Source organism: Phoenix dactylifera, chromosome 1, assembly GCF_009389715.1.
Source record: "Phoenix dactylifera cultivar Barhee BC4 chromosome 1, palm_55x_up_171113_PBpolish2nd_filt_p, whole genome shotgun sequence".
In the NCBI taxonomy this organism is placed as follows: Eukaryota; Viridiplantae; Streptophyta; class Magnoliopsida; order Arecales; family Arecaceae; genus Phoenix; species Phoenix dactylifera.
In genome coordinates this window covers 31,018,657-31,162,098 of record NC_052392.1, presented here as the reverse complement: position 1 = coordinate 31,162,098, position 143,442 = coordinate 31,018,657, and the positions used below count along the sequence as shown (strand labels likewise).

General features: G+C 37.9%; 10 protein-coding genes across 31 annotated transcripts; 5 read left to right on the top strand and 5 right to left on the bottom strand.

Moving 5' to 3' along the window:
* The first annotated feature begins 20,951 nt into the window (after positions 1-20,951).
* Positions 20,952-24,613, top strand: LOC103704424 (WAT1-related protein At5g64700). The gene is made up of 7 exons (XM_017842096.3): positions 20,952-21,401; positions 21,477-21,539; positions 22,184-22,300; positions 23,159-23,411; positions 23,531-23,689; positions 24,134-24,285; positions 24,383-24,613. The coding sequence occupies exons 1-7, from the start codon at positions 21,229-21,231 to the stop codon at positions 24,525-24,527; spliced, it is 1,062 nt and encodes a 353-aa protein (XP_017697585.2). The 5' UTR covers positions 20,952-21,228; the 3' UTR covers positions 24,528-24,613.
* An 8,460-nt stretch (positions 24,614-33,073) lies between these two features.
* On the top strand, positions 33,074-47,359 carry LOC103704423 (WAT1-related protein At5g64700-like). Of its 2 annotated transcripts, XM_039131815.1 has the most exons (7): positions 33,074-33,322; positions 33,398-33,460; positions 39,794-39,910; positions 45,620-45,872; positions 45,994-46,152; positions 46,847-46,998; positions 47,096-47,359. In XM_039131815.1, exons 1-7 carry the CDS (start codon positions 33,150-33,152, stop codon positions 47,238-47,240), a joined length of 1,062 nt encoding a protein of 353 aa, XP_038987743.1. In that variant the 5' UTR covers positions 33,074-33,149; the 3' UTR covers positions 47,241-47,359. The 2 variants fall into 2 exon arrangements, with proteins under 2 accessions (XP_038987743.1, XP_026659330.2); XM_026803529.2 differs by lacking the exon at positions 39,794-39,910.
* A 6,855-nt stretch (positions 47,360-54,214) lies between these two features.
* LOC103704421 (WAT1-related protein At1g25270-like) lies at positions 54,215-59,297 on the bottom strand. The gene is made up of 7 exons (XM_008787689.4): positions 58,916-59,297; positions 58,042-58,104; positions 56,128-56,244; positions 55,766-56,012; positions 55,519-55,677; positions 55,221-55,372; positions 54,215-54,615 (listed from the first exon to the last, which is right to left on the bottom strand). The coding sequence occupies exons 1-7, from the start codon at positions 59,110-59,112 to the stop codon at positions 54,429-54,431; spliced, it is 1,122 nt and encodes a 373-aa protein (XP_008785911.2). The 5' UTR covers positions 59,113-59,297; the 3' UTR covers positions 54,215-54,428.
* Positions 59,298-67,617: 8,320 nt separating this feature from the next.
* LOC120111952 (WAT1-related protein At2g39510-like) lies at positions 67,618-77,196 on the bottom strand. The gene is made up of 5 exons (XM_039130446.1): positions 77,131-77,196; positions 70,822-70,932; positions 69,784-69,838; positions 69,333-69,483; positions 67,618-68,016 (listed from the first exon to the last, which is right to left on the bottom strand). The coding sequence occupies exons 1-5, from the start codon at positions 77,194-77,196 to the stop codon at positions 67,920-67,922; spliced, it is 480 nt and encodes a 159-aa protein (XP_038986374.1). The 3' UTR covers positions 67,618-67,919.
* A 1,379-nt stretch (positions 77,197-78,575) lies between these two features.
* On the bottom strand, positions 78,576-80,103 carry LOC103704357. The gene is made up of 2 exons (XM_008787607.3): positions 79,826-80,103; positions 78,576-78,962 (listed from the first exon to the last, which is right to left on the bottom strand). Exons 1-2 carry the CDS (start codon positions 79,985-79,987, stop codon positions 78,735-78,737), a joined length of 390 nt encoding a protein of 129 aa, XP_008785829.1. The 5' UTR covers positions 79,988-80,103; the 3' UTR covers positions 78,576-78,734.
* Positions 80,104-84,433: 4,330 nt separating this feature from the next.
* Positions 84,434-87,747, bottom strand: LOC108511188. Its single transcript, XM_017842082.3, has 2 exons — positions 85,773-87,747; positions 84,434-84,810 (listed from the first exon to the last, which is right to left on the bottom strand). The coding sequence occupies exons 1-2, from the start codon at positions 85,941-85,943 to the stop codon at positions 84,619-84,621; spliced, it is 363 nt and encodes a 120-aa protein (XP_017697571.2). The 5' UTR covers positions 85,944-87,747; the 3' UTR covers positions 84,434-84,618.
* An 88-nt stretch (positions 87,748-87,835) lies between these two features.
* LOC103699931 lies at positions 87,836-98,560 on the top strand. 3 transcript variants are annotated; one of them, XM_039131793.1, is made up of 8 exons: positions 88,097-88,196; positions 90,232-90,261; positions 92,221-92,305; positions 93,492-93,590; positions 93,789-93,951; positions 97,227-97,530; positions 97,653-97,707; positions 98,299-98,560. In XM_039131793.1, exons 3-8 carry the CDS (start codon positions 92,291-92,293, stop codon positions 98,371-98,373), a joined length of 711 nt encoding a protein of 236 aa, XP_038987721.1. In that variant the 5' UTR covers positions 88,097-88,196; positions 90,232-90,261; positions 92,221-92,290; the 3' UTR covers positions 98,374-98,560. The 3 variants fall into 3 exon arrangements, with proteins under 3 accessions (XP_038987714.1, XP_038987719.1, XP_038987721.1); XM_039131786.1 differs by lacking the exon at positions 92,221-92,305 and having other exon boundaries at positions 87,836-88,196; XM_039131791.1 differs by lacking the exons at positions 92,221-92,305; positions 93,492-93,590 and having other exon boundaries at positions 87,836-88,196.
* Positions 98,561-100,141: 1,581 nt separating this feature from the next.
* On the bottom strand, positions 100,142-123,950 carry LOC103704355. 19 transcript variants are annotated; one of them, XR_005514040.1, is made up of 6 exons: positions 123,805-123,950; positions 121,972-123,541; positions 113,476-113,594; positions 113,093-113,192; positions 102,431-102,587; positions 100,142-100,515 (listed from the first exon to the last, which is right to left on the bottom strand). XR_005514040.1 is itself a non-coding variant. In XM_008787606.3 (3 exons), the coding sequence occupies exon 2, from the start codon at positions 123,299-123,301 to the stop codon at positions 121,985-121,987; it is 1,317 nt and encodes a 438-aa protein (XP_008785828.1). In that variant the 5' UTR covers positions 123,302-123,541; positions 123,805-123,950; the 3' UTR covers positions 101,636-113,594; positions 121,972-121,984. The 19 variants fall into 19 exon arrangements, 1 of the variants encoding a protein (XP_008785828.1); XR_003385100.2 differs by lacking the exon at positions 100,142-100,515 and having other exon boundaries at positions 101,631-102,587; XR_005514034.1 differs by lacking the exons at positions 100,142-100,515; positions 113,093-113,192 and adding an exon at positions 112,687-112,730 and having other exon boundaries at positions 101,631-102,587.
* Positions 123,951-130,735: 6,785 nt separating this feature from the next.
* On the top strand, positions 130,736-136,574 carry LOC103704418 (sm-like protein LSM3B). Its single transcript, XM_039131754.1, has 3 exons — positions 130,736-131,009; positions 133,815-133,910; positions 136,107-136,574. Exons 1-3 carry the CDS (start codon positions 130,893-130,895, stop codon positions 136,185-136,187), a joined length of 294 nt encoding a protein of 97 aa, XP_038987682.1. The 5' UTR covers positions 130,736-130,892; the 3' UTR covers positions 136,188-136,574.
* Positions 136,575-138,843: 2,269 nt separating this feature from the next.
* On the top strand, positions 138,844-139,667 carry LOC103704354 (protein BOLA2). Its single transcript, XM_008787605.3, has 3 exons — positions 138,844-139,048; positions 139,164-139,186; positions 139,303-139,667. Exons 1-3 carry the CDS (start codon positions 138,986-138,988, stop codon positions 139,469-139,471), a joined length of 255 nt encoding a protein of 84 aa, XP_008785827.1. The 5' UTR covers positions 138,844-138,985; the 3' UTR covers positions 139,472-139,667.
* Positions 139,668-143,442: the final 3,775 nt, after the last annotated feature.

Genomic DNA, 143,442 nt, shown 5'->3' with positions numbered 1-143,442 from the left:
ACAAATCTTTCCCTGCTTAATAGTTTGTCTTATTGGGAGTATCGGTTGGGGTGGGGGGGATTTGGAGGTACGATGGAACGGAGGCTTTCTTTTTGTGCGTTGGAGTTCGGGAAAAAGTCGCTGGCTTTTCGCCGATTTTATTCGCTGACTCTTTTCCTTTGCGTTTCCCTTTCATTCTTTCTTCCTTTTCTTTTCTTTTCTTTTGTATGGGATTTTTCTTTTCTCCCCCTTTCTTTACACGTACAACATATAAAATTTCTATATTTCCCATGCAAGTGAAGGCTCCGATGTAGCATTTGGGTGCCTGCAGATCATTTCCAAGGAACCTTCTTTTCCCTTTCATCCACACTCATTAAAATTATTTATGCACTAAAGTTGCAAGACTTATAAAAGATATTGTTATTATGATAATGTTGTAAATAGATTTGTAGAAATATACTTTGGCAAACAAGCAAAGATATAGGTGATTCGTTTGTGCTTTAATATATCAAGTAAATTACAAATATATTATATTTATATATAATAATTTGTAAAAACTACATTTTTATCAGATTACATTAATGGAGTTAGTAAAACTATTTATCTTATATAAAATTTCAAAATTACCTTTGGATGGAAAGAAGGATGCATACGTTCTCTTGCATCTTTTTTATCACTTTAAGTTATTTTAGTTATTTTCATCTTTTTTTATATAGTATTTGCATCCTATTTAAGATTAATAGTTTGACTAAAGTTCTGTTAAGATATGAGCTAAAGTATTGAAAAAAATAATCTTCAATAAAGTAAATTTAGATTTTTTAAACTGTTGGATGTAAATATAATTTATTTCTAATCTTAAACATTTTTTATAATATATATATATATATATATTACGTACTAATATTATTTCTTTTTTAATGCCTACAAGCAAATAGTGTACCCGATCAATCCTTACCAACCAAGTAATGCTCACATTATCGTTGAAATCAATATAGGAAGCATTGTGCACTTCATAACCCAGTGCGAAAACATGTTCCTAATTTCCAATTCAGACAAATTACTTGAAAGGAGAGAGAGAAATAGAAAAAGAAAGGACACTTTCTTAAATTATATATTTTTTTCATTAAAAGTGTAAAATAGATACAATAATCTAATGAGATAGAGGAAAGTAACACTATAGCAAATCAAACCTCTCCTAAGAGGTTGTAATCAGAAAATGATGACAACTTAGTAGATCTAATCTTCACCTTCACTCAATACAATCTGCACTTCGGTTTACTTGGCAACTGCTTAAATAGATTGCCACTTAGTAACTTTAGATAATAATTTTGTTTGATCTTAGGTTAATGAGCTTGACATCTCCATCTACATGGCCATATGATCATTTGTGTCTTACTAAGCCAGCTTACATTAAATAAGTGCAGATTTATCTTCATATTTGGGTCACCATAACATATCTTTTCATTTGTTTATGTTGGCACATTACTGTGGATTGGCAGCTTCAGATTACCCTTCAATAAATGTAGAGAACATAGGATTATTCATTTCGTGTCTTAGGATTCCTTGATACTAACAAGAATTTTGCCAGCTGAGGAAAATATGACTATATTTATCGAGTCCAATAAAAGCACATTTACGAAGTTCCATGGTTAATGAATAAAAATTATCCCAACTTTCTTTTATATGTACTGCATATTCTCGAGCACCAAAGTTGAACATAAAACTTTTACTTCATTTTCTAGCCATCTCATAGGGATTGAAAGAATAAGAGTCAAGAACACATCGTCAAAAGAAAAGATGCTAAAAGGAAAGACACCAAGCATCCATGTGAATTTAGTGGGTAATCTCCATCATTATAAGTCAATATTATAATATGGAATTTATGACCAATATTGAGTGGATTACTGGTGTCTCAATTTGGATGATTTTTTTAAAATAATTAAGTATAATCTTTTAATTTGTCTGTGCACTTTTTAGAAGAATTTGTGCTAATTGCAGTGGTCATCTCTATCATTATGGCACTTAATTTTCTTGACAGCTACTTAAGTAGATTGCCACTTGGTAACTTAGACAATCTCTGTGTTTGATCTCAGGACCGTGTCACAAGCTGAAGGATGAGTTTGACATCCCCCCGCATGCACTTTTTAACCTATATTAAATGAGCAATGCTCGCATTAAATGAGTGCAGGTTTAACTCCATATTAAATGAGTGCAGGTTTATCTCCACATTTGGGTCATCATAACATATCTTTTTATTTGTTTACATTGTTGTCACGTTGTAACTTCAAGTTACCCTTCACCAAGTGCAGAGAAGATAGGATTGTTCATTTTGTGTCTTAGTATCACTTGATAAGTAGTGGTGCAATTTGCCAACTTATTAAAATATGATTATATTTATCAAGTTCAATATTAGCTAAATCTTGATGATTCATTTTTCTCTACTACATATTATGCCAACCAAAAATGAAAGTATGTGTAAAGAGTCACACTGTTAATCAATAAAAATGATCCATACTTTTTTTTATTATTAGTTTGTTATGTACTCTATATTCTTGAGCACCAAGTTGAGCATAAAACTTTTAGTTATATATATATATATATATATATATATATATATATATATATATATATATATATATATATAGGGCTGTAGCAAATCTTAGAGTCTAAAAAAATCTCCTCCATAAAAAAATATTTCACGCATATTCTCTGATAAATAATATATTGAAATGATAAAATTTGCTACGAATATATTGTCAAAAGATAAGATGCTAACATAAATGTTCTTAGAAGAGTGGACTGCCAAGAGAAGGCATCTTTTACAATTAAGAGGAAATGCACCAAACATCAATGCAAGTTGGTTTGTGCATAATCTCTATTATTATAAGTCAACATTATAACACAAAATTTATGACCAATCAAAATTAGGGTGCGGATTATCAGTGTCTCATTTTGTATATTTCTTTGTAAATAATTAAGTATACTCTAATTGTTTCTCCGTCGAATGGGAGAGAAATAAGATATGTATGGTATTTGAAAAAAATATTTATACTAAAATAATTACAAATCATATAGCAAAAAATGATTTTTCATACTTTCTTTTACATTAATGATTAATGACAAAGTGGCAATAGATGAAAGATCTTGTATGAGTAAAATAGGTTCAGGAGTACTTGTGTTCAAGGATGGTGAACTTTTAGAGAAATGCAGACAATAATATCTCCTTTAAAACTTTTCTCTTCGGTGTCCCCAACGAGCTATTTTAGAACGAGATGGTGGTACAGCGATCAAGTGGTACTCGCGGCGGATGGGGACGTCCGAGGTTTATATAAAGATCCTGTCTCCTTCATGCTCTTTGGGGGTCGGTTAGGCCTGATCTACTTGCCGGATCAGGGCCCGCCACGTGTACCACAATAATCTAAGACGGACACACGGGAAACGCAGCCATATATAGACTACTGTTCCGTATGAAATTACGTACATCATAGGGTGGTGTAATTAATCATGATGGGTCCAAACTTTGAGTTATGCTTGTTGCTTATCTAAAGTTTATTTATGGTATGGGCTACTTTTGTTTGGGTCTAGTTCGTTAAGTTGGATTTATATGACTTCAATTTTGGCCGAACTATATGTTTATATCCTATGTGGATATGAATTTGAAGATCGATTGTTTTATATTTTGTTCGATCGTTAGATCGGCTTTTATTAAGTAGAAATAAAGTATTAGTGATGCATCTTGCATGTTTTCCATGGTATATCTAAAGTCAAACTAATGGACATAATATGTAGAAGATGGCCTGGGATTAGTGATCTTGAGCTCCATTTCATTTACCCTAATGAAATGACTGATGGATGTTAAATATTTTTCTTAGAAGATATGCAGAGGATGGTTATATTGTTTTCTTAACTTGGACATAGGTATTTTGGAGGTTTTCCCCCTACAAACAATGTTACATGATGAGAGATGGACGACAAGGCTTTATATGTTACATTGCTTCTGTTTCGTATGAAATTGTAGGCTAGGGTTGCACTTTTTCTTTAGAAAAATCATTGAAATTGGAAATGAGTTCGCAAAATGATGTCGCATGAGGGTAGTCATTTGATTAAAAAAATCACTAGGTGCATGAAGCTGAAAAGAGTAGACTTGCCCCACAAAAGTTAGAGATGGTTGGGTTTAGTTTATGTAGACAACTTGCAACATAAAATATGCAAATATTTAGTAATAATCGAAAAAATATTAGACACTTATTCGACCTACTAACTCAAAGTATCATAAGCTTTACTTATTTATTTTTTCATGAGAAAAAGGTTTGAGAGTAAAATACTATCAAATTAGAAAGTCTATTTCATGAAACTTGTTGCATTATGGGACATCATTTTTTTAGATAGATTTCTTTGAAGGATAGAGACAAAAAATATGTGCATAAAGACCAAAGCATCATTAGTATTTAATGTTGCAGTTAAACATGTATTGTTGTCACTAGTTTTAAACATGTAGTATTGTCATTAGTTTAATAAATTGGTTTTCTATTTTTTAGTGTTTCTTAAACAACATGCTCATCTATTATATTAAAAAATAAGATATACATACATGCAGTGCAAGATCTGTTTTGCACGATGAGAGTGAAAAACTAGTTCAAGTAACCAAAGGCTATAAGAATGGACTAGATTAGAGTACTGATAAATCTAATTGCACTTCAAATTGAATTGACGCATTAATAAGTTATACATAGATGACAATCATAGCCATATACCAACTAGCTTGAAACTTCACATTTTTTTTAAAAAAGGAGAGGATGCAATGTTGGATGTGCATACATTGAGAGATGATTAGGATGCACCATCGCATGTGCATATGGATATGGATGTTGATGCCTAAGAAAATATAAAATATATAAACAATCTACCTCATCCTAGCAGCTTAAGCTTTTGGGATAAGTGGTGATTTCAACATAATATCAAAGCAGAGGTTCCGAGTTTGAACTCTATCTTCGCACTCTTTAATTCCATTATCAAAAATTTTACATGTTGGGCTCACCTATTAAAGAAAAGTCTGGCCCACATGTGAGGAGGAGTGTAAGAAAATATAAAATATATAAATAAATCTATTCTCATCCTAACAGCTTAAGCTTTAGGATAAGTAGTACTTTCAACAATGCCTAGGTGTATGATACTTAGAAAAGTGATTTTTGCATGTTTGATTGGCCATGAAAAATTGGCACATTCTAGAGTAACTTATGTTGAGTTGAGCATCTTTTTCCAAAAAAAGTTATATAAAATACCTATTATATCTTTAATAAAGAAAAAGACCTTATCTCATTCTATCTAAAAGCTTATTGGACAAAAAGTTATCCCAAGTCCTAGCCGATGGCAATTGGACTTTCTCATGTTCTACATAGTTGTTTTTCCCAGGAAATATAGAAATATTATTTCTATGGGAAATCTATCTTCCAATCTCTCTTTTTTGAAAACTCTAACGAAATATGAAGTATTTTTTTATTTCTTATTGACCATATTTTCCCTCCTCCTCTTCCTATAAACCAAACAAGTTCCAAATATTTTATGTATCTCAATGTGCAATATAGGTCAGGTTAGTACCTTATGTTTGAGGTGATAAAGTTTCAGAATTTGGAGGCTTTGTATCATTTTTTTTTCACCTTTCTGTATTTTCTACTCAGCAAAGTATTATCATGGACTTGCCATTGCTAACTCAATTATATTGGTGCCGTCTCACACGTGCTAAGTTCCAAACAACCCATTTGATGGGCTCTCTCCCAAATGGTTTACATTCTACAAGTCATTATATCCCTATTGCCTTTCCCTCAATTTAGTTCCCCAAAAACAAGTTCCTGTAGAGCATTTATTTTTAATAATATAAAGGAGAAAAGATGACAACTATATAAACTTAGGACTCGTTTGGTTCACGAAAAGAATTTTTATATTAATATATATATATATATATATTTGGAGAAGTTGATACATTCTTTAAAAACTCTAACCCAGCATGAGATATATCTCTATTTTTTTATTAACTATGTTTTTCTCTTTGTCTTCTTCCTGCACATGAAACGAGTCTTTGGGGTGGACCAATCCTTGAATTGATGCCTTCTTGTTCTTACTGCTAAAACTCCATGGAAATTCTCTTGGTATCATTAAGTTATGCACCCTTACTTTAGTGATAAGATTTCAATCAAGGGAACAAGTGATAGATGACAGTACCTTTGCTTGTGCCGTACCGCAGTTATCAAACAAGTGGTATGGTGGTCTATGGAGAGCTCCTTCTATTTGTCAGATAAGTAAGATTACTTTTGTGTGTGTGTGTGTGCGTGTGTGTGTGTGTGATTTTTTTTTTCAAAAAGTAACAGAGAGAGAGAGAGAGAGAGCAAACAGCTTCCCCAAATTTAAAAAATAGATAAAAAGATATAAAAATTTATGAGGATTTACAATGATGATAATTGAGAGAAAAAGAAAGAAGAAAAAAAGTACAACATCTGAAATTTTAAATGGATGGAATACACCAAAGAGAGGATAAAAATGAGTATACTTTTTTTATGGCCGTAAATATTCTTCGAAGAATATAGGTTGCCTTATAGATTAAAAATCTGCAGTCTTACATAATACCATTTTGACTAAAAATACTTTCTTTAGGAAAATTCTTGAGTTTCTCTCATGCGAAATTTGCTAGTAAATAGCAAAAGGAGAAATCTCCTCTTCCTCTTTCAATGGCTCCAGTTTTGTAATCACAAGTCGAGGCGCAGCAGACGAGCTCTTCTGCCTTTCAATTCTATTTCACTTTTTATAAATATTTCATACTCCTTGCACAAGGCTCTTTCTTCACTTTTAATAAATTTTGGATGATTCATGATCTCCCTTTCATCAAAAAATAAAAAAAAACATACACATGGTGCCTCTTCGCACAATGATCAATATAGTTCTCGAAACTCTTTGATTTGACTCATAAAGAACTCACTATCCATGTGTTGCAATGATATTAGAGGCTATGATCCCTCCACTAGGAGGAGAATTTTAGTTGTTCATTCGGAGACAACCATGATAGCTAGCCCATCATTTTTATATCAAGACAAGGGAGAGGTAGAGGGAAAAAAAGCCTTTATAGCAGAAGAGGAATGAGAGAAAGTAGGCTATGCATGGTTCTTTGCATGGTTCTTCTATGATTTATGAATGTGATTAATTCCACATTAATACATTGTTTACATACAGTGGCCTTATGCATTCAGTATAGACAAGGAAAGCCAAGGAAGACATGCTTCTTAACCCATAAGGATCAAACACCTACGCATTACAGCTTTGTTGTGTCATTTAAAATTGGAGGTCTCTTTCTATTCCATCCTTTGTGCATATGCATTGCTCCCATACAATTCTAATGGAAGATGCTTTGGGTCCAAAACCACGAGGTTGTAGGATATGATTCTTTTCATTTAATCAAGGCTTTGGGTCCTATTCATTACGGTTTGTCCCACCAATGTTCACTAGTAGATTACATTGTATCATATAGTAAATGCAACTTTTGAGTTATATGTAGTGTTACTGTATTTTTATCTCTATTGTTGCGCAAAATCCTATAAAGATTTGGAGTACGGATCCTTTATATGTAAATTACTCCTATCTACCGTAAAGGATTTGGGCTGTATCTTTTACGTGAAAGAATGATCGATATTGTTTTGCAATGTCAACTATTGGTTGGATTGTGCATCGTAGAGCTCTTTTTAAGCATCCCAACCTTTTTCTTCCATCCGCCTGCATAAATATCGAAGTAGCCATTGCACAATCCAATAGTCGATGTTGCGAAAGAGGGTGAGTTACCCTTTCGCGCAAAAGATACAAACTGAACCCTATTATAAATGGTCCTTGGTGATTCAGTTTTCTCTTTTTAATAAGAAAACAAGATTAGTGCAACAATAAATGAAAGAGGGAATGCGTCTCTCCACTAGTATAAATAATAGTGAAAACCTTTAGGTGGAGATCACACCCATGACTCATGACTCATATATGTTTCCACAGGTGATAAGCATCCTATGGTGGATGCGACTCCAAAGTCAATGTAGTATATTAGGTAATCCAGGAACCAATAAGCTGGCTACAAGCTCCTAGATTAATTTAATTAAACCAAATTAAAGTGCATGATGATAAATCCAGGCAGGTTTTCTAACCAACCTAACTACATGATTAGCTTGGAAGAAACAAAGAAAGCAAAACCAACCCGTCGATGATGAAAGCAAATGTCCATCAAAGATTATATAAGCAAGAATCACCCAACCACTGGAATTAATCAATTATATTTTGTTGTGTATACAATATTTAATAAAAATATTCTTTTACAAGTTGGGATCTAATGAATTAAAAGGCATGATCTTTGCAACCACTTCATCCATATAAAATTGAGCATAGCAAGAAACTTGTCACTTGTGTATTTGCTTAAGCTTCATCACATGAACTTGTCACTAATCTTTTTGAAACCAGGGCTAGCTAAGCCCATCTATACCAATTTGGTTAATCAAAGGACATGAACAGAAACAAGTAAGTCCAATCACACAGGGCACGCTATCATCTTAGTATAGACCGAGAAGGGTACCAGCTTTTGCTAAGCATCCATGGCAAATTTTAACTACTAAACACTTTAACATCCATGAGATCATGACAATATTAAACAAAGTGATGTAAAGCCACAAGGCATTTTGTAACTCGACATTATTAGCTGTAAACTAGAACGTATCATGAAGACAAGGTGACAATATGTACAACTAGAGAGAAGACAAAGGCCATGACTTAGGAGGCCATGAATGTGGCAGTTTTGGTGATGTACAAGGACAGAAAAACTGCTCCCATTTTGGTTTCATGCCATCACCTTCCATGTTTAATAAAAGAACAATTGCTTTCAAAGGCTTATCTTCGATTAGAATGACCAATATTAATGATGTGTTTTGGCTTGAGTCACCTGAACCACGTACAAATAGTATTTAGTCTCATCCATAGTATTTCGGTGATCACCATGGGGCGCTTACGTGATACTCGTTACCAGATAGAAAGCTGAAAAAAATAGGACTTGGTGATGTGGATTTGGATCTTATCTTTAACCATACCTCTCAAACGTTATCCTCGCGATTGAAGGCATGCATGATAGCCATGCATGCAAGTTTGTACATATAACCTAGACAAGAGAATTGGGCCATGTTTTAGGCTCCAGTTCATCAAGTCGTTTTAGTGAGAGTGCTGCCAGTGGGATTCAAATATGGGTGTAATTTTCGCTGCTAAGTTGGCGGACCGGTCCAACCAGAAAGCAACGCGCACAAATGCGCATGTATTGCGATTTTTTTCTTTTTATTCGTCGTTTTGTGTGTTGTTTCTCGGTTGGACTGGTCCACCAGTTGTGCGGTGGTCATGGTCCAACCAATACCCACTCCAAATATGGGAAAGAATATATGATAAGTGGCATTTAGTTTCTTGTCATCATGATTCATCATGAAGTTAACAAAATTAAGATATTTTACCAAAAAAGAAAAATAAGTTCCCATCAAATTTGTGGGCTCTGGGAATTTCGTGGTGAGAAATCAAGAATCTTTCAAAATCTATTTCCAAACTTCCCTGAAACATCTATGTCTTCAAGGAATTGGAGGACTTGTGTCACCGTAAATCCGTGTGCTTTTGCTGACTGCTTACCATGAAATGGATTTGAGGCCCATTTGTCTGTGTTTGCGTGTGTGTGTGTGTGTGTGTGAGAGAGAGAGAGAGAGATGGTCAAAACTTAAAAGTCAGGTAGGAGGGCAAAGATTCCTAGGATTAAGTGATGAGTGCCTATCAGTTCCTATTCAAGGGGCTCGGCCACATACAAGTTTCAGCCTACAATTGGTCATAGGACTTAAAGGAGCTAATTAAAAAAAATAATTCTTGGAGGAATATTAAAATTGCTCTATTATGACTTGTAGGTCACGAGTTCGAAACACAAGTACAATCTCTATATAGAAGTAACACCAGATACAACCGAACCTCTACGTACCGGACCTCCCCTCTTTTCTATTTACTTGGGGGAGCTAATTTGGAGCAACATTCATATGCTTTGTGGCTGCATGTGAGAGACAACAATATAGCTTCTACAATTTGGCCAATGTCTGATGTCAATGGATTTTCTTTTATTCCATGCATATAAATGATTAGTTGTTATAGTTTGTAAAAACAAATGGCCCGATTTGGGCTGCCTGGCTTCTGCCCTAGCTTGGGAAATTTGGATGAAGTAGGATGCATATTTTCCAATATGATAACATTGGTTGTAGTTTTTAAAAAATTGTTCTACTCCCTTTCTCTTATGTCGAAACAAAAATTTCATGTTTAGATCATTTCATACGCGGCTTTCAAAATACATAGAATGAGGAGCAATAAGTTAGAGAAGGAATACCTTTTTTTTTTTTTTTTTTGTCAAAACTAAAATTTTGACTACTGAAAGAGCTAAATGGGGCACCTAGTTTCCGGCCAGCCCTCATAGCATAATTGCGCTTCTTTTGCTCATTAATTTGTCATTGAAACTCACATTTTAATCCCTCCTACTTGGGGAAGCCATGACTTATCAGGGTCCTCTAGTCGACCCTTACAAAGTGAGGGACCTCTTGGCAATTAGTGAAACCTTTCTTCGGCAGAGTTTATTACTAATCGAAAGATTAATGGAGAACCATCCCAATTTTTTTGTTATTGCCTCTAAGCTTAGGCTCATTCCAGTACTATTTAGTAAAACTAAAGATGTAAGCAGGATTGGATTTCCGTAGGTGGCTATACTTTTCAAATCAATAGTCTTTATCAAATAAATGGTTTATATATATAGCATTGCATGGTTAACCATAAAATAGATACGGCCCATTACTATAGTTGATCTAGATATTATGTCAGGTAGAGTTGCATGGGCTTGAGCATGGATCCTCCGCAACACGTGGTTCACTTAGTAGATTGCTATGTAGCATTTGATGGCTGCCATCAGGAGATGAACGACTATTAAATAAAGTGGCATAACATGCCATACACAGTGTGTCATCATTGATAGCTGCCTATCTCCTTATGGCAGCCATACAACATCACACAATATTCTAAAGTGTAAACCGTGCGATCCCGAGTCCATAGGCTTTTGGATTCATGCACTATGAAGAATGATGAGGACAGGAAGGAATCCTTTGTACGTTTATTTATAATTATACAAATAACGCATACGACTCTAATAGGTCGAGCGACCATTTCTCATAAAAAAGCTACCTTCTTTGTTAGCATTAACATTAATTTGAAACCTTTTGTTGTTCCATTTAGTTTTTATTGAATAACTATTTAGGGATATCAACAGTGTGGATACGGTGTAGTTAGCGAAAAAAATGGAACCAAACCCAAATCCACCACAACTCTCTAAAATTGAAGCAGAAATTGAATGGTTTCTAGAATAAAAAACTCATAACCGCCACCGAAACAATTGCAAAAGATCAAAACCAAAACCAAAAAATCAAAAACCGTTTAATTTTTTTATTTATTTTAAAATTTTAATAATATAATTCATACCAACTCATTTAATAAATACATCCAAATAATAACGCAACTATTTAACAAACTCAATAATTCAAAAATAAGAATATAACCATCTAACAAACATAATAATCCAAGTTCAGAAAAATCCAACTATATCAAAGAAAATAAAATGATAAAATTTTCAGTACAAAATGATTTATGTACGGGCACCAACATCAGCTTCCAACTCAGTATTTGATACGGGCTTGGCATTATGTTCAACAAACACAGTCGCCGGGAGGCTAATACATAACACACCAACGGTCCATGTAAGATGAAAAGAAACAGGCCAAAAATTACTACAAAGTTGATGCATGCATGGCGACACCGTGGACGTTCACGGAAACACTGGAAGCTTTGTTGAAGCAAAGTCATGAAACATGACCATACCCGTGGAGGAAGGTGGTGGAAGCTACCCTAGGACATCAGCAATTCCTTTGAATGGGCACAATACAGACAGCCTTAATTTGAAGCAAGACGGCATCACTAACATCTGGCCGGAAAAGGTGGTGGTGTCTCGGCCAGCATGCCCTCCGCCATGATGACCGTCGAGGACTGCTTCATCAACATAACTGACTTTTGGTCGGGTAAGAACCAATTGCAATGCCACCCGGGCATGGTTTGCTAGTGGAAGATAGCTTTACAATAGAAGTTGCTAGTGCTTGTGTTGAGAGTATTGCCAATCGAAAGATGATCTCGGTAAATTATGCAATCTTTTTTTCTAGTTGTGTGAGGCATCTCTTCATCTAATCACCCGTCGTAGTAGAACTAGCTACCATATTTGTTTTTGTTCTTTGATGTATTTGAAGCATGGACAATCCTTCTTTTATTTGCTTGTATTGCTCGTGCGTCTAAATTATAAACTAAAAGCTCCACAGATATAAAGGACTAAAGCTCTAATGCCAACTTGGTCCGATCGGAGAGAAGGAAGAATTTTTTCGACCTATTTAACTCGATTCTCTCTCAAAAAAAAAAGAAAAAGAAAAAGGTGAAAAAATTATGAAAGTAGTGTTTATGTCTCATTTTCTTTCCTTGATGATTCACACCTCCTAAACTAAGATGCACAACGCGTATTTATAATAATAGCGAGGTCCTTCCTTTCACAATTTGGATCAGATTCCTTTCCTAATACGAATAGGACTAAGTTTCCACAAATAAACATGATAAGTAGAAATAATCAATCAAAAAAAAAAAAAACTAAAGCCCTACGGGGGGTAGATCTCGACTTTTACATCAATTTTATTTTCTATTGTTTTATTTAATTCCTCATGAATTGGAAGATACACTCAATTAAAATCTTTTTCTAAAAGAAAACTTTCGGTTTGACCGGCTTATTTCGAGGCTAAAACAATATAATTTCAGCTTGATTTAACCCTTTAATTAAGGGGTTAACATTAAGTCGTAGATTTCGAAAAAATACTCAATTTCAAAAGAAAGTTTTTCTCAATCTAAAATCGATCGTATGACCAATTTATGGCTATTAGAAGTTTAGCTTTCTGATGTGGTACGTAGATTTTGCTCCTGAACCCTATCCAACCCTACTTGTAGTGACCAAAGTGGTCCACGTCAAGTCTGCTAATCCTCCTAGATCATTGGTGATGAGGGAGGTGACAGAGGGGACATGGCAACGGAGTGATCGACAACCTAGAAGTGAGGAGGGAGGGGGAAATTATGATGGGCGAGGGAAGAGGGGGAAGTTATGATGGGCGAGGAGGGGAAGGTATGTGTATATAAATATATGTTTTTTGTTAAAAAATTAGATTTATGTATGTATTATGGTATACATGTATATGTATATGTATGCATATATGTATGTATGTATGTATGTATGTGTGAGTTAAATTACAAACTTTACATTAAATATCTAGTAAAATATTTAATGGTTTCATAATCAATGATGGGGTATTTAAACCAAAGATCCACCTTATTGATTATGATCCATGCTTGTAAAAATATCTAGAAGTTATAAAAAGATTGCATCTCTTAGAGATCCCAAGTATGTGTTTCATATGTATCAAACTAAAAGATACCTATTGCACTTATATATGATAGGGCATTTAAATTGATAATGTCTTATTGATCATATCTATAAATGGTAAAAATGTATAGTTAAAAATAAAGATTTTGATACTTTGATATCATAACAAAACATGATCTCATACCATTGAAGGGACACACTTTTGCACTCACATGATATATTTATTAGAGACCAAAAAAACCATTAAACTTTGATTTTTAAGCTTATGTATAGATCATGATTAATTAATCGTGTGGATCTGCAATTTGGAGGGTCCATGGTTCATTTTAGACTGTTATATATTTTATCAATTATATGCATATCATTGTCTTGCTCAAGCATGGCCATAAAAAGGGCCTTGCATAAGAATAAAAAAAAGCGTTGCTCACGACACATTTAGCTAGGCAATGATTTCCTAAACATGCAATGTACCTTCAACAATTAGTATGTACTTAATAAATAAATCCCTCGAGCAGCAACTATTGGCAGGATCCTTTACAAATTTGGTCATATACAAGATCTGGCATGTAAGTAGCAAGATTAGAAGCATCTCCCAGGTTAAAACTAGATTCTCTTAGAAATGCTATCATTTCTTCTGCATCACTTCTTTCCCCTCTCAAAAGCTATTCTCGTTGTGATTGAAAACGGTCCTTTCCATGCAAGTGAAGTGACTTCATAGGCATCTCACAAAATAAAAAAGGGACCAGGGTAAGAGATGGCCATGATGGTGTTGCCTATAAAAAAGGGAACTGAAGGAAAGCTAACAAGTTCTTTGCATAAAGAAAGTAGACATTTTGGCCAAGGCCACTTACTTTGCCGATGGTATATGCCCATGGTTTTCTAGCTTAAATGCGTGGCCTGACACTGGATTACTTGACTTGTCCCCATTGACAAAGGGGCCTACATGTGGTATTACTAGCATTAGCTGCTTGCCAAATAAATGATAAAAATGATGACAGAAGGAATCAATTTTGCATAATAAATGCATTAAATATATATGGATGTGCTTCTTTCTTTTCTTAATCCTTCTTCTTTTTTTCTTTTTTTTCTTCTAAATTTCTTGATGTATGCTTGTCTTCTGTTGCAGCAAAGCTAATTAAATGGACAACTAGGAAAATAGAATTAGGCTATGGATGAAGAAGAACATGGGAATGGAATCAGGGCTATGGATTGGAACTATGTCAAAGTTTGATAGTGCTTCAAGTATTCTATCCCTGTCAAACACAGTATGTGACCTCCTGTTTGGATGGTATCACTTTCGACCTTCTCTTTCATTAGCACAGCCAAGAAAAATAAAAAAATAGAGGTGTTGGAGGAGCTCCATGATTCTCCAATTCCTACTTTTGATTCATAGGTATCTCCCACCTATGAGCTGACTTACCTTGTCCCTATAAACTCCACCAAAAAAGAAAATTGGAGGCATCCCCACTTCATTCATGCAGCCACTCTTGGTGCAATGAATATTTTCTCTACATCAAGGGTTATTGTCATGCGCTCATCCCAGTACAACAAAGAAGCATCAAATGATTGATAGACAGGTAACATGCATGAAATAGTATCCCACTATGTGATGTCTCATGAGCATGCTTCTAGGGTAACCATCACCTTTCCACACTCAAAATCTGCTGCTTTTAATTGGTGCCACAGAACATTAATTCAGAATATATAAGAACACCATTCTCTGGATAGGTGAAAATGATTATGAGAAAAAGAATGAAGTGATAAAGAAGACCACAGTGAGACCACAAATTTATCTCACCTACAATCCTCTTGTCTAACTCTAGACTTTTCCCAATTCCTCTATATATTTGTGTAAGCCCACAAGAATGGATAGCCATGCCAATTTGCCTGACATGGCAGGGAAGAAGCCTCATATTGTAGTTGTTCTTATTCAATTCTTATTTACTGGCATGGCTATTCTCTGTAAGGTACCATTTGATGGAGGCATGAATGCATTTGCCTTTGTTTTCAATCGACAAGCAATAGCATCTGTTTTTTAAACTCCAATAGCTATCTTCTTCAAAAGCTACATAGATGTCCATATTTAAATTTTTCATTCCAAATGATTTATCCTTGGATTTTTAAATTCTGATCTCTTTTGCTTAGGAGAACTGCTCCATCCCTTCCCTTCAAATTGTTGATCAAGATCTTCATGCTCTCATTGTTTGGGTATTAGTTTCATAAGCTATATAACTTCTTGTTGATATGTTATTCCTTTATCAGTATGTTTTCTTTCATAGAGATTTTGAAATTATTTTGGTTTTAGGTTGACAATCAACTTAAACATGTCTAGCATCGGTATATCAAGAACACCTCGGCGATAGTAGCATCTGCAATTGCAAATAGAATACCTGTAATCACATCTTTTTTAGCGGTTTTGCTCTGGTATGAATGGTGGAATTATGAAGTTACATCTTGCAACAATATAGCACAATATTTTTTCAAATCTAGCAGCATTGTCATCATCTGAATCAGAATTGAACCTCTCTCAAGCACAAGCATTCCAACAAGCGATCTCGTTTTCTTCATGGCTAGGAGATTTTCTTCCTTATTTTTTCCAAATAAGTGATCTCATTTCTTCACAGCTAGGAGATTTTCTTTTTATTTTTTTGAAGTAATGGAATTTCACCTCGCTTACCACAGACTTTTAGCAAGACGACCAAACTGGTTCACCTCGCTTTTTGAGGGCAGTAAAAAAGGAAAATCATGTGTTACTAGAAGGCCAAAACTACCTAACCACACCTTAAAAAAAAAAAAGGAAACCCACCCATACCTTTTATATATATATATATATATATAGTATCCAATGTATTATAGAAATATTAAATAAATACATTTATGAGAATCAGCATACAAAATATGCGAAAATTGGAATGGTGTTGTAGAAGAATAGATCCAAAAAATAGTTTCAGAATAATTGGCTACTAAAGCTACAACCCAATCAATTGTGTTGTTTGTTTTTCTATAAATATGTGTCGCATAAATTGAATATAGGTGCAGGAGATGGCTATGGCTGTGTGCCCCTTGGAATACATGCATGAAATTCCATATATACAAACAATTAGGCCCTTTTCTCCAACTTTTTCGTGGCCTTGCAAATTATAAACTTAACCAAATTTTTCTTAGGAGGAAGTTCAAAATTTCATTTTATTAGTGAATGGATTAATATGTTACATATATAAGACCTACTGCTCTTTTTATATGTATACTTTGATTGTTGAAAATAATACTGCCCAGTGCGGTCAAAAATTACTTCCATTAGGTTGTGATATATAGAGGACTGGAAGCTGCCTAGCTGCCTTAATTCACCTCATCTATGAAATGAATCCGGTGGCTTTTCTGCCTTATCGTTTATCCGTTCGTTTATTATATCTGTTGTACTTTGCCTAATAAGACGGTAACTTCCTCCGGAAAGTATATAAAACCGAGCCCAACCTGACTCAAGTGCATTTTGGACCAGGCTGGGCTCAAAACGGGCCACTATGTATCTTCTATAAGAGTCCTTGTCCAAGCCCGGCCCGGAAATTCTTTGGACCTCGGTTTCCAACCCTAAGCCCGATCTGTGGCTCTAAAACATGAGCATGAAAAGTACCATAGAAGGGATCCTTAAAAAAACATCAATAACCATGGGGAGCGTGCATGACTGCAGTCGTGAAGCTTTTGGATCACATTAGACATGTGTAATATAACAAACAGCTAAAACTAATGACCGTGTTAAAATGTCACTATCTTTGCACTCCCTCTACGTCAGTTTGTCAGCTAAAATATCTTGGCCTTGAAATATCGTGGCTGTGGCCTACTTAACTAAAGTCTAGCATATCATCAACCTGATCGAGAAAGAAAAAGATTTATCTTAATCTGTTCAACTCGAATCTTTCAAAAAAAATTTAGAAAAAATAAAAAAAATGATGAAAGTAGAATTTTAATTTTATTTTATTGATTATAAACTGAAATATATGGTCATATTTATAGTGGATCTCACTTCTGGATCCTATCCAATCCTACTTATAATGGCAAAAGTAGTCCATATAAAATTTGGTGATCCTTTGGATCAATTACGATTTTTTTTTTTAAAAAAAAATATTGGAACTAGTGGATCTTTAAAGTAATAGGAAGTTGTTGTTAGATAAAAAAAATATGAGGAAGAACACTCAAGAAGAAAGTTTGGAAGAAAAATAATTTTTATTTAACTCACATCCAAACACAATTAGAGTACATGGATATTTATAGGGACTTTAGATGGTCTTTTAACCTCCCTAATTGAATTAGTCATTACACCATTCATAACCCCAAATAAATCTCAAATAACTCTCTCTAAATAAATTTTTTATAACTCCATGTAACTCCCACATGACCAAAAAACCAAAAGACATGTAACTTCTCACCATACTAATATGCAATTATTGAAATAAAACCATAAGTTACTAAATATTAAAAACTAAGTTTAGTAACCAACAGTTGTCAACCAGGTCCTGTGTTGCTTGCAGCTCCGAGTACAGGTCACTGGTTAAAAAAAAGGAGAGGAATGAGAAACTTATTTGGCAACCATTCGATCAAAAAAAAGGAGCACAAGCCATTACACTCCAACAAGAATGGAGCCTAGTAAGAAACACCACATAGAAAACCATTCTATAAAGATAAAACATCTAAAGACTCCATATGAAATTTTATTCACTCATAGGGAAAGGACTAACGGAAGTAGTTCCAGATGGAAGTAAACATCCGCCTCAACCTTCCACAGAGAGGAGTGAGTATCCATATCACAGAAACAGGCTCTCCAGTGCAATCACTGTGGAGGGCTTCCACTTTAATTAGATCCATATTAGTTCATCAATAAGCAACGCTCTAGTACTGCTTACTTGATATAGATTACATTTGGGTTGGAGGGTTGGATGAATAGATTAACTCAAAATTTTATAAGAAGACTTTGAATCTAGACTTGTTAAGTTTCAAGTCTTTATGCTGCATCTGATTGTTATCTAAAATAATCTTTTGAGCACTATCTGTCCTTGCATAATATATCTACGCTATCTACTGCTCTTTTGTGTGTCTGGGGAATTAAATAAGGACTGGTTACTGTCCTCTTGAATCCTCGAGAAGGAGAATGCAGCTGCTGCTTTGGTAGATGCATGCATGTTGGATGCCAGCTCCTCTTTGATGGAAGTTCTTAGCAACTTTGCATCAGCATATATGTTGTTTCCAGCGTCCGTGTTTCTTTTTTGTTGTTGTAGTTGTGCATTACAGAAGATTTCTTGATTCCCTCAGGAGGTATATATTTATAGATCTTTCTTCTTCTTTATGGGCATTGTTAGAATATTGGAAAGTAGAGCTCGCATATTATATCTAGCAAATTATTACGTCCACTGGAAAACTTTGCAGAGCATCGCATATTTGAGTGGCAGTTTATTACAAGGAATTAATCGAAGTATCTTTATAAATGGGCTCAAAAATTGTTGGCCGGCAACAAAGGTGGCCAGAATTTGGTTGGTGGGAGGTATATATGTGCTGTGAATCGCACCAGCGTTGAGTGCGGGGCTCGAGTGGGCACTGTCGTCTTGCATGGCGATGGACTGGTGCAGTGTGAACTACGTCATGAACAGCATCTAGCTTTTCTTGGGCTGTTGCGAGTTCTTTGGTGGTGGCTTTTAATGTCCGTCCTTTTTGGTGGTTGAATGGATTTTGACTGGTTTAATTAGTGATGCTGCCATTAAAGCAAGATTCTAAGTCCCGACAAGAGCGCGCGCGGGGGGTCGGGGGGATCAAAAGCCAAAAAAAGAGAGAAAGCAGTAAGGGAATAAAAAAGAGACAAAAAAATAGAAAAGAATAAAAAATAAAAGGAATGAAGAGAAAGGGAGAGATGGAGGTTAATGGACTTCCAACCGGGAGAACGAGGTGAGACAGTAAAAGGAATGTAGAGAAAGAGAACACGCCAGATATTATATACATTAGTTTTATATATTTTATCTTCCATTTTTATTTAGATTTTTGATCAACAATTATTTTTTTGATTTGGACTATCCATCGTGAGACCATGATAGGCAAACCATAATTCCATGCTTCGGCCCGTGGTGGCAAACCACTGTATCCGCGTTTTGGCTCACAGTGGCAAATCAAGATATTTGCACTTTGCCCCACAGTAGCAAATCAATATATTCGCGCTTCAGCCTACGGTGACAAACTAAATATTCGCACTTTGGCCTGCGGTGCCAAACTAGAATATACATGCTTCAGCCCGTAGTAACAAACCAACGTCCCATGTCCCATGATTCGGCCCATGACATACAATCCATAGGACAAAATCTTTTTATTCATCAATCAAATCATTCAATTTAATCTATACCAAAAAAATATATAATTTTATATTATATTTCATATTCAAATTTTAAAATAATCAGCATCACATTCCAAACAACTAAAACCATAATCTAAGCAACCATAATCACCAATATTTGGTATGTCTATATAGTAAAGAAATATATACATATATAACCAAGTCACAAATCAATCAACAATCACATGTCAAATGATGCAAATCTCAAAATCATTGATACATGTTATAAAATACATGTTATCTATATAAGTGATTGTGTACAAAATTAACTTCTTACCTTAACCGATCTCCAAATCAAGTACACTAATATCGATCAAGTACTCTTTTTATCTATGGACTCGGGACATCAAATATATCTGCCCAAGACCTTTTTGCCGAGACGATTGCTCACCTGCAGAGCTAGATCTCATCATTAAATAATCATAATCGTCCATAGATTATAGCAGCTGATCATAGCAAGGTCATCCGGAACCCTCTCCTAAAGCCGAATAACACTGACCAAGAACCCTCCTAGAGCCGCATAAAATAGATTCGGGAGACTCGGGACCCCTCCTAGGTCGAGGGTTATCCAAGCCCATCAAAATGTCTAGACCTCCAAAAGTCCATAGGATTTCTAGAGAGAGGAAGAGTGGTGAAGAGGGAGAAAGAGAGAAGGGAAGGGAAAGGAGAGAAAACGAAATAGAACGCCTTATAATCTAAGGCTCTGGCAAGCGCTCAACTGAAATCTCCGGTGAGCACTATGAGCCAAAACTGTTGGATGCTAATAGGAGAAGAAGAAGGGAACCAGTAGTGGTTTAGCAGTGGCGATCAATAAAACCTATCAGTGGTTAGGCGAAAGAGGGTGTCAGGGTCTTTAAATAGCCATTGGAGGCTAGATTTTCTAGCTCTTGTAGAAAACCGGGATGGAGGAGTCTATCTTATACTTTAAGTCGAATCGAGTTCTATTTTTTTTTTTTTTTTTCCTGTGTCCTACTCCAAGTCTTTCTAGAATTAGGCCAAGTTTCCTATTAGCTAGGCTGGGTGTTACAAAAGCATGCTCATAATTGGGTACGTGGCATGGTTTGATAGGCCAAACAGGCATTCAAACTAGCCTCTCTTTTCTCTTGAAACGAGCTTCCCAGTGAGCAGAATATGCACTTTGCACAGCCAATAGATGAATTGAGAAAACATCTCAGTGGCACCAAGTGCTGCTGCTGACTTGGAATCCGATCCATTTCAGGGGACTTCTGCAAACCTTCTGCCTTCCTGATTAGCCATCAAATAAGCGAAGTTTCCTCTCTTTTTCTTGCACCCAAGTACACAAGAGGGCCTTCTATCTCTATCCGAGCCTCTAGGCCAAAATCTAGTCATGAACAATCCTAAGGTCTACTTGGTCGTCTTTTTCATTAGAGCGATGTATGCGGGCTTACATATTACCTCCAAGGCTGCTCTCAATGGAGGCATGAGCGCCTACGTGTTTGTGCTCTATAGACTAGTGCTTGCCACTCTATTCATGGCACCCTTTGCATTTGCACTTGAAAGGTACTTCTTCCTTCATTTTCTTGGACCTCTCCACTTTCTTATGTGATTGTTGAAGCTCTGTAAATATTTTTCTAGGAAAGCTGCTCCACCTCTGCCATTTAAACTCTGCTTCAAAATATTCCTACTTTCTTTATTTGGGTAAGTTTTGTCCCTTTTTTTGATGAAAATTTTGAATTGAATTTTATTAGCTATCACATAATTAATTGCTATAAACAACATGCTTATCCATTTGTTTGCAACTTTTATTGGTTCTTCTATAAGCTTGGATTTGTTCTCCAACACATTATAAGCTTTAAGCAGTTGTCTGACCTACATGCGAATAAGCTATTCACATCCTTCAAACAAAAAGCTTGCGCGCATAAAATCCACATCTATACTTCCATCCCTGTTAAATTTATATGAGTCAAAACCATTACTTGATGGCAAGCAGGCACATTTGATCTCTATAATAATGTTTGCCCTTGTTTTCAGTGTTTTTGATAGTAGGATCACTGGAGTGATTCCGCTTGATGCGTCATTTTAGTGCAAGATTTCCAATTAGATTTAATTCTACGTATCTACTTTGTATCCTTTCACAAGTCGTAAAAAGAACAAGAAAAGTTTCCCTAGCATCCAGCTTTATGTGAAACACACACACACACACACACACACACACACACACACGAGTTTGTGTATGCTTTTGCACTGTTTTATGATAAGTCTGCTGATTAGGTAAGCTGTAAATGTATTATATTTTAAACATCATTTTAAACTTGCCTAACCACTCGACCTTTTTGTTTTAGGGTCACTGCCACCATGATCATATATGCTGTAGCTCTTGATTACACTTCGGCAACCTTGTCATCTGCAATCATGAATTCCATTCCAGTGGTAACCTTTATTGTGGCTGTAACATTTGGGTATGACTTGATTGGTTTGCTTATAGGTCCTGAAGTTTTTAACTGTTTTCTGCTTCCCTACAACCACAGTATGCCCAAAAATCAGGACCATTAGATGAGAACGATTATAGCCCGTATTCTAATGAGCATGACCTTTGGTTTGTAGTCTGGCCAGCATGAAAACTTTCAGAATTGCCTCTTCTTTTAGACTAATATAATCACTTGATTGTGGTTTGCCAGGTATCATGTTTTTATAGTCTCGAGAGCACTTAGATCGCCACTACTGATGGCCAACACTCAGTTGTATGGGGATCATGTTTTGTGTATATGATCCAATGCCCAGCCCCTGTATATTATGTTCATTCTTTGTTTTCATATGGTGAAGGTGCAATACATGGAGGTATTGGTTCATATCAATTCTTCATTAGTCTCCATCCAACCAAGAAACACTATACCATATCAAATTAGGCGGCACAAAGAATGCTGTAGCATACCGGTTTGGTACCAGTATGTAGTATACGAGACATACCAACATTCGATGTGCCGAACCAGCTCCTATACTAGACATACCGACATAGTAACATGATGGCACCGGTTTAGGGCCCAATACCAATTAAGATGGTGTAGCTTGCATCCAACCATATCTTTCTCTGCCCTACTTCCATTTGGCACCAACAGGGCACAACTTAAATGCCGAAAATACTGTCTAATTTTTCTATGCAAGCACATTGTACGACAAAGGTCTAAATGAAGGAGAATTAGCATATCCAAAGAACTAAATTCTTGCATTCAAGTACAGTATAGATATACTAGCTTGTTATTGCACCATGGAAGAGATGTGGCTATGTATCTCAACCACTCAATATCCATTCACAACAGCCAGGAGACTATCAAGTTAAAGAGGCTCTCCGGGATGATGAAAGTTTCTGGGGTGCTGCTTTGCCTGGCTGGTATTTTGGAGATGGCCTTCTACAAAGGACCTCACTTCAAACCTTTGAATCATCATCACCTCCTTGGCCATGGAAACCGAGAAACCAATCATCCTCCCACCAATTCGACTAAAACTTGGGTATTGGGAACCTTTCTCATGACCATTTCCAACACAACATGGTCTCTGTGGATGGTGCTACAGGTATGCCTCTAAGAATTTCCATCAGGATTTGAGTCCATTGGAGAATGCTACTTTGCAGTTTCCCCTTGGGTTACATAAGTACACACTTCTTATATTTGCGCAATATTTCTTAATGATAGGAACCTTTGTTGAAGGAGTACCCCTCCAAGCTTACATTCACCACTCTCCAGTGTCTGTTTAGCGCCTTTCAGTCATTCTTCATTGCTCTAGCATTGGAAAGAGATTTTTCTCGGTGGAAGTTGGGTTTGGACGCCGGCCTCGTCTCTGTCATCTATTGTGTAAGTAGAATTTGCGCATCTTTCTGCAAATAAAACCAATGCACTTCAGGACTTGGTAGCTTCGGCAACAATGATTGGTATAATCCAAGCCAATAGTTGGGTACCCTTCTCTCTAAAATGAGAGGTCTTGGGGTCCAAACATGAGTGATGGAGAATAACCACCATCTTCCAAAAAAATAAGACTTTATACAATCTACTTCAAGACTAGGATATATATGTGCTTGGAGAAGATTCTGCTTTTGAACTCAAAGTGGTGGCATTCCGGCTGTTTTTCTCAAAATGACAGTCTTTATGCTCTTTATGTACTCTGGGAAGATGCATGATTTTTTTTTCCCTTCTTTTATTGAGAATATTGGGAAGTGCTGAGATAATTCTTGTGATCTCATTTTTTTTTTTTTTTAACTACTGCAACAGCTGAATCTAAATTTTAAACGATATATGCAGGGAATCATTGTCACAGGAGTTGCATTTTACTTGCAGTCTTGGGTCATTGAGAAGAGAGGCCCCGTTTTCTTGGCCATGTCCACTCCACTAACTCTAATTATCACAATCATGGGCTCATATTTTCTCCAGGGAGAATTGGTTAATTTGGGAAGGTGTCATTTGATATTCTAATTGTGATCTCCTTACTCAACTTCTAATATGCATACAATGGAATTTTGCTTACTTTTACAATGTTGCTGCTGCATGCAGTGTTTTGGGTGGACTTCTTATGGTTGGAGGCCTTTATAGTGTTCTTTGGGGACAGAGAAGAGAACAAATAGATCACAATACACCAACTGAAGTTGAAAGAAAAGCTTCCTTGGACGTGAAAGAAAATGGCATAACACAAGTCTGAATAAATTCAGCAATTCTTAGTTCAAATTAAATGAGGTCTCTCAAGAGTTGTAAGTTGTAAGCTGGATTTGAATAATTATTGTTTAGCAATAGCAGCGCTTGCATAAAGTTTGGGATCATCATTATTGATGGTCTACATCATTGTTATTGTTTGATGCTACTTACATAAAGTTCAAAAGACCTAAGAGCTCATTTAAACCACAAGGCATTAACAAATGTTCCACAAGTGGGTGAAGAGTTACACCATCAAAGAGTAGTTAGTACTGCCCACGAAAAGAAAAATCCATCAAAGAGTAGTAATGTTAAACTACAATGCAATACAACCACCCCGAAACATCACTCACCTAAAAAATTCGTGCTTGGGGGGACATTCCTGGCTGTTTCTCCAACGCTTTTGGGAAAGGGAAGAACTGTTGCTCCAGCGTTTCTGGGAAAGGGGAAGGAAATCCACTTGGGAAAATAACTAAAAAATAAGATCTCTAGATGGAGCAGGGGAGTGGGGCACCATTCAGCCCGGGCAAGAATTGAGCAATAGTGAAAGCAAGAATTAAACCAGAAAACTCGGTACAGCTACAAGGTAAGGTAACGAAATTGAATAAAGAAAAAAGTCGTTGGTACAGAGCTTTTAAATCTAGAATCTTACTCATTTGAACAAGCTTGCTAATACAAACTCCAAAGCCTGGATCACTTCCCACTTCTAGCAACCTTACTCATTTGAAAGGATAAAAAGAAAAGTGAAAGCAAACCTCACACCACCTTAGATTTTACAAAGCTCAATGAATCATTTAGAGATAATAACTTTTATTAACAAATAGATTATTTCATAGTAATAGTATAATAAGACAAGTTAGAAAACCGATTATACCTTCGCACATGTATATATGAACCATGCAAATTTCATAAATATGGTTTTAAGTGTAATAAATAAAAATAACTAGAATCATATAATATTTACTATTCAGCCATACAAAATAATACTCACAGATATTTAATATTATAATCGCTTTATCTCGCTGTTAATGTAATCGGCAAAGTATCCCAATTCATGATCATTACCAACATTAACCTATTGGCAGGGCTGTTTTCATTGGAAATAGCCCCAAGGTGTTGATTTATCCCACTTCTAGGGGCTATCATAGCCGGCTAAGAGCCTTTATAATATTCATAATTTTTTAAACATATATATAAGTTGGTTGAAAACAGTAAACAACATCATTGTTTATATTTCATAAACAAGTTATTTTAAATAAAGCATTCAAGGAAACATTCTCTTATGATAAAATACAATTTTCTTAATATCATAAGCTCGGTTCTTTATTTAAGAAAAATATGAAATCATCAATGTCAAATATCATATTTATCTTTTATACAGTTTCAAGCATTGTAAACAACCGATAATTTGAAAACTAACAAGGAGTGAAAGGATTACGTATCTCTTTGCGCTTTGAAACCTTAAAATTTAACTAAGCAAGCCAACCAAATTTATTTAAAACCATTCAAAGCCCAATTAATCCATATTCAACTTTGAAACCTAAATATACCGTTGAAGGCCCAAGAGAATCAATTTTGTGCAAAACAACATAATATAAGATGCTACAAGGGGGCTATCTGGGGTAGAGGAAGGATAGGGTTAGCTTGACAGTAGCATCCGATGGTTTGATTTAGCTAATTCAATTAATCAAATCATAAAACAACGGTCGGGGTAGGGTACAAATAGCTCAATAGAAATTTATAAGGATGGAGTCCAAAGATACACAGCCTACTCGGCTACCAGGACCGTTCAAGACTCTTTTACTGGGTCGACTTAGATCATAGTGTAGGGACCCTCTACTGGGCTCGAATCACGAGAGAGAGAGAGAACTCAGAGAAGGTGCAAAACAAGGAAGGGTCGTGTGGCCTTCTCTTAGGATAGAGAAAGGCGAGGAGGGAGGTGGTTGAGGTTCGCGGCGGCGGCGGGGGCGGTGGCGGTGCATAGCCAGAAAGCCAGCGGTGGATTGTGGCATTTGATAGCGATGACAGCGATCGAGAAATCATGATCAAGGCAGCAAGCAACGACCTATTTAGTGATCGAGAAATCCAAAATTATCTAAATTTCAAATGGCTCGGGTCGGGTCGGATCTGAATTTAGTGAACTCAGACCTATCCAGAAAATGGAACGGGTCCATTTTTAGGACCCGACCTGGCCCTATGGGTCCTCCAAAATGGGTCGGGTCGGGTCACGAGTCAACTCAACCTATTTGCAGCCTTATCGATAATGCTATATGAAGCCTCCCAAAATTTCCATACAGTTATCATAAAGCCAGGTTCGGTGCACTATAATCCTACCATAAAGCCACAACTTTTTCTTTAAAAAAGAAATCTTTTAAGCACATTTAGCTTGAAGTAAGGCTTTATTCCGATCAGGTCAAGGTCTAGAAATAACTATTTCATGTGACTGTCATTTCTGATGTTTTATTTACAAAACTTCTCCATGTTTAATTGCATTATCAAAAAGGATTCTGAACCTGTATTAAAATTAGGGGGCAAGAGTACAAATTTAAGCTAAAATGAAAATATTTTCTCTCTAAGACTCTGAGAAATTTTCCTCTCACAAAGAGAAAATATAGGAAATACGGACACTATAGGAACTATAATTTGCCGACGCTAGAAAGAAGCATCGGTAATTTGGTTACCATACTAAAATTTGCCAACGTAGCTTATTAGCGTCGGAAGATTGCGACGCTTAAAAGCATCAGGGATGAAGGACGTGATTTTTCCGACACTTTTTGGTAAGCGTCATCGGAAGCCAATAATATGACAATACTTATAAGCGTCAAGGATAAAGGACGTGGTTTTTCCGACGCTTTTTGGTAAGCATCGTCGGAAGCCAATAATATGAAGACACTTATAAGCATTGGGGATGAAGGACGTGGTTTTTCCGATGCTTTTTGGTAAGTATCGTCGGAAGCCAATAATAAGACGATGCTTATAAGCATCATCGGAAGCCAATAACAAAACGACGGGGTGAGCTCTTCCTCCTCTACCTCGCCACCAGCCTCCTCCAGCTTTGCCTCTCCATTGGCTTTCTTCTCCTCCTTTGCCAACTTCTCTTCCTTCTATTTCTTCTCTTCCGTCTCCTCCTCCTCCTCTCCGCCCGTATCCACCGCCAATCCATGGTATTCTTTGGAACTCCGACCGACCACCCTCCTCCATCGACGATGCTATTGTCGCCCCATGGATCTCAGTCAACCCACTTTTCACTTTGGTGATTTTCTATTTCTTCTCTCTGGTGATATTTTTGCTTGGTGCCCTAATAATCCTCTTTTACGTTTTTATTTGATTTGAAGCGTTCCACTTCACCATTGGAATGCTTTATTCAAATTTGCTATATCTAAACATATATAACATTGTTGAGTCAACTAAAAACCAAGACAACTTCCATTATTTTTTAGGCCCTGTTGAATGCTCAATATCATTTCTTTTAATACCATTCTTTTAGAATATTGCTTAGATTCATAATGGATGCTATAAGGTACATCCATTAGACGGACAAACAAGAGAATGCCCTTCTAAATAATTAGAGAAGAGTTAAACAAATAGAAAGCAGCAAATTTTCTATTTTTTCTTGCAGGTTTCTGATATTTCATCTACTCGTAGAGATGATGATGATGATGCCATTGACCTCCGATACCTTGTAGACTATTTATTTAGGAGCTCGATATGTTTGCTTTTTATGTTTTCAAAGCACATTGTAAATGTAAATTGACAATACAAATATAATTATATTTGATAATATAAATATTTTGAATAATCTGGTTGATTATGACATGTGACTTTTGTTATGTATGTAATTTTTGATATATATTTATTTGGTAAATAACGTATAAAATTTTAAAAAAATTTAAATAATTTTTTTTAAAAATAACTCCAATGATGCTTTAAAGGTCGTTAGAATAAGTATTGCCAATGCTTAAAGGTATCGACAATACCAAAATTTGAAATATTCATATGTCAAAATTTAGAATAAGTCTAACTCTAATGATGCTTAAAACGGAAATGGTCGACGCTCAAAAGCGTCGGCAATGGCCCGACGCTTATAAGCATCGGAAATGGCCCTTATTGCCAATGTTTTCTTAAAAGCGTCGGCAAATAAAATTTCCGCGCTAATATTGCTGACGTTTTTGCGACGCTTTAAAAAGCGGCACCAATAAAATTACAGACACTTATAAGCATCGGTATATATATTAAAATGCATCGGATTTTTTCTTTTTTGTGCAGTGTACCGTTCTATCATTCTATTATTATTTTGATTGTGAGTCATTTGTAATCGTTTCATTTGAGTAATGGAAGAATGCATGGCAGGGTGTTTTCGTCACTGCAATCGCAATATACTTGCAAAGTTGGTGCATCGACAAGAAGGGCCCTGGTTTTGTAGCAATGTCCATTCCATTGGCTCTTGTTATCACCATTGCATGCACCACAATTTTTTTAGGTGAAGAGATAAAACTCGGAAGGTGATTTCAGAATGCTCAGTTGAGTTCAAGGTTTTGAATTTTGTTTACTTTTATGAAGGTATATCTCACATTCCCTTCTAACAATTGCACTGTTATAGGCGGTGCTTTGATGGTTGGAGGCCTTTACAGTGTACTGTGGGGTCAGAGTAGGGAACAGAAGGACCGCAAAGCAAATGCTGAGGTTGGACAAGTAATTTTATTTTATTTAGTCATATGTATTGATTAAAAAATAGTCAACAAAATGACCAATCCTGAGTTGCTTGTAGTGGAACCAGTGTTTTAAGGAAGTTTAATTAGATGCCTAACAAATACCAAACCAAGCTTTGTAAATCTCATGTGTGACAGTTTGACCCCATCGCCAAATCCATCTCCCACTGGGACTCCTGAACAAGAGACCAACATCACGGGAACAGCCTCTCCAGTGCAATCACTGTGGAGGGCTTCCACTTTAATTAGATTCATATCAGTTCATCAATATGCAACGCTCTAGTACTGCTTTTTTGACATAGATTACATTTGGGTTGGAGGGTTAGATGAATAGATTAACTCAAAACTTTATAATTAAGAAGACTTTGAATCAAGACTCGTTAAGTTTCAAGTCTTTATGCTGCATCTGATTATTATCTAAAATAATCTTTTGAGAACTATATATCTGTCCTTGCATAATATATCTAGTTATCTACTGTTCTTTTGTGTGTATGGGGAATTAAAAAAGGACTGGTTACTGTCCTCTTGAATCCTCGAGAAGGAGCAAGCCGCTAGCTGCTGCTTTGGTAGATGCATGTTGGATGCCAGCTCCTCCTTGATGGAAGTTCTTAGCAACTGTTGCGTCAGCATATATGTTGTTTCCAGCGTCCGAGTTTCTATTTTGTTGTTGTAGTTGTGCAATTACAAAAGATTTCTTGATTCCCTCTGGATGTATATATTTATAGATCTTTCTTCTTCTTTATGGGCATTGTTAGATATAGAATATTGGAAAGTAGAGCTCACTGTCTCTCTCCTGCATCGAATAGCAGTCCATTAAGAAAAAGAATATAGCAGAAAACAGTTAGGTACGAGGCAATAACAACTAAAGTTAAGTTCTCTTACATGCCCCCACAAGCGTGTAATCGAGCATATTATTACGTCCACTGGAAAACTTTGCAGAGCATCGCATATTTGAGTGGCAGTTTATTACAAAGAATTAATCGAAGTATCTTTATAAATGGGCTCACAGCAACAAAGGTGGCCAGATTTTGGTAGGTAGGAGGTTATGTGCTGTGAATCGCACCAGCGTTGAGTGCGGGTATCGAGTGGCCATGGTGATTGACTAGTGCAGTGCGGACTACTTCATGAACTGCATCTAGCTTTTCTTGTGCTGTTGCGAGTTCTTTGGTGGTGGTTTTTAAGGTCCGTCCTTTTTGCTGGTTGAATGGTTTTCGACTTGTTTAATTAGTGATGCTGCCATTGAAGCAAGATTCCAAGTCCCGACAAGAGCGCCGCGGGGGGTGGGGGAGGAAGAGGAACACAAGCCGAAAAAAAAGAAGAAAAAAAAAGAGAAAAAGAAGAAATGAAGATAAGATAAAAAAAATAAAAAGAAATGAAAGAAAAGAAATGAAATGAAGAGGAAAAGAGAGATGGAGGTTAATGGACTTTCGATCACGAAGACGAGGTGAGACAGCAGGTCATCCTGCTGGAGGAACCAAGATATCCCAATCTCATGATTAAAGTTGTCATGCCCAAAACCCATCATCTGGGTTGACCACGTGACATAGCCGCATAAACTTTAGGACGGTGCCATAAAGATCATGTAACGCCTAAGTTGAGCAATTTCTAATATTTTTAGATATCTAAATCAATAATGACTAGCCGAATAATCTAACTAAATAAATCACTATGATCAAATAACTATTTTATTCAATTAGAAGATTTTCAAATATTTATCGGTATCAGAAAATAAACTAATTAACTAACTCATAATTCTGATACTCAAACTCTACGACCAACCTATTCGAAATTATATATCTTGGGACTCTGAAAGAAAAAAGAAAGAGATGGTGTGAGCTTTATAGCCCAGCAGTAATCCCACACACGCACACCAATATAGATAAAATAAATTTAAAATAAAGATTAACTATAAATTGTATAAGAATGTAGGCAAAATTCACAAACCCCACACCAATTATTCAACATAGCTCAAATAAACCCATATAAATAAGCATCCATAAATGTACGTAATCAAACATACAACTCATTCAAAAAAAAACACGGCAGATATTATCATAGATTGGTTTCATATATTTTATCTTTCATTTTTATCCATATTTCCGATCAATAATTATTTTTCTAATTTGGATTATCCATGGTCATTCTTTGGCCCGTGATTGGCAAACCATAAATCTACGCTTCGGCTCGTGGTGGCAAACCACTGTATTCACACTTCGACTTATAGTGGCTAACCAAAATATTTGCACTTCATCCCATGGTAGCAAATCAAAATATCTGCCCTTCGGCCTGCATGTGATGGCAAACCAAATATACACGCTTCAGCCCATGGTGGCAAACCAATGTGCCATGAGTCGGCCCGCGATTTGCAATGCATAACATATCTAGTCAAAATCTTTTTATTCATCAATTAAATCATTCAATTTCATCCATACCAGAGAAAATATAATTTTATATTATATTTCATGCCTAAATCTTAACATAATTAGTATTATATTCCAAACAACCCAAACCACAATCCATACAACTATAATCACTAATATTTGATATGTCTATATAGTAAAGAAATATATACTTATATAACCATGTCACAAATCAATCAACAAGCACATGGCAAATGATGCGATCTCAAAATCATCGATACATATTACAAAATACATATTATCCATATACAAACTCGAGTACAGGAACAACGATCAACTCTTCTTACCTTGATCAGTCTTAGACTCAAGTACAGGAACACCGATCAACTCTTCAATCTATAAATTCGAGGCATCAAATAAATTTGCCCAAGACCTTCTTGCCTAGACGATTGCTCACCTATAGAGCCTGATCTTATCATTAGAATAATCATAATCGTCTATGGATTATAGCAGATGATCATAGCAAAGTCATCACGAACCCTCTCCTAGTGTGGCATAATGCTAATTAGAAACCCTCCTAGGGCCGCATAACGTAGATCTGGGAGACCTACGACTCCTTCTAGGGTCAGGGGTCATCCAAGCCCATCAAGATGGACCTCCACTAGTCCATAGGATTTCTAAAGAGAGAAAGAGTGGTGAAGAGAGAGAAAGAGAGAAGAGGAGAGAGAAAAGGGAAGGGCGAGGAAAGAAGAAGAAAAAGAACTTCCTCCTAGAATCTAAAACTCCGGCAAGCACTCAACCATAATTCTTGGTGAGCACCGTGAGCCAAGGCCGTTAGATGCCAAGAGAAGAAGGAGAAAGGAACCGATGGTCGCTTAGCGGTAATAATCGGCAAAATCTAGGATAGTGAGGCGAAAAAGAATGTGGGAGTCTTTAAATAGCCGTTGGAGTCCTAGCACTTGTAGGAAATTGAGATGGAGGAGTTCATCTCTTACTTCAAGTCGAACAAGACTCTATTCTTTTTTTTCATCTCCTACTCCAAGTTGAACAAAGTTTTATCTTCTTTTTTTTTCGGTCTCTACTCCAACCCTTACATATGGGCTGATCAAGTGAACTAGCCCATACAAAAGCATGCTCATGCTCGCTAATTTGCACAAGCAAAGGAAAGAAACCATGGTGGTGGTTATGGGAACCGAGTCTCTTGGGTACGTGGCATAGTTTGATAGGCCAAATAGGCATTCAAACTAGACTCTCTTTTCTCTTGAAACGAGCTTCCCAGTGAGCAGAATATGCACTTTGCACAGCCAATAGATAAATTGAGATAACATCTTAGTGGTACCAAGTGCTGCTGCTGACTTGGAAGCCAATAGATGAATTGAGTTAATATCTTAGTGGCACCAAGTGCTGCTGCTGACTTGGAATCCGATCCATTTCAGGGGACTTCTGCAAACCTTCTGCCTTCATGATTAGCCATCAAATAAGCGAAGTTTCCTCTCTTTTTCTTGCACCCGGGTACACGAGGGCCTTCTATCTCTATCCGACCCTCTAGGCCAAACTCTAGTCATGAACAATCCTAAGGTCTACTTGACCGTCTTTCTCGTTAGAGCGTTGTATGCGGGCTTCCATATTACCGCCAAGGCTGCTCTCAATGGAGGCATGAGCGCCTACGTGTTTGTGCTCTACAGACTAGTGCTTGGCACTCTATTCTTGGCACCCTTTGCATTTGCACTCGAAAGGTACTTCGTCCTTCATTTTCTTGAATCTCTCCACTTTCTTATGCGATTGTTGAAGCTCCATAATTTTTTTTCTAGGAAAGCTGCTCCACCTCTGCCATTTAAGCTCTGCTTCAAAATATTCCTACTTTCTTTATTTGGGTAAGTTTTGTCCCTTTTTTGATGGAAATTTTGAATTAGATTTTATTAGCTATCACATTAATTGCCATAAATGATGCAGAACCAGAATGAAGTCAATTTGAAGCCATGTAGGAGACTTTGTTTTAGATTTGGTTGAGTCTTGTTTAGAGTCCTTGTTTAGTTTAAATTGGGTCCTAAATTATGTTTGTTTCAGTTTTAAATTTGGACTTAATTAGGAGTTCATTTGATTAGAGTTTGATTAGGGATTAGGGTGAGTCATGGCCATAGTTTGGGTGCCGTATATAGGAGTTGTAGAGGGGGCGCCGTCCTCATTCTTTGATCAATTGTTTTCCCGTGAAAGAAAGAAAACCCTTGCAAAGCTCTGTTAAGAGCCCAAATCCCCTGTTCTTTCTTTGTTTGGGTGATTCAAGCCAGCAGTGGAACAGAGGGTCATTATCTTCTCCACGCTTCCCTGCATCATTTGGTATCAGAGCGAGGATTTCCCTGGCTCGATGGCAGATGACGGTGTGGCGGGTGCCCCTCCCGGTGATGATGATCAAGGGATGCCGGCGTTGTGGGCGGCCGTTCGCGGCTTGAAAGGAGCCGTCCGTGACATCCAACAAGCCCTTCAAGGCATGCGCGTCGACATCAACCGGGAGAGATTGCAAGATCGTGAGGATCTCCCTCACGGTCCACCGGTGCCGGCACGGGATCCACCCCACCGGCGTCGGCGACAAGTTCTTCCAGAATCGTCCGACGAGGAAGAAAAGGAAGCGGTCTACGGGGCGTTTGGTGGACCGCGACTGCACCCCGGTGATTACAACCTCGATAGGGGCGAACGGGCCGGAGGAGCCTTCGGGCGGCGCTTTCCCGACGGAGGAGCGGCTGACGACGGCAGCGGGGGGCAACGTCCACGGAGGAATCGGCCTGGGGTGTTCGACCGCGGGTTGCACGTTGGAGGCACGGCCTTTGGTCGGCGAGTCCCTGCGGGAGACGGGGTGTACGTGGAAGCCGATGAAGTCGGTGGGCAGCGGCCATGGAGAAACCAAGATCCCGCGGGCCGAAGGCACAATGAACTCGACCGAAGACGTCGTGTTGGGGGCTTGGGTTTTGACGGCTGGCTCCCTGATGAAGACGTAGTTGTCGACCAAGCCACTGAGCCACGACCACGGGTGAACAGGGTCCCTGCAGGAGAAAGGAATGCAGAACCCATGGGGAACAGGCTCCCTTGGGGTGTTCGGGACAGAGGCTCCCCTGATTTCAGATTGAAGGTGGATCTTCCTGCCTTCAGTGGTAATCTTCACATTGAAGGATTTTTGGATTGGTTGGCCGAGGTAGAAAAATTTTTCGACTATATGGAGATCCCAGATCAGAAGAAGGTGAAGCTGGTCGCGTATAAATTGAAGGGAGGAGCATCTGCATGGTGGGATCAACTGCAACATAACCGTCTACGGCAAGGGAAGATGCAGATCACCACCTGGCGCAAGATGAAGCAACATCTGCATGGCCGTTTTCTCCCGCCTGACTACGAGCAGGCGCTCTACCATCAGTACCAGAACTGCCGACAGGGCCCCCGGACGGTGACCGAATACACTGATGAATTCAACCGCCTCAATGCCCGCAACAACTTGTCAGAAACAGAAAATCAGCAAGTAGCAAGATACATTGGTGGGTTGAAGCCAGCCATCCGAGATCAGGTGAATTTATATCCGGTGTGGAGTCTGACGGAAGCTACAAGTTTGGCCTTAAAACTTGAGGCCCAGGCGACACGGAAGGCACACCAATTTCAGCCCATGAATCGTGCATCGTCCTCGCGCCCCACCATAGCAAAGCAGAAGACTGTTGAAGGGGTGGCCACCACAAGTCAACCACCACCGACGTCCGCGTCAAGAGGAGCCGGAAATTTCAGCAAGCAACAGGCGGCTCCAAAAGGTAGCGGCAACCCCTACGAGAGACCCATGCCTATAAAATGTTACAGATGTCAGGAGGTTGGGCATCGGTCTAACGAGTGTCCGAGGCGACGGCCAGTCCATGTAGTCGAAGCTGAGGATGAAGAAGAAATGCCGCATGAGGAGGAGGATCATGAAGAGGGGCAGACCGACGATGAAGACGTCGAGGTGACGGCGCCGGATCAGGGAATTCCGGCCTCCTTTGTAGTTCAGCGAATTTTATTTGTCCCGAAGAATGAAGAAGAATCGCAACGCCACAGCATCTTCAAAACTTGCTGCACTATCAACAAAACTGTGTGCAACGTAATTATTGACAGCGGCAGCAGCGAAAACATTGTTTCCTCCGCGTTGGTTCGTGCGATGGGATTGAAGACAGAAAAGCACCCGTCTCCTTATAAGATTGGATGGATTAAAAAAGGAGCTGAAACGAGAGTAGAGGATGTATGCCGAGTGCCATTGTCCATCGGAAGGTACTACAAGGATGAAGTGGTGTGCGATGTGGTGGATATGGATGCATGTCATGTTCTACTCGGGCGTCCATGGCAGCATGACACAGATGTCACATTCAGGGGCCGAGACAACACATACTTGTTCCGATGGCAGGGTAGGAAAATTTTGTTGGTGCCTATGAAAGAGAAGCTTACCCCCAAAACTTCTCAAGTGGAGGGGAAGTCTTTCCTTGCAGTTTCTGGTGTGCAGTTCATGACGGAACTCAAGGGGGCTGAAGAGGTTATGGTGTTGATTGTTAAGGGGACGGAGATGCCTATCCTGCAGCAGGTGCCCGAGGAGTTCAAAGAATTGTTGACAGAGTTCAAAGACATCACTCCTGCAGAATTACCAAATGGACTGCCTCCCATGCGAGATATTCAGCATCATATTGATTTGGTGCCTGGTGCAAGTCTCCCCAATCTGCCTCATTACCGCATGAGTCCCAAGGAGAGCAAAATTCTGCAGCAACAAGTTGAAGATTTGATCAAGAAGGGGCTGATCCGGGAGAGCATGAGTCCGTGCGCGGTGCCTGCACTTTTGACGCCGAAGAAGGATGGGAGTTGGCGTATGTGTGTGGACAGCCGTGCGATCAACAGGATAACAGTAAAATACCGGTTTCCCATACCCCGTTTGAATGATATGCTCGACATGTTAGAAGGAGCCAAAGTCTTCTCCAAAATTGACTTACGAAGCGGCTACCATCAAATCCGGATTCGCCCTGGTGATGAGTGGAAGACGGCATTCAAGACGAAGGATGGGTTATATGAGTGGATGGTCATGCCTTTTGGTCTATCCAATGCACCGAGCACCTTCATGAGAATAATGAATCAGGTACTAAAATCATTTATTGGAAAGTTCGTCGTCGTCTACTTTGATGATATTTTGATCTATAGTCGCAATGAAACTGAGCATAAGAAGCACTTGAGAGCAGTTTTGCTTGCTTTGCGGGAGAATCAGTTGTTTGTTAATCTTAAGAAGTGTCATTTCGTTACAAAACGCTTGGTGTTCCTGGGATTTGTTGTTGGGGCTGATGGCATACAGGTTGATGAAGAGAAGGTAAAGGCAATACGGGAGTGGCCGATTCCTACAAATGTTAGCCAAGTCCGCAGCTTTCATGGGTTAGCGACATTCTATCGGCGTTTCATTCGGAACTTCAGTACCATCGTCGCTCCCATCACCGAATGCATGAAGAAGGGCCAATTTCAATGGAAGGAGCAGCAACAAGCAAGTTTTGAACTGATAAAAGAAAAGCTAACTTCTGCACCAGTACTAGCATTACCGAGTTTTGAGAAGCTATTTGAAGTGGAGTGTGATGCTTCTGTGGTCGGCATAGGGGCTGTTTTGACCCAAGAAAGACGGCCCGTGGAGTACTTCAATGAAAAACTTAGTGAAGCACGGCAAAAATGGACAACCTACGAGCTAGAGTTCTATGCCATCATCCGGGCGTTGAAGCATTGGGAGCATTACCTTATTCAAAAAGAATTTGTTCTGTACAGCGACCATCAAGCCTTGAAGTACATCAATAATCAGAACAATTTGAACCGAATGCATATTCGGTGGGTAAGCTTCTTGCAGAAATTTTCCTTTGTGTTGAAGCATCGGTCCGGGCAATAGAATCGGGTGGCAGATGCCCTGAGTCGACGCAGTGCTTTAATGACTACCATGCAGGCAGAGGTTGTGGGGTTTGAATACTTGAAAGAGTTGTATGCAGAGGATGAGGATTTCAAGGATGTATGGGCAAAGTGTACAAGTCATCAAGCAACTGGAGACTTCAACATTCAAGATGGCTATCTATTTCGGGGCAATCCCTTATGTATATCCAGATCCTCATTGCGAGAGAAGCTGATTAGAGACCTTCATAGTGGCGGTCTTTGTGGACATATGGGTCGAGACAAGACCATTGCCAGTCTCATGGAAAGGTATCATTGGCCGCAGCTGAGAAGAGATGTTGGAAAATTTATTCAAAGGTGCTATACTTGCCAAACAGCGAAGGGGCAGTCACAAAACACTGGATTATATATGCCTCTACCTGTGCCAAATGCTATTTGGGAGGATCTATCGATGGATTTTGTGTTGGGACTTCCCCGAACACAAAGAGGAGCCGACTCAGTCTTCGTGGTGGTAGATAGGTTCTCCAAGATGGCACATTTCATTCCTTGCAAGAAGACATCAGATGCATCCCACATTGCAAGGCTGTTCTTTCGGAAGATTGTTCGTTTGCATGGGGTACCACAATCTATAACGTCAGATCGGGATTCCAAATTTTTGAGTCACTTCTGGCTTACTCTATGGAGGATGTTTGACACTTCATTAAATTTCAGCAGCACTGCGCATCCTCAGACTGATGGACAGACGGAAGTGGTTAACAGGACACTGGGTAATTTGATCCGTTGTATTTGTGGGAGCACCCCGAAACATTGGGATTATGCCTTAGCTCAAGCAGAGTTTGCTTACAACAATGCTGTCCATAGCGGAACTGGAAGATCACCTTTCTCCGTTGTTTATTCAAAGGCACGTAAGCATGCAGTGGATCTGGCGCGCCTGCCAAAAACCTTTGGGAAGAGCGTGGCAGCGGAACATTTGGCAGAGGAGGTTCAAACTATACAGTTGGAGGTGAAGAAGCGCCAAGAGGACACAAATGCTAAGTACAAGTCAACAGCAGATAGACATCGAAGGCACAAAGAATTTCAAGAAGGTGAATGGTGATGGTTTTCCTACGCAAAGAACGGTTTCCCGTGGGAACTTACAGCAAATGGAAGCCAAGAAAGTATGGCCCATACAGAATCTTGAAAAAGATCAATAACAATGCTTACGTTGTGGACCTGCCAGATGATATGGAAATTTCAAAGACTTTTAATGTCGCTGATATCTATGAATACCATAACCCGGAAGAGCGGTTATATCCAGATGCGAACTCGAGGACGAGTTGTGTTCAAGTGGAGGGGACTGATGCAGAACCAGAATGAAGTCAATTTGAAGCCATGTAGGAGACTTTGTTTTAGATTTGGTTGAGTCTTGTTTAGAGTCCTTGTTTAGTTTAAATTGGGTCCTAAATTATGTTTGTTTCAGTTTTAAATTTGGACTTAATTAGGAGTTCATTTGATTAGAGTTTGATTAGGGATTAGGGTGAGTCATGGCCATAGTTTGGGTGCCGTATATAGGAGTTGTAGAGGGGGCGCCGTCCTCATTCTTTGATCAATTGTTTTTCCGTGAAAGAAAGAAAACCCTTGCAAAGCTCTGTTAAGAGCCCAAATCCCCTGTTCTTTCTTTGTTTGGGTGATTCAAGCCAGCAGTGGAACAGAGGGTCATCATCTTCTCCACGCTTCCCCGCATCAATAAAGAACACGGCAGTCCATTTGTTTGCAACTTTTATTGGTTCTTTTATGTCTGAACCTTCTCCACCCTAGTTGCATGTGTCCAAACACTTGGATTAGTTCTCCAACACACTATAAGCTTTAGGCAGTTGTCTGACCTACATGCGAATAAGCTATTCGCATCCCTCAAACAAAAAGCTTGCATCCCTGTTAAATTTACATGAGTCAAAACCATTAATTGATGGCAAGCAGGCACATTTGATCTCTATAATAATGTTTGCGTTTGTTTTCAGTGTTTTTGATAAATAGGTTAGGATAGTAGGATCACTGGACTGATTCCGCTTGATGCGTCATTTTAGTGCAAGATTTCCAATTAGACTTAATTCTACACATCTACTTTGTATCCTTTCACAAGTCGTAAAAAGAACAAGAAAAGTTTCCCTAGCATCCAGCTTTTTGTGAAACACACACACACAGAGACACGAGTTTGTGTATACTTTTGCATTGTTTTATAATAAGTCTGCTAATTAGGTAAGCTGTAAAGGTATTATATTTTAAACATTATTTTACCCTTGTCTAACCACTCGACCTTTTTGTTTTAGGGTCACTGCCACCTTGATCATATATGCTGTAGCTCTTGATTCAATTTCAGCAACCTTGACATCTGCGCTTATGAATTCCATTCCAGTGGTAACCTTTATTGTGGCTGTAACATTTGGGTATGACTTGATCGGTTTGCTTATAGGTCCTGAAGTTTTCAACTGTTTTCTGCTTCCCTACAACCACAGTATGCCCAAAAATCAGGACCATTAGATGAGAACGATTATAGCCCGTATTCTAAGGAGCATGACCTTTGGTTTGTGGTCTGGCCAGCATGAAAACTTTCAGAATTGCCTCTTCTTTTAGACTAATATAATCACTTGATTGTGGTTTGCCAGGTATCATGTTTTTATAGTCTCGAGAGCACTTAGATCGCCACTACTGATGGCCAACACTCAGTTGTATGTATTAAGGCACACATCTCTGGGTGCATCACACCGGCTTATCAAGTCTCCATTACAGCCTATCCACCAGAACAGCACCCAAAACGTTTCAAGTCTGAAACGCCCACATGTCTCTAAACAAATCATAACGGGGTTCTGGTAACATAACAACTCTCAAACGGATTCTGTTACAGGCTGTTAGTAAAACAGCTCTGTTCTAATACTCCTATAAGAGACCTATATAAAGGAGAGGAGATGATCAGACTTATGGGTGTGTGAAATAATATTACAATTAGTTCTCTTCCTTCTTCTATCTTCTCCAGAACTTCTTCATGGTATCAGAGCGGAAGATCCGCCTCTATCTCTCAAACCTCTTCTCCTGATGGGAGTCCCATAATCTTCAATGTCAGCCCAGTCAATTAATCTGGAAGTCAGATTACCCATGATTTCACCAGGATCTGTTAATGCTGAAGGCATTGCCGAAGGCACTCATACCCGGGACGATCAAGTAATTCCACCCAAGTTGAAGTTTCTTCTCAATCAAATTCGATCCCTGGTACCAACTTCTCTTACATCGGATAACTTTCTCACATGGAGATCTCAAGTCACAAGAATCTTCAAAGCAGCTGGTTTCTTTGGTTTTCTTGATGGCTCCTCCACACAAACTCCCAATTCTTCAACATATGATACATGGATTCTCACGGATCAATTTCTTGCCACTGCACTGAACTCCATTATTTCCCCTTCTATTCTTCCATATGTCATTAATCTGGATAATTGTTATCAAATCTGGGCTGTGCTTGACTGCAGATTAAATTCTGCCACACGTTCCCATATTATCCAACTCAAAAATGAGCTCCACAACGTCAGGAAATTAGATCTATCAATGTCTCAATACTTAAATGACATCTGAACCAAAGTTGATGCACTGACTGCTGCTGGTTCAAAGATAGATCCAGAAGACGTTATTCTTCATGTCCTCAACGGGCTCCCGCCATCTTATGATTCGTTTGCAACTGCAATCCGGACACGTCCCTCTCAAATCACTCTAGATGAACTCTATGCCCTCCTCTGCAGTGAAGAAATCATTCTAAGCAACAAGGAGAAACATGAGACAATATCTGCACCCACCCTTGCCCTCTCTGCAATTCATGGAAGAGGCCGTGGTGCTCGATTTCCCACTATGCCCAGAGGAAGAGGTCGCGCCAGACTACCTCAAAGATCTGGGTCATGGATGTACCAAGGACGCATCAGAGAAGGCAACTCCTCCATTGAATGCCAAATATGTGGTAAGCGGGGTCACTCCGCGCTTCACTGCTGGTGTCGAATGGATATCAATTACTCCAGTAAGTATCAACAGCCAACTGGACAACAGGCCTTCTTCACAACACCCTCTTCTACTTTATCCTCAGGAGAATGGATTATGGACAGTGGTGCAACAGCTCATTTAACACCAGATCTATCCAACCTACATCAACCGGCACAATTTTCTGGTATTGAGCAGGTCACTGTGGGCAATGGCGCCTCAACTCCCATTCGCCATTCTGGTACTGGTATTCTCCCTACTCCAACTCACACATTTCATCTCTCTCAAATCCTTCATGTGCCCCACATTTCTCACAATTTGCTATCTGTTCACAAGCTTGCATTTGATAACAATTGTGTTCTTATCTTTGACTCCACTGGCTGTACCATCAAGGACAAGAACACCAACCGGATTCTCTTTCAGGGACGCTGCACTGAAGGCTTATATAAAATTCCATTCACCTTCGAACAATATCATCCACCACCAACATCTTCGTCCACAGCATTTCTCTCAACACTTCCCTCCTCTATCTCATGGCACCATCGTCTCGGTCATCCGGCGGTATCAGTTATTTCTCAAATTGCCAAACGAACTCCACTCCGAGGATTTATCAAGTCAACTGCTGCTTGTTCATCTTGCTGCATGGCGAAAAGTCACAAACTACCATTTCAATACGCTGGCATCTCCTCAACTCGACCTCTAGATTTAATACACTCGGATGTCTGGGGTCCTTCCACTCCATCCTCTGGCATTGGTTTTCGCTACTATGTCCTGTTTGTAGATGACTACTCCCGCTTCAGCTGGGTTTATCCTTTGGTGTCTAAATCAGATGTATTTCATTGCTTTGTAAACTTTAAATCTTTAGTCGAAAATCAATTCACCACCTCCATCAAAGTCCTTAGATCTGATGGTGGAGGTGAATTCTTCAACAAACAATTTCAGCAGCTTCTTACTTCCTCTGGTATCATCCATCAGATGTCATCACCCTACACCCCTGAGCAGAACGGGGTTGCCGAAAGGAAACATCGTCATATACTGGAGGTGATCCGAAGCCTCCTCCTTCATTCTTCCGTTCCCACCAAATTTTGGATAGAAGCCTTGCTAACTGCCGTTTTTCTTATCAATCGTCTACCAACCCCCTTACTCAAACATAAATCTCCCTATGAGCTGCTATTTCATAAACCACCTGACTATAACTTTCTTCGCACATTTGGATGCCAATGCTTTCCCTGGCTTAGGCCACACACAAGCAACAAACTTTCTCCACGATCCACGCCATGTATTTTCTTCGGTTACTCTCCTCACCACAAAGCATACAGATGCTACAATCCACAAACTGGCAAAATACTCATCTCTCGTCATGTTACATTTCATGAGACCCATTTTCCATTTTCTCACACAGTGCATTCATCTCCTCCCACACCTGTCGCACTACCTCATTCTCTTCTAGTTCCTGCTTCAATTCTTCCCTCCAACCTTTCCTCAGCAACATCCCATACCATCAAACCAGCAACAGGATCTACCCCACACACTTCCTCCAGCCCTCCTCCACTGCTCACTTCTCCCATCTCTTCGCCACCATCATTTGCCAGACCTTCTCCTGCGCCACCTTCGCCTGCTCTCCAGCCACGACGACACCATATGATAACCCGACTCCAAACTGGTTCCTTAAAGCCCAAACAGTTCACTTCCTTGCTCAGTTCAGTCACCAATACAGAACCTACATGCTTCAGCTCTGCAAACACAAATCCCCACTGGAGGGCTGCCATGTCACAAGAGTTCAATGCATTGCTTGATCAAGATACATGGGAACTAGTTCCTAGAACCCCGGATCAACATATTCTTGGATGCAAATGGACATATCACCTCAAATACAACTCTGATGGCTCTATCGCAAGACATAAAGCACGACTAGTAGCTCAAGGGTTCAAACAACAATATGGCATTGATTACCTTGAAACCTTCAGTCCGGTGGCAAAATTCCCAACCATTCGAGTTTTAATCGTTTTGGCACTAACACACAATTGGTCAATACAGGAACTTGATGTGTCCAATGCATTTCTGCATGGCAAATTGGAAGAGACTGTCTACATGGAGCAACCTAGGGGATTTGTAGATCCCCTACGAAGTGATTATGTATGCAAACTCAAGAAAGCAATCTACGGGCTGAAGCAAGCTCCTCGGCAGTGGTTTGCAACGTTTACCTCCTTTCTCCTCCAATTGGGTTTTCAGTTCAGTACCGCTGACCCCTCGCTTCTAATTTCTCATCAACAAGAAAATGCCATCTATGTTCTAGTATATGTGGATGATATCCTCATCACAAGGACTGATACTACTGCTATTCACAAGCTTATCTTACAACTCCAAAGTCGGTTTAAACTCAAAGACCTGGGCACTCTTTCCTACTTCTTAGGAATTCAAGCCACTTACTCACAGTCTGGAGTAGCTCTCAATCAGACTAAGTATGCTCACAATCTCCTGCAAAGGGCTGGCATGTCAGATTGCAAATCGGTACTTTCACCACTGCCCACCAAATCACAACTTACCAAAGACTCCGAAGCCTTTTCAGATCCAGAGCAATTCCGAAGTCTAGCAGGATCACTTCAATACCTTACAATCACCAGACCAGACATATCCTTTGCAGTAAATTTCATCTGCCAATTCATGCATCATCCCCTACAAGTTCACTTCTACATACTGAAAAGGATTCTCCGATATGTCAAGGGCACACTGGATTACTCTCTACACTACGAACCAAGCTCCCTAGTCCTCTCTGCTTTCTCCGATTCAGATTGGGCAGGAGACACCTCAGATTGTCGATCCACAACTGGATTCTGCATCTTTCTTGGTTCAAATCTCATCTCATGGCATGCTAAGAAACAACCCACAGTGGCCAAATCATCCACTGAAGCTGAGTATAGAGCCCTTGCTACCACAGCAACTGAGATCATATGGCTCCGTCGTCTGTTACATGATTTCAGGATCTCTGTTCCCACACCAACTGCTCTCAGCTGTGATAATATCTCAGCTCTCACCTTGGCAACAAATCCAGTCTTCCATGCTCGCACCAAACATATCGAGGTTGACTATCACTTTGTGCGAGAAAAGGTTCAGACCAAAGAGATTTCTCTTGCTCATATCTCCACTCAGGATCAACCCGCAGACATCTTTACGAAAGCCCTTCCCATCACCAGGCACTCTCTATTACGTTCCAAGCTCAGAGTCCTTCCCGCACTCTCAGCTTAAGGGGGGGTATTAAGGCACACATCTCTGGGTGCATCACACCGGCTTATCAAGTCTCCATTACAGCCTATCCACCAGAACAGCACCCAAAACGTTTCAAGTCTGAAACGCCCACATGTCTCTAAACAAATCATAACGGGGTTCTGGTAACATAACAACTCTCAAACGGATTCTGTTACAGGCTGTTAGTAAAACAGCTCTGTTCTAATACTCCTGTAAGAGACCTATATAAAGGAGAGGAGATGATCAGACTTATGGGTGTGTGAAATAATATTACAATTAGTTCTCTTCCTTCTTCTATCTTCTCCAGAACTTCTTCAGTATGGGGATCATGTTTTGTGTATATGATGCAATGCCCCCTGTATATTATGTTCATTCTTTGTTTTCATATGGTGAAGGTGCAATACATGGAGGGATTGGATCATATCAACTCTTCACTAGTCTCCATCTAACCAAGATATACCATGCCATATCGAATTAGGCAGTATGAAGAGTGCCGTACCATACCGGTTTGGTACCAATACGTAGTATAAGAGACGTACCAACACTCGATATGCCGAAGCTGCCTTTGTACCAGATATATCGACATAGTAACATGATGGCACCGGTATGGGGCCAGTACCAATTAAGATGGTGTACCTTGCATCCAACCATATCTTTCTTTGCCCTACTTCCATTTGGCACCAACAGGCCAGGGCACAACTTAAATGAGGAAAATACTTTCTAATTTTGCTATGCAAGCATGTTGTACGACAAATGTCTGAATGAAGGAGAATTAGCTTATCCAAAGAACTAAATTCCTGCATTCAAGTACAGTATAGATATTCTAGCTTGTTATTGCACCATGGAAGAGATGTGGTTAGGTATCTCAACCACTGAATATCCATTCACAACAGCCAGGAGACTATCAAGTTAAAGAGGCTCTCCGGGATTATGAAAGTTTCTGGGGTGCTGCTTTGCCTGGCTGGTATTTTGGAGATGGCCTTCTACAAAGGACCTCACTTCAAACCTTTGAATCATCATCACCTCCTTGGCCATGGAAGCCGAGAAACCAATCATCCTCCCACCAATTCGACAAAGAATTGGGTCTTGGGAACCTTTCTCATGACCATTTCCAACGCGACATGGTCTCTGTGGATGGTGCTGCAGGTATATGCCTCTGAGAATTTCCATCAGGATTTGAGTCCATTGGAGAATGCTACTTTGCAGTTTCCCCTTGGGTTCCATAAGTATACACTTCTTATATTTGTGCATTACTTCCTAATGATAGGTACCTTTGTTGAAGGAGTACCCCTCCAAGCTTACATTCACTACTCTCCAGTGTCTGTTTAGCGCCTTTCAGTCATTCTTCATTGCTCTAGCATTGGAAAGAGACTTTTCTCGGTGGAAGTTGGGTTTGGACGCCGGCCTCGTCTCTGTCATCTATTCTGTAAGTAGAATTTGCGCATCTTTCTGCAAATAAAACCAATGCACTTCAGGACTTGGTAGCTTCAGCAACAATGCTTGGTATAATCCAAGCCAATAGTTGTGCACCCTTCTCTCTAAAATGAGAGGTCTTGGGGTCCAAACATGAGTGATGGAGAATAACCACCATCTTCTCAAAAAATAAGACTTTATACAATCTACTTCAAGACTAGGATATGTATGTGCTTGGAGAAGATTCTGCTTTTGAACTCAAAAAGTGGTGGCATTCCGGCTGTTTTTCTCAAAATGACAGTCTTTATGCTCTTTATGTACCCTGGGAAGATGCATGATTTCTTTTTCCCTTCTTTTCTTGAGAAGATTGGAAAGTGCTGAGATAATTCTTGTGATCTACAAGAAAGTATGGTTCAAGTATAGTCATTGGGCTTTTGTATCTAGTGACCTAGGTTTGAATCCTGCCTACACCCAGATGGCTGGATGGGGCCGGGATAGCCCCCTCTTTTTCTCATCAAAAAAAAAAAAAGAAAAAAGAAAAAACTTCGGTTATGTTGCGTATAATTTTGCGGGACTAGATTTCAAATATTATTGCCGCTAGTGGTAATTTATTTGTCTAAAAGATCATCAACATTTCTATATAAAAAATTTCAAATTTTTTTTAACTATTGCAACAACTAAATCTAAATTTTAAATGATACATGCAGGGAATCATTGTCACAGGAGTTGCATTCTACTTGCAGTCTTGGCTCATTGAGAAGAGAGGCCCCGTTTTTTTGGCCATGTCCACTCCACTAACTCTAATTATCACAATCATGGGCTCATATTTTATCTTGGGAGAATTGGTTAATTTGGGAAGGTGTCATTTGATATTCTAATTGTGATCTCCTTACTTAACTTCTAATATGCATACAATGGAATTTTGCTTACTTTTTCAATGTTGCTGCTGCATGCAGTGTTTTGGGTGGACTTCTTATGGTTGGAGGCCTTTATAGTGTTCTTTGGGGACAGAGAAGAGAACAAACAGATCACAATACACCAACTGAAGTTGAAAGAAAAGCTTCCTTGGACGTGAAAGAAAATGGCATAACACAAGTCTAAATAAGTTCAGCAATTCTTAGTTTAAAAACGCGGTCTCTCGAGAGTTGTAACTTGTAAGCTGGATTTGAATAATTATTGTTTAGTAATAGCAGCGCTTGCATAACAGTCTTAGAGACAAAGGGTGGTGAGTTTGGGATCATCATTGTTGCACTACAGGAAAAATAGTTTTCCCCAACCGTGATCTGCTGACGCTTCAAAAAGCATGGAGGCTGACCATAGGCCTATCATGATGTTAGTTATTAGATTTGAATGAATTTGAACTCTTAGCCTAACGAGAACGTTAGGGCTTGAACGGAAAGAGTATATGAGGACTCGTGCAAGCATATGTTTAGTCCCATATCAGTTATTCGCCGAGGAGATCTTGGGTAATTATACAGGACTAAGGAACCCAAAAAGTACCTTCCGACTAGCTTTTTTTGGTGGAGTCCTGGGTACTTCTTCCCTGATTAGATTTAGGAGTAAACCATGCTAAGCCCTGCTCCAGTCCTGTTGTTAGGTTAGGCCATCTTACAAGCCGAACCTTACAAGATCTAAGGCATAGAATACTACAAAGTAAAACCCACCACATTTACAACCAACCTACTAGGTTTAGATTATAGGAAACTTTTTGTCCACCATGCATTCCACCTTGGGCTTTGTCGTCTCTTTAATGATTCTCCATCCGGTCACATGTTCGAGTTTCTTAGGTCATTATCCACTAATCCTTGTATCCACGACTGTCCAAATTCTTAAATCATGCCACCAAAGTTCGACTTCAAACGTTATCCACAGCAAGGGAAGCAACAAAGTGCTGTTTTCCGCGCCGGTTGGTACACTCATAGCCATCTCAACTGGCTAAAAAATTCCACCGCTTACATCCAGATGGTACATTAATTGTTCGAACCTTTTCTTCAGTTTGTCACATTCAGAGGTTTTATGATGGCTTAGTTTGTTATAGAGATTTTTTTATGCTTGTAGACAGATGGATGCATGGCATTTCTTTAAAAAAAAAATATCCGTTTTGTTTGTATTGTAGACGGATGCATGGCACTTCAGGTCTTCTTTTTTTATCCTTAAATTGGGCAAGGCAGGAACTGAGTTCAGCTCCACTTCGGGCCAATGCCGTCCATGATGGGTGGATCCACGGATGACACGATGCTTTTAGTGGTAGCTTTCGTAAGACCAATCCCGTCTTGCTGGTCCTTCATTGGCTCTTTTTTTTCAAGTTGGTATCAGATTGGATGGGGTTTCCCCGAACCAGGTAATCAAACTAGTTCGGGTTTTGGGCACAGATTCGTGATAGCAGGCTTGATCCGTGCAGGTCACAACCACAAGATATGCCGACATGATTATTATTTATGATACAAATTTGAATGCACCAGAAATGATAGTCATATTAGCATATCTTATGATGGTGGCTAACATTAATCATTTCACATTGTAAATGCACCAGAAATAATAATCATGTTAGTATATCTTATGATTGCGGCCGGCATGAATCAAGTCTGCCATCAATTTGGACCTATACTTTATCAATCCATCCGTTGGGTTGTGTTCATGAATAAGTGAGAATTTGAATGGTTTGCTAAGTTTCTAGTTGGATTAACTGGGGCTTAGGCCTTATCCAAAATGAGTCTACATCAAAAAATAAGCAAGAGTGAGAAAATTTTGAATCTTGATGAGATGGCGAAAGAAGATGCATCAGATGCCTAGTGTGGTTGGTGACTCCAAGTTACACTTCTTCATCCTTTTATACTTATAATTGGATTTCTAGTCAGCATAACTTTCTCTATTTGTTCTCTTTCACTGGAAAAAGAAGGAGAAAAAAATCTCCTTTGTTGATGCACACATTTCCACCTTGGTCTCGGATCTGTGCTTACAGTCTATATATATCTAACACTCTATTTTGGAGTTGCTCCAAGCCAAAGTTTAGTCATGGAAGATATTGAGGTCTGCCTGGTTGTCTTTCTTATTAGACTTATTTACGCAGGCATGCAAATGCTCTCCAAGGCTGCCTTCAATGGTGGCATGAGTGCATCCCACATCCTTGTTTGTGTTCTATGGACAATTTGCTGCCACTCTCCTCTTGGTTATACCCATTGCTTTTGTACTTGAGAGGTAATTCTTGCTCCTGTTTCGTGGAATTCCTTTCCTTCTTATTTAGATTTGATTATTCAAGATCTATATTTTCAAGTAAGAGAGCTCTGCAACTCCCATATTTATGGTGTTCTTCGAGATGTTCTTACTTGCTTAAATTGGGTAAGTTTCATTAGCTATCATATTAATGACCTTACAATCCATATTTTCTTTCTTATTTTATATTTCATCACTATTATCCTCATTACCACTACTGTTATTGTTGCTGCTACTATCATTCTTATCATCTTCATCATCATCATGGAGAAGAAGGGAGGCCTAAATCCATACAATTTACTAATTAGCAAGAAAAGCAGCCCAATTGTCGATAATCCATTTTTGGGACTTCATGTCACTTTTTTTCCTTTCCTATTATATTGTCGATAATAGAGAACTAATTGCAACATTTAGGTATAGATATAAAAAGTGAAACAACGATTCAAATTTAATTCATATAACTTTAATTTGCCTTAAAATTTACCTGACATTTATTCAAATTTCCATTTTTCTACCTTTCATTCTCTCATGTACAAAAGATTTTCACGACTAAAACTACGATTTCTTTGCATGCAATGATTAGGTGTCCAGACAGCATACTTCCATTGCACATATTTCCATATATCTTCTTTATTCCTAATTAAGGTTGCTTTTTTTGCTAAGGTTTAAGGTTGCTTTGATTAATGTTGTCTGTGCTTGGGACCTATTTATTGAATACATTTTATCATAATTAATTTAAACATATATTCTCATTTGAGCATATTTTAATCATGGGTTTTTTTGCATGAATGTCCTCCTAAATATTCAATTTTGCATGAATACCCTTCCAAAATTGATATTTGCATGTATACCCTCGTAAAACACTTGTTTTGCCATTCTACTCTTTTTTTTAATTATTTTTGCATACGTACCCATGCTATCTAACGATGTTAAAAAATTAACGGTTTCAAATTAAAATGACTAAAATACCCTTAATGGGCAGAGAAAGAAAACAAGAACAATAGTGTAATTTTAAAATTTTATTTTATTTTTAATTAATATAATTATGATTTTTTTAACACCATTATAACAGCCGTTATATTACGGGCATCTGTACAATAACAGCATTTTACGAGGGTATACATACAAATATCAATTTTGGAAAGGTATTTATGCAAAATTCGATATTTAGAAGGATATCCATACAAAAAATTCTTTAATCATTCCTATGAGATTACTATTCATAATACAATGTCTAACGATTTCCATCATTAAACAACCAATTAATTCACTCTGAAAAAAATTTTGAGCAAGATTTCAGGACAAATTTTGACTTGTCCAGCCTTTTTTTTTTTTTTGTTAGGATTGTTGTAGGCACAAACATACACTCCATTGCCCTTAGTTACACTTCAGCAACCCTGTCAGCTGCAACCATGAATTCTATTCCAGTGGTTACCTTCATTTTGGCCGTTGTATTAGGGTATGACTTGCCACATTCATTCATATGTTGCTATTGCAATTTTTAAAAATGGATAGCTTTTATGTAGGAACTTTCCGAGAAAATCCTTTTTCGTAGGTAAAGGACACAATAATCTTGACTTCAATTGTAAATTATCTGGCTTAAATAGGGTTTGACTCAAGCTAACACCACCACACAGATCCAAAGGATCTAATTGGAGCTCTAACTCGAATGCTAGCATGTCAAGATTTCTTAAGACAATCTAATATGCAGATCACAATGGATTGGATATGTTAGGATGAAATCGGCCGTCAAGTTGGGTTTATCCTAGTATGCACCCAAAGATCAAACTTGCTTCAACCCATAGGCCTATAGAACCAAGATTTTCATCTTGATCAAGATCTCAATTTGTATCAATATGGAGTATCTCCTGATGTGATATCTATGTGAAAGTCTTGACCACATTATCTCGATCAATACGATATATATATATACACATAAGATTGATATTTTTAATCACTTTTATTTCCTTAAGTATAATTTTTTTATTTATTCATTTTGAAAGTAATATTTATATAGTTTTTAATCTGGATTTACCATATTGGTAAAGGCATCAATATTTTGTTTTGAAAATATTAGCTGATCTCTCGAAAAAACTTGGTTGCCGAGATATTGGTTAACCTTGATAATTATTGTATTGGGATTCGAACCTTGTATGCAAACCCGGCTCATGGTTTGTTTCTTTCTCTTCACAAACCCAAAGAGCTCATATCTCCTCTCAAACCTATTTACCCCTCTTGTTTCTGTTGCCTCGCCCCCTTTCCTATCCTTGGATGGTAGGATATGGAATCCCTCTACCCCTCCCTCGATACTCGTATAGCTTGTCTGGTCCCATCCAAACCGGAAACAAATTTTACAAAAACTTCAAATTCGTATTCCATGTAGACTTCTCTTTCCCACATTCTCTCTCCATCAAAGCTCACTGATGGCGACATCAGCTAGGCCACCATTTTATCTGCATGTTTATTTTATATTTTTATTTCTGGGTTTATTTGCATTTTAGGATTTATTTGTGGTTTATTTGTGTTATTTGTGGGCTTATTAGGATTTATTTCTGTGCAAGGAGATTTATGCAAAATGTGTATTTGGGCCCTATATATAGGGACCTATTTTCATGATTAGGGAAATGAAGGTTTAACAATTTTTCCCCACGTTTCTCCTGCTCTCTTCCTCTTTTCCTCTTCTCCTTCTTTTCTCTTCCTCTCCACCTATTTTCCTCTCTCACTTTCCTCCTCTTCTTTTTTCCCTCTTCCTCTGTCACTCTATTTTACAGCAGCCACAACCATTCCGGGTGACTCATTACCATTGCAGCCACTTCTCCCGTGACAGTGCTGCATCAACTTGGTATCAGAGCCTTGGTGGGTTTTGCCCCTGCTGCCAAAGTCCTGATCCATCAGGGCCTTAGTTTCCGTGGGCTGCCGTCAGGTGAAGACTGTGTTGGCACTTCCATCTCCCGGCTACTTCTTCCAAACCGAGAGCCAAAAAAAAAAAAAAAATTCCCTCGCTCTCACGGTTTTCACAGGAAGGGACAGAGGGGAACAACCCCTCGGTTTCAAAAAAAAATTAAAAAAAAAGAGAAACAGGGTCTTCGTCCCCGTTCGTCCGCCCATTGCTACCATCGTCGCGGTTCCTCTGACGTGCACTGCCCGAACCACCGGTGCCTACACCCGACACCACCACAACCTGTAGCAACAGCCACCGGTATATGGCCGAGCGTCACCGGATCCCCAGATTCCGGTTGGCGCACGAGCTTTAAGGAGTATCTCGACCACGGACACCGGAGCGCGTTGACGGGCCACAAGTGATTCCCACCGCCGGAAAGAAGAAGAGCGTCACTGCTCTATTTTCAACCCTGTCCCTCAGCACTGTCGACGCACTCGCCGACCGCTGCACACAGGAGAAATCCGGCTGCCACCACGTTCGGCCGTCGCCTGTCGCCGCCCTCACGGAGCTGCGGCCGCGAACTCCATCGCCACGCCGTTCGGCCATTCCGCAACCGCCGCCGAAGTGACCGGATCACCCTCCCGACTCAGTCGGGAGGTTGAAGAAGAAATCAGGTAACGGGTAAGTCCTAAACCCGTTACCCACAACCCGGGTCCAACAAGCAAAAAAAAAAAAAAAAAAAATTCTTTTGCATGTGATCTGCACGTGCTGGGCTAACAGTTATTGGAGCAGGTTTCAACCGAAAGCCGAACCCGTAAAGGTTCCAAAAAAAAAATGAAGGTTTAACAATTTTCCCCCCACGTTTCTCCTACTCTCTTCCTCCTTTCCTCTTCTCCCTCTTTTCTCTTCCTCTCTTCCTATTTTTCTCTCTCACTTTCCTCCTCTTCTTTTTTCCCTCTTCCTCTGTCACTCTATTTTACAGCAGCCACAACCATTCCGGGTGACTCATTACCATTGCAGCCACTTCTCCCGTGACAGTACTGCATCAACTCACTCACCCAATACTAGCCACAGGTTCTGAATCGACTTCGAAGAAGCTCTGGATGTGCCAACCAAGCAACTCTCTGTGATCCAAGAGAATCCCTAAAGTTGATGTGTACTACCTTGCCCACTACGAGTAGGGATGGATAGGATCCAAGAACAAGATGAGCTATATCGAAAAGCCAAGTAGTAGGCCAAATTCTGGATGCCATAATTTGATCATATGACATTCGATTAAGATATTTTTTTTTTTTCAAATCTACAATGTGATGCCCCTAGCAATTGAGCCTAATTCTATCGTTTGAGGCCAGAAATGGGCCGATAAAACCAAAAATTCTATTCGGGTAAGACTTTAACCGGGTGTCGCTCTCTATTCGAGAAGAATCATGCGAAGCAATAAAAGACAAAATTGATGTAAAAATCAGAATCTACCTCTTTAAAAATTTTAGCTTTTTCCATAATATTTCTACTAATGATGTCTATTTTAGGAAATAGAGACCTATTACAATTAGAAAAAGGAATCCGATCTAAATTATGTAAGGACGGCTCTCAGTATTATAAATAGAGACTACATACCTTAGTTTAGGAGGTGCAATCATCACTAAAAGAAAAGAAGACTTTAAGCCCCATTTGCATAATTCTTTCATCTTTTTCTATTTTTTGTTCGAGAGATTCGAGTTGAACAGGTTGAGAAAAATCTTTCTTCTCTCTGATCGGATCATTTTTACATATCACATCTCAAGACACATTTGTCACACATGAAACAACATTCCAATAAAGATTTTTGTAATTGTCTACTCCTCTAACCAAAACTTAAACTAGCTTCATGAATTTGAGTTATATCATAATTATAGCTCTTGAAACTTTCAGTCAAAATTGCTGTTGGGAAAGAAAACTAAGTCAGAATCAGGATTTAAAGTTCATCTCTCTTGAAAAACTATTTTATTTTCATAGATCAATGACTATTACATGTTTCTGGAAGAAAAGAAACGGTATAATTTCATGTTCCTTCTATTTCCAATTGGAAAAATTTAATGAGATTTCCTTACATAACAGTTCCATATAGCTGAAAAATGCTTGTTACAAAGTTGCATCTCATCCTACTTAAATTTAAAACAAGAAAACCTTGTCTTGTTTTCTACACTTGAAGGCAACTACTGTTTTGATTCGGAGGGACCACGAGGCCCTGAACATTGCTCTTGCAAACCATTGTCTCCAGAAACTATGATGACATCTATGGACTCATCTGCAGGCAACTCCCCTACCTTCGCAGCTGCTTCTCTTCCTTTTCCCCAGAGTACCATGTATAACCCAATTACAATCAATACAGCTCCTAAAACACTGCACAACAAATATGAGAATAGAACATTAGATTATTTTTAATCAGTAGATGCATCCTCTGTCTTTTTTTGGTAGATAATTGCATGAAAACAAGAAGAGCTAGTGCAAATACAAGAACTGTATCCAATGTTGACAAATGCGATGCACATGAGAATCCTGAATAACTATATGGTTGCTCATCTGATTAGATACTTCTTCTATTGTTTAAGTAATAATATGATAGATGTGCTTTCAATTTTTGCTACTCTAGTTTCTTTTCTTCATCGTCAAAAAAAAAAGAAGCTAGTATAGTAGTCTGAACTGAATCAAGTATGAGAGCCGTGCATGTACATTAGTAGTGAGTGGAAGGTGGAATGAAGTCTAAGAGTTTGCATCTTGTTAACAGGAGTGTGATCCCAACACTGAATCTAGAGTCATTTACACACGACTACCACCTATAACCAAGCATCTAGTACAAAGGACAATACAGGATAGTAGTACGTGTATGTCGGACAAACATATGAGCACCACAAGTAGACAGGCTGAAGCAGGGTGTTCTATATATGAATCATGGATAGCATTCTTGCTATACTAGTGAACATATAAAGAAGAAAGGTGAACCTAACCTTCCGAGATACAACTTCTCATTCAATAAAAGTGAACTCAGAAGTGCAACGATGACAAGCATCAAAGGATTAAAGATAGAAGCAAACAGCGGGCCCTTTTTCTTGATGCACCAAGCCAGAACTGTAAGGATCAATGCAGATCCCACCACACCCTGTAACACCACATCATGCAGGAAGGCACACTTCAGCAGTCACAAAAATATCGTCAAAAGAACAAGAAAACAAAAAAGAGAGAAGTATGAAAAACGAAAAAGAAGAAGAAGAAGAAGAAGAAGAAGAAGAAGAAGAAGAATCATACTGAATAAACGACGGCGAGCAGCCTAATATCAAACCCTAATCTCCACTGGCCCCAATCTTTCTCTACACAAAGCGCGAAAATGATGCTCTGAACTGTTCCCATTAAACACATCAAGGCCGTGCTCGAGTAGTGACAAGGATATTCTTTCATCATCTTTGCCTGCAAAGATAAATATTTGTAGACGTTTCCAACAGTTATTCCAAGTGTAGTCCGAAGTACCAAGAGGCCATAATCGCGTTAGTATCACCTGAATTATTAACCAGATTGCATAACAGACACAACTAGCAACAGCCAGCAATGAGCCCATGACGTGATTACCAGGCTCTTGGTGTCGTGCTGCAGCTCTCTCCGAGTTGAGGAGGTTGAGGTTTGTTGACCAGAGATTGATATCTACTCCTTTGTAGAAGGTGAGAAGCATGGCACCACCAATCCCAACCAAGGTCCCCAAAACCTTTGCTTGTCCGGAAATGGAGTGGAATCCTAAACTCTCCAATCTTCATGGAAAAGTTAATCTTAAATTGGATTAATAGAAAAAAAATAAAATCTCTAAATTTATTTGTAAAAAAACTCTAAATTTATTTGTAACAATATAAATAGAACGTCAAGTACCTGAATAGAACAGCCAAAATGAATGTGATTGCTGGGATGAGATTAGTCATGGCTGAGGCAAAGGTTGCTGATGTAAGCTTCATGCTCGAGACGTACAGATTCTGAGCTAATGCACCCCTGCCCAATTGAAGGAAACCAAAATATTTAGGAAGTGATTTCCAATCAATAAAACAAGATATGAAGTATCATTACCAATAGATGATTAAAAGTTGCAATAGCTAGATTGGCATCATTCTAGGCATATTGAGAGAACATTAAATTTTGGTGGAAAAGATTTTGCATGAATTATTTTTTTAAAAACTTTTGTAATAACCACACATGTTGAACTATAAGATTGGGATTTGATTTAATTGCAGTCATATAATTTTTATATGGAGTAACACTAGCACGTTCACAAGCGCCAACCATGCCTAGTATTAAAAAAAAAAAGGTAAAATAAGAACCTAAAATAATAAAACTCTAGAAAATGAAGCAAATAAAATTATAAATATAAATATATATTAATAATATGAATAAGTTAACTTTCAGATAAAACTTATACAAGTGGAATATTGTTTGTGTAAGATTTGATAGTTAAGACAGACCTTCATTAACTAACGAAGTCAGTGGAGGTTTCTCTCCTTCCTATTTGATATACATATACATATGTACATGTGTACATGTGCGTGCGTGTGTGTGTGTGTGTGTGTGTGTGTATATATATATATATATATATATAGATAGATAGATAGATAGATAGATAGAGAGAGAGAGAGAGAGAGAGAGATTACTTAAGATAGATAACAAGCATGGAGTAAGTCAAGATAGAAGTGTATCTTGTCGAAAGATTTTGTAATCAAGATAAGCATGGAATAAGTTTGAGGAAAAGAAGAATTAAAAAGTGTAAAGCTTTCTTTCGGAAACTACCCATACTTATAATTGTTATATGATAAGCTTTTACATGTGAACGAACTAATTTTCCACGAAAAGATTTGATAGAGCACGCATAATTTGTATTAGCTTTGAAGATTGAAATAAGAAGATGCAACAAGCTGCAACCACCGTGCTAGACGTGGTCATCTAATGGTGCAATTCTCTGTTCTAGTGTTGTTATTGGGAAGTCAGCTGATATATTTCAGGACTCAACTAATTAAAAGCCACCCCAGAGATCTCGGGAAGGCAGAGATGAACAGTTTAAAAGGCCTCAGATGGCATGTCTCCTGCAAACAAAAAAACTTTAAACAAGACCTCAGCATAGAGACAAAAGGATATTTATGATTAGCAACTAATGTTGGTCCTCTGAAGAGTACAAAGTAGGCCAGGCTACTGAAAAAGAGCCAAGGTGTATCACAGATTTCCCGTGAAGGCTGAACCAACTCGCTGTTTCCAACTTTATCAAGGGGTTAGGGCTTGGGGATACGAGAAAAATTATTGGGAGCTGGGATAGATGTGGCCAAACAAGGCTCAAGGCTTCCCGTGGAGAAATCATGGAGCCCTCCTCTCCTCTATTTGCAAAGAATAGAAGATGATGGATGTCTTGTGAACAAGCTATTGGAATTACGGTTGAACATGCATCTGGGGAAGTAGGACCTCGTGCTTCAGTAGTTCCTTTTAGAGATAACAATCAGGTCAGGCTGGATCAAATAAAGATTAGATTGGATATAAGATATATTAAAAATTTATCAACCCGAACCTAATCTGGGTCAGAATTCGAAAATCCATATCCGACTGGACTATTATACAAAATGGTTATCTTAATCTGACCTATGATGGGTTGAATTAAATTAAATGGGTTAAGCATTTCCACCTCTGATTTCTTTGACACTTCAATGCCTAACAAAATTAGAAAAAAAAGATTGTTTAGGAAAGAGATTTCTTTTTAGAATTGTAGCCGTCTTCTTGACCATTAAAAGAATCTGATCTTAAAGCACATACCCAAACAGCCCGCATAAGAAAGCCAGCATTAAAACCTTCCATGTTATCTTTGGCCGACTCTTCCTGCAATCGCAAAATTTGAATAATTATATTGACGTATCCAATTTTCTAAATAAACTTTATTAAATCATGAAAGAAGAAAAAGTATTTTTACTGTAACTTAGCAGCTATATAGCATTTCTTTTGTGATGTAGTAGTTATGAGAAAAACCTTCTGAAAACTTATGGTAAAGTTTAAACTTTTACTATCACTTCAATGGAATCAACTGAGTAGTTTTCTCAGAAATAAAATCACATGAATAGTTGAATTTGCGAGATATGGGTTTTGACATATAATATAAAATAAACCGTCAGCTAATGAGAAAAAATATTTTAATATAAACCGATCAAATCGCGTATAAATAATTGTTCGTGGACCTTAGAAGACAAAAAAAAAAGTTTCTATTCAGTTCTCATCCGACTTTCTTCTAATTCCTTTTCCCAAGTACCTAAACAAGCACTAATAAGAAAAAGAAAAGACGAAGGTTCTTTTAACCACAAAAGCCTCAGTAAAGCTGCCATATAAAGATGAAAGAGGTGGGCATTCGCTGTTTGCTCCTTGAAGGAGGGCAAAATGAAAATGTAAACAAATACACAGTAATCCTGACCAAGGGTCTTTTCAGATCTTAGTCATGTTGAAACCTTATCCTCTTCCACCATTTCTCCATTGTCATCTGAATCGTTAACAAGGAAACATATTTTTCAAGTTTTTCACTTTTATATTTTAGAGATTTTTTCTTTTTTTGAGAAGAGTATTTAGAGAAATATAGAAAAACAAGAAAAGATCGGACATATATATATATATATATATATATATATATTATTGTTAATTTTACCTTTCTAGAAAGAAGGCTAGAGGGCCTAAAAAAGCAGTAGCGAAGAGAAAACGATAGGTTACAAGGATCCTCATGTCCATGCCATCGTTGATGGCTAACTTATAGAAGATGTTCACACCGGCGAAGACCAGCTGAACCAGAACCATTCCCCCCGCCGGCTTCAGCTCTTCCGACACCACACGAAGCTGGCCTCCCATTACTGCCCGCAAACTCCAACGTACCCCCAAGCCTTTCAACAATACAGCAAACAAGCAGGAAGAAGCCCTTCACCTTTCCTCTTCCCACCTGTCCTTAGGGAAACTTGGAAGTTTGAATCCTAATTTATAGGAGAAAGAGAGAGAGAGAGATGCGAGGCGAGAGAGACAGAGCTAGAGAAGAGGGAGGGAGAGAGAGTGGCTTTTGGGACCGGGTCGCTTGCATGGGTCGGCTTTTAAAATGGACAGTCGAGTGCGAGAGAGAGAGAGTGAGAGAGACTGGAAGCTTCCCGGCGAGGCGGCGAGATTTAAGCGGTTGGGTGGGAAGGTGGCGTTGTGGGAGTCACGAGGCCAGCCATGTCTCGGTGTCCGCACCCGTTGAGCGGATGTCACGTGGCAGAATCAGGTGGCGTAGGATTCTGTCACGTTACCTGGAGCTCCGAGGAAGCTGTGAGGCCGCGTGTACGCGCAGCCACGAGGATCTCGGACGGGTTTCATTCGCGAGCCATCCAATTTGGCCAATAAATGGATGCCGCGTGTACGTGTCGGGAAAACAGAGAGAACACACGGAACGGGATCTTTCCCTTCCCGTTGCCACCACCAATGCCTAAAAAAGGGTTGCCAACGGGGACGAGAACGATTCCGCTTTGTTCTCCATACGAAAGCTACAGCTCTTCTCAAATCCATAGTTAGACGAGGAAACACATCCCCTTGCAACGAGAGCTGCAAATAGGTCAGGTTAGGTTATGAATGACTCCAAGCTAATTTGGTTTCTTATTCAGATTTTAATTTTGGATCCAGACCCAACTCAATAAAAGATCGGATCGGATGGGATCCATCGCTACAATTTTTGATCTAATAGCTCATTTAGATCGGATCGGATCTATATAAAATATGAATCCAACCTAAAAAATTCGGATTCGGTTCAGGTCAACTCATCCATTGCTTCGGAATTTGTTTGCATCCTAGTGGAATGTGACCCGCGGGCTCAAATAGTTTTACAAATTCAGGTCGAGACGGATCGTAGGATTGAAAACTCAAAATTACCTAAATTTCAAGTGGGCTAGATCGGGTCTGAATTCAGTATACCTAGATCCGATCCAGAAAATAGAACGAGTCCAATTTTAGTATCCGACCTGGTCCCACAGGTCCTCCAAAATGGATCGGCTCAGATCTAAGTGGGTCAAATTGGGTTGGATCGATCACGAGTCCCTCCTTCCCCATCTTCACGAAAAAATAACAATAAAAAAAAAGCAAGCTAAGAAGTTCTCATACCAAGACTACTCTAAAACACAAATCTAGAATTTTCACTCCATAGGTATTGCCACCCATATTTGGATGAGATGTTCAGGAAAAACACCACTCAAAGATTCAAAATTCAGAATAACTTGTGAACGAAGTAGTGTGACCATGAACTGCTTAGGTGTGCACCTAAAATTATTGGAAGGTTGAACAACTTGAGGTAGAGGTACTATTAGGTCAAATCAGGTCCACATACCTTCTAAGGTGACTCTTAGTTGTTGGTGGAATTAAATGTAAAACTTCAGTAGAAAAACTAATCATCTGAAAATCAGGTTTAATTGGGTCAGGTGTGATTTAAAAAAATAATCAGACCAAATCAAATCTACAGATGGAGTCTGTATGTTTAGTTAGACAGATCCTGTGTCCAACACATCGGTTTTGAACCGAGTTCCCTTCTCAAGAAAGTATTACATAGAAACCTTAATTCCCTTCTTATCCTCGTAGCAAGTCAGTAATCACATAGCTTCAAAGTATGGACAATAAATGATACAAAAAATATGAAGAGTGTACGGTGTAAAAACTATAATAGCATGCAAACCATCGAGACTAAACGCAGTCTGCAAGCTGATAAAAACCAATCCTGCATCTCATGAATAATATGATCGGGCCAGTTGGGTCCAAATTAGCTATATTTCTAAGACCTAGGTCGAGATCCAAAGATTTTATGGGTCAATCTTTGAACCCCCATGAGCTTTGTTGAGTTCACATTTTCAAACCTTAGCAACAGTTTGCTGAAAGGTGGGTCTTGGTTTCTTAAGGATTATTCCATGAACTTTGATACTCTTATTTATTTATCAAAACTTATCATAAAAGAAATTGCTAAGACAAGTCTATAGATTTAAGAAGAGGATGATTTTTGAAGCGTAAAGACCTTTTGAACAAATATCCAATATTATTTGATGTGTTAAATTGCAAGCACTAAGGACCATGGTGATCTTGTAGCAAAGGACGCCGCTGTAGATTGGGATGACAGGACGATAGAGGGTAACCAATAGAAGATCTGGGTTTTTTGTTTTCACTTTTTCTCTTTGAATTTGTTACTCATAATGGAATAGAATGACTATGTAACAACCCAAGACCTTGTCCAAAAAGGCTGGTCGGAAGATGTTATTTAGGTTTCTTAGCTTCGTAGAAATATGTTTCTAAGATCAATCTAGTGCATAGCTGATGTGAGACTCAATGCATACTTATGCAGGTCCTTACATATTCTCTTTGTTTAAGCCTTGGCATCCTTAATAGGTTAAGGATCCACATTTGTTCAAATATAATCGCTAGTATCATATATCTAATCATCAATACCACGATTAGAATGTGGTCAACCTAATTGGCCTCACGCTACAATATCCTCCAGTCTATATGGCTTAAGGGCTAGGTCTGCTTCGATATCATTTATCACAATATAGGATCTCACCCAAAAAGACTAATTAGAATGTGTTATTTAGGTTGTTTGACTTCTATAAGTATCAAGATTTATTCAGTGCATAGCTGCAATAAGGAACTAAACATACACCTATATTAGTCCTCATAAACTCCATGTACACTCTTAATTTGTTCATGTGGCCATCTATATATCTATTGATGGATTTAGTGGACCGCAAGCTGTGTAATACACCACATCTAAGTCTGATTTCATTGAGGTATGCAATGTGAAGCAGCATATTTAGAACTTGTCTAATGGTTATTTTAAAGCTATAGCTATGAAAACATGAGTCGGGCTCAACTAACAAAACTCCATTATGGAAACTAGTACTTGTCAAATAACATGTACCTGACAAAACTGAGATGGCTAGATATACCAAAATGTCAAGTGTTCTATTGGTGTTGCTAGCTTCGAGACGGATATATTAAGATGGCAAGGGCTAGGTATATATACATATAGAAGCCCCTTACCTTTCAGGTATAGATGGACTCCTACCTTTCTAATATATTATGTTGAATCTACTCTATAGATTGGATATAGTTTCTTAAGACCTATATTCTCTATCTGGTGCTCATTTAAGTTTGGATTAAGTACAAATTTGATTTGAGTACCGCGCAAGATTCATCATTTAAAAATCTTAGTTCCCTTCATACTCAGTTATTGTAAATAAGAAATATGAAGAATGTGAGGATAAAAACAACGTTGCATGCTCGGTAAACTAATAATGTCTATGGATTAAGTTGTGGTTCGAGTTGCATCAAGTACATAAAAATTAGTATTATACTTTTCCGTATGGTATGCTGGAATCTAGATATGATAGTTTTTAACTGTATCCAAGCCTAAATCTGAAAAGTTCTAGAGGTTTACCTCTAAATCTGTGTATGGAATGTGACATGGTAGGTTTTGAGTTAGGTCAAGGTCTCGAGTCTCGGCGGCAAGCCGGCAACTCTATTAAAAAGAGAGCTAGGTTTTCTAGAGTTTTCACCCATAGACTACATAATAACTTTTATTTTGTTAATCTAAAATTATCGTAAAAGTAATATTTTTAAAAATAAATACTAAGAGAAATTATAAGTTTAACAAGAGAGAATATTTGATATGGATCCTCAAGATCGCACACAAATATTATATGATGTTTGGTGTGTTTAATTGCAAAATTATTCATAGATATGTAAGAAAGATTTTCAGCTCAAAAAAACTTTTTTCTAAAAATATTTCTATAAGGGCACGTTATCATATAAGTTACTATAAAATTATTAGTAACTTCAATCATTTAAACAAGCTGGTAGCAATTGCATTTTGAAGAAATCAGTTATTATTCAAGTAATGCACATAAAGAAAAATTCATGAAATGGAGAATATGCATTTTTCCAGCCCAATTAATGCTAATTAAAGTAGTTGATATTTAGTTTTGCCGTTTATTAAGCCTAATATGCATTGTTCGACCCAATATATTTCAACTTTAGCTTTTGGAACCAATTGGCGATTAACTAGGATAAAAATACTAGTAGGGTTGCAGCAAGGTACTTACAACCACCAAGGACAAATTCCTTTTCCTTCAAGAATGTTTTCTTTCAAATTATTTGTTGATTTTATAATTTTCCAAAATTTTGCATCACTATTTAGACGTCTTGTCTTGATCCCAAATGCCACTGTTAATTTCAACTAAGCCCCGAGCATGACTTTACTGATGGTTGAGGGTAACTAACCGAGTAATTGATAGATATACTGCATTGATGTAAGAGATCCGCATTAGATTTTGTCCTCGCTCCAATATTTGATTTAATTTCTATTCATCTTCCACAATTTAAAATACAATACATTATAATATAAATGATGTATAAATAACAAAATAAAAAATTATGATGACCATAAAAACTGGTTACCCACCCAAAAAAATACCAAAAAAAAAAAAGAAAATTGTTGAGCTGTCACCGTCTCTTACATTTTACTTTCTTGTTTCGTTCATTTTTTTAGTGTATCTTTAACAAAGCAAAGTGGTCACCAGGAATATAACATCTTGTATGATAATTCAATCGCTTTTCTATGTCTCTTTTCTCTCCAGTTTTCCCGCTTGCTTTTCTAAAAGATTAGAGATCGCTTTTTTTACTTTTTTTAACTTAGATTGGCATCATTTGCTTCCAGATTCCTAAAGTGTGTCAAGTTCTGTGTGGATCCACGATGGCTGCTGCAACAAAAAAGTGGGTTAGAACGAAGAAGAAGACTGTTTTTCTGGTATAGCCCATCTTTCATTTTCAGTTGCTTTAATTATTGTAGTAGCTTTATCTCGTTCATGATGAGTAAAACGTGACATTCACGAGTTTTTTTTTTCATGAACAGATTCATGTGTTTGTACTGTTGCACGAGGTAGCTTACGGGATCTTTCATGCCTTGCATGAGATCAGTTATTGCTGGAAAAGTAGGCAAAAATATAACTGGACCAAAAGAAGTGATTCTTGGTCAGAATTTCCAAATGAAATTGTCATGCTTTCTAGTTTGACATAAAAAGAATCATAAGTTATTGTATAAACTTGTCCATGAATTGTGCTATTGCTCTCATTACACATGCCGGATTGACTTGACAAAAGGCAAGCATCCTGGTCGCTTCATTACCTCTAATCCCATTCATCTTTGCTGATAACGATTCTATGATAGAAACAGTCCAAGAAGTCTTAAAGAAGCCCAGACTGGATCGATCAGCTAATAGGTCGAGTTCGGATCCAAAATCATCACCCGAATATTAAAACGAGTCGGATCGGAGTAGCTAATAGTTCCTTCTCCCTTCCACTTTGGTTTTTCTGCATGAACTTCAAAAAAAATAAAAAAAGGATTGTATAGGGCCTTTTCTTCTTTGCCGAGGTGGCCGGAGGCCGTGCCGCGGATGGCGGCGCCCGGCCTCCCACCTGCTTCTTTCTCCTTGTTCTTGGATAGAACAAAAAAAAAAGAAGAAGAAAGAAGGGAGGGCGTGCTCTGTTGAAACAAAGCACTGCACACGCCATTATTTCTTCTCACTTGTGAAATCGGGGGAAAAAAAAAAAAGAAGAGAAGAAGAAATAAAGGAAGAAGAGGAGGGCCGTCCCCACCCTCTTTTTCTCTTTCCTTCTGTGTTGTGAAAACCCAAAAGAAAGAAATGAGAGGAGGGCCGTCCCCACCCCCCTCTCTCCTCTTTCTCCCTCGTTATGCTGTTGAAGCCAAAGAAAGAAAGAAAAGAGAAGAAAAGAAAAGGGGGACCGTTCCCTTTCTCCCGACCCTCGTGTATGCGCGTATATGCATGGGTTATGAAAAAGAAGGGGTTGCTATGCTCTCTCCCACCTCATATGGATCACTTTCCATGGCGCTGCCATATGTATCACTTTCCATGGCGTTGCTTTTCCCTCTATGGGCGCATGCGTGTTTAAGGTTGTACAATCAGGCCCTTACAGTGTCACCTTCTCTCACACCAAATACGGGATGTGGTATTGGCACTGGGATAATAATAACCGGAATAATAGCGATTTTCAGTTATAACAGCCATAAGTTAGAAAAATCAAAGCTTTGAAATTTTGAAAAAAAAGAGAATTATTTGAAAATATGGATGTAGTCCTAATTTGATATGTGTGATTTGGGGATGATTAGGTTTCAAGAAGTTCTAGTGTAGTTGGATTGTTTGAATTCTCAGTATCCATGATGTAAATAACATTTATACTTTATAATATTATTTAAGTTAATTATGTAAATTGTTATTATGATTCAAAATAAATTAAATACAAATTTTGTGATTATATGAGATCTAATTTATCATTATGTTTCTTTTAATTAATTGCATGATTGAATCATCATTACCGATCAAGTATGTAAGTTCAAATGAAGAACTTAGAGTAATATCGTAAAAGAAAAAAAGACTGGATTTACGTATATATGTATATAAAAATATCGCTTAACTCTCAACATGACTATATATGGAATCATACTTGATTACGTACCCTACATAGGGGTAAGCATAGCGACCCTGCCATGAAGGTAAACATAGTGTGACTCTGTCATAAGGGATATATGTGGCAACGCAGCTTTGGAGATAAGCATGATGTAACCTAAGCCGCAGAGTTAAGTGTTGCCGCTTGATCATTGTTTTGATTGAAAACCCTCATTATTGCTATTTGCATATATACCCTCATAAAATATTTATTTTGCATGTATATTCTTCTTTTACTTTTCTTTTTACAAATGTACCCATACCATCTAATGCCATTAAAAAATAAATAATTTAAAATTAAAATAACTAAAATACTTACGGGTAGACATGCAGAAAGAAAACTTTATATGGATATACATACAAATAATAACTTTGAAAGGATATTCAAATAATTATGCATATTTAGGAGGTTATACACTTAAAAAATCAATAAAAATGATCAAAATTCAATAAAGATAATTTATTAATAAAAATATATAACAAAAAATTAAATCATGTTAATATCAACTCTTATAGAATAAATCATATTGCTTTTATGAAATTCTCGCCTAAAAAATAAACAATATTTCAGCATTTATAAATCACTAAAAAATATTTTACTAATCTAAATATCTGTAATTAATTTAAATTCGACATGTTTTAATCTTTTAAAAAAAAGAATAATATGTAGATGTCATAGATTCAATAATGATAATTATATCAAAATTAAATGGAGAATAGCATTACCATAATGATTACCTCATATTCCAACTTGACTGAGTCTGGATCTTAAAAGAAATGATAATGTGACTCAATCTTTTTTTGATTTATCGATCCAACCGAATCATAAAAGACTTGATAAATTTCAGCCAAATTTTAATTTTTGTAATAGATTTTTTGAATTTATACCCTTCTAAATTTGAGAAATTGCAAAAATACCTCAATAAAGTTGTTATTTGCTTGTATATCTTTATAATTCTTTTTTACATATCTACCTATAAGGATATTTCAATTATTTTAATTTTAAGCTATTTATTTTTTAACGAAGTTAAATGGTATGGATACATATTCAAAAAAAAAAGAAGGATATACATGCAAATAGTAATTTTACGAGAATATTCATACAATTTCATATATTTATGAGGTATACATGCAAAATACCCTAATATATAATAGTAATAATTGAAATACTTTATATTAGAATATTGTATTATGATTGCTACCTAACATTAGCTATATTATTATATTATGTAATAACATATCATATTATATTATTATATTATAAATATATTATATTATATTATTAAATTATTACACTAAAATAATACATTACTATATTATATTATATTACATTATATCATATCATATATATTATATTAGTATGCTATAATATACAATGTTATATTAACTATATTATAACAACATTATATTATATTACAATGTTATGTCACATTATATTACATTTTAATAATATTATACAATGTAATATATTTTAATATGTAATAATATATGATATTACATTGTATTATACTCTACTATACAATATTATGTGATGTTCTTTATTATCATTTTATCATACCAAAAATACTTTTGTAGTTTGGTTATCAAGCATATGTTGAAGTTCCACAATATTTTAGAAATATAGTTACTAAACAGCAAACAGTTTTTTTTGTAAGCTCCAGAGGTTTATTACTATATCAATCCTAAACAGATTCTTAATCTCACTAGCACTGAAAGCCCTAATAGAGAGAAAGCCACATCATGTCCATTATTTTTGGCATGCATGACCTTTTCTTAATTTTCTACCGGAAAAGAATCATGACCATGAATTGAAACCAACTAGCAAACAATGGAATAGTAAAATCAGAATTTTATTTAGGTAAATTGTCATTACATTTTTTTCTTTTCTATTCCTGCTTAGCAAAATTTATTGGGGATTTCCAAAAAGGAATAGTTCCATATACTTGAAAAGGGAAATATCAAAAAAGGCCTTCTTTTGGATGAACAAAGGCCATCTTATCTTATATTAGACAGGAAAAATCTTGTGTTTCCTAATGTGAAGGTGACTCCAACTGTTTTGATTCAGATGGGCCATGGGTCCTTGAACTTTCCTTGCGGGAATCAGTGGCTCCACAAACTATGACAACATCTACGGATTCATGTGCAGAAGACTTTTCCCACCTTAGCTGCCTCTCTTCCCTTTCCCCATAGCATTGTGTACAGCCCAGCCACAATTAATATGGCTCCCAGTATGCTGCACAAAGAGAATTAAAGATATAATCAGATTATGATCCAACTGGAGATTGTTATAATCTCAAAGATTCTAATGTATGAGATATTTTATTTTAAACAAAAATATTAAAGTATTTTTAGTTCAAGAATAAAAAGAGGATTGATGGACAAGACTTTGATAAATGAGTGAAGGCATGTTGATGGTTTCATTCTCCGTCTGTTTCTCTGCAGAAATTTGCATGAAAATAGGGAAAAGTCCAATTAATATGGACATGTGTAATCACATAAGAAGCATGGATGTCTGAAATAATGCATCTAATTAAGGGTTGTTTTTTTTATAAAAAAAATCTTACATATATATAACTTGCTAAAGGCATTCTTAACTCCTGATTAGTGCCCTCTATTTCTTCCCCCGAGAGAAAGGAAGAAAGAGCTCGGCATGGAGAAATTTTATCTATTAAGGGCCGGTTTGGATATTCCAACATAATTAGGCTGAAAATTCTGTAGAATTCATGGGTTGGGCCATCTATTTTAGTATTCTCGAGGCACATCACGACCTACAGGCAAGACCGGCGAGACCCGGGAAGGCAACCCGATTGGGAGTCAGAGGATCCATAGTACCTGCAGCCTCCCGGACTTCATATTCATCATTTTTGAAAGCGGGGGTAAGGGATCTCTTTTCTGCAACGGATAAAAATCAGCGGAGCGGGTTTCGTCCATCTGCTCTGGCAAATGATCTCTATGGCTCTATATCAACTAAACACCATCCAGCTTAAATTCTGTGGGAAGAAAAATAAAGACCTCTATAATTTTTTTTTCTCTTTCTGCAGCCTAAAAGCTGAGATCTAAGCTAGGTTTGGACATGCTCTTAAATAGATAAGCCAAAACAAGTCCGATTTCTACAGAGTTTTCAACCCAGTTTCGTAGAAATATTCAAACAAAAATCGATGGCAAACCTGCCATACGTTAACTAAGTTGCCTTCCTTCCATGCCAAAATCCAGTCCCACACATATTTTTCTTTTTTTTCACCTAAAGTGAATCATAATTGCTGAAAGTAACAACCAGCTTCCACCAAACACAAGCGTCCATGTACCCACCAGGCTGTGAATTCCCCTACAACAGGATTTGATGAGCTCACTCATGGATATCCGGATTAGGAAGAATAAAACAGGGTGAGATGGACTAGCACAGAGATTGCAATACAAATAACTGATGTGAATATGTGGATCATTCACAATCTCCCAATGTACATGAATTACAAAGTTGGATAAACTATTCATATAATTAGAATGATTAGAATAAAGGCAAGCAATGAACATTCAAGAATTTCCTCTTACCTTCCAAGATGCAACTTCTCATTAAGCAGAAGAGAACTTAAAAGTGCCACAATAACAAGAGTCAGTGGATTGAAAATTGAAGCATACAATGGACCCTTCCTCTGTATGCACCAAGCCACCACCGTACAATCAACCCAGATGCCACTATACCCTGTGTCATCACACCATGCAAAGAGAGCACATGTTAACAAAATAACACATGCATGAGAGAGAGAGAGAGAGAGATCATACAGTATAGACCAATCCCTCGCGACACAGAGCATCAACATAATAGTCTAAATCATAGCCATTAAGCACATCATGGCTGTGCTTGAGTACCATATGACAATGCCAGAAAAGAAAAATGAAATGAAAATCAGCTATGTTCAAAGTACTTATTGTGATATGAGCTCCTTGCTTGATATGGTTGACAAACAATAGTTGTATCTATTTCATTATCTACTAAACGCACATCCATACGGATCCCCATATACTCCCTCCGTTTGAGTCCTGATGTTCTCGTCAAGCTGAGGGTTCAAATCCATTCAAAACTAATCACAGCATCACAATCGGTCCGTGGTCAGCCCTAATGGATTTGTGCTGCAGTGTCCTCTAATCCACATAGATTATAAGCCGGGTCCGCTTTGATACAATTTGTAACAATTTAGGACCTTACCCAAAATGGCTAGCAGGAATGTATTATTTGGGTTCCTTAATCCTATATAAGTACCTAAGATTCATCCAGCAAATAATTAATATGTGACTAAATGCGCGCATGGGTCCTCACAACTTGAAAACCTGGGTCGACGACCATGTTAAGCAAGTTTCAAATGTCATTCACATAATCAAGCTATTCTACTATCTCAAGCAAACTTTCAAGTGGTGCGTTAGTCTTTGCCTTACCATTCTTTATTCTCTCTCCATATATTATATATAGTACATGTACTGGGCATTTCAAACCCTAGTTTCTAATAATACGAACTCCTGCAGGCTCTGCAGCCCTTTGAATGCAAGAGTCTTAGCTTTACAGGCTCCTCACGATCATGTGACATTTTCCCATGATGCCATTCTTAATATAATTCTGAAGGCATGGAGCGCATATTCTCATGGAGCCCAACATGAAACCTTCACGTCATGGCCTGTTAGATGAATCATAGCCATCCATACTTCACGAGCATAAACGATAAAAAAATAAACTTATATTTAGTTAGATTGCAGTAACATAATATGTAGCTTCATATCCATGCTATATGTCATGCATGTGCATCGTACCTGTGGAGCACATACTAAGGATAAAATAAGACAAGCAGCAATCGAGTATAAGAACCATTGTGGTCTCTTTTGCTTTAGTGTTCGATCTCTCGATCCCAAGTTTTTTTTGCCTGCATCCTCTTTTCTATTGTGCATTCCTTACTCTTTATTCTTATGTAAATTTTACTTCCTCAATAATGGCTGGTGCCTTAATTAGCCTCCTTTTCTCTCAAAGAAAAGAAAAAAAAGAAGAAAGAACAAGAACAAGAAAGAATTCTAGAGCATTGTACCTCTCCAGGAAGAAGGCAAGAGGGCCCAAAAAGGCAGTGGCGAAGAGATAACGGTAGGCAACGAGGACCCTCATATTCATGTTGAGAAAAATGTGCCTCGAAACTCGAAACGACTGCAAATTGAATTCGGCTCAAGTTTGCTTGAAAAAGTCTGTGCCAACTGAATGGAGTCGACTCCTGCAGAGCTGGAGTCGACTCCTATGAAGCTTGAGTCGACCCCAGGGATGAGAGGGTCGACTCGCATCTGCCACAGTGAAGAAACAGAGAGCAGTTTTCTGGGTTGCTTGCAGGAGTCGACTCCAGTCCTGCAGGAGTCGACTCCAGTCCTGCAGGAGTCGACTCCAGCTTTGCAGGAGTCGACTCCAGCCATGCAGGAGTCGACTCCAGTCCTGCAGGAGTCGACTCCAGCTCTGCAGGAGTCGACTCTCTCAGAAAGACAGAACCTGCCAGTTTCGGTGCTGATACTTGGAGTCGACCCGAGGATGTCCGAGTCGACTTGAACTTATCAGGAGTCGACCCCTGAAAGTGAGGAGTCGACTCCTGATCACGGGATTGATTGAAACGGTGGCAAGATCAGTTTTTTTTTGACTTAGGGTTTTGTAGGGAAGTTTCCTTATGTGTTGAAAACCTATAAATAGGTTTTTTTGTGAACCCTAGGGAGGATGAGAGCGGCTGTAGTGAGTTTTCTTTTGGAGTTCTATCTCTCTTGTAAGCCCTAGGTGTGCAATCTCCAACAGGAAGAGAGATCATTGTAACCCTTGCTGAATATATTGAAATCTGTGTGTGTGGCCTCCGTGGACGTAACCCGTATTGGGTGAACCACGTAAAATTATTGTCTTTGTGATTGTTTGATTTTATTCTCTACTACTTCTTCTTCTCGATTCGTCTTTCCGCAGTTTGGATGCAGGAAAGGGAACAGTACGATCGAGGGTGAGTCCTTTCATCGCGCAACAACTGGTATCAGAGCTACGTTCCCTGTGTCCCAATGGCTGACGAAGGAAGATTGAGGATAGAGAAATTCAACGGACAGAACTTTGGTGTGTGGAAGATGCAGATGGAAGATTACTTGCTCTCAAAGGATCTGGATCTACCACTGGGCGGAGAAGAAGCGAAGCCGACAGACATGCCGTCGGAGAAGTGGGAGCGTCTTGATAAGAAGGCGCTCGCCGCTATCCGTTTGTCCTTGGCATCGGAGATCCTCGCCAATATATCCAAAGTAAAGACTGCAAAAGATTTGATGGACACACTGGCTTCCATGTATGATGAGCCAACAGGAGCGAACAAGGTATTCCTGATTCGACGATTATTCACTTTGAAGATGAGAGACAGTGGGAGTGTTCATTCACATCTGAGTGAATTCAATACCCTATGTGCCCAATTGGAATCTGTGAAGATCACGTTCACTGATGAGGTGAAGGCGTGGGCTCTTCTAGGTCAGATGCCTGAAAGTTGGGAAGGCTTTATCACGGCTGTTAGTAATTCTTCGGGAAGGACTACAGCGAGGTTTGATGAAGTGGTAGCTCTTATTCTGAGTGAAGAGGCTCGAAGGAAAACCCTGTATCCATCAGCAAGTTCATCTGGGAACGCGCTGGCTTTTGAAGAACGTGGAAGGACTTCAAAGAAGGGAGACAGAAATAGGGGTGGACGATCCAAGTCTAGAAACAAGTCTAGACCTCTTGGAAAGTGCTGGAATTGTGGGCAGAAGGGTCACTTGAGAAAAGACTGCAAAGTGTCGAAGAACAATGGTGGTTCTGACACTAAAGCAAGTGCTAATTTAGCCAAAACTGCAAGTGAAGATGATGCCCTGATACTTTCCTGTGATATTCATCCGGAGTCGTGGATAGTCGACTCAGGTGCCTCGTTCCATGCTACTGGAAACAAGGCAATCATCTCAAACTATGTTGCAGGTGATCACGGCAAGGTGTATCTTGGTGATGGAAACAGTTGCAACATCGTAGGGAAGGGAGATGCTCAGATAAAGACATCAAGTGGGATGACTTTAACTCTGAAAGATGTGCAACATGTACCCAAACTGGCTCGAAATCTGATTTCGGTAAGTCAGTTGTCGGATTTGGGGTTTGTGACCACCTTCAATGATGATGCTTGGAAGATCACTAAGGGAGCCTTGGTGATTGCTCGAGGTGCAAGGTCAGGAACACTATACATGACAGCTGATACTGATTCCACCGTCAGTACTGCAAATCCGACTGTTGATGCAAGGACATGGCACATGAGACTTGGCCACATGAGTCAGAAAGGGATGAAGGTGATGATGACTAAAGAAAAACTGGGAGATCTGAAATCTGTGGATTTGAAATTCTGTGAAGATTGTGTACTATCAAAGCAGAAGAAGGTCAGTTTTTCAAAAGGAGGTAGTACCAAGAAAAATTCTAAGTTGGAACTCGTACATACTGACGTGTGGGGACCAACTCAAGTGGCTTCTCATGCAGGAGCAAGGTACTATGTCACGTTCATCGATGATGCTACCCGAAAGCTATGGGTCTACTTCTTGAAGCACAAATCCGATGTATTTGAGAAGTTCAAGAGGTGGAAGGCTCTAGTGGAGAATGAGACAGGTCAGAGATTGAAGTGTCTCAAGTCTGAAAATGGGGGCGAATACTGCAGTGATGAGTTTGAGGTTTTTTGTGCCTCAGCTGGAATTCGAAGACTGAAGACGGTTCCAGGAACGCCACAGCAAAATGGCGTTGCAGAACGCATGAACCGCACCATCAACGAGCGGGCACGATGCATGAGGCTTCATGCGGGGTTGCCGAAGATTTTTTGGGCGGAAGCGGTCAGTACAGCAGTGTATCTGATCAACAGAGGGCCTTCAGTTGCATTGGAGCTTGGACTGCCGGAGGAAGCATGGACTGGGAAAGAGGTGAAACTATCTCACTTGCGTACCTTTGGTTGCATCTCTTACGTGCTCGATACTGCAGACAATCGAACCAAGCTGGATGCAAAGTCAAAGAAGTGCACATTCATTGGGTACGGTGGTGATGATTTTGGATACCGACTCTGGGATGCGACAGATCGGAAAGTCATCCGGAGCAGAAATGTTGTATTCAATGAAGAGGTTCTGTACAAGGACCTGCAGCAACAGACGGGCCGAGGCGACAAAGCTGTAAAATCGGAATATGCAGAGCTGGATGATGAAACAATGTCTCGAGACGATGAAGAAGTTGCTGAGCCAGTGGGAGAAGCACAGCAAGAAGAAGAACTGCCAGCTGATATCCCGATTGCTTTGCGCAAGGGTAAAAGAAACAGAAAAACTCCGTCTAGGTATGCTGACTCCCTACAATACTTGTTGCTTACGGATGGTGGTGAGCCAGAAAGCTATAAGGAGGCTTTACAGGTCGAAGCCAGTGACAAGTGAAAGCTTGCCATGGATGATGAAATGGATTCCCTATCATCCAACAGGACGTGAGACTTGGTTCCACTTCCGAAGGAGAAGAGAGCTTTGCACAACAAGTGGGTATACAGACTAAAGCTTGAACCAGATGGTTCTGAGAGGTTCAAAGCGAGACTTGTTGTCAAGGGTTTTCAGCAGAAGGAGGGCATTGATTTTGACGAGATCTTTTCTCCAGTTGTGAAGATGTCTACTATCCGGATGGTGTTGAGCATAGTGGCAGCCAACGACTTACATCTTGAGCAGCTTGACATCAAGACTGCATTTTTACATGGCGACCTTGAAGAGGAAATCTACATGAAGCAGCCAGAAGGATATGTAGTGAAGGGGAAGAAAGATTGGGTGTGCCGACTTCAGAAAAGTTTGTACGGGTTGAAACAAGCGCCTCGTCAGTGGTACTTAAAGTTTGATCAGTTTATGCTGAAGAATGAGTTTCAGAGGTGTAATGGTGATCATTGCTGCTACTTTAAGGGATTGAAAAGCTCATATATCATTCTACTTCTGTATGTAGATGATATGTTGGTGGCAAGTGCCAACATGGGAGAGATTGTGAAACTGAAGAAACAATTATCCCAGGAGTTTTCAATGAAGGACTTGGGTGAAGCCAAGAAAGTCCTTGGGATGCGCATCAGCAGGGACAGGAAGCTTAAAACGTTGAAGTTGTCTCAAGCAGAGTACATTGATAAGGTGCTGAAGCGGTTCAATATGGACGGGGCTAAAGCTGTGAGTACTCCGCTGGGCGCACACTTCAAGTTATCAAAGCAGGAGTGTCCGACTACGCAGAATGATCGAGATGAGATGAAGTATGTACCCTACTCATCAGCGGTCGGAAGCCTTATGTATGCCATGGTTTGCACGAGACCGGATATTGCCCATGTAGTGGGAGTGGTGAGCAGATACATGAGCGATCCAGGCCAGGAGCATTGGAGAGCTGTGAAGTGGATATTGCGGTATATGAAAGAAACCAGAGACTTAGGACTATGCTATGGTGGTCCTGATGTTTGCCTATATGGTTTCGTGGATTCTGACATGGCTGGAGATATTGATGGCAGAAAGAGTACTACCGGGTATGTGTTCACGCTGGGAAGTGCTGCAGTTTCATGGGTTTCGAAACTACAGAAGATTGTAGCATTGTCTACGACCGAGGCCGAATACGTTGCTCTTACTGAAGCGAGCAAGGAGATGGTTTGGTTACAAGGTTTGATGAAAGAGCTTGGCATGGAGCAAGGCGATGCGAAGTTGTATAGCGACAGCCAGAGTGCTATACATTTGGCAAAGAATGCTGCTTTTCACTCAAGGACCAAACACATTGATATCAGATATCACTTTATTCGGTCACTCCTCGAAGAAGATTTTTTCCGGCTAGAGAAGATACATACAATGGACAACCCAGCAGATATGTTGACAAAGGTAGTTACTCTTAAGAAGTTGCACATATGTGCATCTTCTGTTGGTCTTCACAGCTAGAAGTGAAGACAGAGGTTCACACACACATGGAGGATGATTGGAGATCATGTTGCTGATGGGGTTACGGTTGCTTCAGGCTTGTTTCTCGGCAAGTGGGAGATTGTTGAGAAAAATGTGCCTCGAAACTCGAAACGACTGCAAATTGAATTCGGCTCAAGTTTGCTTGAAAAAGTCTGTGCCAACTGAATGGAGTCGACTCCTGCAGAGCTGGAGTCGACTCCTATGAAGCTTGAGTCGACCCCAGGGATGAGAGGGTCGACTCGCATCTGCCACAGTGAAGAAACAGAGAGCAGTTTTCTGGGTTGCGTGCAGGAGTCGACTCCAGTCCTGCAGGAGTCGACTCCAGCTCTGCAGGAGTCGACTCCAGCTCTGCAGGAGTCGACTCTCTCAGAAAGACAGAACCTGCCAGTTTCGGTGCTGATACTTGGAGTCGACCCGAGGATGTCCGAGTCGACTCGAACTTATCAGGAGTCGACCCCTGAAAGTGAGGAGTCGACTCCTGATCACGGGATTGATTGAAACGGTGGCAACATCAGTTTTTTTTTGACTTAGGATTTTGTAGGAAAGTTTCCTTATGTGTTGAAAACCTATAAATAGGTTTTTTTGTGAACCCTAGGGAGGATGAGAGCGGTTGTAGTGAGTTTTCTTTTGGAGTTCTATCTCTCTTGTAAGCCCTAGGGGCTCGTTTGGTTCGCGGGAAGTATTTTCCCTCCTAGGAATATGATTCCTGGGAATCATATTCCTAGGAAGAGGATACCTAGGAAAGTACTTTTGGCATGTTTGGTTAACCATGGAAAAGTGACAAATTTCCAAAGTGCTTATGTTTGGTTGACCATCCACTTTCCTAGGAAAGTTATGTATAATTCCTATTATGCCCTTAATAAAAATTAAGTCTTTAATGCCTCTTTAATGCTTCTTTAATGCTGAAGGGTCTTTTTGGGAAAAAATAAAAAAGGAGTGATTCCCACCTCATGGGAAAGTAACTTTCCCATGTTTCTCATGGGAAAGACTTTCCCATGAAATGTGGGAATCATATTCCCATGGGAATACAACTTTCCCATCTCTCTCCTTTGAAAACTCCAACCAAACAAGAGGCATTTCATTACTTTCCCGTTGACCACACTTTCCCCCCTCCTTTTCCTGCGAACCAAACGAGCCCTAGGTGTGCAATCTCCAACAGAAAGAGAGATCATTGTAACCCTTGCTGAATATATTGAAATCTGTGTGTGTGGTCTCCGTGGACGTAACCCGTATTGGGTGAACCACGTAAAATTATTGTCTTTGTGATTGTTTGATTTTATTCTCTACTACTTCTTCTTCTCGATTCGTCTTTCCGCAGTTTGGATGCAGGAAAGGAAACAGTACGATCGAGAGTGAGTCCTTTCATCGCGCAACAATTCATGCCATCGTTCATGGCCAGCTTGTAGAAAAGGTTCACTCCGACGAAAACCACCTGAACCAAAACCATCCCCCTCGGCTTCAGCCCTTCCACCACCCCACAGAAGTGGCCTCCCATTCTCACAAACTCCCACATTATACCAATAAATCCCCTTAACAAAAGAAAACAAGCAAGAAGCCACTGAGGCTTCATCCACTGATAACTCTTGTCCTTTCTGAAACTTGGGAAATCGAGTAGCTATTTATAGGCCATAAAGAGCATGGGAGAGGGTGTGTGACCGGGTCGGATCCGGATTCTACTAAATCCAAACTCATAGTCTTTGTCCCATGCCTAATCCACTGAAAGATCTGATTTGGTCCGAATTCTCGTAATAAAGATGCGTCGAATTCAAGTTTGGTGGAGCTCGGTCAAGGTATCCATCAAAGTGTGTGTGTATATATATATATATATATATATATTACTTATTGGTGTGCATATATATATATATATATATATATATATATATATATATATATATATATATATATATATATATATATATATATATATATATATATATATATATATATATAATGAACAATTTAATTTGTGCAGGATTTAGCCAGGCTTGAGCTGGGTTGGCTATAAAAATCTCAACCAAAGTACAAGCTGAAAGTTTCAGTGGCTCCGACTTTTGATTCCATATACAACCAATTGATTGTCGATACCAGGTTGGGTACGAGTTAGGTACTAGGTTTATAGGTTGGAGTAAGAGCCCTAGTTACGTTGCATTATAACAGGTTATTTATTATTCCGATGGCCTGTTGTTTCTTAAATAGTGAAAATCATTTGATGCTTACATTATTTCTAGTAAAATAAAATATACTATGATTTATTTTTTTCTAAATTTTCCTTCGAAAAAGTGTAGTGCAAGCTGAAAAATACTTTTTTTCATGGGAATATGTTATGTCTTATAAGTTTTTAGTTTCATTATTATTTATTTTCTTTTTTAGTAAATTATTTTTATTTCTATATTTGATTTTGTATTTTTTATTTATATTTTTGTCATTTATACATTTATTTTGATTAGAAAATAAGAAATTCTATAATTAGGTTCGTTTTTCACCACTTTCTTTTTCCTTATTTTTAGAAATAAAAAAATTATAGATATTCTAATTTTTAAACTTATAAACATGTTTGGTATGATTAATGGTTATAAAATAAATATATTAATGGTGATAGACACGATGGTAGTTGTAGTAGAGGAAGTGGAGGCGATGTTATCAATGGCAAGTATGATGACATGATAGCAGAGGTGGCGATGATGATAGTGATAGTGCGGTGGAGGCGATGATGTGGCAGAAGGAGGATGGCTATGATGGTGATGTGGTGGAAACAGTGACAGTAGTAATAGTGATACAGATGGCAGTGGTGGTAGAGTATCATCTTCTTAAAAAATAGAAAGAGAGGAAAGAAAATAGACTTAAAGATAGCATAACTCCAAAGCTTTAAGAATCACAAAAGACACAAGAAAGTAGAATATAAATTAAGACAATTTCTTCATTTTGACACATAAGCCCTTAACATCCATCTCTCAAATTTTGAACTTCTATGAAGAAGACTCCTATTCAGAAAAAGACCTTCACCGAAGAATAGATCGGCAATCCACTCTCCTCTAAGACAACTGATTCACCAGAGCTGGCATAAACACCTGAATCCTTGCTTTCTTCCTTAGCAGTTGGAGTTGAGTCCTTCGGATTGGAAGTTGATTCCTCCTCTGTCACAGTTGTCATTTTAGTTTCCCATTTCTCTACAACCTGCTCTCTCTTATGTTGGTCTTCCTCTTTGGCTTCCATCTGTGATAAAAAGATGGTTCTCTTTAGCATGCTCAGTTTTATAGGATTTATTTCTTCGTTACAGCTAAGTCATGAATGCATCCTATTTATATCAAATGGACAGATATTTATTTATTGCAAACTTAAGTTCAAGTGGGAAACCTTTATTCACAATGCCATGATCCATGCTTAAACATAGAATTTTGATTCTTGACTTCACTAGGGTTTGGGGGCTTAGGGAAATTTGTGGGAGACTACCTCGCTCAAATAAGAATAATAGTTTTGTTAACTAAAATTGCTGTGTGAAGTGCTTCGATAATTGAGATGCATGCCAGGTCTTATATGCATGCACTTGTTTTTCATATGACCAACATGTATATATATCTTGAGGCTTCCTGTACATGCAATCCATTGCAATCTAATTTGGTGGCATACATGGTTAACAAATAATTTATAATTTTGTTATTATTCTTGCGGTCAAGGCACACAAACGGTTCATTCTTGGTCAAATTTTTAGCAGAAATAACTCCTTCAAGCTCAATCTAAAATTGGAGCAGAAATAACTAAATAATCGACTCCAAATTTATTGTCTAGAAGATAGTTTTAGGGAAAAAGTTAGGGTGCTGATATTGCCATTTGCAAGAACAAATTGTATATTGTATCAAAAAAAGAAAAAGAAGACGTTGTATTTTTGGTTGGTTGGTATTTTTTGCATGGCACTTTTAACACCCGGCTACATTAAAGAATATAATGATCAATGCCTAGTTTATTGCTCTCCAAACAATATAACCTATTTTGACAAATTTACAATTAAAACAATTTTTTTTAAAAAAATCTTGAGAATTTCATAATAAAATTGGAGGAAGTCATATATCTGTACGTACCTCCTTCAATAATAGGCCGAGGGATTGGTTGCCACTTTCTTGCACAACCTCCTCCCCTTCCTTCTCTCCAATATCGCCAACCTTGTTCTTTGGCTCATTGATGGCCAAAGGAGCATCTGCCTCCTCCTTCAACTCCTTCGGCTTGCTCGCACACCCACCCATCTCTCTTTCCGTATCCCTCTCAAACCGAGGAAGAGAAGAGAAGAGAAGGAAAGGGAAGGAGGAAAAAGAAGAGGAGAGAAGGGAATGAGGAAGAAGAGAGGAATAGAGGAGAAGGAGATGAGAATAGACAACAAGATTTCGGAGGCTTTATATTAATATTCTTCCGACTTTTGTTCTACGTCGAAGGAATCCGTATATAAGAAAAGAAAAAAGCTAAAATAGTATTAAATATCGACGGCCAAGTTCGAGACTTGGCACATCCATACGGAATCACGCATGCCTCAGCCTCTCAGGCCCACAGGAAGTGCTCCCACACGTCAGGGAGAGCGTGTCTACCGGTGCTGTTGGGAAAGGGTTTGTTTCTCCAATACATTCCTCGCACAGGTTGGACCTTGGTTGTACATGCTGGAGTTTTCTTTAAAAGTTTTTTTTTCTTTTTTTTTTGCTCTTTTTATGAACAATCCTGCAAATTCAATTAATTTTGCTTTTCATTACCACTCCACTAATTGATTTTATATGGCACATGGAGATTTGTGCATTATGTATGGTATGGTGGTGTCATTCTTGAGGTTTGGATGCTCTGCGGTGCATGTTTTGTACGGCTGAATGGGCTATGCAGTCATAAATCATCCATCTCAGAAATGAATGACTGCTTTATTTGAAAAACTAGAGATGTTTCGTTCGATGCAATATGCAATGCGTCGAGAGATGAAGGAGAGCTGTCTGTCTCTAAGATGAAAAATGTGGTAGCTATCCAAGGTTATTCAGTCGTCTACGGTGCAAAACATATATTTCTATGGATGTCATTTGGCCAATCATATACAATCTGATTAGTGATTAAATATGCAGTCATGAATCATCCATCTCAGAGATGAATGACTCTGCTTTATTTGGAAAATCTAGACATGTTCCGTTTGATGCAATATGCAGTGCGTCGAGAGATGAAGGAGAGCTATCTGTCTCTAGGATGAAAAATGTGATGGCTATCTAGGGCTGTCCAATCGTCTACGGTGCAAAACACATATTGCTATGGACGTCTTTTGGCCAATCATATACAATCTGATTAGTGATTAAACAGATGACCAATCATTGCTCCATGTATCATTTCAATCCCCATTGGTTCTTGGAAAATATTATGGTGTTGGTAAGCAACATTATCCCTCATTTGGCAAGAACTGATGAAACCCATTATCCCTCATCTAGGAAATCAGTAACTAAAATACTTCTCACATATTGCACTAAATCTAAAATAATATCAGTTTCCTTGTCTGAGATGGAAAGAGGTACCTTTTGTTTCCATGCAGCGGGCATCCTATAATTACTGTTTGATTACGGGATCGCAGAAAGAAGGGTTCTCCTTCATTGGCATCAATCCACTATTTAATCACCCGCCTCTCAAATCTCAAAGTTCTGCAAACTCCATCAATCATGCAATGTTATCGATCTCAAAGTGAGTAGTAGATGATCCAATGGTGGATTCGTGTGAAGGCAAGTGAATCCTTCTTAAAGGCGAAGGATCCAACTATGATCCTTAATTACAAAGCATCATTATACTTTGCTAGGGCAAAACACCTCTGGTGCCATCGTCGAATATTTCTTCATGGATCATGATCAAGATGTGAAAACTCATCCAATAACTCAGGAAAAACGATTTGATGATCTTTTCTTCAATGACTTTATCTCTTGCCTAAGATCTCCAAATGGAGGTTGGTAATCATGTATCACTAGTCTTTTTTCTTGACCCCACTGTCATGAAAATTACAGCATGCCATGAACAAGTTACAAACTATATATGCTAGAACTTCATAAACCTAACATTCTGGTATGCATTTGCAGAGGAGGACTGCATATAAGTTGGGTTGCCAATTTTGAAGATGAGATTGATGGAAGTTTTAAAAGTTTTATAACTAAATTTTGGCATTCACCCCAAGATGGATGGGTAAGAACTCAAAAAATCTCGAGATCTTCAATGTGGGGTCCTTTGCTTGAATTGTTTAACTATACCAAATAAGAAGAAAAAGAGGAATGATTATGTTTTCTACATCTGAGCCATAGAGAGCTTAAATAAGAAGAGAAGAAACTCTTCTAAGGACCTCAACAGCCAATATTGCACCACATATATAGTTTTTTTTTGTGTGTGTGTTTGTCTATTTTCGGTTTTTGGAGTCTTTTCTGTAAATAAGGCTTGTTAACTCTTCAATCTAGAGTTTGCACTCCTCAATTTTCTATTTCTTTTTAGTTTCTTCCTTTGTTCTATGATTTCATTTTCTTTGTACTCAAACCTTTTGTATCACTCTTTGGTCCCCTCGAACGAACTGGTTTTTGCCACTGAAAGGAATGGTGTGATGTCATCACCTTGTTCACACATTTGTAATAACACAATCATTATCATATTTCTAGATAAACCAGGAAACTTATTAGAATGGAAAATAATGACTGTCTACATTCAAATAGATTTTAATTAATGAGATTAATTTGTTACAGTTCGTTTTCTTTTTCCTTTTTGGATAGAGGTTCTTGATTTATTCTCTAAACAACTCATGCATTAAAATGCCCATGGTTCAGAGCTTACGAGATTGCTTCCACCTCTGGACATTTAACAAAGTGATGAAGTCAAGCCAGGTGGCTGATGGTTGACTCAGAAACATTTAAAACCTTATTTTTATCTGTTTTTCATCTTCAAGTTCAGTTATTTTTAACAATCAAAGTATTAGGATTAACTTACAAATAACTGAAAAAAAGGGGTATTGCAATTGAATCAAGCTTTTGATTGATACTTGAGCTCTTAGAGCAATTTTTGGTGCAGGTAGATATATTAAATAAAACTTCATACTGCAATCGCAAACCTTGCCACCTTTAATTACTTGGATATGTCGAAGTCACATTTGGTGGAAATTAGATCAACAGGTGAGAGTCATGACTGATGATTGACAATGAACCATCATATCTTTGTTTCAACAAGATGCCTGCAGCTTAAAGACTACCATCAAAGACAAATTAGACTCGTATCTATTTGACTTCAACTGCATCATTTAAAATGTTTAGTAATAGAGAGCTTTCAGGGAAGATCATTATAATCTCAGGTTCTCAAAGGGCTAAATTTGGGATCAAAATTAAGTGAGCTAGCTCGAGCTTGTCTCCATTATGAAATAAGCTAAGCTTGAGCTAAGTTTGGTAAACTCGGACTAAGCTCGTTCGCACCCCTATCTATAAGAGCTAATATATCCTTCCATTTCTTTTGAAGAATTATGGATTATGTGCAATCTTTACAGCCTCCTCTCCGATCAATCCACTCTCTGTCAAAATTGTATGTCATTTAGTTATTTTCTCTTCAATTGGCCTCTCCTGCACCAATTCCTATAACCTATACCCTCCTACTTAATCTGTATTGCCCTCTCTCTAGAACCCTTAATTTCCATGATCTCTCCTTCCCTTTCTTACTCATGTCCCTGTATCACTTTCCATGATCATGCTTGTTACTACTACCACCAACAGTTAGCAGTGTATTGTAGCTCTCTTGCTACTTCTCAAGTCAGCCAAAACCTCCAATATACCCCTTAGACACCATGTCTCTTTCCTCCCCAATCCATTTCTCTCTCTCAATCCTTAGTCCTAAGAAGCCTAACAAGTGAAGCTCAAGATTATTTAATAAAGATCTAATAGCTCCGAACTAGCTCTAGCTCGGCTTTTTTGCAGTTCTTTCAGTTATCCAGTGGTAGGATGTATAGAAAATATGAGTTCTTGTTTTTTCAACCAATATAAATCAATATATCGGAAGATTTGCCAAATGAATACTAACATATCGACAACCATTTTGTGGCCCCTCCTTTATTGACTATTATTAAAAAGAAATTTTTTCCCCCTCATTTGCATGGTCTGTCGTACAACAATATGTTTGTATCATATGTTGCATGGCGAGGAGATTTGGTCACTGCTTTCCTGCCCTCCACTTTGCAAGATCAACTTATTAACGACTAACAACAATAAGTTTAAAGTATGTTTTTATCTTTTTGACATATTTATAATGCGAAACCCATCTCTCTGTGACTCGAAACCATCTCCAAGTGTTCTCCTCTCTCTTAAGATCAATCATGGTGGACTCTCTTCTCTGTTGTTGGTAGAAGGCAAGAGATAAAGGTAGCCATGGGAGAAGGGAATTCTGTCTCTTCCTCATTGCCTGTGGTGGAGGAAGGCTAGACAAGGTGGCAAAATGTAACAGTGGCAACTAGAGGAGGTCAGGAATCGTGACATTGGTCGTGAATTAAGCCAAAATATAAAAGAGTCTCTCATTGCATTTCAAATTCAATCATCTTTCTCCTCTGGTTAAAGTAAAGCAGTATCTTATAAGTTTGTCCCAATATCATTCCCCACCAAGATGGCAAAACTTTGCTTGTGTGTGTGAGTGAGTGAGTGAGAGAGAGAGAGAGAGAGAGAGAGAGAGAGAGAGAGAGAGAAGGGATGACATGATGTACTTGAGCTGAAAATAAGCTGTACAGTGAACAAATGGACAAAATAAGGAAGACAACCATAGGCAAGAGACAATTCCAAAAGCACCTCAGACACAAGAAGTGAAAAAAGTTCCTTTCTTTCCACCTGACTCCTGAGCTCCTAAGGCACAATGCTCAAGTTTCTCAAGCAGCATGCACCAAAGAAGAAACCGGCAATTCCATATCCTTCTTCTCTGAAACAACCATTTCATCCTCCATTGAATCCTTGGCTTCAGCTGCAGTTGACTTCCCATCTGGAACAATTGCTACGGTTTCAGCTTCAGATCCCTCCACAAGATGCTCCGCCTCGGATTCCTCTGCTTCTTTGGCTTCAAGCTGTGGCAGAGAAAGGCTTCTCTTTAGGATGCTCTATTTGTTTGCTAGGAAAATGCTGAGATAGTTATAGAGATGATTTGAAAACCTGAGAAAAATACTAAAATTTGACCAATCTTGAACCTCCAGAACCAACCCCTTGCAACATGAGCTAAGTAAAAACTTGCCCAAGTTCTACATTGGATCAATGAACACACTCTTGCACAATGTTAACGGTCTTTTCCTCCTGAGAAAGCTTTCATGCCGGTGTTGGCTGCACAATTGGTGTAGCCCTTTCTAGTCTCTCCATACAACCATAATTTTCAAAATTGGCTGTGGATCTAAACACAAGTAGCATTCATAGATCTATTCATTGCAAACTGAAGTGCAGAAGTTTTTTTTTTCTATTATGTAAATTAGTGTTTAAAATATATCCATACTGAGCCATACGAGCATGCACAAATTGGGTATATCATATTTAATTTAGGTTAGGCTAGAGTCTTCATCCACGCCATGGTTGAAAAAAAGAGTTCCAACCTATCTTGTGCTTCCATGAGTTTCTATGTGTTGGACAACCTCGGTGACCGAGTAATAACCCACTCAAACACACCCATTGTGCAGGACATGGATAGCCTTATGATTGGGTTTTTACCGGATTGCTGGAGAATGATGCGATTATTATGATCTATTGAGATTTTGTATATTTACATTGTAGACTCGATGATATCATATGTAACGAACCACGCTGAAACTATACTATAGGATTCATCGACCGATATATATCTTCCTGTTTGGTTTTACAATATTTTTATTCGTGATTAATTTAAATGCATCCGATTTACCAAAAAGAAAAGCAACGATTAACCCTAGAGACGATCCAATCTCATTATGCTACATTATCAGGCTGATCAAAGTGCATGGCTCATGCCCATCTCATAGGGAACAAGTAAACAAAAGCAGAATATAAAATTTGAAGAGAATGATACCTCCTTTAACAAGAAGCCAAGAGATTGGCGGCCATTCTCCTGCTCCTGTTGGCCACCTGCCGCTTCCTTCACGACATCCTTCCCCTCCCCTTTCTCTCCATGCTCATCTTGGATCAAAGAAGCATTCGTCTCCCCTTCCAATTCCCTAGGCTTGCTTGCACAACCACCCATCTCTCTCTTCTCTCTCCCTATCAAAGCAACAGAAGGTAGAACTTTATAAACCAGGAAAGGAATCACATAGAAGGAACAAACATCATCAAAAACGAAAGCAGAAGAAGAGGAAACAGATGTACGTACCCAAAGAGTATGCTCTCTCTCCTATTCCTTGCAGTCCCTATAAATACGTGAGAGGGAGTGGAGATGGGTGCTGTGGGAATTGGAAAGACAGCTTGGAATTTTGGGAATACAGGATGTTTTGCCGTTATAATATGCACAGAAATTAGAGCAGAAACAAGAGGAGTTTGTGGAGCCAAGGTGGCGTCCTCGTTTGCGCCAGGTTTTCCGAGCACCGCGTGGGTGGTTTCTTTGTTTATATTTAGTAACGGCCGGCTGTCCCAGCCGTTGCTACGCGTTGGGTCGATCATGCTATCAACTAGCGATGGACGCGTGCATGATGGCAGCAAGTATCACGGTTGCTGGCGATTGGCAGGACGAGGGAGAGAAGCAAAGCTTCCGATCAAGTGAGAAGAAGCATTGGTGGCTCTGTAATTTTCATTTGATAATTCTTTTTTTTTTCATTAGAATGCGCAAATAAATCGGATTGATGAGTGAGTTAATCCTGTCAGCAGTCTCAGGGATTAGAGTAATGATAGTATAATTAGCCTTCACTTTGCCACATTTCTTTTGAAACTCTTATGAAAGAGAAAAATAAGGTTATCCTTGTTATCTCTCACCGGATAGTGTTGGAAATGAAAAGTCGCAAGTGATGGTATGAGTTATCTTTTTCATCAAACTTCGCAAACTTAGGTATCTTTTATCGGCTGGGTAGGGCTTTCTGATAACACCGTGCACTAGACCTAAGCCCAGATCACACGGCATGCTTTCGGATGTTTTTTCTCGGCCCGTTCTCTCAACCTGCGCCCAGCCTATCTCATAGAAAGATTACCCCAAACGACTGGTTTCACGGCAGCCTCGACCTTCGGATTGATTGCGCCCACTTTGGATTAACTTATAGTTTAACGTTGCTTCTTAGGACTAATCGAGGATGATTCGAATTTTCCTTTTATATTTTAAAGATTGGAATTCTATGTCCAATATCTTGATTTATGTATGGAGGCCAGCATACATACAATAATAATGAATAAAAAAAGAGAAAATTCTTTAGCTAGATAGAGGACGAATGTAGCCAAGTGGATCAAGACAATGGATTATGAATCCACCACACGCGGGTTCAACCCCGGTCATTCGCCCATCAATAAATGGACCATTTGTTATAGGGACATAAGACAGACCTTTTCCAGCATCCAAGAATTTTTCTGCAAGAGTCATTTTGAGGCTTTCAAATGCAACCAAACAATTGGTATCCAATTGAAAATTTTCACCAACCCAACCTAGTTAGACCCAACCCAACTAGTTCTTAGAGACCTATGGGGTTGGACTGTGTTCAAATGTTAGACTCGTTCCACACTTAGGATCATGTTTGGATTTCATAAACTTTGATCTGATCTGATCCGTACATTATATGAGTCTATTCTAGATCTTTCTATTAGCTATTAAAATCGATGCAACCACAGTTAGATCCGAAAAATTATTCTAAATCAATTTTTCTTTTCTTTTATTAAAAGAAAAGTACCCAAACTAAATTTCCGATAAGGTAAATGGCCAGAGGTTATTCACCTCTTGAAATAGTTTGCAGCTTTATATAAATATTAATTCATTTAGAAGTAAAAGTAATATTTTCTTTATAAAATTTTGTTAATATACAAATGTAGATTTAGACCTGACGGACCAGAAATTTAGGAACTCGGACCCGATGCAAACAACCTGCTGGGTCCGACAGCGGTCAACTCATGTTTGGTTTGGTCCGAGGTCATGCGATTCTTCAGGTGAGAGTTTAGGGCACCAAAAATTTAGAACAACGTGAAGCATTCAACGGCGTAATACCAGCCTCCGAATTGCGCGGCCGCGTTCTCTGCTGCGAAGGCGAAGGCTAAGGCTATGCGCCTGCGCCCAAATTCATTGAAGCCATGAGATAAAAGGAATCCTCTCTCTGCGTGCGATGCCTCTGGCGCGATCTCTCCTTCCTCTTAGAAATTTCCTTCTCTCTCTCCGTTTTTCTGGCGAAATCTCCAGGCGGGGATGCAAGCAGCTATGTGGAAGAGTTTACCATCATTACGGAATCCTCTGTACCCTTTTCCTCACTTCGCTTCGTTCCATTCCACCCCCATCTCTCTCGCCAAATGGAAGAGCAAATGGGACGATAAGGTTAGCTCCCAAACCTCCCTTTTGTTTAATTTGTTTTATTTCATTTAAGTGGTCTGAGCTGATGATTGCATATTAGCTAAATGGTCTAAGATCCGATTGATTTCTATGCTTTGATAGATTGATTTATTTTAATGTGCTTGGGTAGGGTTCTGTTAATTATTTTGTTTCTTGGGTTAATGGTGTATAGCATTTAGTGTTTTGAATTCAAAAGTATTATCGAGAAGTGGGTGCTATGTGACTGAAATGATTAAAAGTCATATATTGTTAAGATGGTTCGTGTCTAACTTGATAGAGAATTTGGAGAAATTAGCTCCACATAAAATTCTTCATAACCGATGGTCGATCCAGCTGTATGTTCTTATTGTGCCTCAATGAGAACGATCATTGGTACTAGCTGCTGATAAAATGCATTAATCATGCTAAAATTTGATCGAAGATCTCTTTGATCCTTAGAAACAAAACTGTTGTGATTCATCAGATTCAAGGAGGAGGGATTCACAGAAAGCTATACGGCATTCAGGATACTAAAATAATAGATTTAATTGAAAGAACAGGAATGCAAATATTATACCAAGTCGGACCCTCTTTCTGGGTTAGGCTAAATTTAACTCTAGATAAGGTTGGGCCTTAACTGTAGTGGAGAGAAGGTAAGAGTTAACAAAGAAGACTTGGAATCCATGTCCATATGGGATGTGGGTTTATGTGTGTGTATGCGAGTTTTAGGAGACTGAGGTCCAAATCAAGTCTTGCTAATATTTTTATAATGGAGGGTCATTGGGTATTTATGTCCATATATAACTTTGGTTGGAAGTTCCTTCAATTCATAACCTTTCCATATATACTATTCTATGACTGCAAAATGTTTGAGTCTAATCACACGTGGTTTCAGATGTCATATTATTCATAAATAGAATTGCCGATCATTATGGATCCAAGTGTCTCCCTTCATGAATCTCAAGATTCACTTCTCACATTTCTTGTTCTTTAATCTTTTGGAAATCTCTTCTCTTTATGGACCTCTTATTTGGATAGGAAGGAATACAAAAGCCAAGGATTTGGTTTTGAGAAGTATCCCTATATGATTTTCTCAATGTAGATATGAGAGCACGAAGTGCATGTCCTAGTGTACCCTACATGAAAGCCATTAGTCTCGTTTCTCATGGCCTATGGGGAATTAAAAGCCATCCATCCATTGTGCATCATGCATGCCCTACTCTAGTTCTGTGTAAGTCATTGTTAGTTTATTTATCTGCTCCCTTAGATGAAGAGCGTACTTATTCTGACTGTTGCTCCTTATGTGTGCTACTCATTTCCAAACTTATTCTACAGAGTTTTACATCACAATTACCTCATCATAGCCACGTGTCTCTCATCTTATGTATAACATTCTTACCCTTCAAATATTTTGGCCCAGTGCAATTTATATTATCTTCCTCTTAGTTTCAAAAGTATGTGGCAATTCCGCAACAACCTGAAGGCAATTCCCGATTCATCCATCATGTCTGAATCTTATGAGATCTGTTCATCCACCACTTCCCTTCCACAAGGTGACATGACAAATAAGAATGCAGCATAGAAAGAGTACAAAGTGTTTGTAGTTTGAGTATTTGTTATCTGAATGATTATGTGGGAAAACAAATTTCATTGTTTTATTTAAAAGAAATTCTTGATTTTTTGTAGCCATTACTTTCTTTAGTTGCAAGATATTTTATTTATGGCTTGCTTGCATAATGATCTTAGACAGGTAGATAGTTCACTAGCTAACATATCATAGCAGGAGAAGCTAGATTTTTTTTTTCTTAGTTTCAGCAAGTGTTCAAGTTGTTAGACTTTCAACTATCTACTCTTAAAAACATATATGCTTAAAAGTGCATGTGTATTCTTGCATTGCATGCATGTGTATGCCTGTGCAGTTTGTGCATGCTGGCCATGTGAGAAGAATATATATTATATGGAAGTTGTTTATCATGCCTCTGCATTCTTGTCACTTATTTACATTCTGAGATTAATATTTTACTATGCAAATGTATTTCAGGGTGAAAGAACAAGTCGAAAACCATCTAAGGTAAGATCTGAAGCTTTCCATTTTCTTTCTAATTTATATAGTAGCTTAGGGTACCTGCATTCTTTGGTATATTCTTATTTCAATGAATTGACCATCTGCATTGTGCTGAAGAATGTTGGGGATGAAGATGTACAGGATTGATCGCTCTAGGAAATTCAGGACTTTTTTTTTTTGTTGGGATTGTCCAACTCAAGGTCCAGAACTACAATTTCTCTGGAAGGTCCATAATGCAAAGCTCAAGTTTTGGCTTCCCAAATATCACCTTTTCAATTTTGGCAAGGGGAAAAGTCAGATTGCAGGAAGCTGACTGATGACCTTACTGACCAATCCTTTTTAATAACTTCACTTCTGTCTATCTGACATCCACTTAAATAGAATGACTAGGCTCGACCTGAAGTGAATTGAACCCTTGCAACTTTAACCTCACCAAATGGTTGCTAAGAACTGTAGTTCCGCCAAACTCAATTTCAACAAACTATTGTACACTTCTTGCAGTTTGTCCCAGCCAAAGACCCCCTAATGAAATGAAATTCGAAATTCAGTACTCTTGCAGTTTTTCAAATTTAAAATTTTAAGATATCCATGAGAGGAATACCTTATCCATGTCCTCTAACCTTTTTTACCCTGAAAAATATCTCCTAAATATATTATAATATGAATATGTTGAGAACATCTCCTTTTTTTGTAATTTAGTATGAGAAATTGTCAAAAAGATAAACAAGTGTTATTGAGTTATAAGACCTTTTTTTTTCTTTTTTGAGGGAGGGTGGAGGTTTGGAGCAAGACCTTTCTTATTGATCAAGTACATGCTATATCTAGGGTGATTTGTGTTCCATCTAATCTCCAATTCTTAGGATATTGACCTGGCTAAAGAGGATCACAGGGTACGAGTATGTGGAGCCATTTTTTTTATTGTACTTTAATGATTACAGCTTGACCATGTTTCATTTAATTCATGGTGTATTTGGAGACACTTATGCCTTCTTATATACACAGTTATGCATGTTATGCGCACTCTTATATCGGGTTTATTTTAAAAATTTATAATTCATATCTTGTTTCATACACAGACTAGGGACTAAAATGACCATCAAAAGAAGGGATTTTTTTTTTTCAATAGGTTCTAATCAATAAATAGCAGGTAAATTAGTAACTGGAACTTAAATTTTCAAATTAGATTAATATTGACTGCTAGAATCGTAATCATCCATCAAACAGTCTCTTCTCTAACAAACCATGTGCATGGCATGTGTCGCAGCTTGAGCAAATGATCCTAGCCTAATTGCATTCATTTCACTTAATCCACTCCACTGACTTCATTGGTGTTATTGAGCCAATAAGTAGCCTGCCTTATCTTGAGTGCCCCGTATTCTCCTTCCCTAATCCCCCACATCGCTCTTTGGTTTTCTGAGAGATCCACTCTCTACACTCATCTCGAGTTCTTCCTACTTTCTAGAAGATCTGTGTTGTTTTCGTGTATGCCAACATACATACTTTGGGTAAAACACCATGGATGTAGATACACGGCCACCAAAGATGCAGGTGTCAAAACAAGCACAATGATTCTTGATGGGATACTCAGATTTTTGCTAATTCTTCAATTTATCTACACAAAAACCAATTAGAAAATTAATTTTACCTTAGAAACAAAACCAATCTCATACAACTGAACCCTAGAATAGCTCTTCCATTAACCCATACTAATGAAAACAAGACAGAAACTGGGCTTTATGTACAATTGTAGTGGCTATTTCATGTGTAACTATACGTGACAGATTAGGACGTCTCTTCTTTTTAAGAAGGTGCAAGTGCAGTTGAAACTGGCTTGTTCTGATTTCTGATGTTATAACTTAGGCCTTAAGAATCAGGGCACCCCTATTCGATCTTGGCTTCTTTTAGACTTTCCAATATCTTTATGAAATTGCCTCACATCAGGGAATCTGTTTAATTGCCTTGCAGTTTTTGAAGGGCTATCAAAATATGGACAAATTTTTAAAATGGGTAATGGGATAGCTTGGAAGTTTCTGCCATGTTTCTAGTTCTGGTTAGTTGATGACTATCTTATATCTATGCCCATGTTAGGTGAGCTAATAGTATTTAAAATTTTGATTAGATGCAACCAACAAATTTACAGTTTAATATTTGTGCATGCTATTGCTAGTGAAGCTTAATGCAATTATTGCTGGGAAATATCATATTTAGGTGATCTAAATCCTACATCACCTAGACCTTTGGTTTAGCCTAAATTACTTTTATTTAACACTTAAATGCAGATGTTTGTATGATGCTTGAACATGGATTAATAAAAGGAAACTCTTAGATATTGAAAGGAACTGAAACTTAGACATGCACCTAAAAAACTTATCTGAGTCTATTTACTGTACTCTAAATCATGCATGATTTCAACAATTGTGATTGTTTGGAAAGGGAGCATACATGCTGCCTCCTCAATCTATTTTAGTTATGCATAGACCATGAATTCCTGAGAGAAGGATATCATATACAGGGTGTTCTATTGAGATGTCCTGTATAAAAGTTCAAGGGTCAGATGAGAGGTGAAGGAGACCCTAAAGGAACAAGATGGAATAAGGGCATAGGAAATTCATAGCAACCCTTTTGAGATAATATGTCCTTTGATAAGAACTATTTCCAAGTAGGAATTTTTGGAAACTCAACCTTTCAGAAGACTAGAAGACAATCTGAGTATGTAATGGTACTTATTAGCATGAAATCTTCTACTTGAATATTTTGTAAAGACCTCCATTCTATGCATATGCAATTTGGTTACAGTTTGTCTGATCACTACCATGTTATAGAGACTTTTAAATTACTGTGTATTTTTCATTGGTAATTTTTTCTTCCCCTTTGTTGTACAAAAGAATGCATCTGCTTTTTTGTATGCATGATATAGTATATCATGCAACTCTGCTGTCTTAGGTGCCACCTGGCCTTGTTGTGATGTTGGATGTTTTGGGACCTCTCTCTCTCTCTCTCACACACACACACATGCATACAAATGCCATGCAGTAAATTGAAAATCATGAATATACGAAATTTAATTATTGCATGTAATTTAATGTATGAAAAATGTCTTCCATTGAAATCTGCAGTTTACCAGAATAAGATTTTAGAGACAGTTCATTTTATGCAGTTGCTAGAGCAAGTTCTTTTGCCAATAATTCAGTACTGTATGGCAAGAAATTTGTCTAATACAATCTGGCTCCGAACAGACTTACATAAGATATGCAGTTCGTCAAAAGCGTGCTGAAGCAAAAAAAGCTCTTAAAGATTTTTTTCTATGTGGCAAATCTTCGAAATTTCACATTCAGGTGTGCATTATTTTTTGACTGTTTTTATGGTTTCATGGAACCTCTCCTATTTCCTCAGCTTGCACATAGCCACATTTTCTGAAAGTATGCATGCTTAATGATTCCATTTTCCACTAGTAAAGAAAGATTACTTAATCATCAACATAAGCCTGATTTATCAGGATATTGATCTGCCTGACACCTGGCTTTTGCTACTAGGATGAAGACTTATATTGGTGTGCTGATGGTATCAGCAGCAGAAATGCCAACGTAGAAAACGGTTCGCATGGATTTGATAGTATTCCACGGTCCAGAAAATCTGGAAAATCAAAGCCTTATAGTTCGTCATGCTCTGGAAAAGGAAAACATGGTGGGAGTAAGCGTGAGTTCTCTTTTGTGAAATTAGTCTGGTTCATCTCCTGATATAATTTTCGTACGATTCTTTTATCAATTTATTTCACCATTTCAATCTTATATCCACTGTTTTCAAACATGTAGCACCAAAGTACATATAATTTGCTCTGTGCTCTAGTGTGGGCATTATCTTGGATGGAAATGCCTGTTTATGCTTTCTGAGTGTTAAGTGTCCTTCGGTGACTGGACTTCTCCTGGGAATAATTGTAGCATGTCTTGTTTGAAACTTGAATGAGGATTCTTTCTATAAGAAGAATCTCAACTATGATTACGGGTACTAAGCTAACCACAACATATATGCAATTTTATTACCTTGCCCACAGGTAATTACTAATATCATAATTCTGAGTTGCAAGCCACAACTACATTTTCTCTGAGGTGGGGTTTGGATGCCCAAACAGACTATCCATGAATAATCTATTGCTGATGGGATTTTGTAGATGAAATAAGTGAGAAAAAGAGGAAGTTGGAGAGTTTGAGGGTGTCTGGCTTCCCAAACCCCGATCTTTGAGGATAAACTAAATCACCTCTCCGATGGATTACATTATCCTGGAAAAAGGGGATTCTAGTGATCGAGTGATTGCCAATCCTCCTACTTCTACATCTTCTTAATAGGAAATCTCATCTGATGACAAAGTATCACCCTGACAAGTTGTTCTGCTGTTCAAACAGGCCCTAAGTTCTAGTATCAAATATTGATGGATGAGGAGTGGCTATTATGTTTTACTTTCACCATTCATGTTACCTACCTAGCTGTTAGGCGGCAATTAGCATGGTCCTATATATTTACTATCTTAGGTGTCATATCGTATGTGAATATATTATCGTGTAGTTCTCAACCTCCATACATGCTATAGAATTCTTGAATCCTGCCCAGCAGTCTTTTAGTTATAATGTCCCCAACTCTCCCCTTAGAAGCTAGGCTGCTGCGAACTGTTTAATTTTCATGCATTCAAGCTAACCTCCATTTTTTTGTTCGAACGTGTGGGGCCATACAATGTCTGATATCATATTTTCTCAATCCTAAAAAGTATGCGGAGTTACATAATGTCCTTAAAATACTCTTCATCCTAACCACTTAAACATATAGGTGCATCTTCATCTATCACACAATGCATCTACATGATAATTTCAGAATTGCAGAAATTCAAAATAGAATGCATGCTGGTCATCATTTTGTTTGCTATGATTTCTTTTCATTTCTATTCCATATATGTACTGTTGCACACAGTCAATTTTATTTAGTTTGAGAATCCTACTCTTCAAAGCTTCCATATTATTCAACTTTACACTTTAATAGTCAATCAGCGTTACACCATATAACCTATAAAGTTATAAATCATTTTTTGATATATGGCATTAAGTTATGCCTTAATATTCTTTGTTTTGCAAAATTATTATGTTCCTAGATATTCCTAAAAATTTGAAGTCCTGGCTGAAACTGATTCATTTGCTGCTAGAAAGGCTGTTTTCAGTCAGAGTCAAGTCAAATCCCCGTAACTTGGTTTTAATTAATCTCACTCGATTTGCACCAAAACCAAGGTCCGCCGTACCGGTACCAGTCGGCGTACCGGTGGCGTCCTGGACCGGTACGAAACCGGTCCCGTACCGGTGGCGTACCGGTCCCGTACCGGTCCGAACCGGTCCCGTACCGGTTCCGTACCGGTTCTTCAACAATAAATTACCGGTACCGGATTTCACGCTGATCCGGTACCGGTCTCAGGCCGGACCGGTACGGCAGACCATGACCAAAACCAATCAGTTACAGTCTAGTTCCGGCTAATAGAACCAGTTTGGAACAGAGCTGGCCACTTTAGCTACATTATCTCCATTAGGTCACTATTTGGTGCCATTGTGGGGAACTTTCTACATTACTTAATTATTCTTTGGCTATACAGCATCAATTCTTGGGTTACTTTTAATTTTAGTAAAGGAGAAAAGAGGGATACTTACTCCTGGATGGTAGTTCAAACTTGAATGTATTTTGTTAAAATTTGACATAGAACTTTGGATTTTTCTATTATTTGGAAAATTTAGAAGTAGTTGGAAGTTTGATTCTTACGAATATTCAGAGAAAAGTTGATTTTCCTAAATATAACATAAACATACTCTTTTGAATATTTGACAGATTTTTAAGGGAAAAGAGAAGAAAAGAGGCTTTCTACTAGAGCAAGTGTTATAAAATAGTTAGTTTGCAAGACTTTAAGTAGTCTGCAATCAGGTCAGGTTGGACCAGTCTTTGGTGCAATCTATTCCTGTTGTATATTTAGTTGGTGTCAGAAATTTAAATCCAAGCTTGATTTACTTCCATTAGGTCTGTCTGGATCAGCATTTGGATTTATTTTATAGGTCCAAGAGGTTGTTGGGTTGAATCGGGTCAAGAAAAACTCAGGCATCTGCAGTATATTAATTGTATCATAAACATTTTGTGCAAGAAAACAACAGTTATTATGGCACCTAGGTATGTTCAACAGCCCATTCAGCATATCATTAAGGGCTCGTTTGGTTCGCAGGAAAAGAAGGGCGGAAAGTGTGGTCAACGGAAAAGTAATGAGATGCCTCTTGTTTGGTTGGAGTTTTCAAAGGAGAGAGACGAGAAAGTTGTATTTCCATGGGAATATGATTCCCACATTTCATGGCAAAGTCTTTCCCATGAGAAACATGGAAAAGTTACTTTCCCATGAGGCCGAAATCACTCCATTTTTATTTTTTCCCAAAAAGACCCTTCAGCATTAAAGAAGCATTAAAGATCTAATTTTTATTAAGGGTATAATAGGAATTATACATAACTTTTCCAGGAAAGTGGATGTTCAACCAAACATAAGCACTTTAAAATTTGTCACCTTCCCATTGTCAACCAAACATGCCAAAAGTACTTTCCTAGGCATCCTCTTCCTAGGAATCTGCTTCCCAGGAATCATATTCCTAGGAGGAAAAATGCTTCCCGCGAACCAAACGAGCCCTAACAAGTGAAGCTAGTGATTATCTATGTAAATATTATAAACGGCACATGTGTTCCGTAAATTGAGGAATGGAGTGGTCGTGGAGGTTTTAGTTTCATGAAACCATTGAGCATATAAGAACAGCCAACAAGGTGGCTGGTATAATTTTTTTCCCCCTTTTTCTCACTCGTGGGATTCTCAAGTATTGCAAACTGAGGTCGGGAACATTGAGCATGTGGAGATTTGTTAATATCTGATTGGTATACCTTTGGAACTCATTTGGATGGTTATTCTTGGTCAGGTTGGCAGAATAGTCAAAGCTATTATGACGAAGATGATTATGGCCATCCTGAGACAATCTTTGAAGCTGTCTTTGGTGGACACAAGGGTTTTACTTGGTCCTATGCATCATGGCAGAACTTTCATTTCAATTACTCAACATCAAGATCTGAACGGAGCAATGAATCAAGATGGGAAAAAGCTTGGAAAAGAGTATGGAGTGAAAGAGATGTTTATGACGATTTGGATGTAGGTTCGCACTCTGACAGAGCTACTCTTGGCTTACCACCTACAGGGCCCTTAAAATTAGATGATGTCAAAAGCGCGTAAGTTTTTTTTTTTTTTGAAAATAAAAAGACTGAATGTTATTTCCTAACATGAACTTGTCCTATTTAGTGTTGCATTCTTCTTTTTTCTCAATTACACAGCCTTTTATTGCTCTCTGCAGTTTTCATGCATCTGCTTTGAAGTGGCACCCTGACAAGCATCAAGGCCCTTCACAGGTCAGCTATTCATTCAACTTACTAATTTACTTGACTGAGCGCTCACATGGTGTTGGATATGGATTTAGAAAACCATGCCATGCTCTGGTAATTGCCAGAAATCAGTTCATTGATTCATAAATTTTGCACATGGATATATATTTGGATAGTTGAATTTTTGATAACACAAGTTGCCTGAGAGCTTATGAGGAAGTAAATCGTTGACTATTATTCAAAATATTGAAGAAAGATTTTCCAAACTTCCCTGAACTTTTTGTATTTGATTGCTTCTTGCTGGTGACTGTTGCATGTTTTTCCAAGTTTAGTTTCAGCATATACAGTATCATGACAATCAATGGTACAAAATGAGAATTAATCTTATTTACATCCTATGACTTTCTAAGGACCAATCCTACCACAAGAATGAAAAAATTGTAATGGGTCAAAAATATATTATTTTCTCATTTCAACATTCAATAATCTGGATCATTGGTCAGAGAGAGAGAAAGGATCATTCCATCTTTCTTCGGACGTGCATCAACACACCCTAATGGATTATAACTTAAATGTTCTCTTTTCATATTCTAATAATCACCTAATGTACTAATGCAGGCCATGGCAGAGGAAAAATTCAAGCTCTGTGTTAATGCATACAACTCCCTGTGCAATGCCCTCAAGGCGGCGTAAGTTGCAGGACATACTCTATCTAGATTACATCACATTGGAGTTAATCCATCAAGTATACAATTTCAGTTGTCGTCTAATATCATAATTATTCCATTCTTTTATTTTGGCCATGTATTAATGTTAGGCTGTTCTGTGGAGCTTGCATTCTCTATTCTTTTATTAAATATTTAATAAGTCTCTCTCTCTCTCACTCACTCACTCCCCCCCCCCCCCCCCCCCCCCCCCTTCTCTCTCTTTTATGAATTATTTAATAATTCTTTATCTCTTCATATTGGTTTGAATACCTCTGGAAATCACTCTTAGAATGTCAACTAGAATTACGTTGAAGTTCTTTATAAAAAAATGACAAATATGGTGGGGATACCATTAAACCTTGGACCTGTCCCAAGTGGAGAGTGGTGCAACCAGCTAAGATAAGGTTGGTTACCTAAATTTTATTGGAGTTAATTCGTTAAGAATTGTGCAATTTGAATTCCCATGTTATGCCATAATTATTATTTCTTTTTACCATGTAGTACGGGTATGTGTATTTACAAGGAAAATTATTTGGAAAACTTTTTGCATTGAATCTAGTTTCATTTTTTTAAAAAAATAATGAAGTTAGAAGGTTTAAAACTAATTTTTAAAAGTTTTTTATTGAAAAATACTATTTCTCCTTTTTCCATTTCTGTGGATTTTCCTGCAACCAAATATACCTTAATTCAATCTCTTTTTGTAGAGCTAGCATTCCATATTTCGAGAAACATGATTTTCCATTTTCTTCTCTTAGTGCTGGATTTATCATTTCGTAGGATATTCTCCAAGATGGCCCGTGTATGATTCGTTCTGAAGCTCCATTTAGCCACATTGCCCTTGTGTCTTGAGGATGCATTGGTCTCTCCTAGATTCTTACGGCCTTGGGTTCTTCACCTTAATGTGCATACCTCTCACAAATCACTCTTACCGTTTCCAGCCAAATCTTATGGGTTTTCCCCTCCTTACATCCAACTTATTCCATCTTTGGTTTAACATTTTTATCAATAACTCAATCTCTGTTCCATTGTACATAACAAGGAGTCCACATTTTTAAGGAGTGACTTAAATCAATCTTCCACCCATTTGATTATGCTGCTTATGATAACTCTACCATGAATCAAACCTTCTATTATTGTTTTCTTTTTCTTGAGAAGGGAAGGGAAATCCATCTGCACTATAATTATCAAGATCTAACTTTTTTAGAGGATGCAGGATCAAAAAATCAAACTCAAAACCTTTATAAAAGGTCATGACCACAAGACAAGCCTAGTTCACAATCTTCCATTATTGAACTCTGCTCGTTTCATGACCCAAGGTGTAGCCTTTATATGGCATTCTTGTTTTTGTCCTCTTACCAACTTTCTAAAAAATCTATTTTACTGTCAAAATAACTTGGTTAGAATTTTCTACACTAAGGGACTGGCGGGTATAGGGTATAAGGCAAGGACTAGCCCTTTTTAATCTTAAAAATTAAGTTAAATTTACTGTTTCTGAAATGTAGATGGTTGGGCTCTAAGATAAAATGGGTCCAATAAACTAAGTTTACAAATGATCCTAATTACAGAATGGTGTATATCTAAGAGTCCACCACATCCCACACATTCTGCAGACGCTTTTCACAGAACAGGGGTTTAGCATAATAGGAAGTATAATAGGAGGTCAAAGCTAGGGCTCGCACCTTTTGGAATCAAACCCCCACCCCTTGCCTGAAGAGGATGCTACCTGAGAAAATTCCCTAATTAAAACATGTATGAAAACTTTAAATACTGAGAGAATTTGTTATTTAATGCTTTCGCATCCGCAGGTACCCAACTTCTGTTACACTGTGCAAAACAATGGATCCACGTTATAATGCACAGCCTCTCCATTAACACGCATCTGAAAAAGATGTTCATGTCGATGGGTCCAATATATATCATCATGATAAATTCCATTTGTAACTCTTGACCCGGCTACAGCCTTGTAGTGGTTTATCAACAATTGGTCAAGTACTTAGCAAAGCCAAATCAATCTTCGAAATCAAGACCTCTATTCCAGATGCTGGGCTCCTTCCCTTGCAGCAGTTTCTGATGCTGGTTCAAATAACAGCCAGCAGCTTGCCATCAGAAATGAGCAGCATAATGTGTCCTTGCATAAATCAAGACAGGTTCTATTAAAATCATCCGAAGGTTTTCTAAACTATGACTGCTATCATCAGTATGTTCCTTGTTAGATCTGTACAGTTCATATGGCAATTTTAAGCTATTAATTTGTACAATTCTCTACTTTAGTTTGTCTCGATGCCTTCAGTGATAGTTGGACAAACAATCGAACAGAGAGTATTGTTTCAGATCATCTAATATTATGGATTATTACAGTTGAATATTTAGTTTAATGATTTGTACTTGAAGTCAAATCCTTTGGATTTCTGCTGTGAAATTATTTGCAGTCAGTTTGTAGCACAAAAATCATGTAATTCCCTGAGATTATTTATAATTTGGTATGAAAGTGACTGTGGCCATATCAAAATATACTATTATTTTCTTATTGTTATGGAACAACAGAAATTCCAAAATTACCTATGAATTTTTGTACTGATTTTTAATAAATTAATTGCATATAAAAACCTCTCTTTGGTATACCTGCATATCGAAATCTCTCTTACCCTGGAAGTAGAAATTCCCCAATAGAACGTAAGTTGACTTTCATCAATCATAATGAAATATTTAGTGTTTTTTTTTTATTTTTTTTCCCTCAAGCTTTTAGCAACTAAGCCTCCTGTGCTCCTGATGGTGGCAAGGAACAGTACACCTCGCTAAAATCTCCAAAGGACCAAATGTGAGAAGGAACGAGAAGAAACATATGATAAATATATCACCATGACTAGAAAAAAGTTAATTAGAGGTCTTATTTCAGAACTTATGAGATAAAGATCCCAAGTACAATGCAATTAACGATAGGGGTTCACATGCAGAATGCCCTAGCTTTAACACATTATCTTTTTAATTCTAATTTACTCATTAACTGCTCTTTGCAGGTGAATATAATACATCAATTGACTCCTAACTAGTTATTTTGGAAATTGTGTTGCATATTTCTTTAATTGCACTTTATTGTATAGACAACACATTCGCCATGCAATTGTGACATGTAGCACAAAATTTCAATATACTCGCTCTCATAGAGAAACTATTTTTTTTGGTAAAACTTCCTATGGTTTAGTCATCTCAATATCTAAAACAATGAAAATAAAAAATGAAAAGTTATAGCAATCAAAAGTTACTGGGGTGCATTTATTAATTTATAAAATTTGGAATAAAATCCAGAATAATATAGAATAACAACAATCCATCAAATGTTCACTTGCATGTACATTACACGTGCCAAAGTATTTTTAAAATATACAAAAAAATTATTATGCTTGCCATCAACTGCTTAGATAGAGGCATTGTTTGGATCGACCAATTTATTGAGATTGTCTTGATACCTAGTTCTCAACCAATTCACTTCAAGCATCAATGCACGGCTCGCCGAAACAAGGGGACCCTATCTTTTGATCTTCATGTTCTGGGTTGCTCTAACTCACAAGAGAGTATAAATAAGCCCACTAATAAATTAAAATTATAAACATCCTTTACTAATACATGTGAATTAGCCTATGAAGAAGTGTAGAGAATGAAGATTTTAGACCTCAAAACCTAAAAATTTATCCTCTTTTTTGTGAGAAAAAGGAGATTCTCTCTCTTCTCAGAAAATTCTAGTTTGGTTAGCTATATACGTAGATAATAGTAGCACTCTCAATTTTAAAGAGACACGAGAAATCATAAACACTCTATTAATACGTGTTAAGTGGAGTAATTTAAAAAATGTAAGAAAGATCTATGAGATCTTGAAACCAGAAATCTTTCTCCTCGCCTTTTTGGGAGAAAAAAAAGGAGATTTTCTCTCCTCAGGAAAAGTCCAGTTTGCTTAGTTAGATACATAGATTGCTATTTTTGTTCATGGTCCCTCAAAATAGCACCTGTTCTCTAAATTTACTAACTGTGCAGGATGACAAGCTTACCTTTGCTCGCAGTTTTTGGCAGTGACTAAATTTTCAACTTCAGAGCCCTCTCCAATCTTCCGTAGTGTGTGGAACCCAAAAGATCATTAATAACAGCACCAAGAGAAAATGGAACACAAGTCTCATTGGACGAACCTGGAAAAGATGAGGAAAAAACCTAAAGAGAAGGGGAAAAAAGAAAGAAAGAAAGAAAGTTCTTTATTAAATGACGCAGGCTGGGGATGAAGGCAATTTTTCATGAGATCTTGCGAACATAGGAAATTCATACAAGTCAAATAAAACAAAACAGGCCATACCAAGAACCTGAAACAGAGAAGACAGGACTACCAAGGAAACATCACAAAAAGATCAAATAACATAGCTGTAAATTTGTTTATCTTCTGCAGCTAATTAGCATAAAGAAGTGAATGTTCTTATAAAGTTTCAGTCGTACAAAAAAAAGACAAAGGACCTCTGTGTAGTCTCCAAATGAGAAATTTGCTATAACTCAAAACTCCAAAAGGAAAATATGGAAGTTGATGAACTTAAATAGCTATTACAACATATACTACCGGAAGAAACAAAGGCCTGAGAATGTTTTTCTTGAAAAATCAAAAACAAAACTAGCCTTATGATTGGTAAGGTAATGTCATCCTTACCTAATTCACTAAATCAGGAGTGAACCTTGAACTGATCTGATGCAAAGGAATAATTGTAAATACATAATTAGTTGCTAATACTATTTTAGGAGTCAAAATAGAGTTTTGAGGGTGCTCTAATGGTCCATCCAGTCTGAGGGTTTTTCATTATTTTGATCTTCCAATGCTGGTCAGCTCTTATTTAGGACATATATTGGATCATTTCCATCTTTGTCCTATTTCTATTTGTAGTTATGTTCTGGAGTTTTTTTGGAAAAGGGACATGAGGTCAGAACTTGTGACAGCGAGACAAAACTGTAAAGGAGCACACCCAAGAATTCATTCAACTTTCTCTGATGTATACATTGGTTGAAAATCAATCAGAAAAGGTCAGCAGATATGTGAATGGACTCCGATTGGCCGTTCAAGATCAAATCAGCTTTGAGTGTCCTTACAAAGCGAGTGATGCATATTGGTTAGCACTTAAAGCTGAAGCTCAAATCACCCGTAATTCCTCCAAAAGGCCTGGGAATGAATGCAGCATCACTACATCAAGAAGTAAGGCAGCTAGTTCCAGCCGACGTAGTCAAGCAGCTGTTCCTTCATGTTCTAGCCAAGAAGCATATGTTTCAGGTGTAAAGACTGGTTAAGCATGGCATAATGCTCCAGTTCGGGGGGTGATCCAATATTACAGGTGTTCTGAAATTGGCCATAGATCTAATGAGTGTCCTAAGAGATTGACCGAAGTTCAGGTTAACCTTGCAGAAGAACAAAGGGAGCCATCAGAAAATTTTGTTTTAGAGAGGGAAAATCAGAATGGATGAGGCTGCCAATGGTGAAGAAGGAACTGAAGGTGACACATTGGGTGAAATTCTTGTCCGAAGACCTATGATCGCACCACTAGCTAAGAATAAAGAAGATTGGCTTTACAAAAACATCTTTCAGACTCGCCGCACAACCAGATGAAAGCCTTGTAACATGATCATTGATAGTGAAAGTAATGAAAATATGGTTGCACAAGAGATGGTAGACAAAGTGAAGCTTAAAACAGTGAAGCACCTGCAGCCTTACCGCATTCTTTGGTTCAAGAAAGGGAATGAAGCCATTGTATCTTCAAAATGCCTTGTGAATTTCTCAATTGGCACTTTTTTAAAGAATCAGTTCAGTGTGATGTGGTTCTAATGGATGCTTGTCGCATTTTGCTTAGCCAACCTTGGCAATATGATCGGAATTTATCCATGATGGAGTAAAGAATACATATACTCCTTGCCTAGGGAGGAAGAAGTCTGTTATGAAACCAATGAAGGATAAAAATTTTACTAGAAAAAAGGGGGAGTCACCTACACTTCTGAACTTGACTTCGTCAGAGAGTAAAAAGAGCAGAATTGTGTATGAGCTGGTTGCAAAAGAAGAAATTTATCCCCATGCATTACCAGAAAGTATAAGGGAGTTAGTAGATAAATTCAAGGAGGTCATGCCCCAAGAACTACTCATGGATTACCTCCGATCTATGAAATACAGCACCACAAACGGTATGTGATTCAAGAGGGTCACCAAATTCGATATGGACCACTTTGGCCACTATGAGTATTCAAGAGGAACACTAGATTCGATGTGGACCACTTTGGCCCCTACGGAGATCCAGAAAGATCACCAGACTCAATGTGGATTACTTGGCCCCTACGGATACCAAAGGGATCACCAAATCCGATGTGAAACACTTTGGCCACTATGAGCAGGGCTGAAAAGGGCCTAAGAGCGAGATCAAACACATCAAGAAGCTAAGTCGAAGGCCATAACTTGGCCGTACAATGCCCGATTGAGATGATTTTTTTTTTTTTGAAATTGGATAGTTTTTCGAAATCTATAACTTTGGGCCGATCTCCTAGAAGGTTGAATCACACTGAAATTTCATCATTTAAGCCCCAAAACGGCCTGATCAAACCAAAAATTTTCTTTTTGGGTAAAGCTTTCACCAGGCGTAACTCTCTATCCAAAAAAAATCAGGTGGAGCAACAAAAGGCAGAGTTGATGTAGAAGTCGAGATCTACCTCCTCAAGAATTTTAGCTTTTTTAGAATATTTCTAAATTTTAGTTTTTTCTAGAATATTTGTATACCTAGTCCTATTTGAATTAGGAAAAAATCCAACCCAAATTGTTGAGGGGGGATCTCATTAGTATTATAAATAGGGGCTATGTACATCAGTTTAGGAAGTGTAAATGATCAATGAAAGAAAAGAGTACTTAAGCCCTACTTTCGCAATTCTTTCATCTCCTTCTAGTTTTCTTTTGAGAGATTTGAGTTAAGCGGGTTGAAGAAAATTCTCCTTTTCCAATCGGATCAAGTTAGTATCGGAGCCATGCTCTTATCGGGTGGAATTCCAACTTGATCTAATCAGATTAAGTTAGTATCAGAGCTTCAGTCCTCTACATGTATAGAAGCCTCAATGCATGGTCCAAATATGCATGCAATACGAGCAGTCAGGAGAGAAGCTATCTATGCTTGAAGTATATTGAACAACAAAGGCGAGTATGGCTGCTAGTTTTACCTCGATGGATGATGAGATGATGGAACGTCTTACAATTAAAGAAGATAGCCAACTCACCGAGATCGTATCTCGATTGGCGATCCCTTCAACACAAGCACCAACTCTATCTCCGAGCAAAATCAAGTGGTTCAACCGCGAGACAGCAAAGTAGGTGCTTTCCCATCTTTAGTTATGATATAACAGGAGCTAAATCCTCTAAACAAGAAAAACTCTAATCCAAAAGGATCACCAAACTTGATATGGACCACTTTGACTACTACGAATATTCAAGAGGACACCAGACTCAATGTGGACTACTTTGGCTACTACGAATATCTAGGAGAATCACCAGACCCGATGTGAATTACTTAGCCACTACGAATATCCAAGAGGATCACTAAACCTGATGTGGAACACTTTGGCCACTACGAGCAAGGCTGGAAAGGGTCTAAGAGTGAGATTAGGCACATTAGAAAGCCGATTTGCAGGCCAAACTTTCAGAGGCCATATTTGGTCATACGATACCCAATTGAGATGACACCTAGTACTAAATTGGAGTTTATATGGCATTCAAATCATGAAGCCCTACATTTTCTTGAAGACATGCAAAATGGACGGCATTCTTGCAAGAGCACACAATTATGATGCACTACAAGACTAATTCACAAAATAAAGTGGCTGATGCTATGAGTACAAGGGCCCATTTACTAAAGACCATGTCTCCTAGTGTTGTCGAGTTGTAAGTGATCAAAGAACAATACAAGGAAGACCTTTACTTTGGGGACATACTTGAGAAAATCCAAGCTAAAGACAGTACTATACTAGCTGAATTTGTCATTAGTGATGGCCATTTGTAAAGGTACTAACCTTTGCCTACCTGATAGTTCTCTGAGGGACTTTTAGATAAGCTGCATGGGGGAGACCAAGGAGGGCATTTTGGCAAAGATAAAACACCGTAGATGGTGGCAGCACGAAATTTTTGGCCTTCATTAAGGAGAGATGTCTATAGGTATGTTAATCAGTGTTGTACTGTAGATGGTGGCAGCATAAAACAGGTATTTGCACTCATCTCCCAGTTCTTACAACTCCTTGGACTGAAGTTAGCATGGAAATGTGCGTTGGGTTTACCATGGACAGCACAAGGTATGGATTTGGTGATTTTGTTGTTGACCAGTTCTCTAAAATAGCAAATTTCATTCCATACAAGAAAACTTTGGATGCAACCTGCATGGCAATTTTTTTCTTCAGGGAGGTAGTTAGACTTCATGGTGTACCTGAGTATTACATCTGATAGAGACACTAAGTTTTTTTCTCCATTCTAGATGACATTGTGGAAGTTATTGGCTACTAAATTATAGTACAGCAGTGCAGATCACAAATGGCCAAACTGAATTCTTATAGCAGTTCTGTGAACAGGTCTACAGGGATGAGTTCCTTTGAGATAGTGTATGGTCGACTTCCAAATCAAGTTGTTGATCTTATGACATACTAAACCAGCAAAATATAAGTGATGATACTCTTGCCTCTGCAAAAAATTTAAAGGAGATTCAAGAAGAGGTCCGTTAAAAGTTCTTGGAGATGAATCAAAAGTGTAAGGAAGCTTATCACCGACAATAGAAGGTTTGAAGAGTACCAAGTTTGGGACTACGTCATGGTGTTTCTTCGAATGGAAAGGCTTCCTGTTGGTAGTAATCATAATTGAAGAGCAGAAAGATAGGTCCATGCCAAATTCTATGCAAGTTTAGAGAAAATGCCTATGAGGTGGAGCTTTCTCATGGTTTACACATATCTCCTATATTCAATATTTCAAATCTTCATGCCTACAATGGTGATTTGGGAACTGAATCATAGTAGCGCAAGCTGTGAAAAATAAGAACACATATGTAGCAAGATAATGAAGGTTAAAAGTGTTTTACAAGTGTGAGAACTCAAGACTAGAGATTGTTTACCTAAGGACTCATGGGTAGATGAAGATGATTTCATGAAGATTGATGCTGACAAGTGCTAAGATGTGAAAATGGCAAATCACTCTAACCGGGGGAAAATGATGCAAAATAATAATTGTTAGATACAAAAATAGTTGCTAATACCATTATAGGTGTCAAATAGACTTTTGAGGGTAATCATTTGTCCTTGCCCCCGGGTAGTTTCATCATATTTTAATTTTCCAGTTCTGATCAGGTCTTTAGGACCGATTTTAGGTCATTTTGGTCTCGTTGTCCTATTTGTAATAGTAGTTATGTTGATTTTGTTGGTTGGATGGGAGAGGGGGGGTTGGAAAAGTGATGTGAGGTGTTAGGTGGGGCTAAGTGGAAAGTTGGGCTTTTTAGGCAAGAAGCTTCTTCAAGAAGCCTCTAGCTTTAAAGGGGAGCTTGAAGGGTCTTTAAGGCGACTCTTGGTTGTTTTTCTCCAGAGCTACAGCCCTCCCAGCTAGGGTTTCGAGCACCGGAAGCAAGGGTTTTAAGAAATCAACCAGTGGCATTTTCCAATCCCTCTATCATGGCATCACAAGCAATGGGCTTACATCCTTCCAGGGAGCGTTTGGTAACCCCAACAGGATCACCACAGTGATCTAAGATCCCCGGTGATCCGAATGCTGGGGTGATTTGATCCCTAGTGATCTAAGATCAATTTGTTTGGTAGGCCATGGTCCAGTGATTAAAAATCTCCGGATATCCATAAGTAATTTGTTTGGTATGGTACGGAGATCCCAGATCACCGACCACATAATACCACAAATACCCATAATATATCTTAGATGAATTTTTTTATGTGTTTTTAATTCATATGAATCAAAAATATAAGACAATATATTAATTCCTATAATAGCTCCATAATTTTATCACATATTCTACTTTTAGTAGCCCTTATCACAAAAAAATCATACCTTATTCTCGTTCTATCAACAATACTCTTCATGATGTCAAGTTTGAATAGATTAAATTATAGTTAAATTGTTGCAACATCCAACATGTTCTTATTATTTTATTAAGACTACCATGACTCAACCCAATTATAGTTAAAAGCCCTCTCTCTTCCTCTCTTTATTCTCCCAACTTCTTCTCCTTCTCTTTTCCTCTTTTCTCCTCTCTTTTCCTCTCTTTCCCTTAATTCTCTCAGACTTCTTCTCATCCCTTTCTTCTTCTCAACCCTCCCCTCCCTCTTATCTCCTCACACGAAGCCAAGAAGAAGAGGTCCTCCGCACGAGAGGGGTCGGGCCACAGCCGGCGGCGCCCTCGGCCGTGCTTGCGGCCGACGCCCGCGGCAGCCAAGCTGAGGCCGGCGGCTCCTGCGACGTCCGCGGCCGCTTCCCACAACGCCGGCAACGGCCGCACACAGGTGAGTCCTCACCCCCTTCTTCCCCTTTTTCTTCTTCTTTCTTTCTTTCTTCTTTTAATTTACCTATCCTCCCGAGTGGATCGAGAGGAGGAAGGGTAGGAAAAATGGAAACAAGGTGGTCGGGAGGCTTACCTCTTTCGGGGATGAACTGCGACGGCCCTGCTCTAACGCCTCCTTTTCGACGCCTCCGTTGCCGATTCAAAGAATTCCCTCGGAGGAAGAAGGAAGAGCACGGTGATAGGATGATGCACAAGTAACCCAAATGACTCGCAGCGGAAAAAAAGGATTTTTTTTTTTCGTGGAGTCTCCCACAACTATAAAAGATAGTTTGGTCAACATATTTTAATCTAAGATCACTGCACTCTAGTGATGGATGCCTGTCCTCAAGGACGGGTTTCCCATCACTGGACTGAACGGTGATTTGAAAAGTGGAAGTGATCCGATATCACCGCCATGTGGGATTACTAAGATGTAACCAAACATGGTGATTTTATCACCGTCATCCGAATCACCCTCGATCCTGGAGTTATCACCCCATACCAAACGCCCCCCACCCTCCCACCCCCAATGTTCTATGTTTTTTTTCTGAGTTGTGAACTTCAGATTTTAGGCATCTTGTTTGATCTAAATGAATACATGTTAATGATCATAAATGTTTTACTTTAAACCAAGGTCCACAATCTCGGTATCGGGTACCATATCGGTACCTTATCAGTTCGATATAGTACAGTATGCTTCTGTACCGAAATAGCTCTCTAGCCATTTTTTCTAATTTTTATCTCGATACATCTTGATACAGGTCGGTACGCTTCGATATGGGCTGGTACGCACCTTGGTACGCCTTCATACAGGGTGGTATGTCTCGGTACGAGGCGGTATAGGGCTTATACCAACTCGAAGTTAAGTTTCATATAGGTTTCCTCCAAATACGATATGGTACGTCCCGTACCGAGCAATAGAGGACAGTACAGCAGACCATGCTTTGAACAAATAACTTCTTAGTTCGTCCACAATTACTACCTAATTACGAATTCAACCACCAAACATTTTATTATGCATGATTAATTTTCAACAGCTCCTCCCCTAGGCACAAGGGACATCTCCAAGTTCCTCGAAGGAGTCGACAACAAAATCTCCCTAGCCAATAACCTCCAAGCTATAACGTCTGTCACAATTTATATGTACCATGTCCAAAATGGTTATAAATGCAAAACTCAATTTCTTTCTCATAGAATCTGCAGTCTTCTCAACCAATGCTTGTTTGCAAAGTACATGACTGAGTATTCAACATAAAAAAACAAGCAACTAACAATGATCTACAGTTCGAGCAATTGTTGAGAAATATGTGCAGCAATTGTTAAGAAATATATGTGCACATGCAGTGGACTCAGTCCACGAGTAGAAGCCATAGAGCAGTTGTGTCATGTAAAGAAATATGTGCAAGTTGTAAAACATATGATCATACATATATATGGATAAATAGCAGATGGTAAAAACAGACAGAAGATTCAACAGATAACAAACTATAAAACATGAACATAAAAGTATTTCTCAAAGCTGATCCTGACATATTGGTGTCAGCTTTATTAATTCTCCTTTGCCAATCATTCCTATTAAAGCATGTAAAGACAACATATGAAGTATGAAATGCATAGAGCTGCTATATCAAATGTTTCCCTACTTCCACCACCCAAGTGTTTGCAGTGAAAAGAAGAAACAAAGTATAGCCATAAATGCAAGAGAAAAATTGGCAAAAATGGTACTATTAAATTAAAGGAAAACAAGCTATCAAATTATTCATTGTGAGAGAAAAGAAAGTCATGAATATAGTTTTCTTATTAGATAGATTTAAACTAGACACTAAAGTTTCTTAGTGACCCATCAGTTGTAATCTTTACATATTATCTGTAATTTATTTTTGAGAAAATTACAGCGGCATTCCTTCAACTTTTCGCGATTTGCACTTACACTCCAAAACTTCTAATTTTTTTTCAATTAGACCCCAATACTTAGTTTTTCATTGCAATGTGGCCCAGCCATAAATTCGAGCTCTAACACCGTTAGTAGTATGTATGAAATGACTAAATTATCCTGGGGGAGATCCCATATCTCAATTTATCAAATGATTCCCAAACTCATAGACATCCTTTAGGAATAAAGTTCATAGAAGACAAGACATGGCCATGTTTCCTCGTTCGAAGCTGCGATGTCGCCTCCTCCACTGCCGGCGACTGGGACAGTGGAACCCTGTTCACCGTGTCCCTCCTCTTCTTCATTGTTGTCTCCCTCTCCCAGTCCCCAACCCTTTCCCTCTTCACTTGGGACGTCTCTCTCCCTCCTCGCCCCCTTTGCCCCGCCCTCTGCCACCAATGGTGACCCTTGCATTAGACACAGCCCCCTCCTCTCCAACCTTCCAGCCGCCCCCATTGGCCCCTTCAACACCGTCGAGCCTCGAAAGAGGACACATTTAAGAACTATGGGGTTTGGGGAATTTCGCTCTCTCTTATCTACCATGAGGAACCTCTTCCTCTCTGAGTCCTGCAAAGAAACTAAGCTTCATACTTTCAATCCTCAATCATGGCTCCAAGTTGAAAGAGGGAAGCTTTCGAAGTTGTCTTTTGTTCTCCTATAAGATTTTGTTATCTCTTTCATTTCCTTTTACCCTAATTTGATTCTCTCATCTTCTTTTTTCATTCCTCTAGATAAAAAAAAGATCTATTTTGTTCCAAACTCGTGTGCCATTTGGGGTAATGCAAAGTTTTCTTTTCCTGCTTGAAAGATCCCTTTTTTTTTTCTCCTCCAACTTGGATTGTAGTAAGGATAGAAGGAAAGATGAAGGGTGGGTAATGGAAAGTTTTTTTCCTTAAAAAATCTCCTTTCTAATTAGTCTCAAATGTTTTACGCTTCTTGTTTCCCTTCTTGTTCATCATTATGTATCGGTGTTACATGGAAGTTGAGATCAAGATGGCAACTCCTTTTTTGGACAATGGTGGTGGGACAAAGTTTTCGTATAAGAAGGGATGGCAGTGGAAATGTAGGTACGTTGAAGTGGCTTATGTTGTAACTTCCTATATATTGTCATATTAGAAAGTAGAACAAATTAATTGTACCAAAACAACAACATGCTTTCTAAAACAACGAAAGCCTTTCTTCCTCTTATTTATGCCTTCATCTTCTTCCTTGGCTTCATTCTGTTCCATGCCTTCATTGCCATCTGCTGCTTGAGATTCGTCAATATTAGGTTCCACTCTCTCCTCCCCTCTCTATCTTCATCGCACTCAACCAAGCTGGCAAAACACAACCAGTAGAAAGAGGAACAAGGAGGGAAGGGTATTGGGGTCTAATTCACAACATTAGAAGTATTGGTGAGTAAGCACAAATCATGAAAAGTTGAAGGGATGTCACCATAATTTTTCCAAAAACTAACCCTTCTCCTAATCCAAGAGGAAAGGGTATTTATGGAATATAGTATCTGAAGTTGTCACATGACAATCACATGCTCACATATCCTAATGAAGATGGAAAGATGGGGTACATTGCAACCAAGTAATATGTTTTGAGGTCTAGTTGGAAAAAAAAAAAAGAAGTTTTGGGGTGTAAGTGCAAAACATGGAAAGTTGAAGGGGTGTCACTATAATTTTTCCTTTATTTTTTTATAATAATCATTATATTCATTATCTATTCTTTGCAGGTGCATAGAACACATACAACACATTTACTTATGCCAGAATAGCAATTTTGGAAATTATGCTGAACATTATCTTAATTATACCTTATTGTAGAAAGAATATATTTCACATGCATTCGCTTAGTTCCCTGCATAATGCAAGGACTTGGCTAAGTATATTCAACTGACTAATTTCTTTCAAGAAAGGATTTTTCTTCAATAAATTAGATTTTTCGGTTAATTATCTCAAAGGGAAAAAAAGGAAAAGAAAAGTTATACAAGCAAAAGTAGGATTGCATTTATTAACTTGGATAATAAGGAATAAAAATCTAGAATTATATAGATCATAGCTATCCATCAAATGTTAAATCTCACATTCATTGCACATGCCAAAACTAATATTTCAGAAAAAAATTCAGAAAGTATTTTATTATGATGGCCATAAATTGCGCTTCTAAAGAAGTAATGATTTGATCAAACAATTTACTGAATGAAATCATTCTCTTGATACCATAGTTCTCAACTAGTCCCATGCATTTACGCATGCGATCACCAAATAAGTGGATCGTCTCTTTCAAGCTTCATGTTCATGTCTTTTTTCCTGGTGCTTCCTGCTTTGTATCAGAAAGGAAGAGGAGAAAGATAGCCTTGTCGATTTTAAGAATGAATACTTGTTAGACCTTCTAAAAACCCAAAAATTTCCCCTCTCTCTTTTTTTTCTGAGAAAAAGGATCCTATCTCTATCTCCCCTCCCACAAAAAATCAAAAAGAAAAGAAAAAGTTGAGTTTGCTTAGTTTCAATGTAGATTATTCTGATTTTTCTTTCATGTCCTCTGCGCACAAGACTAAAAACCACATCTCTAACTTTACTAACTCCACAGTATGGAAGCTTACCTTGGCTGGCAGAAGTTTAATTTTAGAGCCCTCTACGTTCTTCTGTAAACCAGGGAACTTAAAAAGATCTTTAATAGCACGAACAGAAAATGGGACATGTGTTGCCTCTTTGGATAAACCTGTGAAAGTCAAAAAAAAGAAAAGGAAAGAAAGAAAAAAGAGAGAAGTTTGTTAAATGTCAGTTACTGGAGATGAGGGGGATATTTGATAAGATCTTAGAAACCATAGGAAGCTTATTTAAGATAAATGAAACACAGAAAAGCAATCAAACTAAGAAACTGAGATATGAAATAATTGACCTGATATGCATGCCCATGAACAAACATAATAAAAGAGAGCGATACCAGACAAGGAAAAAAATCAAATCACAAAATCTCTAAACTTGTTTTCCCTCCATATATTATTAGCGAAAAAAGAGTGAAAGTGCTTAGAAGGCTTCAATTATACAACAAGGATAAGCTACTCCACCTATATATATAGCTCCAATTAGCCAAGCCAAGTAGCATGCTACTCAGACTTGCCTTGCTATATGAAAGAGCTAATCGAGCCCTAGTGGCTCAATCCGAGTCTCTAACTAGAAGCCTCTTGTCATATGAGATACTATGGAGACAAACTTTTACAAGTATTTTAAGCCTAGATATTCAAATCATAAGCTACTCCTATAATGGATACATATCGGAAATCAATACTTGTCAGATTCTTCTCAAATATGTTATCCTATTTTTCAGGTTTTATTAAAAAAAATGCAATGGATAGTCACACGAAAATCGAGATATTTCCCTACTACCTCAAAGAATGAGGGGGAGGGCATTTTCTTTCCTATTTTATGTTAGCCTTTTCATGTTAGTCTGAAAAAAAGGGGACATCGCAATGCACGAAGGTCTTGCCACTACAGGGTTTAGCGAGGGTCAAATATATGCAGCCTAAACCCCGTGTACAGAAAAACTGCTTCCATGTATCGAACCAGTGACACCTAGGTCAAAATGGTGCAACCTTATTGTTGCACCAAGGCCAGCCCTCATTTTATTATCTATAATGTTAATATTTAAATATGAAGTATGGATTGGGCTCCATGGATTTTAATAATGCCTAAATGATGAGATGGTATAACTCAATGCTATTGTATAAAGCATGCACTACGCCATTTTGAAAGCATAATATGCTTTCTAGATGCTTTTTTACGCACACAGATATGTATATGTATATGTATATATATTTGTGTATGTTTGCATATATGAATGTATAAAATACAAATGTTTGCATATATGAATGTATAAAATACATATACATTCATTGACACATCATAGCCATATCATATCCTACTCTTTCAAGATTTGCCATATTGACTTATCCATATCATGTCATAGATGGTATCTCGTACCAATATTCGTGCTTCATAGCTATTCAACCCTTCCCCGCCCAATTTCCTTTATAGTGGAGCTTAAGGGAAGATGTTCAAGCTTTGCTTGTATGAGATCTGAGCAAGCTTGAACAAGCTTCTTACTGAGCCAAGCCAAGCTCCTTCATATTTTCACAAGCCTTTAGCTTTGAGGCTCAGCTTATTTATATCTGAGCAATAGATTTTGTTTTCAGCTTATTTCCTATCTAAGCAAATCCAAAGAGCTTTTAGCAACCCAATCCCGAGCTGTTCATGAACATCTTGGCTCATTTGCAGTCCTACTTAAATAGTCTCCAAAGAAGAATAACGCTATAACTCAAACCTCCAAATAAACAGATACTACTGGAAGAAATAAAGGCTCGACAAAATGTATTACTTGTCGAAAAAATCAATGATAAGACTAAATAAGTAATTGGTACTATCATTATTACCTAATTCACTAAATCTGGAGGGATTCATTTTTGTTACCATGAGATGTATTGGTTGCTGTAGATCATTTGATTTGAATGAAATTCATATCAAATTGACACAAATCAAACGAATTTGCAATATGCTTCAGTTCGTACAAAATTTTTAGCAAATCAGAATTCTTAATGAAGACTTAATTAAATAATTTCTAGAAACAGTGAATTACCCCATGTAGCTTCTTGTAACCAATTTTGTCTTGATAAATCTAAACCATATTTGTCAAAAAATATTTCATAAATGAGACATCATTACCAGTTATATTCCCAACAATACATGATCCTAGTAGGGGCAAACTAGGGACAAACCTAACCTTTGGCTTTTTTTATGTACACAAAGTGGCTGCCCCAATACTCGAACCCGTGCCATTGCACTTGTCGGCCCAAGCCTTTACCACTGCACCAAGCAAAGGCTCCTAAAAAATACTTCATTAATCAACAATAAAAAATGATGTTCTAAGACTAAACATAAATGTTCCTACTGTAGGTGAACCCAGTTCACCAAGGAAGAGCAAATTGAGAATTATGAATCCAAACTGGATATGGGCGAGCCAGTGAATCAGGTATCTAAGAGAACACTAATTGATAGCCATAAATGTGGACACATTCTCATCATATGATATTACAAATGAGGTTGTTAGTTTACTTAGCTTTGATAAGACAGTACAGACACTGATTCTTTGATTTTCAGAATTGTTTTGCCCCTCTTCAAAACTTGTCTTACACAGATCTAACTGACAGATCATAAAACCATAAAGTGTGGCTCATTCAAACATAAACCCAAGCCCACACAAAAAAGAAAAGGAAAGGGCAAAAATCAAAAGCTACATATAATGAGGCCAAAAAAATTGTTAATGATCACAAATGTATTACTTCCCACAAATAACACTATCTTTCTTCCCTTGTCGATAGTAACTATCTGATTAGGAATTATCAACCAAGAAATAAATTAGTAATGCGCATTAATTTTCAAAGGTACCTGGACTAAGCACAAGGGGCACCTCTGTCTTTGTTAGGTCCTCGAAGGACTAGATAGAAAAATCCTGTGTTATTTGGACACTCGTGTCCAGCTCCTACAATCCTAATGGGTACATATCGAATCAGATGCACATCAAAGACTTGCAGACATTAATTTTTTTCCATTGCAGTTTTTGAAAATTGGTTGAGAGATAGATCCTTCCAATAATGAGTTCAACCCACTATAACAGCGTTAAAAGTGAGCTTTTATTCTTTTTCCAGATTGATCAAGAATGTAGATATTAAAATAACTTTGTGAAAGAACATTTTCCTAGAATCCTTGAGCTTATTAAGCTTAAATAAGAAACATTTACATTTGAAGGCCTCAACAACTAATTCTTATAATGTTTTCTTTGGTACGATATTTAAACATATATTTATTATTTTTTTCTACTTTTTTCCAGGCTCCCCCCCCTCTCTCTTACCAAGTCAAACACTTAAACACGTCTCCATATCCAATTCTGAGGTCCATGCTCTAGCTAAAACCTCCCTAGCTATTAACCTTCAAGCTAATACTGCCTATTGCAATTCATATCTACCCTGACCAAAATGGTTATAAAACCCTGAAGCTTGATCTCTAACCCCCAAAATCAGCAACCCTCCAAATAAATTGTTGTTTATGGACTATATGACCAGAGTATTGAAAGAAATTAATGACACCAGCATTAGAATCAAGGTTAAGGCAACCGAAACATGGCAAGCCACAGTTCAAACAAATAAGGAAAACTCCACATGCACGATTATGAGCATGTTTTAAAATTTTGACTGAAGCCAGGACCAGCCCTAATCCTTTGGGTTTCGGTCAGGTTTTGCTGATTTCGGTCGGTTTAGCCGTTTCAACCAAAATGACCTTTTTATTTTTTTTTGGGGGGGGGGGGGGGGGGGGGTTCGCGGTGGCTGGGGCGTGGAAGATGCGTTAACAAGCAAATAGATTTAATGCATTTTAACTTCATCATATAATCAGTCACACATTTATTTACAGCTACAATGATTTAAACAAGGTTTATTTTCATCTAAACTTCATTAATAGAAAGTAAGATGTAATCTTAATGTGAATTTTTAAGTTATGAAGTAGCCAATATCTCAACGCTATTAGAATTAAATATGGTGACGAGAAATCTCATTTTATCCTCGTCTCCACCAATAATCATAAACATGCTGCAATGACAATGATTTGCATGGCCCACCTGCAACAGTAAATGGTACTAAACAGGTATATTTAGTTAATAATATATAGTTATATAGTTGTTAATTTATGCTTGATTAAGTGATGTTTGGTATTCTGCTAAATAGGTTAGTACATTCATTTAATACATTTAGTACATTAAACTTTAATATAGTTCAAATTCAACCAAAAATTACTGAAACTACATAAGTTATTAGCATAGATAAATACGGTGTAATAGCAAAATGATGTGATGTAACACACCTTGATTTTTTTCTTTTTTTAATTTTGTCTGTTTTCTCACTAAAACTATGAAACTCGGAACAAAGGTGTGAGAACCGAAACCCTACGTAAGGGAATGAAACCAAAAATAAGTTTTAAAACCTTGATCATGAGGCCTAAGTCTACGAGTAGAAGACACGCTGAGGTCATGTCATATAATAGAATTATGTACGAATTCTAAAAATATACCATCCATAAACATATATACACATGAATATACAGATGAAAAAAGGAGACAGATGATTCAATACATAACAAGCTATAAGCCATGAACATAACAAGACCATCAAACCTGATAATGAATCAGCTTTACTAATTCTCCTTTGCCAATTATTCCCTTTAAAGCATGGAAAAGCCAACATACAAAATAAGTATAAAATGCATAGTCACCATACCAAATTTTTTTTTCCTGCCTCCACCATCCATGTGTTTTCAATGAAAAAGACAAACCAACAAAAGCATACATGTAGTGAAAGAGAAATTGAAAAAATGGTACTACTACGGTGAAGACAACAAGGTATGGAGTTCAAAGGTGAGCTAAAATAGTACATAAGGTGCACAGTCACCACTAAAAACGAGCCACGAGCACCATAAACATGGCCCATTAGCAAAAGCACTATGTCAATGTTTAAGCAAATTTACAAGAGAACAAACATAGTGCCAAGAGAAGCTACATGAAGCACTTTTGGTAAGCAAAAAAGCAGCACATGAAAATTAGAGTACAAGTCTTAGGAAGTGACCTAATCTCTCTTGATGAAGCCTTGAGCAGATAGCAAAATGATAAGGTGACACTGATCGGCAAACCCAGCAGAAAAAAAAAACTGGATGAGGAGACAATTTATTTTTTTGAGGAAACTGGAAAAAATGAGAAGACTGACAATTTAGAGCAAAGTGTGAATTGGCTGACAAATTGAACTAGCAGTTAGCAGGTTTACTGACAAAGTCAATTAGTGTCAACGTATAAAAAAATAATGTGATATTGTAGGTTAAAAGAATAAGTGGCCGAGGCACAAGAGACACCACAGACAGCAATAAAAGAAGCTAAGTTTGTTATTAATCAAACACTGATTGTGACTGGGGAGAGAAACAAGTGTCAAGATTTGAGAGATTGACGTGCACAAAGTGAACGTAACAAGAAAGTAAGCTGCAAAAATGTCACGATAATGGTGACAGATAATTGATGTGGAACGTTATAAACTTAGTGCCTTCTGACAAACATGCGAAGTAAGGTTTGTCCAAAAGAAAGTCGTCATGTATGAGATAAGAATAACAATGCATTTCAAGAGTGGAAAGACAAAACAAAATAAGAGGGCCAATCTGATGTCTCAATGATGGAAAAGATGAAAGACAGCACCAACAAGATATAAAGTAGCATCATGTGAGACCAAATCTAAGCAAAGAATTGATGCAGAATAAATGTGTTATAATAATTTAGAAATTCAACATAATCAACGTCAAAGCAGGGATTAATCAGAGGCTATTATGACATACCCGAGGAATCAACTGATGTAGCACATCATATTTGAGGACATGTGCAGGCATGTGTTTAGTTCCACATTGGTTGTACGCTGGATAGATCTTAGGTACTTATACAAGATAAAGAAACCCAAATAATACTTCCCAGCTAACCTTTTAAGGTAAAGTCTGGGGTTATTACGAATAGTATTCGAACAGACCCGACTCATAACTTATGTGGACTAAAGGACACTAAAGCACGGGCCCTTTTTGGAGTTGACCGCAGGCCAATCGCAATGTTTGCGATTAGATTTGATTGGATTTTGATCCTTAGCCTGGTGACGATGCCAAAACTTAAACAGGGGTTGGGAGGGGAAGAGAGAGTTTGAGAGAACCCATGCAAACATAGGTTTGGTCTAACATTGGCAATGCACTAGGTAGATCTTGAGTACTTGTACAAGGCCAAAGAAGCCAAACATTACCTTATGGCTAGCCCTTTTAGGTGAGGTCCTAGGTTATTACATCATATCTTTTTTATTAAGGGAAGGCAAGGTAAGGAGAACATAAACCAACCAAACGTGCGAAATTAAATCTTTGCATAGAAAAGGATGCAATAGCTATTTGGATGCAAGACAACAAATGAGACATAGGATTGATATGCCAATTTAGGAGACTAAATTATAAAGTAGACCAAAGAAGGTTGGACTAACAACAAAGAGGCATAGGATATCAAATCTAGCAAAAGATGTAAAACTCACGGCGCAAGATATAGTACCCAGTACCCACAATAAACTAAAGCTATAAGCCTAGAACAACAATGAGCAAAGGAAAAGGAGCCATCCAAAAATAAGGAAATATAACTTGTGAATGCTAGAGAAATACAACTCTGTTTAATACAAATTTTTAAGAGATATAGACAAGTCAAAAAGATGTAGTAAAATTCCAAGAGCCAAAGAAGGGGTCCTAAAACAAGAATTAGATGAGAATCCCAACTATCAAATGCTTAGTGGGGCAAACATAGGAAAGGAAAGGAAAAAGAAAAATAAATCAACTCTTTAGATAGGTGGCAAAGGTCAATGATAAATTATTACTAACACAAAAATGTTGAATAAGTTGCACACAAGATCAGGAAGATAAAAAAGATGAAATAATTGGTTGGGCTGAGGAGGGGGCGCGGTTGGAAGGAAAGAAGAAGAAACTGATGAAATTGGTGGGACATAACCAAGAGATAGTCAAAAATAAGCCTACTTATGCAATTTCGAAAAGCTTGACTGAGTTCAAAATCAAAATTGACAGCTACCTTTGAGTGGAGAGAACCATTGGTACACTTACCAAAGGTCCTATTATCGAGAAGAAAAAAAGAAGATTATTTTCGGGGGAGGCATAAAAGTTCAACAGTTTATCGAAGTCAGATGATGCTAAAATGAAATCAATGTACTATTTCTAATGGGAAGAGAGTAAAGTTTTGAAGTTTGCATTTCACTACTTTCAAAGACATGACATCAGATCTAAATCTTAATTCACCAACAATTTTTTTTTGTTTGCCAAGCAGTGGTGCTAATAGACATTGGTTCAGAAAGCATTAGGTGGAATTAGCATGCATACAATGATAGGGAGGGTAACAACACAGAAATTCACTGGTAAAGATAATGAATAGCTCGAATGGATCTGTAACAGCACATCTCACTAGTTTTCACAAAAATCATGGGCCAGCAACCCAAAGCCTTATACCATTAAGCATGAGAACAAGTATCATGGGCAAAATGCATAGGAACAATTAGAAATATGTTGCTTTATATCTCATATATGTACATTAAAAAAAATCTACATTGAATACTGAGAATATATGAGCTATAGAATTTACACTAGAATAGGCTGTCAAACTCTCTCTCTAAAAGTCAAACTACTAGGCATTCATAACATCTTTCCTAACTTTGAAATGATAACTAAAACTCATAAAAATGACAATCTGGTTCCTTTTTAAATTATTATTGATTCAATAGCAATTTATTCAGATTCATTAGAAATGGCACTAGCTGAACAGCTATCGAGACATAAATCTTTTAGTAGATAGCACAGACAGCTCTAAAAGATAAAACTAAGGACAATGGTCGAATTACTCTAAAACAATTTTGTAGCCACCTGTGAGGAAAAGATAAATAAAATGTATCATACTTCTTCAGCCAACTTATAAATGAAATCAAAGAAATCGGGCTTATACGATAATGTTTAGCGAAGATATGTAACCAACCACACTTATATGGATAGATCACATACACACCCAAAAAAAAGGATAAGGAGCATTACAAAAGTGACACTGTTTACAAGCTGACCACTTATACAATAAATAGATCACACTAATTAGCAAGACGTAACAATTAGCAGCACAACCGATAAAGCAGAACAGACATAGAGGACAAGATATATGATTCAAACAAATCAAAGAGATAATTCAGTTTCTCATGCAAAAAAAAAAAGCAATGATACTAAACAGTAAAGGTTCAAATTAAAATTTGTCTATGGAAAGGGAAAGGAAGAATCTGATATCACCAAGAGTTTGAGGTTCAACAGGTGAACCTCTCAACAGGTGGTGAGTGATATCACATAGTCTTCTATGAACAGTCAATTCACATGTCACCTTCAAACAAAAGCTTCATCTTAAAAACCTTGACATCAGAAAGTTGAGAATCTGCCCTTCTCTCTCAAAATTGTACCTTGAAATTGCATTCAGTAAAGCTCCAGCTCTAACTCCTTGCGCTTCAGTTCAAATGCCAGGCGTTCATTCTCAAGTTTCATCCTTTCATTTTGCATTCTCATCCTATCCAATTCACTGTCCTTCTTCCGACAAAAATGCTTCCATTTGAATCGCCGCCTCTCTATCTCCAACATCTCTGCTTGAATCTGCAGCCTTTGTTCTTCCAGCTGAATTGCACGTGACCTAATCAACTGCTTCTGTGCCCAAGAAGCGCTAGATTCAGGGAATGCTTGGTTCACATCAAAAGAAGAGCTTTGAGAATAAGGTCTTCTAGGATTAATTTGAGGGCCCAAAGAGTTTGTAAAACTCAAATCTTCACGCTCCAGCCCTTGCTTCATCCTCTTTGAAAAGGATGAACCTCCAGTATCTCTAAACAGTGTGTCATTGTCCACAACATCATCTTCCCTATCATCACTATCTTCTTGATCATCTTCATCGAAATCATCTCGTGCAGCCCTTTTTGTGTCATGATCATCACTAATTTTCAGAAGCAACTGCACAGAGCGCTGAACTTCAGGATCAGCAGGTAGATGTAAGCGATTCTTGTTATGGTACGAGCACATCTCTTCATAATAAAGATGCTTCGAGCTTAAGATCTTCCTCACATCATTCTTTGCCTTTTCAGAAATGTAAGGCATATAGTCTAATAGTGCAGGATTCTCCACAACCTTGCAAGATGTGCCTCTGCCAAGAATTTCTGTAAGCCTCTTGTACCTTTTATTCAGATCATTAAACTTGTCTTCACACTGTTGGGGTGATACATAGCAATTTTTCTCAGCCATGACTTTGGACACCAACTTCCACTTTCCTTTTTTCTGTAACATGGTGAGTTTTCTCTTTGCACTAATGTCAAGTTCACTAGTATCTTCATTTAAGTAAGAAATCACAGTTATGAGAAGCTTAACCATTCTGTCCGTCCACTTCACCCTCTGCCACGGAGCAGCCTTCTTCTCTCTGACACTTTCATTGGGAAGATCAGCTCCGTCCTCAGTGTCATCATCCTCACTTGTCGTGTTTTTGCCATAGTCAACCTTATTGTAGTCCATCATCTGAAGCATAGGCTGCTGTTCGCACTCACTCATCTGACCAACCGACTGGCAGAAAATATTGTTCATTGGTTGATGAACCATTGGACCCTGATGTTGGGACTGGTTTGGATGTTGCTGCTGATGGTGAAAGCATCCATGTGGGTTCTGTTGCTGCTGCATCGCCATTGAAACTTGGAGATCAAATGCACCATAAGGAGAAGACCCCGGGATCATGTTTCCTGCTGACATATTCCCTTCCATCACGAGATAGCACACAGATCGTCAAATCAAAGTTACACGGCTCTCTCAAAATTTTTGCTTGGAATTTGGAATGGATTTCCCGGATCTAAAGTACAGCTAATGAGATTTCAACTCTTTTAATCAGATTGTTCACAAAACCAACTAAGTTTGCAACTTTCTGAATCCCTGTCGGATTTATGCAACAGAAAAAGCTCCTCCTCGAAGCAGATCAATGAAAAACCCCGAAATACGCGTTAAAGCCTACAAGTCCAAAAGATTTTCAGATCAACAACAAAAGAGCACCGAAATCCCAAATCCAAGTTACATCAGGGAAATAATCAATCTAGCATCACAAAATCATCTCCATTTGCCTCATAATCTGAAAAAGAAAATAGCATTTCCACGATATTTCTTTCGATTTCTCCAAAGACACGACGACAGATGCTCAAAAAAGAAAAAGCACCCCAAGATTGAAATCAAAGAGTAAAATCGAGAAGACAAACAGCGTTCCATCGATGACTTACTATGGATCAGACCACCGACATCGCCAGAGAAATCGAAGCGCTCGGGACGAGATCCATTTCAGGAGCTAGGGTTTTTCTCAGGGTTTTGGACTCGCTCCGGTGGCAGAGGAGGTTGGGGTGGGGGGACGCGGAGGGACTGAAGGCATTGGAAATAGACAACGTTATGAGCGTGTGCCGCACACGGAATTGGGGGGCCGGGGTTGACGTCAGCAGGGCCCACAGGAAGGCTAGAGAAACGGATGGGAACATGGGAGCCAGAGGACCGGTGCATCTTCTTTTGCTAAATCAGATTTTCTAAACCAATATAACTTAAATATATATATATATATTACTAAAAATAAAATATCTAATAATTTAAAAATATATATTTAATATAGTTGTCCATAAAATAGATTCGGTATGATAAGCTACATATGTTAACATTCAGTCTGCAATACTGTTAGCTTCTCTATAAACATGTGTTATTTCATAATGTTGTAGGCTTATCTAAAGATGGATATTAATATCTGAAAATAATGAGTTAGGTAGCCACTTAATAACTATCAAGGAGTCTGTGAAAAGGCTTCCAAATTTTTGTTGCATACGAGACATCTTTCCATGTAGCACATAATTCTACCACTATAGTATCAAATAATCTAATATTGCCGGCTTCAACAAACGTAACAATTACACTTCTAATGACAATACTTGATCTACCAGTATCACCTTCATTTAAAATGCAGACATCAAAATTAACTTTGAGAAAATTAGAGGATGGTAGCTTCCAAATGAAGTAGATCATATGTGGCATTGTAGAATATGCAAAATAAGAGCTACAGTTTTCCTCAGGTATCAAGGATTCCTCCGAGGTAGTTGCATTAGTGTATGCATAGGCCTAGCTGGATGCTCTTATGAGAATCATTCTGGGACTCCGAGCACTAATTTAGAAAATGCGATCATTTTTGATCAACCAAATATGATGAACAATATAAAATATCAATATAGCCTCTGTACTTCGGTTACCTCTAACGGATCTCCTTTTAATTATCTAGAGAAAGAAATCAAGAGAAAGAGTTGGAATAATCGCTACATCATAAATACAAGCATGTCTCTAGATTCAAATTGCCAACCTACATTGTGAAATAATATGAGAGGTTGATTCCTATATGTTCGGGCATAAGTCATGATGATTGGGATACGGAGACCGTGTTGGTGTAAAATATCTCGGCATGGAAGTAGATTGTATGCTATTTTTTATATAAACAGAACAACCTTGTGATAAACCCCAATTCTCCATATCCAACCAAAGTTTCTAGTTGATGGGGCTTCCAGCTTAAAAAATTTGCGACAATTTGCAACTCTAATTGACAACCCAAATGAAGGGCTACATCCCAACCTATCTACACTATCTCCACTAGTATAGGAATAGTAATAATTTTATCTGCTAATACCACTGGCAAATACCAATAGATCACAAATAAATCTGAACTATTCTCACCGGTCAACATAAGATCCTTAACTTTAAGACTTTGTAGTATACTATTATTAATTGGAGGGGGGCATTGTGCAATGGGAATGGATGAAATTTATGGATCCCAAACCACATAAATAGATGTCACATTACCTACGATCCATCTGAGATTAGATAAAATCAATGCAACAAAAGAGCACAACTTTCTCCAGATAGGTGAACCAGTATGTAAACACACCGGAGAGGACATAAACAACCATGCACCATACTTCACTCTTATAAGAGAAACCTATAGCTTCTTATGAGTCAACAGAAACCTCGTAGTATATTTGGCCATCAATGCATCACTCCAAGCAAGCAAAGAAGTAATTCCTATACCATCTGTCCGCGTAATCAAATGTATTTTTCTAGAGGTATCTAAGAAGCATCATAGAAAATTTCTGGTTATGCCCTCCAACTTTAGAAGAATGCTCTTAGAAATTATATAGTAAGACATCAAATATATAAAGCGTGAAGAGAACAGACTTAATTAAAGTGACATTTTCTATCATAGATAGAGCCCTCCATTTCGACCATCTTGCTATCTCAAAAACTATTATACCAAACTCCCACAATCTACTGAAGTCAATCTCTTGCCTAAAACAGAAACTCCCAAATAATTTCAGGTTCCATCATATATTCGAATGTGCAAAAGATTCTTAATTCACTAACTTGATAGAATATTAATCTTTGAACTAAACCTAATAGTTATTTTTTAAAATTATTTTTTATTCTGAATCCCTACAATACTTCATTAAAAATATTAGGTAGCACTATAGCATATGTTAATATAGCTCAAGCAAAGAGAACATAATCATTTGCATATAGAGTGTGCGAGATATGAATCCTTGATCAGTGTGGTTGACATACAAAAAACAATTTTGCTTTTTTTTTCTCTTCTTTTCAAGGATAAGGGTCACAAGATGTAGTATTTAAATATTAATTATGCTAATTCATATTTGTCAAGCTTGTACGTATTTGTCTTAAATATTAATTATTCTTTGACGAATAAAGTCACTAGAAAAACTAAGTTTGTGGGACTCAGATGAAATATTATTTTGTGACACAATCCATTTTATGGTCATGATGGTAGCAATTCCCATTCCAAAATAATACATTAAACATGAAATGAATAGTAACCGGCAAAAGCACATCAAATTATGCAAAATTTCTTATAGGTCTAGCTTCGAAACATGATAAGTAATTGAGAGAATGTGACTTATACTAGAATAAAGCAGGAGAAACAAGGAAAATACAAATTTATTTTTGCAATAAGTGATTTTATCCTCGTTTAATCATTACTTAGTACAATAATGTGGTTAGCATGTGCTATGCTCTTGCTTTTTTCTTTATTTTTTTTTGCCAATGAAAGGCTTTTTGGGTGTTTGCACTAATTGAGGATGATAAAAACTGGGGATAGCATATTCATGAGGACTCTAGGAAATGTTAACCCTTGGTTATCCTCAATTTAATCAAACTGTCAGAAATTGATGATTCTACATAAAATATGTTGCTTGCCACTTATTCTAGGGATAAGATGGGATAAATTTTTGTCCCACCTGTTATCCACTTCATAAACTAGGGCACATGGATATGATGGCTTGATATCATCTTTTCATCTAATAATTATGTAGAATTTGATAGGCGAGCCCATTCAAAATGGAGATATTGATATTACTAGATTTGTTGCTTGGTAGATTTTTTTTTATTAGTGAGGAATAGAGAAAGTCCACTTAGCCATGTTGGTAGCCAAAGTTGTGCTCCAACACAAATTCTTTGGTGATGGGCAGCCTTGCCACATATAAGTCTATTTTCTTAGAGAAATATAAAAGTCATTTTAGCTACTCCGACAGCCAAAGTCATGATTCAATCTAAAATCCTTGGTGTTGGCTCATTAATTCATTGATGCCACATATAGGCTCAAACAAATTATTGAAGGAATGTCCTTCCCATGTAAATATTCATCAACATGGATGTGAATTGTGAATAAATATCTCTATCTAGTGTTCTGAATCTATAGAACCAGCTCGACCCATGGTCATGTCAAAGATTAATTGTTCAACTACAAGTCAAATACAATTTAAATATGTCACTCTCTATTTTATCCCCTCCTCTCATTGTTACTTGATTCAGATTAATTGCCAATTTGAATCAAAAGAAGAAAAGAAATAGAAAGGAGGGAAGAAGAAAGGAAGAAGATGACCTCCATATCATTATATTACCGAACCTCCTCCTAAATTCAGCAACAATAAGAACTCCTAAATGATTATCAACCTTTATCCCAAATCCAGTAACAAGGGGCACCCTCCACGAATCTGACAATATGGGTATTCTTCTCTAGGATAATAAAGAGCATCATTTATCGTGAGTTTGACAATGGCAAGCACCTTTGCCACAAATGAGCCACAAATGAACATCAAATTTGACAATGATGAGCACCTTTGCCACAAATTCAATTATGGTGGACTCCACCATAAATCCGACGATGACAAGCTTTAAAAGCCTAGTGACCAACAATAGGCTTGTCCTCCATGAATTTAACAAAGGACTCCTTCTCCTCTCTTCATCTTAGCTAGATCAAGCTAACTCAACTTGATAAAGCTAGCATGTTATCCTATAACTTGCAGTGGAATATGAGGACTTTTGTTCTTGATATTACCACATAAAGAAGCATGCATAATGGTCATGACGAATTATATATGCCCATGATGATGATTTGATGTTGATCATTGCATTTCTGGGAGATGTTGAGACCATGAATATACATGATCATGTGAGAAATACCATCCACAATTGTTTCATTCCACATGCCTATGTTCAAAAGCTCTGCTAGGCTCTAAGTCTCCAAGAATCACAAGTAAGGGGATGTATTATTGGACAGACTTCAGTCATAATGTTTCCTCCTCTCTCTTCTTGTTGGAGAAGGAACATCCTTATCTGGCCATCTTTTTACACATCTCTTTATGGAGTTGGGACATGAGATGCACATGACCAGGGACACCTCCCTCTTTATAGAGAATGGTGCCCCTTTTTTTCAGTCCTACTAGAATTTCACCAAAGAAAGATAAGGGAGAGGAGGTGGCATCTTTCTTTCTTGATTGCCTCCTCCCTCTAGAGTCTAGTTTGGACTTTGAGTCCCAAAAAGGCAGGAGAGAGGCACCGGCCACTTTCGAATAGCCACCCCCTTTCTCTAGAAAAGTGCCTCTAGTGGTACTTCTTTAGGCATGGATGCTGGCCTAGGTTGGCCAACTGCCACTTGGATCCCACCCAAGTAGTAGTGGTCAACATAAATCATGTCTTACTTGACCTAATCTTGCCTAATTCTTGTATTCAGGCTAATTTCTTGGCCCAGTCTCTTCTCCAATCAAATCTAAATATTTCTTAATCCAATTAGTAAGAGAATCCTCAACTAGAATTCTATTCTAGTTGATATGAAGATAGATGGTACATACTAGATGCATTACTAGAATATGTCAACTTAGACCTTGCTCACCAAATATGCATTCCTTTAGATCATACATTAATTATATGGTTCAGCATGGGGATATGAAACCTATATCGGATTGCTAATCTTTGAGTGAGCTGGATGAAACTAATTTATTTTGATATTCATGTACAAGCTATATCTTGCAATTCTATCTCTTATCATTTTAATATCTTCATATGATCATTAAGTATAACACCGTCAGACCCTCAGTCATACGATATCATGGTCCATTAGAATCCTAGATCATGTCAGACTTTTCTTTTTGAAAACTACTAGCATGAAACTTTTTTTTGAAAATAAATAATTATTAATCATAATAGTTTATAAAATAATTGTTTTCAAAATCCTTTCAAGCAACTATCTAGGTCCTAGGACTCATATGCATGATTATGTTTCTGTTCTAATATGGACACTGCATCATTATGATGGTTTCGATGTTGGACAGCTTGATATGCAACTGTGTGTAAATTTAATAAACTATTGTGCTCCCTATCAAGAATAAAGTCCAGGTATCATGGTCAGTACATGAGTTTGACTCTTGAATTTATTGAACTCTAGGATATAGTAAGATGTTTCGCTCTTCAGATCAAAGGACCGCTCCCAAGCTTGTGCACCTAGTGCACACCTCTACCCCTAATAGTATTTTATGAGGTGGATTGTCAATGTTGACCATTCAAGCATGATGGCATATATACTCAGATGTCAATACAGGATCTAATCTTTATGAAAGAGAAACTTTATGATGTCATTGTCTATCTCGATAGCCTTATAAGTGCAATGCCCAACCTCAACAGAACTGTGAGCAAATTCCAAGTTTCAAGATCTATGCAATCCTTTCTGTGGAAAATACTTTGGTTGCTTAGATAAACTCCTGCAATACTCATGGACTTTTTTGCTGGTTCTATGTGATCATGTCCAAAGAAAAATCTATGCGTTAATGTATAAATGTTTACAATTATATATAAATAACTTTTTAAGGCATATACACAACTCTAACAATAACAAGTTCAAGTGGATTGTTGAAAATAACACCTTTATATGTGAATTACCTAGTCTGTAGATAACCACCATTCCTTAACAAACTCCTATCAACATCCATTGACTATAGGAAGTGGCATCTATTGACCTCCTTGAAGGAGACAAACAATGGAGAATAGACCTCATCTATCAAGCTTTCACATAAAAAAATACTTAGTATTGGACCTAAGCATTTATTAATTTGGGTGCAAATTGAGTAAGTTAAGCCTACTAGGCTACTTAGGCTCTCATGGGATAATCAAGCTCGTGCTAAACCTACAAATGAAAAAAAAAGCAACAACAATAGTAATAAGACTGCAAATCCTCTACAAATTAATTCCAGGAGCTTTATGCAGTCTTTACCCTTTAGCAAATAAAAGACATTCATATGGTTTGCAGCAACACATAGCTCATGTGGAAGTTTAGAGACATATCTCAATGCCTCTTTATTGCCCTGCAACTCTAAGCCATTATCAAAGAGAAAAGTTAAGAAATTCCTAATCCTCTTTCTCCATCATGTCATTTCTCATCGGAGCTAACCATAGAAATTTGCTAAAGTTTTGGTAAGATTGTCGCTGACATATCTACTTAAGTTTTCCATCTCAAACTTTCTCTGATAGCATATGGTTACTATATTCTTGAGGGGCGACATGAAAGCATCAAGGAGTCAAGATCACCCCAATAATATCTTATCTAACCTTTCAAATATTTTTGAGAGGCTAGATTACTTTTGAGAATAGTATTTGATTAACAAGTATTATTGATTTACCTTTCAGTATAAAAATCCAAATTGCTGGTCATGATCTACAATATTTTATTTTAGATTCTGTTTTTAGGTCAAATTCATCATTTGGAACCTTTTAATTGTCTTGAATAATTTTTTTAACAATTTTTATAAATATCCTTGTATTTCATTTATGCTATCTTTTCCAGAACATCCACTGGACCAATGAAGTCCATCTAAGGCTCCAAACCCTAATATCCTTAAAAACTTCTCTGGGCTGGGCCGGCTTTCTCGGGTTCAATTAGTTAGCAGGGCGACGGGAAAGGGGGAGAGGGTTTTGGCAGCGAGCGCGAGAGAAGGGAAGGGGGAAGATGGCGAGCGAAGAGGAGAGCACGGTGAAGGAGCCTCTTGATCTCATAAGGCTCAGCCTGGATGAGCGCATCTATGTGAAGCTCCGCTCCGACCGAGAGCTCCGAGGAAAACTCCACGTAATCCCTCCATCATCCTTCTCTCTTCTTCTTCCCCAACTTAATTTCGCTGTTCTGCTCTCTGCGCACTGAAAAAATTGGTTCTTGTGTATGTTTGATTGAATTTTAGCGTGATTTGATTTGTAATCTGTGCCGTTTCTTGATGATTGTTTTTGCAACTGGTTAGGGCTTCGTATCGGTGGATAGATCCTTCCATCTTGATGATTGTTTTTCGTTCTTTATTCGATGATTGGCTGTAGACAAGGGTGTTTGATGTTTTGAACCTACTAGCTGAATAATTTGGTATCAATTGTATCTCTTCAATGTTCCTCTCCTCTGATTACAAGCAAGATTTTATAATAATTTGAAAGTAGATTTATGGAGCTCGAATTCAAGGCTTGCTATGAGCCCTGCATGCAAGTCTTGAACAGATTCTTAATACACTCCCAAATCTCTTGAGAATCTCCTTGCAGCGAGCGCTGTTTTCTCTTTCGACCCTTAGGATCTTCCAGTAGAAAGTCTTATGATTAGGGTTTGGCTGGATTAGATTTATATAACTTGTATCTCGGACACAGTGGAATTATGGTAGAGAACTAGACACAGAAGTTACTACTTGTGATCACAAACTTGAGACAGCTATAACAGTAATTCTTATTTTATGTTAAAAAAAGAAAAAAGAAAGGAAGAAGGTGAAAGAAAACAAAATTATGAAGGACATGTGGAGACCGTGTTGCATGGGCATGGACACATGAATTGGATAGGTTACCTATCAAAGCTTCTGACTTGGAAATACGGAAAAGAAGAAATGGAAAGATAGGAAAAAATAGTTTTAGCTAATAATTATATAACTTTATTTTTTAAAATATATTGTGTGAATATGTTAACATCTGAATTTCCCTGGTCACCTTGAAAGGACATAAGAAAAATGACACATTGTAAGTCATTTTAATACCTACATTGGATAATCTTTAAAAAGAAAGAAACTGTATTTCTGAAGTCATATGGCGAGTTGACCTAATTGTTGGAAAACCTCAGCTCTGCACCCATCTATAGAAACTGTTTCAAAAGAATTAAGTATTCAGGTGCCCGAAGTGTATTGGACTTCGATACATATTTGACACCGATTCTTGAAGCTGGATGGAAGTGTTCAAGTGACACAGAATGGAGGAGATAGGACTGCTAGGAAATCTGGATATTTAATTTAATGATACGTTTCACAAGAGAAGTAAGCTTCTTAAATAATGCATTTAAAGTCTAAACCAATCAAATTTTTTATTCTCATGGCTTCAAGGTTTCCTTTGCCAAGCTAAAGAAGCAAATTGGTTTTTTCACCTTAGATCCTTAAATAGGACACTAAAATACACTAGTTATTGTACTGTTTCATACGAGCAATCTGAAGCTGAGGAGCTCTTGCTAAACTAAAGAACTATTTACAATCCCAAGGTTGTCATCATTAAACTTGGTTTGGAAACAAGCTCAGAAAATTTTGTTAGTTCAATGTCTAATAGTGTGAAGGCTTCTTTGGATATTCAAGCTATTGTTTCCTAAGTATGGTGTTATCTGCTTCCTATGATGGCATTAGAGTTATCCATTTGGATGAGAGGGATGAGTTGCAGACCTTGCTATAGTAATACTTCCATTCACTTCTACTAGCAATATTCTTTGCTTTCCGATCTAGCAGACTTTGGAAAAAGTGTAGCAGGACTACTGTTTAAATAAATAGTGCTTGCTATTCATGAATTTGAAATTTCATGAGTTACCCGGGATCTGATATTCATATATGATTGAAGTTTTAGAGCAAGTTTTCTAAGTATCATTAGTCATACTTGAACATAACAGTACATTGCTTAAATGACATGTTATTCCATTTTTCCCTTTTCATCTTGATGTTAAAACCCAGATGCTGGGTACCAAAAATATGCAAAAAAACACCCCATTCTGCTGTACTTACAGAAATTGCTATTTAATTTACTTGTAATAGCCCTTTCTCGCATAAGAAATCATGTTTCAATGCCATTGCAGAAAGAAGAGGGGAGGGGGAGGACACTGTACTCAGGCATTTTATTTTTTTGTTTGACAAAAAATACTTTTTAAACTTGATTTGAAACTGATGTGCTGTATGTCAGCAATTTGAAGTCCAGCAGCTTGTTTCTCATTCTAGGGTCTGAGATTTTCAAAGCAAAATCCTGAGAATTGTCTTGTGTTGATATTCCCTTGACCTTTTTTATTTGGTATTATTATCCTACTTGCATGTTTTAATATTGGCTGCACCAAGCTTACTTGTGGACATGTGTTCTTAATCTTCTAGAAGGATATTCAGATGTTTGTGCTTTTGACTTCTATTATTTAGGTGATATATGGAACAAATGTTCCTGTAGCATTTTTCTTTGTATCTAATTTTCTACCTTCTTCTGACTTTACAATGTTTACATCTGGATTTTGGTAATATTTAAAAAGGCAGCAGTCAGTGGAAGGGTAGCAGGGGGCTGCCTAGCTGCTAGATGAGCACTCACAGTTCAAGGAGATCCAAAAGTTCAAAAATTAATAAATATAATCAGAAATGTCGGAGAAATACTTAAATTAAAAAAATAAAATATGGTATATCAGTTAATATTTAAAAAAACCAATGGAAAGCTCATTCTTGGCAACACTCAGTGATAATTCATAAATCATTTTTGTTAACCATGCTCAAGCCTGATGAACGCCTGGGCTGTCCTGTCTTGGGGGCCGATGCAGCTCTTTCAATATATTGTATTATGGTGTGATTAATGCAGGCCTTGAGTTTTTTTCTTTTATAAAGAAGTAACTTTTTCCCTTTTACTTCAGGCTTATGATCAGCATCTAAATATGATACTTGGAGATGTGGAAGAGATAATCACTACTGTAGAAATTGATGATGAAACTTACGAAGAGATTGTTCGGGTAAGCAATTTCTACTATGAAAGTTTCTCCCCTTGTTTTGCTCTATTGAAAATTAAGAAGCTGACTGTTGTCATATCTGTCAACTCATCACTGATATTAGGGTCATCGCGATAGAAGCGATTATCAGTGTTAACTTTATGAACATATTCCTGGTATATAGATGCTTCAGATATAGCATTTATTTTCAGATGAAGTATCCATGTTAAATTTGCTAGATGAAATATTGTTAGAGAGATATTTACTATTAATTAGTTTTAGATATATACAATTTCCTAAAAGATGGTCCAACCTTTGCCAAGTCAAGTGTGTTGGTGCATAAAACTCTCAGTGCAAGTGAGGATTCTAGGTATTCTCATTTAAAATCTTGTGAGCATTTGAAAAGAGAGTGTACCAAGGCACCCTTGAACCATTAGCTCTTCGAGTTCCTATTTGTTTGGCATATCTTCGAATATCTAGTTGAATTGAAGAATTAATTCTTTTTCCTAATTTGCCAAAGATCTCTTTCAAATTTTTATTCTACATATCGTATATGCCATATATCAAGCACGATGAAAGAGGGTCTGTTTGTAGCAAATTCATTTCACAAGATTTGATTCCCTAAGACATGCTAACTGAAAAATGACAATCTTATGAAAATTGTACTGATAAATCAGATATAATTGCAGCTGACTGAAGTAGTTGAAACAAGGTTTGATGGTTATGATATATGGTATAACTAGATATATTTGATTGCACTATCAGATTGCATATTAACCATCAAAACGTACGAGTTATGAAAATTATTATGAGAATTGGTAATGGACTTAGATTGAAATAATAAATGAGAATTACATAAAACTAATTAAGACTCATGCAAGGAAGACCAACCATTGGGCAGTCAATCAGAAAATATTAGAATGAATCGGAAGAACTGGCATGATAATATTTTGAAGAAGCTTATTTGATGGATGATAATAAAGAGAGGCTTATGAGATGGGTTTGTAGGCAATGTCACTATCAACAAAAATATCTCTGGCATTTTAATTATGCAAATAATAGAAGGAGAGCCTAGGAAATGATCAATTGCAACAGGCCTTCCACAAGGGCATTTTATAAACCCTAATATTTATAGTTAGATTCAATGAACTACCTATTAATATATATGAGAAAACCCATGGCACATGTTATTTGTGGATGATATATTGTTGCTTGATAAGAAAAGAAAATTATAAATAATATAAACTTGGAAGCTCTAGCTAGATTAAGATATATGCCTTGAAAACTCCCTTGAAACTTTGCCTGCTTCCTAACATAAAGTGTTTGTCAATTATTAGCTGTGCTGCACCTGCACCCGTACCTGCTCCTGATTCTAGCAACCATGGAGTAAGGACCAAACATGTAACTTTTGCAGCCCTCAGTCTATTTTCCTATAGGATGTGGAAATAGCTGACATTACCCATAGGGCAGTGCCCCCCCCCCCTCTCTCTCTCTCTCTCTCTGTGTGCGTGCGTGCGTGCATGTGTGTTGTGCGTGTGCATGTGGGTTGTGCGTGTTTCTCGCACTCACATGTGTGCATGCACGCATGCACGCGCACACATGCGCACGTGGACCCACACCCACCTACCTTGTAATGCCTGTCTGCCACCTTTGCTTCACAGGGAGGGGCTGCTACAATGGGCAAGTGGAGGTGGTGAAGGAAAAAAAGAGACAGAGGGAAGGCAGTTGTGGGAATAGGTTTTAACTTGTGGTGGAGGGGACCAGGGAGGAAGTGACTGGCATAGTGGTTGGTGGTGAGGCTGAGACTTGCTGCCAAGATTTTTTTCTTAAATAGTTATGGTGGGAGGGATGGACGGGCAGATGGTTTGAATGGTGGGTTGTTCCTTAGAACAATGTTCATTAAGAAATCCTTCAAAATTTGTGCCGGCTGGTTGTACCAGTAAAATTGCAGGTCTAATTCTATTGATAGGTTGCTGGAGGCGACCTTTAACTATGGTGGCAATCATCCTTCACAAATTTGCATGACTAGATAGAGATGATGCTTTGAGTATGTCGAAACCTGTTATGCTGAAGCTTGAGATAGCTTAAGAGTTAGCAACAATTGGCTGATACACTTGTTTCACTCTTGAATTGCTGTGTCTGTGGATCTGTCTTCATGTCATCCTTACATTTTCTGTCATCCTTACATATTCTGACTTCTTTTTTACCTTTCTTTCCCAGACTACTAGACGCACTGTTCCATTTCTTTTCGTCAGAGGAGATGGAGTAATACTGGTTTCTCCTCCTCTGAGAACAGCATGAGAGCCTGGTGACGCATTTGGCCACTTATCAGTGCTGAAATGGAATTGGATAGCTTCTCATCTCCTCCAATGTACTGTCATCTTCCTCCCAAATGCAGCCCAAGCAATCCTCCAGTTGTAGCTGACTTAATGGCTTTTTATTTGTGTTCATGCTATGCAAGAATATGTTACACACTCCGAAAGGTTGTAATCTGATTGCTATTTGAACCAAGCTGTGTTGAAATCAACCTAGATTTCTTTATTGATTAGGTTTCTGGGTTCATCATAGACTGGCTAATTTAATTGTCTGGATCCAACTTCTGTAAACATGGGAACATGTCATATCAGTGGTTGAACTTTCAACTTCCAAGTATTTAATGAGGTAAGTTCATTTGTTGGATGATTTGGATGAGGCACTCTTGTTGGAAACAATGTGACTGCATGCAACCTCCTGATGTTACTTTTTGACTCAATTACAATGTTATAATTGGCCATACATGTCAGGTTGCACTTTTCAGGCCTTGGGGAAGTATAGAAGTGTCGTAAGGGCAATGGCAGAGTCACATCTCGATGTCAATTAAAGTTATCTATTTTCCATTCCATCTGAAATTCTGGTATGCTTTATTGATGTTTTCTGTGAAATGCTTTTCTGGAGTTATTACTCTATTAGTGATGACAATGTTGTGTGCCTGTCTTGGGAGGACTGTGCCATTAATTTGTTTAGCGCTTGAATAAATCCTGTCTGTCTGAAAGTTTGTATTAAGCGGGAGACAGCTTTGTGCTGCTGCATTTGCTGCTTTCTGGTGCTTTATAATGTTAGTCATGGTTTGAATGTTTGATAGAGGTTTATTATAGCATGTGTCTCCTTTCTATTAGATACCTGCCATTATTTAGGCAGGAGAAAATGGAATGCATATCATGATCGAGTGTTCTTTCATTGGCCATCTTTGAGACTTGATGAACATTAGGGGGATCTGTACCATATATTTGCATGCATATGTGGGTCAATAAATTGACTGGATCAAATTAATCATACGATTAGTGCACCTAACAAATAGATTGGATAGCATCGTGGTTCAATAAGATTTTTGGGCAGGAACGGTATACTTACTGCAAGTTTAAAGATATAATATGTTAGAGACAACAAAGTGGGTAAGTGGGAGAATAACTGGCCAGTACTTATAACCGCATGAGAAGATAGAGAAGTACAAAAGAAAATTTATAACAAGAGTGAAAAAATTCCTTTTCTAGATCAATAAAATTACTTTTATATTATCGTCTTTATCTTATTTTAGTTTTTTATAGTATATTTAGATCTTAAAATTTTTTGAAGATAACCTGATCTTATCTTCTTCAAGTACTAGTCGTAGGCTGGTAGTACGCTATGCAAATCTTCTTGCTCTGCTATCTGTTTGGTATCCTGGTTTCGGTCCGAAAAAAAAGAAGAATAGAGCTTTGGACTACCCTGATAAATATATATCCTTTTTATTAGATATACACCTGTTGTTACGTGGGCAGGAATGGATGCATATCATGACTGAGTGGTTTTTCATCGGTTCTCACTGAACTTGGGTGAGGATGGAGAGGGCCTTCGGCTCCTCTGATGAGTAGTATTGGAATAAAATGTTATAACCAGATGAAACTGTTCTTTCATGGTTTTATAATACTCTGTTGCATACGAATAAATTTTCAGAAATGGTGAATCATTTTTCTCCACAATTGCATGAACAGCATTTCTCAAAATATAGTTGCCCCAAACGAGAGGAAAATATTGCTATCTCCAAGATGCGCACACAAAAAAAACCTGCTTAAAGTTATATGGCTAGAAATTAAAGAGAATTTGAGTTAGATTTGATTCTCCACTCTTTCCAACCGATCATGGATAATCTTTAACAAACGTGGCGAGCAAAAAGTTTGAAGCATAAATTCCTGACCTTATAATGTGAGAATATTTTTGTTGAAAACAACACCTTGATGATGCCAAAAATATCCAAAGAACAACTCAAGGGAATAATTTCTTAGAAATCTTATCTTACCGTGTAAGGAAATTCAACCAAAACCACCATATAAAATGTGATATTTGCATGAATACCCTCCTAAATATTGAATTTTGCATGAATATTTTTTCAAAATTGATATTTGCATATATATCTTTATTAAACACTTATTTTGCTATTCTATCCAATTTTATTCTTGTTTTTGCATATGTATCTACACCGTCTAATACAGTTAAAAAATTAATGATTTCAAATTAAAATGATTTAAATATCCTTAATAGGTAGATGTGAAAAAAATAAAAAATTATAAAGCGATCATAATGAAAGACAAAAAAGTAATTTTAAAATTTTATTTTATTTTTAATTAAAATAAATATGGTTTTTATTAACAATGTTAGAAGAACTGTTATATTAGGAGTATTTGTACAAAAATAGTATTTTACGAGGGTAGAAAAATAAATATAAATTTTAAGAGGGTATTCACGTAATTTAAATTTTTAGGAAAATATTCACGTAATTATTAGTTTCTTTTTATTATAAATAAACTGCTACCCGAAAAAAAAAGGTGAAGTCGAAAAGTGGGAAAAAAGTTGTTCCACGTAGATTCTCTTGAGCTCGCCCCGTATCATCAGTTCTTCGTTTCCTGATGATAAAAGTCAATGCGATCCAGGCCGTCCATCACATGTAAACACCGGTGAGGAAGGAACCAGCGAGGTAAGAAGGTACACGAATACAAAAATATCGCATTTGCCTCCGCCGTCCATAAGCTCACCCCACCTCCCCTTCTTCCCGGTGCCCGAGGTAGCAGGAGACGGAGGAAGCGATGGGGGTGGCCAAAGAAGACGTCGAATCCGCGCTCACTTCGGCTCTCAAGCCCTCTCATCTTGTAAGCAATCTCTTCCGGAAAAACCTCCTCTCTTCCTTTTCCTCCACTTCCTGGAAAACGAAATCCAAAACAACCCTAACGCCATCTTTTATCTACTTTTCTTTTTTTCCCACAGGAAGTGATCGATACATCCGGAGGGTAACACCTATCTCTTCTTTCTCCTGAATCTTATTAAAAAAAGTAGTTATCTGATTTTATTTCGTTTTTTGTTTTGATGTTGTTGTTTATTTTGATGCAATTTTGACAATGAAAAGATGTGGGGCACGGTTTGAGATCGAGATAGTATCGGAGCAGTTCGAGGGGAAGAGGCTGCTGGAGAGGCACCGCCTAGTGAACGGTGCGCTGGCGGAGCAGATGAATCACATCCACGCCCTCTCCATCAAGAAGGCCCTCACCCCTTCTCAGTGGAATCCCCAGCAGTAGCGCCACCACCATCATCCAACCATCTATTAGTGAGTCTTAATATGCTCTCCACACAATAATACATACCTTGAAACAATTGCATGTCGTGGTTGTGCCGACATTGAGATGTTCTTATATGATTTCTAGATCAAAGATTCTGTATTGTTATTGTGTTCCCTATGCGATCGATGATTTTTGAGTTGTGTTTGCTTTTTGATATCCATCTGGATGGTTGATTACAAGATATTGAATTAGCAATTATGTGAGGAAACTAACCCTATGTGCGGAGAGGCTGTTTCCATGTTTCGAACCATGGCACCTAGATTATAGTAGAGGAACCTTATGGTTGAGCCGAGGCCCGCCCTTAATTATATGAGGAAACTACATATGATTAAACTGTCCATGATTTTTGGGTTTGGGAGAGACACAATGCAATAATATAATTGAAATGGAGACTTTACCGGGACTAACTAGTAAAAGACCTAAATCCGGAAGTGATCTTAAAAACCAACTGCGTTCTGGGAAAAGATCGCAATATCATATTCATCTAGAAGAAAAACAGAAATTGTGTTTTCATTATGTTTTGACGGAGCGATAATTAGTTAGATATGTATGTATCGCTGGAAAAGCCAAAGGGTCAACGGGATTGAGATATTGTGGATTTTTTGCATAAGGATTTAGGCTGTTCGGTTCTAGGTTTACTGGCAGATGTTATGGAAAGCCAGATTTGTTTATAAAAACAAAAATCTGGGGCTTCATATTTTTATTCTTGTGAATGCGAGGAGTTTTGAGGCTTAGGATATGATTGAGGAAGGTGGTCAGTTAATGGTTTGAATTGTCTCTAGAGCTGATGGCAAGACTAGCCACAAGCAAAACACGCTTCACTCGTATGCAAGAGGGGTTTTAGGAATAACTACATTACAATGCTGATAGGTGTTAAAATTGATGAGGCATATCCAGAGTAGGATGGTTTGAAAAGTTGATTTTAAGTTAAGAAAAGCATGAATTTCTTTGTTTAGATAATGTTGGTTTGGTAGTTTGACCTTAATGACGATTTTGATGGTGTAGTAGTTGTGAATCTTGTCAATAGTGTTCAAGTTGATATTTTTTTCCTTTTTTTTGGCATCATGACTTTGATAACTATGGGTAAGTGCCTCCATCTTATTGCCAAGAAATTTTATTTTATTTTATTTTTTGGGTGGCTGAGTTCAAAATACAAAGAAAACTTTGAGTTCCTATTACTAAGGCAAATGGAAAAGCCTTTACAGTTCTATTCTGAGGTTCCAACATTTGTTGAGCGTTAGCAGTGTTGGTAGTTATGTTGGAGTGCTTCTCCAGTAATCTTATGGATTTTTGCTGAGTAGACAAGAAGTCACATTCAAAGCATACTCCAGGAAGTGTTGAATGAATGGCATCAATGTGTGGGAGAGGTAGGAGAATAATAGAGATAAATCAAATCCAGTTGAGTTGTTATGGGAACAATCAAGGACATTGTCTTGTGAATTTTTCTGTCTTCTGGCAGAAGAGTTCCATTAGTGTGCATTAAATTGCGAGTAAACCCTACTGATTAGAAATTTAAGAGACAAAGTTCGTAATTGCTCCAGGAGCCTTACCCAGCTTGTGTGGTCAGGGTAATTTGAGTCGTTATTGTCATGGCAGTCTTATTGGCCTCGGCGCACCAATTAAACATGAAAGCTAGCACATGACATGAGTACATCATCATAGTAAGGTGATAGGAGAAGTTGATTCGAGGAATGTCATGTTTGAGCTGACAAGAAATGGACTCTTGGGTACTTTCATCATAGTTTAACCACACTAGATGTTGCAAGAGGTGGACTAGAAGTTGATGTTTGAAGCCAATCTCTTATTTATCTCTTGCCAACCTTTATATTGCTGAAGACATCGCTCTTGTAAACTGGTCATAATATGGTAATCATGACCATGATTAATGCATCATTAGTCCTTGGGTTTTTAGTATGTTGAAATCTTGTACTTCTCGTACTTCCCCCACCTTCTGATATATTAAGAAAATATTAGTCAGCATGTGCTTGTGATTCAACTTTTATTAATCAAGTGGCCCAATTATCCTTACGTGATGTGAGCATGGTGCAGACTACTAAACTAGGTGATTCATCTGTTACAGCTTTTACACCTGTTGAATAATAACAAAACAGCAGTTATTACTAAGAATATAAGTCCATTAACTGAGCAGTGCAGTCTTTTTTTCATTATTGGTTATCGGCTATGCAGAGCCCTTCACAGCCATCATATTGGGCAAGTTGGGCACCTTACAAGATTTGTTGATGATTGATGATATAGGCATGATGGATGGTGGATTTACTGCTGACCCCTAAAGTAATAAATCCCTTAGGCCTCTTTTCTTTTCCAAACAAATAGTTAGAAAAAGCAAATGAAGAATAATTTATATGAAGAAAACAAAAGAAAGAAAAATGAAAACCTTTTCGGCTGATACTAGATTTTTTTTTTTTTTTTTTAATCTTCTGCTGATCTTCTGTTCCTTCTATTTTCATTTTCCATGCAATCAAACGGCGCCCTTAAGTTTCTTCAATGTCAAACATCCAAAGGAGATTTCCCCTGACTCACTTAAGATTATATTCATAATTCTAGAACCATAACATAGCCCCAGCCTTATTCCAGTTCAGCTCAGTGCTGTGATGGCTGATGCTGTTGTACAGGTTGTGCTACAGATTGGTGTATCGTTTTTTGATCCCTAATTTGGTGGTTGTGATGATATTAAATGCCTGAGTCTTGGTATTTAGGTTTGCTGCATCGTGCAAACCATCATTCCATTTGTGCATGGCTGCAAGCCATTTTTGAACTTTGAGGTTGATGCTCGGCTCTGGGAGCAGATCATACACAGAACTCAAAATACTGGCTTGTATTACAGCCCGGCCTGAACACAGTGGACTGAGTTGCCATTGGACAACAGTTTATAAGCATTTGTCCTTATTTTAATTCTTTTGCACAAGTAAATTTCCAAGTTCCAAGGCGTTTATTGCCATTAACCAAATAAAAGAAGGGTAAGAGCTCGGACCTGAAGCGCACTTGGCCGGGAGAGCATGTTTATGGATACGCAATTTATATGACACATTTGGGTGCAATTTGTGGGTGCGTGATGGCAGTTGGTTCTCATTGCCAGTGGCGCAACCTGAGAACTTTCAGCATCCTCTTTATCACCAGATGGCTGCATGTTATATCACTCCAACCAAGATTGTTAGAGCAAAAGCAGCAGCAGTTTCTATGAAAGCAACAAGTAAGTAGTGATTAAGTCATTAGGGATCTAAGATTATACAAATGTTATACACACACACAGATACATATATATGTATGTATATATGTATATATATGTATATGTGTACAGACACCATTCTGGGCACTATATATGAATATACACTATAATAGGAAATATTTAGGATATTTTGTTTTATGTCGGAAGGGGCACGATAGTGATATATGTTGAAGTCTTAGATTGTATTTGGTCCAGTTATAAGTAGAGGGATATGCTCCAAATAGAGTATCTTGCCAAAAGGATTAAAAAATAGGCCTATTTTTATAAGTACAAAAGGTAAGAGAGAGAAGGGATAATTCTATTCTACCATTTTGGTGGAATAGAGTTATCCTGCAAAAGGAAAATTTATCCTTCTAATTACTATTTTGCCCTTAGCCACTCTCTAAATTTACCAAAAAGCTTGAGCAATTTTGTTATTGTGATAAAATCTAATCACTGTGAAAATAAATGCACTCATTGATTTTGGATTATCACTCCAATTAAATAGTAAAAGATATCTTATCATGTGAAATAGCCTATCCTTTCATAGTACAAAAGATATCTCTCCAAAACTTATCTTTGCCTTCAATGAAGATGCAAACCATGCATCCTACTAATCTAACCTTCATCGACCTAATATGGATGTACACATGAATCCAGGAATTATTCAGTTATTGGTACCTTCTCTTGGAGGGTTATGGAT

What these genes read in the sequence shown, in the direction of transcription:
- LOC103704424 (XM_017842096.3), top strand. Translation starts at nt 21,229, where the DNA reads ATGAACAATCCTAAGGTCTACTTGGTCGTCTTTTTCATTAGAGCGATG. An exon ending in TTTGCATTTGCACTTGAAAG is followed by an intron (nt 21,402 to 21,476) that starts GTACTTCTTCCT and finishes ATATTTTTCTAG; the next exon opens with GAAAGCTGCTCCACCTCTGC. An exon ending in TTCCTACTTTCTTTATTTGG is followed by an intron (nt 21,540 to 22,183) that starts GTAAGTTTTGTC and finishes TTTTTGTTTTAG; the next exon opens with GGTCACTGCCACCATGATCA.
- LOC103704423 (XM_039131815.1), top strand. Translation starts at nt 33,150, where the DNA reads ATGAACAATCCTAAGGTCTACTTGACCGTCTTTCTCGTTAGAGCGTTG. An exon ending in TTTGCATTTGCACTCGAAAG is followed by an intron (nt 33,323 to 33,397) that starts GTACTTCGTCCT and finishes TTTTTTTTCTAG; the next exon opens with GAAAGCTGCTCCACCTCTGC. An exon ending in TCGTCTCTGTCATCTATTCT is followed by an intron (nt 46,153 to 46,846) that starts GTAAGTAGAATT and finishes TGATACATGCAG; the next exon opens with GGAATCATTGTCACAGGAGT.
- LOC103704421 (XM_008787689.4), bottom strand. Translation starts at nt 59,112, where the DNA reads ATGGGAGGCCAGCTTCGTGTGGTGTCGGAAGAGCTGAAGCCGGCGGGG. An exon ending in CTAGCCTTCTTTCTAGAAAG is followed by an intron (nt 58,105 to 58,915) that starts GTAAAATTAACA and finishes TTGCGATTGCAG; the next exon opens with GAAGAGTCGGCCAAAGATAA. An exon ending in ATTTTGGCTGTTCTATTCAG is followed by an intron (nt 56,013 to 56,127) that starts GTACTTGACGTT and finishes TTTTCCATGAAG; the next exon opens with ATTGGAGAGTTTAGGATTCC.
- LOC120111952 (XM_039130446.1), bottom strand. Translation starts at nt 77,196, where the DNA reads ATGGTTTTGGTTCAGGTGGTTTTCGTCGGAGTGAACCTTTTCTACAAG. An exon ending in ATATGGGGATCCGTATGGAT is followed by an intron (nt 69,484 to 69,783) that starts GTGCGTTTAGTA and finishes GTGATGACACAG; the next exon opens with GGTATAGTGGCATCTGGGTT. An exon ending in GAGAAGTTGCATCTTGGAAG is followed by an intron (nt 68,017 to 69,332) that starts GTAAGAGGAAAT and finishes CTCTTTGTGCAG; the next exon opens with CATACTGGGAGCCATATTAA.
- LOC103704357 (XM_008787607.3), bottom strand. Translation starts at nt 79,987, where the DNA reads ATGGGTGGGTGTGCGAGCAAGCCGAAGGAGTTGAAGGAGGAGGCAGAT. An exon ending in TCGGCCTATTATTGAAGGAG is followed by an intron (nt 78,963 to 79,825) that starts GTACGTACAGAT and finishes TTTTTATCACAG; the next exon opens with ATGGAAGCCAAAGAGGAAGA.
- LOC108511188 (XM_017842082.3), bottom strand. Translation starts at nt 85,943, where the DNA reads ATGGGTGGTTGTGCAAGCAAGCCTAGGGAATTGGAAGGGGAGACGAAT. An exon ending in TTGGCTTCTTGTTAAAGGAG is followed by an intron (nt 84,811 to 85,772) that starts GTATCATTCTCT and finishes TCTCTGCCACAG; the next exon opens with CTTGAAGCCAAAGAAGCAGA.
- LOC103699931 (XM_039131786.1), top strand. Translation starts at nt 88,071, where the DNA reads ATGCAAGCAGCTATGTGGAAGAGTTTACCATCATTACGGAATCCTCTG. An exon ending in CTTCGAAATTTCACATTCAG is followed by an intron (nt 93,591 to 93,788) that starts GTGTGCATTATT and finishes TTTTGCTACTAG; the next exon opens with GATGAAGACTTATATTGGTG. An exon ending in TTAGATGATGTCAAAAGCGC is followed by an intron (nt 97,531 to 97,652) that starts GTAAGTTTTTTT and finishes TGCTCTCTGCAG; the next exon opens with TTTTCATGCATCTGCTTTGA.
- LOC103704355 (XM_008787606.3), bottom strand. Translation starts at nt 123,301, where the DNA reads ATGGAAGGGAATATGTCAGCAGGAAACATGATCCCGGGGTCTTCTCCT.
- LOC103704418 (XM_039131754.1), top strand. Translation starts at nt 130,893, where the DNA reads ATGGCGAGCGAAGAGGAGAGCACGGTGAAGGAGCCTCTTGATCTCATA. An exon ending in AGCTCCGAGGAAAACTCCAC is followed by an intron (nt 131,010 to 133,814) that starts GTAATCCCTCCA and finishes CTTTTACTTCAG; the next exon opens with GCTTATGATCAGCATCTAAA. An exon ending in CTTACGAAGAGATTGTTCGG is followed by an intron (nt 133,911 to 136,106) that starts GTAAGCAATTTC and finishes TTTCTTTCCCAG; the next exon opens with ACTACTAGACGCACTGTTCC.
- LOC103704354 (XM_008787605.3), top strand. Translation starts at nt 138,986, where the DNA reads ATGGGGGTGGCCAAAGAAGACGTCGAATCCGCGCTCACTTCGGCTCTC. An exon ending in CTCTCAAGCCCTCTCATCTT is followed by an intron (nt 139,049 to 139,163) that starts GTAAGCAATCTC and finishes TTTTTCCCACAG; the next exon opens with GAAGTGATCGATACATCCGG. An exon ending in GTGATCGATACATCCGGAGG is followed by an intron (nt 139,187 to 139,302) that starts GTAACACCTATC and finishes GACAATGAAAAG; the next exon opens with ATGTGGGGCACGGTTTGAGA.